The following is a 144,179-nucleotide window of genomic DNA, read 5'->3' on the forward strand; positions in this document are numbered from 1 at the left end:
TGGAAATGCGGCTGCCTCTTTTCAGATGGAATCTCTGTGTTTCCCTTCCTTGGCGGCCACCTGTGCTTGGATTCCCTTCACATACAATTATACCTTTTTTGCTGCCCAGGAACACGATAAAGGCTCTTGGATTGCTCAGCCTTTAATTTTGTCTCCAGGCCTTTATCGGCTGGTATAGCCCCTAAATCCAGCTGCACAGCTATAATATGGAAGAGCATTTCAGTTTCTGTGAGAAGCTGGAGGAAGAGCTATTTAAGCCCTACAGTCCACAGGAAGGGCTATTAATCCATTAACCAGGGGCGTTGCTAGGGGGGGCTAAGGGGGCTATAGCCCCTGATCTTTTGGTTGTAGCCCCAGATAGAATCTCAGGAGCTACAGCCAAAAGACTAGCTAGCCTCCAGTCCCAACAGTTCCGACATCAGCTTAGCCCTGGGTCTTTTCCAGACCTAGCAACTCCCCTGCCATTAACCCACCCACAAAGTAAGGTTGAGGTGAAACCAGGTCCGTAATTTGGTGAAAGTGCATTGTTTGTACAATGTCCTTTTGGTGTTATGCTTTTAATTTTCACTAAGGCTTAGCTTCCACTTTCCTGCGACATGGTCTCCGGATGGTCCTTCGAAATCCAAAAGTATGGTAAAGGAAATGGTGTCAGGAAAGCCACTTTCCATTAGTAACTACATCTCTGTGAGGACAATCAAGACAATTGTTTTCTGCTACTTTTCAGGCTTGGGTGACCTGAGAATGCATAGTATGAGGACAATAATGAAAGTTATGTTTTTTTATTTGATGTTTTAGTAAAGTGCTAGACGCCTTCTTGTGATGGCTTCATATTGCTATGTAAGAGAAAGGGGTTATGCAGGAAGCGGAATGAAGGGAAGTCACCTACAAATCATGTGTTACTGGAGACGAACCACGAACTACAACTTAACATAGGCAGATAGGTTCCCAACCTGAGTACAATGGCGAGGGGAAAGACATTGGGCACTATATGCTGACTGGTGAAAGTGAGTCTGAGGCTCTGACAGTCAGGTTGGAGGCACAGATTAAAGGATACTGAGTATCAAAGGGGTAAGCCTGGGAATGAAGGAGTTCTACCTCCATCGTGTGAAACTCTTGCAGTTATTGCTGACAATAACTTTGTTTTTGCAGCATCAGCATTGAAATAATATTTTGAGCACGACTTTTATGAAGTTTACTGTATAGTAAGAGGTCCTCATTTCCGACCCTTTTGCGGCATCGTGTAGGGATAATTGATATGTAAATGGATATCAAACTTTCAATGTAGAAGTCAATTTAAATGTAGCACCTCGTACGATCTATTTTGCCTACCTATAAAGGCAGGTCCAATGTTACTGTTTTACTGCTGCTCAATATATGGCTGAATTACAGGGTCAGAAAATATGGCAGGAGCTGCAAGGACGTGCCCAGTCACATCTTGTTCAATAGATAAGGCTGGCATTGGTCTTAGATGGCCCGGGCGTGTGCTGTTAAGTGTTTAAAAACAGAATGCTGGCCCACCTATAACCTTTACCATGATTGTGTGCGTTGCTACTTGACCTGGAAGCTCCTTCTGCCTCTGTGTGTTTTAGTTTACCCTTCCTCCATAGAACCCCGCTTCAGCAGTTTAAGATTGTGATGCACCTCATTGACTCAAGCCCACTATCTCCATTAGAGTGGATTTCATTGGTCTCTACTAGGTGAGGCAGACCAACCTACTTTTAATTGCAATGGCTGGTACAAGTGACTTGGCAGGCCTTTCCCTGAAAACCACTGGTCTAAGACACCTAGCATAAGGTTTGGATTATGTCAACCACACAGGGCAGAAATCATTATGGCTACAGGAAAAACACTTCTCAAAGCAAGAACCCTAATGAACCAATGGGTATATATCTTGTATTCCCCTACCATAATGTCACCTGTCAAAAGATTTGTCCTGAAATGATCCCCTACTTAAATCTCGACCTCAAATTCTCACATCTAATTTCACTGAAAACTGACACCCAAATCTCAACATGTGTATTTAAACACAAAAAGGCCTCAGTCATGTAATACATGTTAAAGAGGGATTGGAAAGCATGCCACCTCCTACCCCTCCCACTAAATTCATGACAAGGAAGAAGGCCAGAAAACATTGCAATCACCCATTCTATTTTGGATGAATTCCCAACGGACCCATGATTAACAAGTATCTTTAGATGTATCCCCTCTGCCACCCATACCAATCAAGGGACATACAAATCTGTCCATGCATGGATGAAGAGCCACAGGCTGTGATCAAAGACACCTGTTTGGACAGCTTAGACCAAACCCCAAGAAGCCATGTTGCTGACGTCGTTAGAGACACCATGACATAGCAGTGTTAGACATGAAGCACATGTGCCATCTGCACTTCGGGACACAAACACGCACACAAATACATGAAGAACAAGAGCATACATTCTATAGTTAGAGGAGAGAGATACATATTCATACTGTCATTGCTTTATTATTTTTGCCATTAGCCAAACACAGCAATGCAGAAACCACAAGAGACCAGGGATCCTGGGCAGAACGTGCAAATGCTTACACGTGAATAGCCCTATGGAACTGCAGGAGCACCTATGGGACTTGACAGACCCAAGTGTGACTAATCTTTGTACATATAGTACAGCATGCATGGACACTGTAGAAATGAATTATAGGGTATATGAAAATTACAGCAAGCCTCAGGCCTCTGAGCAGGAGATGAGCTAAGATGATTCAGACCGGACAGTGAGCAAGACGTTTGAGACAGTACCCACAGCCAAGGTCAAGAGATACGGATGACATTCCAATCCCCATGCAACAAAAGGAACAGCTGCATAAAATACAAATAAATCTTCATAATTCAGAGGTGAACAGTTGAAATGTGTGGTGTCTGAACATGTGACGAGGCCGAAGCAGACAATGCACAGCGATCAGAGGTGGCAAAGGAGAGCCGGTGCCATGCAGCCAGACATGAACTGCAACACTGCGACAATATATAACACGTGTTGCGTGGGTCAGGAGAGCACTCTCATAAGCAAAGGTGGTACACACAAGTTACAATAAAGACACATCATAGTTCTCATAACCTTGCAGAGGTATACAGTGAGCTGAGAAGATTTTGCTGATCCCAGGCCTGGGGACGTCAGCTCCAGCCAATAATAGTTTAGTGCCCTAGGGGTAGGTAGCAACGGGCAAGAACCAATGGTAAGTCCACAACACGGCAACAATGTTATAGTTAGTGACTTGGGGATGGAACAGGCCAGTCACCTGACATGCAAGGGCCAGTAGAATAACATCTATAATATCTTGTATAGGTTATGACATACTCAATACCCAATTACTTGTTTTCTGGAGAAGGACCCAAGTTGTGACGTAGTGATGACGTCATATGGAAGTAAAACTGGCCTACATGCATGAATATTTCCTGTTCCTGTGCTGATCCCTGTTGGTTTTGTCTTTAATAAACTGCAGATTGAACTTGCCGTTGACTGAGTCCTCTGTGTATCCTGGGGGAGGGTGTTGAGCTATCCAAATCTGCAGACTTCCTGTGTCCCTCTGGCACACCTGGGCGTCTCTCCCCAACATGTTGGTAGCAAAGGTGATGAGTCACTGCGCCAGCCCGGCACCAGGCCGCCAAACCTGACAGGTTGCAGGACCCTCACATATATCGAGTGACGAGAAAACACTGTGAAAAGGCCATCAGAAGGCTTTGGGAAATCATCCTGCCTGAAGTCAGCGAGTAGTCCAAGCAGACCAGGATGGGGATGTAAGCACCATGAGGATTAGTCGGCAGCCAAGCAGCACCAGCAGACTACGAGTGTAAGCATTGACCCAGGCTAATAGCAACTGCGGTGTGAGGGAGGATATTGAGTATTGCAAAGTATTGTTTAGTATCATTGAGTATTGTCTAGTATTGTCAAAGTTAGTAGGGACAGGAGCAGAATAAGAAATTCTTCTTCTATGTTTAGGGCACATTCGGTTTTAGAGATAAACGGTTCTGGTGAATAAAGTTGACTCGAGGGCACAGATGACAGAAGTATATAAATTGTGGGTTTCCTGTGGGTTGGGCGTTTTAGCTTGGGTCATAGATGACGGTATCCCCATAACGGTTAGCAAGGAAGGTGGCATAGATTGCGGAAGGTGAGTTGACTGGTTAAGTGTCCTGGAGTGAGACCTTTTGCACGCTAGGTGCCGCAGTTGGTGCAGCTCGACCACAATAGAATATTGGTATACTCTGCATGGAGGCAAGACAGCAGTGGGGTTTTGTGTGGGTTGGGAGTAACTGGCTATTACAATGTGTGTGCAGTATTAGATTGTTCTGCACTACCTAGGTCAATACATTGGTGACGTCACCCGTAGGTTTTCACATAGGACTCAGAGCGCATGAGACGGCGAGGAGCTAGTATTGGAAACGGCAGACAAAGTTAACCAGTGGCGGTGCACGGAAGGCTCATGCACAAGGCTGTGGGTGTGCCTGAGGAGGCAGTGATTGTGAAGGAGGGTAGTGCGCGGAGCACACCTGATAAGTTATGGGGCCAGAGAGGCTCGTAGAAACTGAAAGGTATTGGCATTATACTGTACCTTTTTTCCCTAAACTGCGTATCGTTGAAACCCTCGACTTGAGGTCAGGTAAAGGTAAAGGTACTGAATATGTATAAAGGGAAAAGTTGGGGGGGGGGCACTCCCCTTCAGAACTTGTGTAAGACACTCCCACCTTACAGGGAGAAGATTTGCAAGTATAGCATAGAGTGGGCCAAAAGTACACAGGGAAAGTTTACTATACCATGCCCACCGTGTGGAAGTTTCTTCAAAGACGTGCAGCAATCACTACTGACACACATACAGGGTACCTTTAAGGGGAAGAAGTTGACGAAACGCATGGCCATGTTCGAGATGTGGTGCAGGTTTCTAGGGGGCCAGGTGGATGCAGCGAGGTGTCAGTGGATGCTGAGCCAGCAGGAGGTGAAGGAGCCAGGGGCTCAAACCTCCACACCTCCCCATGTTCCTCCAAGTGTAGCCTGACACAGATGATGAGCAAGGGATGTACCCAATGCAAGAGTTAAGGCCAGCAGAGGGGTACTCAACTCCGATATATAAGTCACTTGCATATACTAGGGAGGAGATCCTGAAAGGTGCAGGGCAGCCAGCTACTGATCAAGAGGCAAACAGCAAGGTGCAGAAGCGTGTGAGGGAGGGGCTCGGGAGCATAGCAACAAACAAGTGGATATGAGGACAGATATTCCTTAAGCTGGTAGGGAAAACAGATGCAGAGGCAGAAGGGACGATAAAGGCAATGGAGGGCCTGAAGAGAAGCAGCAAAGCATCAGACTGGGGGGAGATAATGGATGAGGAGGATAGGAGGGAGAAGAACCAGTAGGAGAGATTAGAGCGCAAGGACAGAGAGAGGAGGAGAGGAGGAGAGAAGAGAAGCTGGATAGGGAGGATAGGGAGTGACGGAAGGGGAGGAGAAGGTGCGCATAGAAAGGGAGAGGGAGGAGAGGAAAAGAGACCTCAAGAAAAGGAAGAGAGCAGAGCAAGAGCAGCGGGATAGAAAGACAAGGAAAGTGGAAGAGATTGAACGGCGAAGAGGAGTAGCAGAGCGGGAAAAATGCAAGTTAACTAAGTGGGAAAGAGGAAGTTACAGTTGGATAGATGGATGCAGGCAGGGGGACGAGCGAGCAATAAGAGCGGTAAAGACCCAAGGAGCTCTAGAAAGGGGAAGTGACAGACTCAAGGAGGACAGACAAACAGAACCAGACAGCACAAGCCCATGAGGCAGGAGCCCAGTAGAGAGGGAAGAGGCAGGCCTAGGCACCTGGGGGGTAGGAAGCAGGTACGACTTGAGGGATATTGACCTCAGCAAAATGCTTAACACAAACTTGCCATCGAGGAGACTGAGTTGAGCAAACAACTTTTGTAGTAACATGGACACAGGATCTGACAACGAGGACAGGTACAGTGGGGACAAGAGGGGCGAGCAGTTCCGATCCCAGTCAACAGGGTTGGGGAGAGAGAAGTGAGTGTCTATGGGTGTTTAGGACGCACAAACAGGGAGAAGGAGAGGGCAGCTTGAATGAGCAGGCACGACTGACAACTGACTCACACACCCTACAGGACACAACTACACATATTGACAGGCTTAGAGCCCTCCCAGGACGTAGGAAAGGCGATACAGCAATGGCTAGTTCTCGGCAACGTTTGACAAGGAGATATGACGATAGCACAAGAGTACCCATACTAGAGCCAAAAGATGTATGCACAGTTATTGAGAGTGAGCAAGGGGAACAACAAGTCAGGCTGACCAGAAAGATGCACGAGGAGGAGGCAGCATTCACGCAGATGCCCTTATTAGAGAGAAGAGGGGCACAATCTCAGTATGTACAGGGGCTGGAAAGTGGATCTTTGAAATGGAGGAAATGACAGCGGGACATAGGTTAGCTGTGGGAGACGTAAAGGGGACTCTTAGTGTAGATCTTAGGAGATGCAGTGGATGATGTATTCAAAAGGGCGTGGTTCCTGGGCATGATGACACAACACACAGCACACGACGGGTTACTGTTTGCAAACTGCAGGGCAGCAGAAGTGCAAGCACTAAGGACACAATGCCCAGACACATCAGACATTGGGGCGATTACGTCTTGGAAAGCGAACACCCTGTGCAGTATATTTAGGAGATTCAAGAGCTTTGGCGCCTTGAAACTTGAGAGCCTTGGGATAAAACATTAGCAATATTCTATCAAATACTGGTATTGGGGATACCAGAGCCTGTGCAGAAAAGTTTGACAAAATTGGTAGGGATGGAGGCAAAGGGGTGGCCAGAGGTACAGCTCATAATAGATCACCATTGTAGGCTATGGCAGGAAAAGATTAAGGAAAAGACAGAGGGCAGGAAGATAGATGAAGCAAAACTAGTCCAGAGAAAGGTATCAAAGTTCTCGATGGAAGCGGAACAGGAAAGCAAAGGGGGGATCATGGCATTTCATACAGGATGTAAGACCTCTTAACCACATTGTAGAAGCAGAATATCCTTTAGTTGCAAACCCAGTGACAATTTTGTGCAGCATTCAGTTGGAAACATACTCTTCCACAAGGGTGCTGCGACTCACCATTTATCTTAACAGAGTGATACTGGTGGACTTAAGAAAAATACAGATGGAGAGCACAGTTTTCAGCACGTATATGACATTTTGATTTGCAGCACGACAAAAGATCAGTGTAGGAAGGAGTTAGTACATAGGTTGTGTTAGCTGACAAAGGATGCAAAGTGGACAAGGACAAGTTACAGTAGTGTCAGAAGGAGGTGCTATACATTGGACAGATATATCCCAAAATGGCCAACAGATCACCCCAGAGAGAGCAGAAACTATACGCAAGACACCTAAGCCCATAACAGTGAGGGAAATACAACAGTTCTTAGGGTTATGTAACTACTGCGGAGCATGGTACTTTGTCTACAGCACATACACAAGGCCACTACTGGGCACTTTCAAGTACAGAGAGGGAACAAGACACTGACATGGATCACTGAGATGACAGAGGCATTCGAGGGACTGAAAGAAGCAATATGCGCAGCACTAGTGCTAGGGATCCCAGACTATAAAAAGGAATTTTTCCTATTTTCTCACACTGACAGTGTAGTGATGAAGGCAGTACTAACACAAAAGACGAGCATGGGACACAAACTCAACTCAGTAAAGAGAGGAAACTATCAATGCAAACAAGGTTTGGCAGCTGCTGCATTTGCAGTGGAGAGGTCAGCAGCAATAACCATGGAGTTCACCGCCAATCTTTATTTTGCAGAAGCCAAAGAGCACTCTGACTACACAAAGATCATTAGGGTATGAGGTGATACTATCGAATGTAGGGCTGAAGATAGTGAGATGCATAATGCAACATTCCTAGAAGATGTCCTACACGTAGGAGACTATGCACACGACTGTACAACATACATAGAGATGTTCATTGAAACTCACAAGGTAGAGGAGGATGCACTTGAGGGGGGAGACACTCTCTACATTGACGGGTGATCAACAATTGATCAGACGGATGGGGTCAGGCATACAGGGACTGCAGTAGTAAGACTAAAGGAAGACTGGACAATGAAGTAGTAGCCAGTGTGTGACTACCATCCGATTACTCAGCACGAGCAGCAGAACTCGTGACCCTAATACTAGCACTGGAACACAGCATAGAGAAGGAGGTGACAATCCACTCTGACTCCACCTGTGTGACATCAACAGTACACTCTGGACTATCATGTTGGCTCAGGAGAGGATTCAGAAGGGCAGATGGGACTCCAGTAGAACATGCACTTCTATTGGGCAGATTGATTGAAGCAATTGCTTATCCAAGACATATAGGAATAGTGAAGTGCCAAGCACACACAAAAGAGGAATACCTAATTTCAAGGGGAAACGAAGCAGCAGACTTTGAGACAAAATGTGCAGCATAGTCTGGGGAGCGATGGGAACTAGGAGGAGCTCCAAATGCAAGAGAGTATACCAAAAATATGGTCTTGATGGAGGGTACAACGTACTGCCAGAAGCACAGATCACGTAGTTGCAGGGAGCTGCACACAGGGAAGAGAAGGCACTGTGGACAAGAAGGGGATGCACAATGTCTCCTACAGATGCCCTATGGTCGTAAGATAACACAGGGAATGTGGTGATGTCACTAGCATTGTTAAACACTGAATGACACAATTTTGTTATCCAACACACACAGGAAGGAGGTCATTGCTACACGCATTGGAGAAACATGGTTCTGTCCTAATTTGGCAGAACACGTGACTGAATTTGTGAGCAATTGTTTCATTTGTTAGCACTTTACAGCAAGGCATACTCTGAGAGAAGTGAGAGGAGCCATACAAAGGCCAGTAGGCCCATTCCAGCATTTACATGTGGATTGTGTAAACATGATTTAGGTTTGCCAAGGATACTGCTACATGAAATTGGTTGTATGCCCATTCTCCAGGTGGATTTAGGCAGGCCCCTGTTCACATGCAGACGCCCCTAAAGCAGTTAAAGTCCTGGTCAGAGAAGTGTTACCAAGATGAGGTGTGTGTGAGGTCCTGCAGTTTGACTACCTCCCTCACTTCGCCAATTAAATGTTTCAGCACATCACAGCGTTGTTGGGCATCCTACACAAGTTTGCCTATGTGTTCCACCCAAATAGGGTGTGTGAACTCCTGAATGGACTCTTGAAGGAGTTCATAGCAAAGATGCAGCAGAGCACAAAAGAAAAATGGCTCTGCAGCTTACCTCTCACCTTGTTTGCATTGCACAATAAGCATGGGTCTGACCACCACATTTAATGCCTCACGAGGTGGTGACAGGCTGGTGCATGCATCTCCCCCTCGCTCCTGTCACAAGAGCATTGCAGGGTTGTGATAATAGTGAAGATGTGTTAGGACAGGAAATGCATGACTATGTTACTTCTTTGTGGCTAGCACTTCTTTTATCACTCACCAGATACAACACCACTGGAGGGGGGGCCCAGAAGAAAGCAAAGAGAGCAACTATGACAGTGCAACACAAGTCTCTGAATTTAAAAACCCTGTGAATGTGGGGGACAGTGTCCTCCTATGAAATTTAGTTTGACGCTGGAATTTTCCAAGGTCGATGGGTCAGCATGCTTTAGAGAAAGTGGCCGACCATGTGTCAAACTCGAGGGAAAATTGGTCTGGAACCACTTGGCAGATGTCATGCCCTACAAAGCCGCGGCCTCACCTGGCAACAAAGTCACCTTGACCAAAAGGCCAAGGTTCAGCACCCAGGGGAGGTACAAGTGCATTCTGAACTTACCTGACCAGGAGGAGGGCATCCAATGAACACGTGCTCGCGAGCAGCAGAAGTGAAGACCAAAGACCTTGTGGACATAGATTAGGGCACACTGTCTGTTTGTTATTTTTCTTTTCCGCACATAACCAACGTGAAAGCTGATGTAATTGTTGATGATTGTCTATGTTGCCCTCAAACCAATTTGTCCATACCGTGAGTAGAACCAGCAGATTCTGAGCATGATCCTCCGGAGTGTATTATCTTGCCTTTATAGAGTATTTAGCCAAAACATACCCACAGCTTGAGCATGGAAATCCTCCCATGCTCTCCATACTGAAAGACCCATCAGTCAGAACATTCTGGGAAGAAGTATTTGCCTTTTCAATAAGCGATTATTTGGTCCGCATGGATTAAGAGGATTTACAATACTAACAAAATAATGGATTTCTTCACACATTTTGGCGGACATCTATATCTTTAAGCTGAAAGGATAAAGCATTGTAAGTGAAAATGAATGATATATTAAAAATGTGATGGTTCTGTTGGTCTTGATTATTGCTAGTGGTGTGATTATAATCAATATTTTGGAAAATGACTTGTGTTGCTAATGCCACCGCTGTAACCTCTACTAACATTTCCCCAACCCGAGCAGGTTGAACGACGATGCCAGGTGGCCAAGATTACACTGCTGATAAGGTAAGGAGAGGTAAGTGCAGTGTTGACACAGACATTAAGGGGGTAGAAATGTATATCCCCGACACTGCTTGAATGTCTTATAACACATGGTAAAAACCAATGACCAAAGTAGGTAAGGAAACCACCGGGGAGAGCTGTTATGTCTGCTCCTTAATCACCTATGCAATAAGTGCCGTCAGAACGTTCACAGCAACTGAAATACCAGCAGCAAGAGCACAATGCCTAATGTGTCCATCGATGGTGACAACTCGAGGTAGGTTTCAAGGGAAGACAGCACTGTTGAGATGGATGTCTCAAGCAACATTGTTGTATGAAGATAATTACATAACAAAATTAAACATGATGAACAACTATTAGCAGCTAGATCAAGCTGAACAGTACATAACTGATGGATCTGACAAAGGAGAAACAAAGACTATTACAGTGAAGAAACTACTATGTCCATGAACAAGAGTGAAGGAGACAGGAGGAGAGCCAGGTTGCTGGGAAAGACCACAGATACTAATCTATGGCCAAGTCTACACAGAAAATGGATGGAAGGATGGATTGGTGGGAAGTGCTGACACTTGCATAGTTGTCAGTGAACATGCTGCAGGAAAAAAAAGTGCCTGAAAGAATGGGAGGCAAGTGCAAAGTTACTGATATGGGTGGAGATTGAAGCTGGTCTGAGGCCAATGACACCTCTGAAGACGCCAGCACTGTGCTATCAGGATAATGGTGAAGTTGAAGTTGGTGAAAACATTGGATGCCGGGAGCATTGAACAACACACAGCAATGAAAGCAGGAACAGAAGTACTGAGGGATCTTTACTGGGCTTGCGGATTGAAAGTATACCAGAAGCTGCCACCTGACTGGGGAGGAGTTTGCTTACTGGTATACATCAACATGCCATCCCTAATAGTACCAAAGAAGGACATAAAGCTCAATGAGGTCCCAAAAATGGACAATAACAAAAGAAAGAAGAGGTCAATTGAAGTGGTACCAACAGCCAAGGCAAAGAAACCAGCCGCATTGATCAGCGTAGAGAGGAGGAAATTACTACTCAATAGCTTCAGAGACAGCACTGTATGAAATTCCTGCTGAACACAGGCTGTTCTGCAGGACACAAAAGTTCTTTGCATCAATAATACCATCTGTATAGATGGACATGAACGCAAAGTGGTTAGAACTCACACGCTGGGAGCTCATGGTGATCAACCCCACCGTGAATAGGTTCAATGCAATAAAAGAAGAGCTCAGAGCAATAAGGTTGGTGGCACTCCAGAATATATATGCTTTGGACCTTCTCACAGCCATGCAAGGAGGAGTTTGCGCAATGATAGGGCGTTCCTGTTGCGCAGTCATACCTGCCAACGAGGAAGATAACAGAACACTATCACAGGCAGTGGCACAGCTGGCACGGATGCATGCCAAAATGGAAGAAGACACAAGGGGAACAGGAAAGGACCAGAACTGGATAGTGTACATATGGTCCTGGATGCCATCATTGTCGTGAGATCAAAAAAGTGATAATCGGAACACAAGTGCTGGCAGCAACATCAATGTGTGGGATCAAAATATGCATGACAAGGTGCAAGAAACCTGTGGAGGAAGCTATCGGGATGCAGGTCCTGATGGATATAATATATGAATATAGGAAGAGCAAAGGGCAGGATTTTGGCAGACAGGAACAAGATAACTTTGAGCAATGAAGCTGGACAACCCATTTGATGCAAAGTACTATTAAGGAATGTGGGTTAGGTGCAATACTGAAGGAGGGTGCTGTCGTTTGATGATCACACAGACTACTATGGGCATCTTGGATGAATAACGAAAATATGTCAGCCAAGAGCCAAAGGACTGTCCTATAAGGATGTGGTCGACAGGTCAACCAGAAGGAGGTCTTAAGAGGGTTGGGAAAGACTGCCACCCCGCCATCTAAATTCATGAAAGGGAAGAAGGCCAGACAATACTGCAATCACCCATTCTATTTTGGACGTATTCCCAACGGGCCGATGATTAACAAATACGTTGAAAGGTATCCCCTCAGCCAACCATACCGATTCAGGAACATACAGATCTATCCATGCATGGATGAAGAGCCACAGGCTATGATCAAAGACACCGGTATGGATAGCTTAGATTAAACCCCAAGAAGCCATGTTGCTGAATTTTTTAGAGGCACCATGACATATCAGCGTTAGACATGAAGCACACATGCCATCCGCACTTTGGGACACTGTAAGAGGATTCAATTCAACACTACAGCTAAGTCAACACCTAGTCTAGAATACTGAATTAAAACCCTTATTGATATATCTTTATGTCCAGTTCATGCGTTCTGGATGACTACCCCTATATAACACCCCTCTCTTGGAATCCCCCTGACCCCACTGAGCCAAGAAGTAGTTCTGTTTTGCAAGTTTAAAAGGTTTATTTGATAATTTAAACAATAGATATATATATCACACTTTATAATAATTAATAATTGAATATCACACTTAATCTGAGCAGTAATCAATAATGGATAGTCTGGCACTAGCACACTTGTGAATAGGAACAGAAGAATAAGGTGGTAGAGAATACTTTATATAAGTTCAGATGGATGTAATGTTGAATGAAAAATGCAATACAGAAAATACTCAATATGATTTCAACAAAACAATGTAATCACTTTTCTCTGGCAATTCACCCCCCCCCCCCTTTTATGCAATGCAAGGAAATGGAAGGAAAGCACACAGTTCTCAGAAATGCAATCAAATGTAATTCAGTTCACCCCAGCAAGCTTAGACTACAGAAGTTTGAAACACAGGCCCAAAATGCTTTTATATGTGCTGGCAATGAAGTGAAAAATATGCTAAAATGCTTTTAATTCCCTCTAGAGGTTCAGAGTGAGTGGTGTCAAGTTAATATTAGTCCAGGCTCACTCTAGCAATGATTCAGGGATGGTTCTTAAGAGGCAAACGAATTTTTAGCAAGGAAAGCAAGGAAGCTGCTGTTTTCACACGTGGAGAAATTTGCAAATCGCGGTAAAATTTGCGAGTGCGTTGTTCGCGATTGCGGCAAAAGTATAGGGAATAGGAATGCGGTCACGGAGATATGAGCGATATGGTAAAGGTCGTTTTTCAGATTTGAAATTTTAAAAGTTCAAAGTGACAAGTGACAGCTAGCAACTAGAAAATGACAGGTGAGAGCTTTGCAAAATGACAGGTGACAGTTAGGAGGCAGTTCTGGTTAGATTAAAATAGATTGAATTATATTATTTTAACTAAGAGATTGGTTCTGCACAGTTCTGCTAGGTACTCACAATATATTTTTTAAATAAATGGGCCTCGCCACGGATCTGGTCAACAGGTTTTCTTCACTCGCCACGGACGGTCTCTGCGCACAGCGACTGGGTCAGCTCTCTAGTTCTGCGAACAACGGTCTGGGTCAGCTCTGCTCTGCCTCTGGGTACAGCACTGCTTCTGGATCTTTCTGCACAGCTTTCTCTGGACCCAGCGCTGATCTGCACGGCTCCTGGATGCTGCTCTCTCTGTTAGGTTTGCTGGATGCTGAGGCCCACTGAGAAGAGTTCTCAGTTTGTGGGTTTAGGCCCTTGCTTTGAGTTCTGAATCAAGTTCTTTGGAGTTTTAAAGTCTAAGTGTGGAATCTAGTATCTTCTGGATGTTGTGTGGTCCGGCAGAGCGCGTTGCAGCAAATGGAATTGACTGTCTCTATCTGTCCTGACTGTCTGCTTTTATGTGTTTTGAAAATGGGTGGAGAGGCTAGCTTCCTAGGCCCTACCCCTCTCCACTTGTCATTGGCCACTTCATCCTCTTCCCCTTGATTGGGGGAATGAAATGAAGTGCCATCATAATGAGGTCTGTTTATGGTACAGAGAACCCACCCCTGTCAAATTACACACAATCTATATTTTGACCCAAAAGATATATTTGCACAGGTACACATTTGTTTAAAATTACATGCACCCATCACATATCACAGGAGGTATACCCTGTCCAAATCTGCTCTTCCTGGGAGCTTGCATTCAGAAATGGCAACATTTGCACTTTTTAACTGGTTTCGTAATATCGGACATTACCCCAAATTTATACACATGTGCGTAAGGAGTATGGACATTACTTGATGAAGTGTCAGATTTTTAACATGCATACATTTTAAGTAATACCCTCTTAACTGCTAGCTTGCCCCCAGATCATACCACCGGTTCTAAAAACCTCTTAATATGTGGACAGAAAAATCACAAGAATTATGGTATCATTTAAATAATTAGGACAAGTCCGTACTATGAGTTATTCATCTTTTTCTAAAACCATATTCTGGCTACAGGGGTGTGGTTTCCCAAGTCACATGGTGTAGAAACCAGTTTGTCCAGTTTCTGCCAGGCTCAGAGGCCCTGCCCCTCCCAGCTTCTGCCAAGAGGAAGCTGTTTTACGGTCCCCCAATAAACCATCTGCCAGGGCCCTGGAAGGCCCATTGTTCAAGAGGAAGCCATTTATGGCCACTTCAATAAACCCTCTGCCTGGGTCCTATGTTTAGTCTCTAGCAGTCCCTTGGTAATTCAATCAGAGAAGTGTCATATCCCTTTTGGTGGGAACAGCAAAAGACAGCTAGGCCTGGGAACACAGCAGTTGTGCAAGTCTCAACTCCTGTCGGGGGTAGCTGGTGGGCAGAATTCAGTTCCTTAAGCCAGGCCCCAGCTAATGTCACTTTTAGTTACCCAGTTTTCTGCATTCAAATAAAACTAACCATTTTTACATATGCACCTAGAATGCTGATTCTAAGTTTCAAACTATGACATTTAAACAATTGCAACCTATGTGACACTCAAAAGTAGGTCACTCCTTTCTTTTAAACATTTAGATTTTTAGTGTCTTTCAGTCCAAATTTACTTAAACTGCTGAAATCCACAGCTCAGCCAGTCTTGTTATAAACCTTCAAGTCACTTCAGAATATAACTTTACATTGTATCCACCTCTCAGTAAGTCTTTCTTTGGCCTGCTTTGGGTTCATTTATTCAGTTTTACACCAAAAAGTCTGGTGTTGTTTTAAAACGCCGGCTTTCTGATAGTGGTGAGTACTGGTAATGCAACCATTTTGGGGATTTTTCTTGGATTAATGCATTCCAAACAGGAAGGGTTCTTACATGGTAGTAAATCCTTGCTTAACATTGTTTTGATGGGGCTCATTACAGTAAAATGGTTATGTGGAACTCCACAAAAGGGTTGAATCTTTAAAGTGGTCTGGTGAGCCACGATTTCAGCAACTTTTTGACATCAGTAACAGTGGATTTTGTTAACAAAGATCTTTCTTTACACTTGTGGGTGTTAAGTGAGGTAACCATTTTGGTGTGCGCACAAACTGCGTGGTTCTCCTGGATTCTGGCGCACTTGTGGGCTTTTTGGCCATCTTGGATTTTCTAAGACCACAGCACCAAATGTTGCAGCATGATAGCTCAAACGTGGGTCAGGACACCCAACAGATCCCCCCACGTGACTGCCCTTTGAATTTGAGTCGATGGGGAGTCGGGTGCACAAGGGTTTTGACCCACTCACTGGTCTGTCCGCATAATCTTCTTCCAATTCTGCAAATGGCACAGTTCAGCATCTTTTCCTCCATCCAGTACTGATCGATCGGTTCTCCTCGCCGGTCCTGATGGGAATATTGGGCGGTACCCCGGGCCCCTCGCGTCTCTGCTCCCGGTCTCCGGACCGTCCTCCTTGGCCAGTCTCGAGGTTTTCTTTCTCCTAGGACGACAAAGGAAGAGCGGCAATACCTATTCATAGACATTTTTCCCCCACCATTGATATAGTGGGGTGGCATATAAATTTATAGTCAAAACATATGGACATGCACATTTCTTTTTGCATTCAAAAACGAAAACACTCACATTGAGAAACTCAGAATTTGATAGGCGATATGTAGGAGATTTTAAGTTAGAACTGAATTAATCTGAGACAGTACCCTCTAGGATTCCAGAGGATTCCTCCAGTTGTTGCAGAGTGTGCCTGGGATGGCAACACTTCAACTGGTTAATGTGGACCCACTTGTCTTCCCCCTCTGCCAAACCGCCTTTGGAGATGCGGATCTTGTAGGCCACAGGGGAGATTTTGTCTATAATCTCAAAGGGTCCCTTCCATGTAGGCAAAAATTTTCGCTGTTTGGCCTGGTTCCTTTGGAAATTGTATAGATAGACCCGGTCCCCCACCTGATATTCCTTCCTGGAAGTCTTCAGGTCATAGTGGGTCTTCATGCTATCAGCTGATCTTTCTAGATTCCGCTGAGCATAAGCAAAAGCATGTTGAAGGTGTTTCCTTAAATTCTCCACATACTCATGAGTTGTGGAGGCATTTATCACTGTCTGCTCTTGGGTCCTGTAGAGCAAATGCTGAGGAAGCACCATCTTGCGCCCAGTCATCAACCCAAATGGTGACATTTTGGTTGCAGATGAAGGGGTAGATCTGATGGCCATTAGGACCAGAGGTAATCGGATATCCCAACTTGGCCCAGAATCTGCCACAAACTTCTTTAATATGCTCACAATGGTTCGGTTATATCTCTCTACTGCCCCAGAAGAAGCTGGCCTGTAAGCAAAGTGTAACTTCCTTTTGACCCCCAGTATCTCCCACATCTTTGTCATTACTTCACTGGTGAAGTGGCTACCCCTGTCTGACTCAATCCTTTGAGGTAGACCAAAAACGGGAAAAGATGTGGTTAATCATCAGGCAGCTGCTGTTTCTGCCTTGCAATTTGGGGCTGGGAGACATTCCACCCACTTGGTAAACAAGCATGTCACAGTCAACATGTACTTATTCCCCCTAGCAGAGCGAATCACGGGGCCTACAAAGTCGATTTGTAAATCTGACCATGGCAGTGTCATCCCCCTATTTTGGAGGGGTGCACGGTGTGTGAGGGATGTTGGCTGAAATTGTGCACACACAAGACAACCCTTCAAGTATTGGTTGAGGTCCTGGCCCATGTGTGGCCAGTATGCAACCTCTCTTAAGATTTCCAGTGTTGTGTGAAACCCCCTATGACCGGCGGTGGCCGCATCATGGGCGTGACTTAACATCAGGCTTCGGAATGAGGTAGGAACCACCCACTGATCGTGGCCCGCTTTGGATTTCCTTACCAGCAAACCGTCTTGGATTCGGAACATTTTTGGACATTTCATCAACACTCTTAGGTCCTCTTTCCCAATGTAATCGGTATCCGTCAGGGGAAAGTTCTCAGGGTCCTCAATGTGCTGGTAAAATTTACCAATTATTGGATCCCCCTTCTGAGCGGTAATCAAATCAGCATCAGGGGTCTCCTTACTCCATTGTGCAATTGGAAGGTCGTTGTGAGCATTTGTCTGGGACCTAGTGATAGCAGTGACCTGGATTTCCCCCAACAGGGACTCAATCTCAATTAGATCCCCTTGGATGGCCCCGGTTTTGGCCAGCTGATCAGGGAAGTCGTTTCCAGTTTTGTCTGGTCCCTCTACTTTGGAATGACCCTTGATCTTTTTCCAATAGATGGTCATCTCATTCGAGGTGACCAGATCATCAATGTTTTGGATCAACTTCCCATGTTTCAAGGGTTTGTTGTTAGCACATAACATGCCTCTGGTTTTCCAATTAACCAGGTGCTCCACGAACCCGTTCCGTACATAATCCGAATCTGTGATTATGACCAGTTCATGAAGTTGATGCTGGATAGCGGTGAGGATGGCTTGATGCACAGCCATCAACTCTGCCACCTGACTACTTCGGGGACCAATTTTGTATCCAGCGGAGGGTTCTGGGGACTCATTCACCCATGCATTCCCTACGCCGGCCACCAGTTCTTTCTTCCCGTTGTTGTCAACATGGTAAGAGCATCCATCCACATAGACAGTGGGCATTCCCTCACACTTGTCTTCTTCAAAGACTTTGTGTGGGGAATTAAGGTATGCCTCCGTGTTGTCCTTGATTTTTAGACTTTCGTCCTCGAGACAGTTTTCTCTGGCACAATCATGCAAGTCAGCCAGACCTTGCGCGAGGGGACTCTTCTTGTTTTGGCCATATCTGACCTCCACAGGAAAGCCTTGCATTGACAGAATCCAGGAAGTAATTCGGGAATTACTCACATTTCCGGCCCGGATTCTGTCACTTTGGAGATATTGCAGAGGCTGGTGTGGAGTCTCCACTATGATGTGTTCCCCCTGGATGAACGGGCGGTAATTCTTCAATGCCCACACCGTTGCCAGGAGTGCCTTCTCATAATCATTGAATTTTTCCTCCACAGAGGATAAAGTTTTATTGACCTTGTCACGCTTTTGGTATAATACTGCCGTCAAGCACGTATTAGAGAACCCCGTCTCCAGGAAGAACTCCTTGTTTCTGACAAGGTAAGCTAGGCAGGGCGCTTGTGAGAGGCTTCTTTTGAGTTGTCTTACTGCCTCGGCTTGTTCTGGACCCCATTCCCACTTGACCCCCCCCCTTCAGGAGATGAATCAGGGGTCTGGTGATCTCTGCATAGCCCTCAATGAACTTTCTGCTGTAATTAGTCAGTCCAAGGAGGCTCCTTAGTTCCCGCAGAGTTGTGGGGTCTTTCGGTTTTTGAAGTGCTTCCACTTTCTTTTCCTGGGGACAGAGACCCTGAGGAGTAATCTCATGCCCCAAGAAATTAACACGGGTTCTACACCACTGTGCTTTCTGAAAGGAAAGTTTTGCTCCGGCGGCCCTCAACTGTGTCAGAACATAACGGATCTCCACTATGTGTTCCTCAACAGTTGAGCTTTTGATGAGGACATCGTCTACATAAGCCAGGTTACCCCTCGCACCCAGGTCGGGCATGGCCTTATGTAGGAAAATGTTGAATTCATTTCCGGAGTTGAGGTATCCGAAGGGAGTCCGGGTCCATGTATACTGCTGGCCCCCAAAGGAAAAAGCCAGCTTGTATTGGTCCTCCCTACTGACCGGCACGGTCCAGTATCCATTGGTCAGGTCTATTGCAGTGAATACCTGTGACCCCTGGATCTGGGCCAGCCTTTGGTCAATGTAGGGAAGAGGCCATCGGGAAGTATGGACCCATTTGTTGAGCTCCCTAAGGTCGGCGCAGAGTCTCCACTGGCCGTTTGGCTTCAATATTCCCAGCACCGGATTATTGAAGGTGCTGTGGACTGGACGGATTATTCCCCGGGACTCAAGGTTCTTAATTATTTCAGTAAGGGACTCCATTGATGCGAGAGGCAAGCGATATTGCTTCACAAACACCGGAGTCATGCCAGGGTCCGTGGGGATTGTTGTTGTGTGGATGTCGGTGCGACCACAGTCATATGAGTCTACCGCAAAGAGATCTTGGAAATCCAAGAACACTTTTGCTTTTGTTCCAGAGTCACACAGGCATCAGCTAGGTTGACTTTCTCTTCCACCATCTGCCTGAAGCCTGGAAAGACTTCTGGTTTGGCTATTTCAGCGGCCTCCTCCAGCTGGGTGGAGAAGTCCCTGGTCAGAGTGCTGATTTGGACTGGAGGCTTCAGGTGGGAAAGGCAGCCCTCATGGACCTGGAAAATCACCTCATCCCTCCTGAAGTCACAAGTCACATCTTCCTTACCATAAGGGCAAGAAGTGTACACCAGGAAGTTCCCCCCATGCCGGGTAAAAATCCTGTCTGGTGTTGTATTGTCATCACTGTCACTGTCAAAGCAGTCCTTGGGGATTGGCCCTAACAGTTCATTACCTAAATAGATGGAAAAATGTCGGTCATCAACCGCCATTCCAATAATGGTGCCTGCGGCTAGAGTAATACTCTTTAAGTCGCTGTTATCCACCTCTATTGGAATGGTGTCATGTTCTATGTTGACTAATGGAGTTGGGTTTACCCCCAACCCTTGCTGTTGGAGAGAAGTGTTTAGATGTATGTAAGCATCAGGGTTTTGCAGATATTGACCTCTTTTAACTTTCACTTCCAGGGAGAATTGTCGGGTCCTTTCTGGGATGGTGACTTCCTCTTTGATCTGAATTTCAACTGCATAAGGTAGCAATTGAGCTGACCTAAATGCTTTTTCTGGATCATCAAAGCCCATGGGATTATCCGCTAATCGGGACCAAGCTTTGAAGTTTATTAGGTCGAAACTAATGGCAAAGCGATTGAGAATGTCACTGCCTAAGTAAAAGGCGGCAGTGACGTCTCGCACGACCCAACCATTATGGACTATGCTCTTTTTGCCAATGGAGATTTTGAGCATACAACTGCTTGGCAGGAGATGTTTGGAATTAGGCGCTTCCAGGTCCATTTCCCATTTGTCTATCAGTTTGAATGTGGGAATGGCTGGATCTTTTGGGAGTTGGCGGAACATGGCTTCGCTGATGAAGCTCTTACCGTTGCTCACACACACTCGGGCGAGAACAGAGTCCTTCCCGTCATTTAACTGAACAGGGATGAACAACTGCACTCCAATTTGCTGAATATCAGCCAGGCTCTGAGCTGGTTTCACATCTTTCTGGACTATAGGAGTGGGAGTTTTTGATGGTGGATTAGTATAGAATTTCAGAGTGTTTCCTTCCAGCGTGGAATACCACTTTAAACTGGAAGGAAGGTTGATTTTCAGAAATAGAGAGGACCCTCCATCACCAGTCTGTTGTCCTACTGCTATTACAGTCACGTCTGGAATTTGGCTATTCTGGAAGGGAAATTCTACTTGGTCAGATTTCTGTTCAACCATGTGGCATGTGCCGTTTAAACTAACATGGTTGACACTCTGTTTTAATTTTATGGGTTGGCTAGTCTGGGTCCAGAAGACCTTGTTTACACAATCTATTAGGGGTGACAACCTTCTCAGGAGCTCATTCCCTAGTAAACAAGGGGTGCCCTCTGGAGTCACTACTATGACCGGGTGTTTCACCTTGTGTCGCCCAATTTTAATGTCCAAGTCTGCAGTCCCCTCAACGGGAATTTCCTTCCCGTCAAAGTTCTGCAGTTGTCCAGGAAGAGAGGTGAGAGGAATTCGGTAATTCTCCCCCCTTCCTGCATTTAGTTCCTCAAAGACCATTTTGGACAGAAGGGTAGCTTGGGATCCAGTGTCCACCAGTGCCAAAATTGTACCCTGCCCCTGTACTTGTACCGGGGCATAGTATCTTCCCTCCTTCTCCTCAAGGGGGCACAGATAATGCACATTTTTGGACAACTGGTGGGCTAATTTTCTGGTTTTGGACATTGCTAGCGAAGAGATTTGGGCAGAATTCTGTGGAAAGCCTTGGGAATCTGAAAGAAAAAATTGGCAACTGGAGATCAGAGCCATTGTGGGTTCCCCTGGTTCCCGTTCTGGGCCGCCCCGCCCTTTTTGGAGGCAGCCATCAGGATGGGTTTGAACCAGGGGATTATGGTATTGTGGGTTCTGGGATGAGATGATGGGCGGCGGTAGCTCAGTCTCCATATCTCCCCAGTCTGAATTGACATCCCTTGGGACCCATTTTTCCTTGGGAGGAGTTCCCCCATCTCTGAACGAGAAGATCCTTTTCCCAGGATCTTCTGAGGATCCCTCTCCCTCAAATTGGAAGATCTGTACCTCCTCCTCAAACTGAGTCTGTTTGGGTCTTTTGTTTCTCCTACCCCCCCTCTGCTCCTTAGGAGGCAGACTTTCAGGGGCAAGAGATTTTGTTTCCGGTTCCTGGGTTTCCAGGGGCTGTTTACAAGTGAGGAAGGAAGCTTCCTCCAAGGCTTTACACCCCCCTTCCCTTTGTGCCTCCTCCCTGGGAACCGGTGAGTTATCGGGGTGCTGCCCCCGTCATTGTTCTGGGGCACCAGGTCCAGAGTTGGGTGCGTTCTGCACCGGCATGCCGATCTGAGGGTTCTGCTGAGCCCTCAGTATGTGACCCAGATCCTGCGCCATGTTTTGAACCTGCGCTCTAACTGGGAAACCCGCTCAGGCTGATACGGGGCCCTGTTTTCTCCCCTGGGCTGATCCCGGGAAGGGTAGCTATCCCTTCTTTGGTAGTACCCCTGGTTGGGAAGATTTGGATACCCCTCCGCCCTTGGCCTCCCCTCTCCCGGATTCGGTTGTCTGGGCTCAGGGAATTGGGGAAAGAAGGGTGGAGGATTTTGGGGCTGGAAGTTGGGTGGATACCTGGGGAAGAAGTTCTGCCCAGGGTTTGGTGAGTTTCTGCCCTCCTGTGAGAAGTTGGGAGGGAAGTTCTCTGGGTTAGGTGCTTGGCTGGATCCCCCCCCTTGGGCTGGAGGAGTCCACACATAACCCAGGATGGGTCTGTTTCCCTTGTAACGGGGGCTTACATAATCAGGAGAGCGAAGGACCCCATTTGTGGGGCTGCCTCCCTGGCTCCCTGTCTGTGACTGGCCCGAGGACCTTCTGGGCCTAGCATTATTAGGTGCAGGTAGGTTTTTAGGCCCCCCCATCTCCAACTCTAAAACGGGGGTGACCTTTACCTCTGCCACCTTGGCAGCAGCAGGGGTGTTGTTGGCTTTGGGGTTTTTGGGCGCATTATTTTTATTTTCTATTGGCTTCTGCACCTCATAGATCCGGGTCGCCTGTTCAATGACCCAGTCTAAAGATCTTTTCTCGTGAAAATCCCTCACGAGCTGGGTCATTATGTATTTGGGCAAGGCATGGAAAAACGTATGAATAAATTCTCTGCTATCTGTGCGCACCCTTCTTGTGGTCTGTGCAAAAGCACTCTTTAACTCCTGCACAAACTCTTGTGGGGCCTGATCCTCCCCACATTGTAAATTGTAGGCTGCCTTGCGAGCCTCTTGAGGATTTCTATGAGTAGAAAAATGTTTCAAGATGGCCGCCTTATAGGTGGACCATCTTAAATGATTTTGGTCCTCCAGCCCCGCAAAGAAACTAGAGTATTCTGGTGAGAAGGTCCACTTTACATATTGAATACAGCTTTGGCTGTCCTTCAAATGAAAAGTCTCCATAATTTGCTCATAGAGCTCCAAGTGTTCCCAAACAGAATACTTGGCGTTCTTGTGATAAGGCGTGATGACACTCCTTATTGCCTTAATCTGCTTTAAGGGGTCCTTAAGCAAGGCACTTTTTGTCTTATTGGCCCTTTTGGTCTGGGTAACCCTGGTCCATTCATCTTCTGACTCAGAGGCACTGCTCCCAGAGGTTCCCGTCTGTTCTTCCAGGTTTTCCTGGATTCTGCGAGCCTGGGAATGGCTGGCAGAATGTGGGGACCTGGTCTCCTGTGTCCTGTACCGCTCAGAGGAGTCTTCAGATCCCTCCTTGCTGCCAGGATTTGATGGGTACCCCCCCCCCCCCACTGACCTAACTGGGCAGAGGTTTTCAGGATGCCCTTAATGGGCCTACTCTCCTAGGGTTCCCCATCAAATTGTACTGTGCTTGGGTGCCCATACCCGGATGCCCGCCCCTCCATTCCTGGGTGGTACTGGCCTATGAGCCCCATGCTTCTGGCTGGATAGTAATCTGCCATCCCTGTGGCTCTGTGCTCATGTGCGCCAGGGGACATGGGGGTGGCAGAGTCCAGGGACTGAGAGAGATAAAGGCCTCTGGTACTAGAGCTCCTGGGGTTATGCTCAGGAGTTTCTATTTCCCAGCGAACCTCATCTCTATCCGCCCCTGCTCCCTGTTGCAATGCAAGAGCCTGCGCCTTCAGTTCCTCAGTTAAGGCCTTACTAGACTCTATCAGTCTCTCCTGCATCGCTACCTGTTGTTGAAGTCTATCATTGTGCTGGCAGAGAGCCTCATTCTCTCTCTGTGCCTCCTGATTGGTCCTGGAGCACTGGGCCAGTCTTTGCTGCAGGAGGGTTACCTCCTGAGCTGTGTCCCTATTGGCCTGCTCCTTTCTTGCCAGAGCATTCTCCACCCTCCTGGTGTGTTCTAACAAGTTCTGGCGTTCTTTTTGGAGGTCACCCAGCCCCTGGAGGGCCAAGTGATTTTCTTCTGTTTTTCTTTTTAAATGGCAGACTTCCTGGCCTAAGGCGTCTCTTTCCTGGCTAAGAGCCTGCATTTGTGACGCCAGGTCGTCCCTTTGCCTTTGGAAGGCACCAGCTTTCTGGCGCTCCTGATCAAACTCTGCCTGGGTATCCAGGTCTTTCAAAATCAGCTTGTTGCTCTCTGCCTTCACTCTATCTAGATGACTTTGCAGGGTGGCTACCTGCTCCGTGCATGCCCTGTTAAAGTCTAACTGTTGCTCCAGCTTTTTCTGGCTCTGCAGTAAGGAGTCCAAACTGTCTTGGTGCTCCTTCTGCAGGGCCAGAAATCTAGTATCCTGGTCAGCCTTTTCCTGTTGCAGTATATCCATGTCCTCTTTTATTTTAATGATATACTGCCTACTATCATTTTCTGACTCCTGGCTCCTCTGCAGCCTCTGCTCAGAAGAGTCCAGATCAGATTGGGCCTTCTGTAATGCCAGCAGTTGCCTACTCGCCAGATCTTGGCCTTCAGCACATTTGTCCTGCATGGCTCCCATATGTAAATATAAATATGCCGCTACCCTGGCAATCTTGTTGTGCTCATCCTTGGCCTTAGAGGACATATATAGTTCACTCAGGGCCACATGTAAGGGACCCTGGTCTCTCCATCTATCTGACCCTGATTCCGTGATCTGGGGTGCGATTGCTTGCAACCAGACCGTCTGGTCTTGATGAGTCCACTCACCTCTCACAAATAACTTATGTAAGAAGTGCTCTCTGGCTATTTTCATGTCTACTAAGGTCGTCATTCTAGAGATTTGAGTTCCTTCCTGACTTACAGAAGTTTGTATTTTATTTTTGCAAAACAGACCTTTTCCTTAGAGCGTTCCTTTGAGGAGTGCTTTACAGCGTAACACAGCGTGGTGATCCGACCGGATATGTGTATCTGGTCAGCTGGCATGCTGTATTAATCTGCACAAATGGTAGATCTAACCCAAACGTCCCGCTCGAGCCCCCAATTTGTAAGAGGATTCAATTCAACACTACAGCTAAGTCAACACCTAGTCTAGAATACTGAATGAAAACCCTTATTGATATATCTTTATGTCCAGTTCATGCGTTCTGGATGACTACCCCTATATAACACCCCTCTCTTGGAATCCCCCTGACCCCACTGAGCCAAGAAGTAGTTCTGTTTTGCCAGTTTAAAAGGTTTATTTGATAATTTAAACAATAGATATATATATCACACTTTATAATAATTAATAATTGAATATCACACTTAATCTGAGCAGTAATCAATAATGGATAGTCTGGCACTAGCACACTTGTGAATAGGAACAGAAGAATAAGGCGGTAGAGAATACTTTATATAAGTTCAGATGGATGTAATGTTGAATGAAAAATGCAATACAGAAAATACTCAATATGATTTCAACAAAACAATGTAATCACTTTTCTCTGGCAATTCACCCCCCCTTTTATGCAATGCAAGGAAATGGAAGGAAAGCACACAGTTCTCAGAAATGCAATCAAATGTAATTCAGTTCACCCCAGCAAGCTTAGACTACAGAAGTTTGAAACACAGGCCCAAAATGTTTTTATATGTGCTGGCAATGAGGTGAAAATTATGCTAAAATGCTTTTAATTCCCTATAGAGGTTCAGGGTGAGTGGTGTCAAGTTAATATTAGTCCAGGCTCACTCTAGCAATGATTCAGGGATGGTTCTTAAGAGGCAAACAAATTTTTAGCAAGGAAAGCAAGGAAGCTGCTGTTTTCACACGTGGAGAAATTTGCAAATCGCGGTAAAATTCGCGAGTACGTTGTTCGCGATTGCGGCAAAGAAATAGGGAATAGGAATGCGGTTATAGGTTCGTTGAAAAGCCACGATTCTCAGCTTTCAGAGGAAAGTTACTGCAAGTCTCTAAGACAAACGGTCACGGAGATATGAGCGATATGGTAAAGGTCGTTTTTCAGATTTGAAATTTTAAAAGTTCAAAGTGACAAGTGACAGCTAGCAACTAGAAAATGACAGGTGAGAGCTTTGCAAAATGACAGGTGACAGTTAGGAGGCAGTTCTGGTTAGATTAAAATAGACTGAATTATATTATTTTAACTAAGAGATTGGTTCTGCACAGTTCTGCTAGGTACTCACAATATATTTTTTAAATAAATGGGCCTCGCCACGGATCTGGTCAACAGGTTTTCTTCACTCGCCACGGACGGTCTCTGCGCACAGCGTCTGGGTCAGCTCTCTAGTTCTGTGAACAACGGTTTGGGTCAGCTCTGCTCTGCCTCTGGGTACAGCACTGCTTCTGGATCTTTCTGCACAGCTTTCTCTGGACCCAGCGCTGATCTGCACGGCTCCTGGATGCTGCTCTCACTGTTAGGTTTGCTGGATGCTGAGGCCCACTGAGAAGAGTTCTCAGTTTGTGGGTTTAGGCCCTTGCTTTGAGTTCTGAATCAAGTTCTTTGGAGTTTTAAAGTCTAAGTGTGGAATCTAGTATCTTCTGGATGTTGTGTGGTCCGGCAGAGCGCGTTGCAGCAAATGGAATTGACTGTCTCTATCTGTCCTGACTGTCTGCTTTTATGTGTTTTGAAAATGGGTGGAGAGGCTAGCTTCCTAGGCCCTACCCCTCTCCACTTGTCATTGGCCACTTCATCCTCTTCCCCTTGATTGGAGGAATGAAATGAAGTGTCATCATGATGAGGTCTGTTTATGGTACAGAGAACCCACCCCTGTCAAATTACACACAATCTATATTTTGACCCAAAAGACATATTTGCACAGGTACACATTTGTTTAAAATTACATGCACCCATCACATATCACAGGAGGTATACCCTGTCCAAATCTGCTCTTCCTGGGAGCTTGCATTCAGAAATGGCAACATTTGCACTTTTTAACTGGTTTCGTAATATCGGACATTACCCCAAATTTATACACATGTGCACAAGGAGTATGGACATTACTTGATGAAGTGTCAGATTTTTAACATGCATACATTTTAAGTTATACCCTCTTAACTGCTAGCTTGCCCCCAGATCATACCACTGGTTCTAAAAACCTCTTAAAATGTGGGCAGAAAAATCACAAGAATTATGGTATCATTTAAATAATTAGGACAAGTCCGTACTATGAGTTATTCATCTTTTTCTAAAACCATATTCTGGCTACAGGGGTGTGGTTTCCCAAGTCACATGGTGTAGAAACCAGTTTGTCCAGTTTCTGCCAGGCTCAGAGGCCCTGCCCCTCCCAGCTTCTGCCAAGAGGAAGCTGTTTTACGGTCCCCCAATAAACCATCTGCCTGGGCCCTGGAAGGCCCATTGTTCAAGAGGAAGCCATTTATGGCCACTTCAATAAACCCTCTGCCTGGGTCCTATGTTTAGTCTCTAGCAGTCCCTTGGTAATTCAATCAGAGAAGTGTCATATCCCTTTTGGTGGGAACAGCAAAAGACAGCTAGGCCTGGGAACACAGCAGTTGTGCAAGTCTCAACTCCTGTCGGGGGTAGCTGGTGGGCAGAATTCAGTTCCTTAATCCAGGCCCCAGCTAATGTCACTTTTACCCAGTTTTCTGCATTCAAATAAAACTAACCATTTTTACATATGCACCTAGAATGCTGATACTAAGTTTCAAACTATGACATTTAAACAATTGCAACCTATGTGACACTCAAAAGTAGGTCACTCCTTTCTTTTAAACATTTAGATTTTTAGTGTCTTTCAGTCCAAATTTACTTAAACTGCTGAAATCCACAGCTCAGCTAGTCTTGTTATAAACCTTCAAGTCACTTCAGAATATAACTTTACATTGTATCCACCTCTCAGTAAGTCTTTCTTTGGCCTGCTTTGGGTTCATTTATTCAGTTTTACACCAAAAAGTCTGGTGTTGTTTTAAAACGCCGGCTTTCTGATAGTGGTGAGTACTGGTAATGCAACCATTTTAGAACTGACAAAAGGAATCCTACTCTTGATAGAAAACTGTGCTAGGTTGTTAGGATTAAGAAACAAGAACACAAGACGCTTCGCCTTGTGAATTACACAGTGAAATTATAAATAAGAGAAAAGGGGGCTCTGCAGCTCACCCTTAGCATTGGCATCTGGTATTTGTGGAACACTATTCTGCATCACTTTATTACCAGAGAGACTGGGAACATTTATGTTGGTTGAATACATAAAGAACACATTTTACTTTGATAAGAGATCATCCTCGCATAGTTACCTTAGAGTGTTAATGTTAGGGACAGAGGTAGGTTTGAGACACTACAGCGAAAGACTTATTAGTTTTTGACTTGTGACAATTTCACTAGTCTTCTTTGAAGTACGCAAACCCCTCTTAGCTTTAGGAAAACAGAAGCTTTTTCCCAACCTTTTATTATTAAATAAAATTGCATACCCAAAGCCATGCCACCCTTGTGTCCGAGCCTTTCTTCTGCCCCCTTACATATGGTGTCAGGGTGGGATCTGAAGGACCCTTATTATAACCAAACTTAGTGAGCATGCTAGTACTCCCACAATAGCCACTAAGGAATTAATCGTATTTGGGGGGGGGGGGTAATTCGTGGATTATTTGAGCCGAAAAAAATGGGATTTGTGCGCCATTCTGCCCGCAAATCCCTGTTTAACAAATAGGGATTTGCGGGCATAATGTTGCACAAATCCCGTTTTTTCGGTGCAAATAATCCATGAATTACCCCCTTGATCTCTCCAACAGATTTATTACCAATTCCCCCACCCTGAGACTTACATCAGGTTTACTTAGACATCAGGTCTGGCAAGGAAGTTTGGCCTTGATGTAATGGTGGGTATAATTGACCCAGTTTTCAGAGGAGATGTCAAAATACTATTACTGAGCTTCTGGCCCTTTAGGAACGTGCATGCAATGGATGGGTTTACAGAATAACGGGATCGGGATAGGATTAAGGGGAACATCTAAGTTCACATTGTATAGAAACTAGGATTGTGGTTGGCTGCCCACTCTCAGGTGGGCAATATAGGCCTTCCTCTAAAACATGCAATTTAAAAAACATTAAGTACATGTTTTCTGATTGGTCTTAAAACTATAAGGGCCTTTGTTAGGTGGACCACTACAATTGGTTAGCACGCATGTGGCACGTCTAGAACATTTGGTTCATTTAGCAGCATGTAAGCTCAGACTCAGGTACAAGTAGATGGATCTGACTCTACCTCCCGACCCAATTAGCCCAGCATCTCTCATCGCCCATGCCTTCTGCCATGAAAATTGTCTTTGAACTTGCAAAGTATCTTTGTCTCTGGGAATACATGGGTGTGCAGGCACTCACTATCGTTGTCCTAGGACTCCAAGTTTGACTCTATTTTCATCTTTGGCTCACGTGACAGGAAATCTCGATTTGGTCCATTTTGGAGCTTTTAAATGTCTTAAATTTAATAAAACTTGGCACACTTGTCATTCCACCGTATGCAGCGTGAAAAAGGGATGATTCATCCTTTGTACATTTGATCCTTTCTAGAATCGATCGCTGACCTTGGCTACTTCAGTCTTGACTCCAGGCCAGACAACCTTGACATGCACCGCCACATTTTCAGCTTATTCTTGCTGCAACACAATAATCCCTTTCTTCTTGAGTCCTGGTTTACTAAATTCATGACCCCGATGTCCAGCTTCTATACATTGGAAGCTTTGGCTGCATTCTATTCACTACGTATAGCCAGCTTCTATGATGACTTAGACTACCTTGCGTTTCAGCATCTGTACAATTATTGAACGGTTGATTCTCTGCAACACATGTAATCTTCTTTATATTTAAGAGTTTACTCTATTCTTTACTTTGTCATTAGTTTCTAAAGGATCCAAACATCCACTTCAGACAGTATTCTGAGACGTTGTTCATACTCTCTTATGATGTCACAAATTTATTTCCTTGCTCCTTTACTATTCCTTCAGGGAGTTCTTCTCTCAGATTGTCGTCTCTTCAGGGATACATTTCAGGGTTGTTCAAAGGGTATCTTCTTTCAACTATATACTGTGGTATTGGCACAACTGCTGAATTCAAGCACTGCACAATCTCGTGCTTCCAACATATAGGAGGTAGGGGGCGGGATTTCCTACAGAGGCATGCAGCTGCTCCTCTACATTCCCCCCTCTGGTTGAGTGCTCGACCACTTGCTTAATTGTTTCCACATTCTGACATTTTCTTTTGAAGAAGTGTTTCTTTGGATTCCATGCCTCCATCACCCCTTGCTGATTGATTTGACATGTTCATCTACACTCCGAGTCATGTAATTGCATTGTCCATTCGGAGTACAAGAGACCCATCATCCCACATACTTCTTATGATTGTTCGTATACAGGAACTTCATTCCTTCATGTGCTACAATATTGGCCTCTATGTATTTTCTGACAGCCTCAACAGTCAGCTCCTTGGTGTTAGATTCAGGTTCAATATTGATCACGATCTTCATTCCTACCACCTTCTTTGCTGTTTTCTTGCATTGGGCAATTGCTATCCTGATTACACAGACTTCGAACATCGCCATCACTAATATTACTCCAAGAATCTTGAATATATTTGCCAATCACTGCAGAATCCACAAGAACAATGCCATCTGTCTCATCTTCCATGGTATTCAGGTCTGTCAACAATGTTATGGCCTCTGTCAAGGCTCCATTTTTCTCACCATGAGAAAGTATGAATGTGCAATATGATGGGCCGATTTTGGCACAAACTCCTCCTTCCATCTCTGTGATCATATCAAGCACATATCTATTCTGCAGGGTCATCAGTTATATGGGCTTCAGCTCTTCCTTGATAGCATTAAATATTTTTATGGTAGCATTGATTGTCTGCAGAAGCTCCCATCTGGTTATCGGAAGCCACAAAGCATTTGCTACTGTTTGTATCGCCGTAGTAAAACAAAAGAGGTGATGGTTGTAAGGTTTAGAATAAATCTTAACCTCTGGCTTTGCTCTGGGCAACCCTCCAGACCATCGTTCTTCGCCTGCCAAGCCATTACAAAAGGGGAAAGACCATATGCAAATCAGGCTTGGTCACACCCCTAAAGGGGTAGTCCAGCCCCAACTGCTAGGTCACATCCCTTCTGCATGAGACCACAAACATCCCCAGACATGTTTCAACCTTGTTGGGCGTCATCAGTGAGGAGTAGTTTGGGTCTCTAGGCCCGCCGGGCACGGGACCCACGTCTGGGCATACCCGTCCTACTTGGGGTGACAATAGTAAAACAAAAGAGGTGATGGCTGGAAGGTTTAAAATAAATCTTAACCTCTGGCATTGCTCTGGGCAACCCTCCAGACCATCGTTCTTTGCCTGCCAAGCCATTACAAAAGGAGAAAGACCATATGCTAATCAGGCTTGGTCCCACCCCTAAAGGGGTAGTCTAGCCGAACTGCTAAGTCACATCCCTTCTGCATGAGACCACAAGAATCCCCAGAAATGTTTCAACCTTGTCGGGCATCATCAGTGAGGAGTAGCTTGGGTCTCTAGGCCCACCAGGTACGGGACCCATGTCTGCGCATACCCGTCCCACTCGGGGTGACAATAGTAAAACAAAAGAGGTGATGGCTGGAAGGTTTAGAATAAATCTTAACCTCTGGCATTGCTCTGGGCAACCCTCCAGACCATCGCTCTTCGCCTGCCAAGCCATTACAAAAGGGGAAAGACCATATGCAAATCAGGCTTGGTCCCACCCCTACGGGGAAGTCCAGCCCGAACTGCTAGGTCACATCCCTTCTGCATGAGACCACAAGCATCCCCAGACATGTTTCAACCTTATTGGGCGTCATCAGTGAGGAGTAGCTTGGGTCTCTAGACCCAGCAGGCATGGGACCCACGGCTGGGCATACCCGTCCCACTTGAGGTGACAATAGTAAAACAAAAGAGGTGATGGCTGGAAGAATAAATCTTAACCTCTGGCATTTCTTTGGGCAACCCTCCAGACCAACGTTCGTCACTTGCCAAGCCATTACAAAAGGGGAAAGACCATATGCAAATCAGGCTTGGTCCCACCCCTAAAGTGGTAGTCCAGCTTGAACTGCTAGGTCACATCCCTTCTGCATGAGACCACAAGCATCCCCAGACATGTTTCAACCTTGTTGGGCTTGTCAGATTAATTCAAAACCTTCCACCCATCACTTTTTTGGTTTCAGTTTGTCTCCCTATGTGAGAGAGGGTATGCCCAGACGTGGGTCCCTTGCTCGCTGCACCATAGGGAACCAAGCTGCACCTCACAGAGGAGGCCCAACAAGGCTGAAACATGTCTGGGGTTGCTTGTGTTTCCGTACAGAGGGGACCTGACCCAGCAGTTCGGGCAGGGCTGCTCCCATTGGCGCAGACGGGCTAAAAAACGGTGGTGTGGAAGGTTGCCAGAGCAACGCCAGTGGTTCAGATTAATTCAAAACCTTCCACCCATCACTATTTTGGTTTCAGTTTGTCTCCCTATGTTTGATTGATTGATTTATTGATGTTTTATTTCTATCGCGTTCGTACACAAGTGTTTCAGAGCACGACAAGGCAAGGGAGGGGAACAGGGGAGAACAAAACAGCGATCTTACTAGGCCCAGTGACATTGAGAACGCGCGCGTGCATGGGAGAGGGGGAGGGGAAAAGTGCATGTAAGAGGGAGAGGTGGAAAGTGCGAAGCAGAGGAGAAACAGATAAATAACAATAAATAAATAATAAAGGCAACAAACAGTGGTAATGCAGCCAGCAATTTGCAAGTGCTAGGTTTAAGGCAGCAGACAGGGTAGGTCTGATAAGTTCAGGAAGAAAAAAAGGGTGGGCTGTATGGGTACAGATACAGACCCCAGTGCAAGGAGTGGCCTGGAGGCAGTGCGGGAGGGTGGAAAGATGAGCAGGTACCTGGGCCCAAAAGACAGAGGGTGGCCAGGTGCACGGTGCCAAGAGAGAACAGATCAGCAGGGGAGAGGGGGAGCGAAGGCAGAAGAAGGTCTTGAGGTGCTTCCGGAACCGGAGATGGTTCTCCTCAAGTTTTAGAGTGGCAGGGAGGCTGTTCCAGAGGGAGGCCCCAGCCGAAGACAGAAATCTACCCCCAGCTCGTTTCTTAGAAAAACGACTGACCCTGAGTGAGTTCGAGGTAGAGGAGCAAAGAGCTCGAGAGGGGAGTTATTTGCGGAGGGATAGCTGAAGGTATTTTGGACCTAGGCCCAAGAAAGCCTTGTGGACAATGAAAAGTGTTTTGAATTTAATCCTTGCATCCACTGGGAGCAATTGGAGAGATTTCAGAGCTGGAGAGATACGATCCCAGTGCTTGAGGCCAAGGACAAGTCTCGCAGTCCTGTTCTGGATTAGTTGCAGAGGGCGGAGAGTAGAGGCAGGTAGATTTAGAAAGAGGCTGTTACAATAGTCAAAGCTAGAGAGAACCAGAGATTGAGATACCATGAGCTTCTGGGGGAAGGAGAGGAAAGGCAGAGTACCTCTGAGGAGGTGCAGTCGCAAATTTGACTTTTTAGAGACCTCAGAGATGTAGGCGGAGAAGAAAAGGGTGGAGTCAAAGATGACCCGGAGGTTCTTAGCCTCGCAGGTGGGGGTAGGAGGAGGGCCAAGGGAGGCTGGCCAGAGAGTGAGGGGAAAGAATGGTGAAGGTGTGCCGATAAAGAGGATCTCCGTCTTGCTGGCATTCAGACAAAGATCATTGGCGGCACACCAATCTTGAATGGCAGTTAGGCAATCAGAGATGAGAGAGGGAGAGGAGGTGGCAGAGGGCAGCTTGAAAATGAGTTGAGTGTCATCAGCCTAGCACTGGAAATTTGAGCAGAAAATGGCAATGCAGTGGGCGAGAGTTGCCAGGTATTGGTTGAAAAGCCAGGGCCAGAGGTTAGACCCCTGGGGAACACCACAGGTAGAGAGGAAGATAGATGAAAGGAAGGACCCAAGTTGGACCTGGGAGGGTCGATCGGAGAGGAAAGAGTTCAGCCAGGCCAGAGCATGATCAGTGATACCCAGGTTTTCACAGAGACGGTTGAGCAGGATGGTATGGTTGACCGTGTCGAAGGCAGAAGAGAGATCGAGGAGGATGAGGACAGATGGAATGTTAGAGTCAAGGTTGGTGAGCAGATCTTCACGGATGTTTAGGAGAGGGGTTTCTGTGCTTCTGGCAGCTCTGAAGCCAGACTGGTGGTCATGGAGACAGCCAACAGAATTGGAATGATGGTTAAGCTGAGAGATGGCCAACTTTTCCAGGAGTTTGCCAAGAAAGTGAGTAATGGAAATTGGGCGATAGTTAGCTATGTGAGAGAGGGGATGCCCAGACATGGGTCCCTTGCTCGCTGCACCATAGGGAACCAAGCTGCACCTCACTGAGGAGGCCCAACAAGGCCGAAACATGTCTGGGGTTGCTTCTTTTTCCGTGCAGAGGGGACCTGGCCTACCATATCGGGCAGGGCCGCTCCCATTGGTGGCAGTACCTGACTGATTTGCATATGGCTGGACCCCTTTTGCAATGGCGCAGACGGGCTAAAAAACAATGGTGTGGAAGGTTGCCCAGAGTAACACCAGTGGTTCAGATTAATTCAAAACCTTCCACCCATCACTTTTTGGTTTCAGTTTGTCTCCCTATGTGAGATAGGGTATGCCCAGACGTGAGTCCCTTACTCGCTGCGCATTAGGGAACCAAACTGCACCTCACTGAGGAGGCCCAACAAGGCCGAAACATGTCTAAGGTTGCTTGTGTTTCCGGCAGAGGGGACCTGGCCTAGCAGTTCGGGCAGGGCTGCTCCCATTTCGTGCAGTACTAGACTGATTTGCATATGGTTGGACCCCTTTTGCAATGGCGCAGACGGGCTAAAAAACAATGGTGTGGAAGGTTGACCAGAGTAACACCAGTGGTTCAGATTAATTCAAAACCTTCCACCCATCACTTTTTGGTTTCAGTTTGTCTCCCTATGTGAGGTAGGGTATGCCCAGACGTGAGTCCCTTACTCGCTGCGCATTAGTGAACCAAACTGCACCTCACTGAGGAGGCCCAACAAGGCCGAAACATGTCTAAGGTTGCTTGTGTTTCCGGCAGAGGGGACCTGGCGTAGCAGTTCGGGCAGGGCTGCTCCCATTTCGTGCAGTACTAGACTGATTTGCATATGGTTGGACCCCTTTTGCAATGGCGCAGACGGGCTAAAAAAGCAGTGGTGTGGAAGGTTGCCCAGAGAAACGCCAGTGGTTCAGATTAATTCAAAACCTTCCACCCATCATTTTTTTAGTTACTGTTTGTATCCCAGGCATGAATATAGTCGTAAATATTGTGGCAGTCTTGCTGAACAACCTGTGTTCCTCAGGAATGGAATCATCTGCTGTTATTGATTTGGCTGAAAAGTAATTATATCTTCTTGCCCGACGGAGAAGTTCACACAATCTTCTTTTTCTCAAATGGGCACCCACTTTTGGAAATTCACCAATGTTCTTGTCGCTTTGAGGAATAACTAATGCTGGAACATGGAAGAGCACCAAAGAACATACTCCGCCCCAATCCTTGGGTAACTTTATGTAAACTGTAGATCCACAAGCCCAATATTGATCCATAAGGACAGCTGTCCCTGCTTCCATCCTAGGAACATCAATTATGGTTTTGCATCCTTTATTATATCCTACTTGATTCTTTCCCTGTCTTCGGAATCACAGTGGTGCATTAAGCAATGGGATTACAAGTACTGGGCCTGATTTGTCTTCTACACATATCAGTAATATGGAGTGTTTGGCCCACGACTTTAAACACCCATCATTCACTTTTTGCTCCTCTTGTACATAATCCGTTTCCAGCAGGTGAGCTGCACAGGACATCATTCCTTATTCCCATCCCTTCTTGGAATTCACTCATCCACAGATCAATAGTTGAGTTTGTCCCCAACATCCAGGTGATCGGGCTATTTCTGTCATATCAGGGAAATTCATTCTCTTCATCTCTTCAATGATCACCTCACCCTGTCCTGCAGCAATATACATGAGCATCTTGCTCTTCCATCAAGGCTCCTTTCCATTGTAGCATTTTGACATAGTCATACTGCTATGGAACCAACCATTTCAATCTCCATCGTAAGGTTACCGAACTTCCTTGAAATTGTCCTCGAATTATATTATAAAAAATGACAGAGGCACTTTGCATCATTCTCTGGAACCTCTCCGAAATGAAAGTCTGTACTGTATTCATGGTATAGAGGATGAGAGAGCAGATGTAGAAACCCTCCTTAGATGCTTTCCCCCCGCATTTCTCATGTGATGGTACCACATGTTATTCGCCAGGTTAGCTGTGTTATCTAGATAAGTATGTATCCCTTCACTATCTTCCTCTGCATCTCTTTTGTTTCTCCGAAAATCTGTATAGTAATCAGAGAGTAAATCAAAAGTCATTTTCACAGTAGGGATAACCATAGGGACTTCTTCAGCAGAAGTACTAACATGATAGAGACTGTGAAAGATTAGGAACGGAAAGACAAAGAGAACAATCATGCAAGTGTATATTATGCATAAGAACATAGGCATCCATCTCCCACTGTTCGTTGCACTTGTTCATTTTATAGAACCGTGCTACTCTCTTCATTAATCATTTCTAATACAATAATCAAGTTTCTTTATGCTTTCAACTGTAAAATCTGTTCAGTTATAGCAATAACGAGTCATTTTATCATAGGGCTGTTTTTAGGATCCTGTAAAAAGTATGAATATTAATGTCTCTTCTAACAGTAGGGTAAGACTGAAGTATAAAAACACAAAGACAGCAAGCATAAGCTGATGAACATCACTATCGGCAGGTACCATATGTTTGATCACTTAAAACAAATATTCACCATGAAATGAATCTGGATACTGATCTCATTTCCAATTTCTGATAAAGATCTGATATTTAGGAATATCTTTGATGTATTATTTTCTGCTTCAATATGTACTTCTAAAAGTTTATTTCAAACTTCCTAGAATTCTCCGCAAGTCTTTTCATGCTCTGCTAAAATATATATACAAGCAGTGTCCGTTGTTTTATCGTCCTTCTTCTTAATCATCGATTGGCTCTGCATGCGCTGAAATTCTTCTTCTTGTCTTGCTTCTTTATCAGCAAAGGTGAGAGGGAGGGTCTCGCCTTTATACATCTTCACATCGCCCAGGTGCAGCCAAGATCTTCTTCTTTGTATCTTGTCAGCAGAAGGGGACACTTCTTCAATGATAAAAGGGCCATAAAAACGTGGCTCATGCTACTTCCTGGTAAATAATTTAATTAGCACTATGTCCCCAACACCTATAACTTAGGTGTTGGTAACAGTTTGCTTGGATTGGCTGTCGAATTATCTTATTCTGTGTTCTTAAACAGACACCCCTGGCACTTGACTTGATCTGAAAGAAATACTAGAGGCCATATGTGTCAAATAATCATGCATATCCTCACCTAACGTTTTAGCTACACTCTGGGCATCACTTCTACTCCTAGACGGAAGTGTAAGGGGCGTTCTCATTTGACGCCCTGTCACTAGCTTATGCAGGGTGAGGTGGTGGTCTGATCCTGGCTGATTCGAATGGCATAAAAGGCTAGGGGTAGGCAATACAGCCATCCCATTTTCAAAGTAAATTTGATCTTGGCAATCCTTTCCTTGAGGAGGCTGTTGTGTCGCTCACATAATGTCAGGAATCAGGGTTGGCACAGGCGTGGAGTGCTAAAATATGCCTATTGGAACATTAGGTGCTGGAAGGACAAGGAAACTACAGTTCCCAGCATCCTTTGTGTTATTTTGTAGTTTGGCCAATGCGCGCCTTGCCAGATGTACTGCATCAAGAATCAAGGCAGCTTAAAGGCAGGCAACGGCGGTGGCCAGGTGTGGCTGATTGTTGATTTGGAGCAGGAGGCAGGCGGCCGAGTTGGGCAACAGGAGGAAGGCGTCCGCGTGCGACGAAACAAGATGCAGACGAGAAACGCTTGATCGCACGCGTTCACGGTGCGGTAGAAGCAGGAGGGGAGCTGAGTAGCTGGCAGAGACAACGCTTGCTATTCTTCGTCTGGGAAGTCCCACGGGGCTCCCCAGACTCAAGATAAGTACTCGTGGGGGCAATATATTTCTGAACTGCTTGGAATGATTTACCGCTGTTTCAATATTTGTCTGGGAAGTCCCGCGGGCTCCCCAGACCTGAGATAAGTAACGCCTTAATCTCTTTGAATTCAATCAGTGTGAAGAACCAAAGTGTGTTTGTTACTCGTATGTTACAAGAACTTTGCCAATCTTGTGTTGGGTTAATGCAGGAAGTACTGCATGTGGACAACGACATTTCACTAGTGCCAGGAACTAAAGGAAATGCATTTATGTTGTATGTTGCTAACGCTGCCCGAAGGGCCATGTGTATTGTCTAATCATTTTGGGAAGCTTTCCCTTATGTGTGGTCATATTGCTTGCTTATGTGTTGTAAGAGAATGATATGTCAGAGCAAGTTTCAGTACACGTACTAAGGTGTGCTATTTAGGAATCAGGTACATGTTAATAGTGCAGGTGATATTTCTGTTCATTCTATGTGATATAGAGTAGGGTTTTTCCTGGTGTTTTCCCCAGTCCAATCCACATTAGGAGTTTCCTCACCCTCTTTTCGGTGTTCCTAACTTCCCCTCCCTATCCACAACCTCTCCCTAACTCCTCTTCCCCCCATTGGATGCCACGTGGCGACCTGTTTCCTAAATCAGGCGCCTGTGCCAACCACGGTGGGAGGGTCGAGTTCATTCGGCTTCCGTGGTTCGGGGGAGAGTGTCGATCTCTCTTCCTTCCAGTTAGTGTGATTGTGACACATACCCTGTGTACTTGCGGGTGATAAGCAGATGAAAATGTGTGCTTTATATTCAATAGAAGCCAAATCTGTTCAAATAGTTCATTGACAAAATGTGGCCCATTATCGGATCTTAGCACTTCATAAACACCCCACCTTGGGAACACCTTGTGCATTAAAACCTTTGCTGTGCAATTGGCATCAGGGTGTGTGCATGGACCTGCCTCGATCCACCTAGAAAAGGAACACAATACCACTAATAGATACATATATTCATTACATACCTGCAGCATATCGACATAGTCGATATGTAAATGCTTATACTCATCATTCAGTTGAGGTATTACCCCTCTAATCATTCTCAGTGTATGCCCAGGAGTGAACTTTTGATACACGATGCAGTTCACCATAAATGAGCCTATCCAATAAGGATGCATGCTTTACTGGAGAGCCATCTGCGCAGAGCTAGCTCCTCCTTTTCCAACATGCTAATCCTGCATGTATGGTTGACGTCATGTAGGCTGAGCCACTATACACCGTCCCTTCCTGCCCTTCATGTTTCTCAATTGTGACAATAAGCTCTACTAATTCTACTGCTTGTGCTGAAAAATAAGATGGTAGCCTTGCACTCACCACTACTTCAAATTCTTCATTTAACCCGTGTCTTATCACTGTGGCGCCTGAATGCCACTAGTTCTGACCAATTTTTGAAGAACCATCAATAACACTAATTTCCCCACCCGCTAAGGCATTCTCTTTCACATGGGGTATATCATCATACATTTCAACATAATTAGCACAGTCATGTCCATGATCGCCTTCTTCTACTGGCTCAGCTATGAACGTGGCAGGATTCACTATTTTACATCTTACGATTTTAATCGCTGGGTTAGAAATTACTTTATAATCTGAAGCTCTTTGGGAGGTCATTGTGCCCTTGGGGTTCTCTAAAATGGCAAATAGAGCATGCACCATGAAGAGGGTCATATAGCAACCCATGACAATAAGTGTAGACTTCTTAATCGTGAACGCGGAAGCAGCCAAATATTCTTTGCCAAGGAAGTGTCCTCTCATTACTGGGTCTAAAATCCCACTATAATATGCCAAAGGTTTATATCCCAATGTGGTCCTCTATCTAAGCACTGCTGTCATGACTGCCCCTTTTTTTGTGCGAAAACAAATAAAATTCCTCAGACTAATTGGGAATTGCTAAAACAGGGGCTGTGCAAATTGCCCTTTTCAACTCTTCAAATCCGTCTTTCCTTTCTTTAGTCCATTTTAATTTTGTTTTACCAACGTGCACTTTCTGTAATGCTTGCAGAAGTGGCCTTGTATATATGCTATAATCAAATACCCAGACACTAACATAGTTGCATAAACCCAAAAACGGTTGCATCTGTCTAATTGCTTCAGCTCTCTCAGGTGTCACTTTCTTTCCTTCATGTGATATCAACTGACCTATATATAAGACCTCTTCTTGGCAATATTGTAGCTTCTCCTTGTCTACTTTATATCCCTTGGCTGCTAGAATAGTCATCAACTGAACAGAATCATGTCTGCACTCATCTTCTGTGGTGCTGCAAATAAAAATGACATCTACATACTGTATCACCGCAATTTTTGAGCTAAATATTACTTAGATCCATCTGTAGGACTCTGTTAAGGATTGATGGGGACTCACAGTATCCTTGAGGCAGCCTAGTATGTTTCAGTCTTTTTTGTGAAAGGTAAATGAAGTCAAGTCTTGTGAGTCCTTGTGCAATGGTAAATTGAGAAAAATGCATATAATATAAAATATTGGGCTTCCACGGGGATACTGGACAATATTGTCACCGGATTAGGAACTAAAGGAAACTCTGCATCTGCAATCTAGTTAATCAGTCTCATAACCTGGATAAATCTCGACAACCTCCCTTTAGATTTCATGATAGGATACACCGCGGTATTACACAATGATTCTTGATTCTGATAGCACCAGAATCCCCTGATTCATCAGCGCCGAAATAGTCTGAAATATACCCTCATCAGCTTCTCGAGACCTGGGGTACTGTTTTTCTTGAAGTAAAATAACTCCTGGCTTAAGCTTTATTTTTTTATTTTAACCTCTCCTATCCCCTTTAATAAACCTATGTCATAAGGGCTTGTGGTCCAAAGGACACTTGGCACATTTTCAAGATCCTCCTGAAAAAAAGTCTGGTCTTTTCTGTATTTTTGCCATTCGCTGCAGGACTTCCCTTTTCTCTATCCTTATCGAGTATTTAATGCTCAGGATGTAATGCTCATGAAGACCACAACTTCATCATCACTTTGGTTTTCCCCGAACATAGCATCATTAGATCTATACCCTTTGTTAAGAGCCATCACTGTTCTCCATGGTCTACCCTCATCATCTACCCCTTCGAGCATTGCCATTTCCCTTCATACTATGGCTGCTTCCAATTATATTGGAATAGTCTGCCCACCTTCCTCATCCATGGGTATTCGTGGTCTAAACAAAAACTCACCAGGTATTCTTACAATCTTTTCCACCAGGCCATGTAGCCATATCATTAAATTGCTCACTCGTCGTTAACTTGTCATGTTAAGTTTCGTCATTAAATCTCTTCCCAAAATATTAACCGTTGTCTGTTGTGAATATAACTAGAGACCAGACATGTCATATTCTCCTATGGAGACTGGCAATTAATCAGTAAAAGGAAATCGACTCGTAGCTCCAGAGAATCCTTGAGCATTCATGTTAATACCTGACATTGGATATTTTCCCTCTCGTATATGAGTAGCTCCAGTGTCTATGATAAAAAAAAAGGATATGCCTCCCATCGTCACATCGACGCTTGGTTCCTCTTGGGGGTGTGGTGTCAAAGATAGTACCGAACACATCAAGACACCCTGTGAGCTGTCCTATTTTGGATAGAGGCACATTCCTGTCCCTGTGAAATGATTTTCTCCTACCACAATGACACCTACTATTCTGGGCGTCAATTCGTGTCCTGTGTTCGCATATTGCTGTGTCTGCATAGGGGCTTGTTGAAACTGCCCTTGTGGCAGATTCATTTGTGCTTGTCCCTGCTGTTGTACCTGTTGTACTTGCAGCACTTGTGTCTGATAAGATGTGGGATCTTGGGCAAAGCCTTCTCTGGTCTGTGTGCTATATGGTGGAGGTTAAGCTGTCCCCCCTCTAGAGAACTGTCCATTCTTACATTCCCTTGGCTCCCTCATACGAGCGCTATTTGTCCTTTCATTCCACAATTCCAACATACTGGAAGATCTCTCCTATTAGTTTCTCCTTGGTTATATCCTCCCTGAACATTCTGGTTCTCATTCTGTGCACCTTGAACCCCACCTTGATTATTTTGAAATCCACCTCCTCTTCCTCTATAACCCATACCTCTGCCTGGTGGGGTAAACCTATATCCACCTTGATCCACCAGCACAGATTATTCACCTGTGATACACTCATTGCTTCCTGCATTCCCAATCCTTCTCCGCTTGTCAAAACTTCCCTTTCTATGGCAAAATTTGAAAAAAATTCGGAACAAATTAGGCGTCTTCTATTTTTTATTCTCATCTTTCTATTTGTTTTTCTATTTTAATAACCAACAATGGTCTACTATTGGCAGCTGTATCTCAGCCCATGGTTTCACTTCCATCCCTACTTGTTTCTTCATCTGCCTCTGTACTGGCTCAGGCAACCCCTGAGTTAAAATGTGGTAAAATAATACCACTGTCTTTTCCCATGGCTCACGAGCTTCAAGTTGCCATTTCTCTTGAATATCCTGAATGTAAGCTATAGTGTCTTCATCTTCTTTCATCTTATTTATCATAATTGAACACATATCTGTGTCAGGATACTGTAGCCTGAGTGCCCTCCAAACATCTGCTCTACAATTATTAAACCATGCCCCATCATGCACTGTGTTTTGTGCAGTCACACTTGAATAGTCCGCTCTCCTCCATATGCCATCAGCCCTCTCTCCAAGAATGGCTGCCAGGAGATCATGTATGTCCCCTATGGCCAACGCCTTTCCTGCTGTCATTTCCTTTAATTCGTATATCCATTTCCCAGCACCCAAAGTCAAACTAGGGAGCTTACATTTAAAGTTATCCTTGTCCTCCTGTGGCCATGGAATATACTGTGGTCTTGCTCCCCTTTTTCTAACAAGGGAAACTGCATAAACCCAGTCCCATAGTTGGATCCCACGCTTAGTCTGTCCATGGTAGGGATGATCAACCCTGTCTGTTTCCTTGTGGCTAATGACCTTAACCTGCTTACACATGGTGGTGACTCTTCCTCCTCACCATGTGATCGTCCTCAGGGATGCTCAGGATATGCTATGGGATATGGTGTTCTATCTTTAGGTTGTTTCAAGTCTTACCATATCACTTCCTTATTCATGTGCAGACTTCCTTTAGGGATGCACTCGCTCCCTCTTTCTGCCCTGAGACCACACTCTCTTTCCTCATATGACATTTCTAGGCCCCAACTAGTGTGACTATCATTCCCTTCACCCTTATCCAAGTTCAGTCTGCTCAAAGACAATGATCAATATTAATCACTGAACAGGGTGCCCTGCTCACTTCGTTATCAAGGTACTGGGGATCAATCACCATTCCCTTGAGTTCCATACTCGCTACTACACCTCAATTATTGATAGACTTTATCGATCCTTTCTCCAATACTTTCTGCATCAAATCTTTCTTCTTCTAACGCTACTCTAGATACTGGTGGTGTTACTTCCTTTATTGGAAGAATCTCTTCCACTCTATCCCGCCATATTTCTGGTCTCCGCCTAATTTGTTCTTTCCAAATTAGACTGGCATCAAGACCTCGCTGTCACTTTTTCCATTCTATTTCTTCATCTACTTACCTTCACTTTCTCGCATGCCTTCTAATTCTTTCTTCCTTTTGCCTTCGTTCCTCTCCTTACTCCTTCCCTTCTTTCCTCTTCTACCCTTTGTCTCTGTAATCTTTTGTCCCTTAATCTTTGTGCTTCTTCTTCTATCTTTCTTTCCTTTCTATCCATTTCTTCTATCGTTCTCTGTCTATTGTCATACTTTCTTTGTTCTTCTATTTTCTCTTGCTCCTCCTGATATATCTGCTCTCGTCGTTCCCTGCTTTTCCTTTTCTGCTCATCTTCTTTCAATCTCTTCTCTCCTTCCTTATCTTGACTTTCTTGTTTGTCCTTATCTTCTTTTCGCCTAACTTCCTCAATACTTCCCCATCTATTTTGAGCAATATTTGTCCTACCATCCATGCATTTTATACAAGCGCTATCTTGTCAGCCTTATCCTTCTCTCCTTTCATCTCTTAATCTCCCTTTCTATTTCTTTCAACAGATTTGACTGCTTACTCTTTTCTTCATTGACTTGTATGATCTTATAAATCTCTTCCTTTCTCTTATTCTCCTCAGGCTATTGTCACTACTATAAGCAGGGGATTCATATATCAGATTACTACACCCTGTCGCTGCTCTCAGTTCCTTTAAAGGATACACCCCTATTTGTTCTGTATTAACACTCTTTGCTTCAGGCGAGGTAAGGGGAGCTTAGGGCTAGATGCCTTGCTCCTTATGCAGATTAAGCATCCACTCCCCAGGTGGTGGGTCTTCTCTTTCCGCTTGATACATTTTACAGAGCTGTAAAATCTCTAATCTTTTCTCAAATTTTTTCCATGTGTACGCAGCATGCAAGTATGAGGTCATGTGTTGTAATACCGCTTTTGACAATGATCCCCCTTGTGGCACGGCATGAATATTTTATCTGTCGTGCCTTTTACCCATTCCGCACTATACTTTTTTAATATGATTTGGCAGTGTCTTGCATAGGTGCATGAGAGGAGTATCCCCCATAATGACAAGTCTCGCTTGACTGTTGATACTTACCTATTTGTTAAACAAACCTCATACTTTCGGTTAAATCACCACTTTTCAATGTTTTTTAAAACAATAAATATGAGCAAGCACCATCCATTGCTGCTCAAGCCTCTTCTTTCAATGGTCTCTCTATTCTCTCGATTAGCGTACCTATTCTCTTGATTGGCGCCAAATGCTTTGCTATGCTCAATCACTGTTGCTCCTCAATGTTTTACATTTATTACAATCTCTATCACACTTTGATAGTTCTACTCAACAAAAAACATTCAGGGGGTAATTCATAGAATTCAGTACACAAGTGGTGCACGCCGCTGGCACACAGTGTGAGCGTGCAAATTACTGCGCCCGCCGCGTGCGCTAAAATCCATTTCCGCGCACAGCGTATTCATGGATTTTAGCTTCCAAAACCAGCCGTGTCGCAGAGTGGCGCAGCGACCCTGCAGCAGCGTCAGTTATGCCCCAACCCCTCCCCGTGCGCCATGCATAGCGCACAAATCCCATACATGGCGCACAGGCCCCCAACCACAAAAATGCCTGTAAAAATCCCTTTGCACCCCTCCGAATACACGTACCCCGCTGCACAGGGAGTGTCACATGCGATTGGAGCGGGGTACGTGTATAACAGGGGTTCGCAGAAAGTTTGACACGCGAAATGCCCTGTGCAAGTGGGGTACGTGTATTCCTGGAGTGGGTGGGAAGTTTCACACGTGATAGGCAATGTGCAAGTGGGGTACGTGTATTCATGGGGTGCGCGGGAAGTTTCACACGCGATTGGAGGGGGGAACGCTTATTTTGGGGGTGTGCGGGAAGTTTCACATGCAAAATGCCCTGTGCGAGTGGGGTACATGTATTCCTGGGGTGCGCGGGAAGTTTCACACGCGAAATGCCCTGTGCGAGTGGGGTACGTGTATTCTTGGGGTGCGCAGGAAGTTTCACACGTGATAGGCCCTGTGCGAGTGGGGTACGTGTATTCCTGGGGTGCGCGGGAAGTTTCACACGCGATAGGCCCTGTGCGAGTGGGGTACGTGTATTCGTGGGGTGCGCGGGAAGTATCACATGCGATAGGCCCTGTGCGAGTGGGGTATGTGTATTCCTGGGGTGCGCAAGAAGTTTCACACGCGATTGGAGAGGGGAACATGTATTTCAGGGGTGCGCGGGAAGTTTCATACGCAAAATTCCCTGTGCGAGTGGGGTACGTGTATAACTGGGGTTTGCGGGAAGTTTCACACACGATAGGCCCTGTGCGAGTGGGGTACATGAATAACTGGGCTTCGCGGGAAGTTTCACACGCGATACGTGAATTTCGGGGGTGCGCGGGGAGTCCTACACATGAATTGGCAGTGTGGGTCCTCCCAGGTGTTCCCTCTACACCCCCACGGACTCTGCAGGCAGCCCACACCACAGGGGACTACCCTGTACCCCTGGACATGTCCCACAGGCAGCCCATCCACCATGGGCATGCCCCCCAGCCAAGCCACATGTCACCTTGCACTAGTGATCACCAACTCATGTCCCCCAGCACCCCCACCCCCCGGCAGTGAGGGGCACCTGCCAGCAGGCCCCTACTCATGTCCCCCAGCACCCCCACCCCCCAGTAGTCAGGGGCACCTACCAGCAGGCCCCCACTCATGTCCCCTAGCACCCCCACCCCCCAGCAGTCAGGGGCACCTGCCAGCAGGCCCCACTCATGTCCCACACATGTCCCCCAGAACCCCCACCCCCCAGCAGTCAGGGGCACCTGCCAGCAGGCCCCCACTCATGTCCCTCAGCACCCCCACCCCCCAGCAGCCAGGGGCACCTGCCACCAGGCCCCCACTCATGTCCCCCAGCACCCCCAGCAGTCAGGGGCACCTGCCAGCAGGCCCCCACTCATGTCCCACACATGTCCCCCAGCACCCCTACCCCCAGCAGTCAGGGGCACCTGCCAGCAGGCCCCCACTCATGTCCCCCAGCACCCCCACCCCCCAGTAGTCAGGGGCACCTGCCAGCAGGCCCCCACTCATGTCCCGCTGCACCTACACCCCCCAGCAGTCAGGGGCACCTGCCAGCAGGCCCCTCTCATGTCCCACACATGTCCCCCAGCACCCCCACCCCCCAGCAGTCAGGAGCACCTGCCAGCAGGCCCCCACTCATGTCCCCCAAGCACCCCCACCCCCAGCAGTCAGGGGCACCTGCCAGCAGGCCCCCACTCATGTCCCCCAGCACCCCCACCCCCCAGCCGTCTGGGGCACCTGCCAGCAGGCCCCCATTCATGTCCCACACATGTCCCCTAGGACTCCCACCCCTCAACAGTCAGGGGCACCTGTCAGCAGGCCCCCACTCATGTCCCCCAGCACCCTCACCCCCCAGCAGTCAGGGGCACCTGCCAGCAGGCCCCCACTCATGTCCCCCAGCACCCCCACCCCCCAGCAGTCAGGGGCACCTGCCAGCAGGCCCCCACTCATGTCCCACACATGTCCCCCAGCACCTCCACCCCCCAGCAGTCAGGGGCATCTGCCAGCAGGCCCCCACTCATGTCCCCCAGCACCCCCACCCCCAGCAGTCAGGGGCACCTGCCAGCAGGCCCCCACTCATGTCCCACACATGTCCCCCAGCACCCCCACCCCCAGCAGTCAGGGGCACCTGCCAGCAGGCCCCCACTCATGTCCCCCAGCACCCCACCCCCCAGAAGTCAGGGCACCTGCCAGCAGGCCCCCACTCATGTCCCACACATGTCCCCCAGCACCCCCACCCCCCAGCAGTCAGGGGTACCTGCCAGCAGGCCCCCACTCATGTCCCCCAGCACCCCCACCCCCCAGCAGTCAGGGGCCCCTGCCATCAGGCCCCCACTCATGTCACACACATGTCCTCCAGCACCCCCACCCCCCAGCAGTCAGGGGCACCTGCCAGCAGGCCCCCACTCATGTCCCCCAGCACCTCCACCCCCCAGCAGGGCCACACTCATGTCCCACACATGGCCCCCAGCACCCCCAGCCCCCAGCAGTCAGAAGCACCTGCCAGCAGGCCCCCACTCATGTCCCCCAGCACCCCCACCCCCCAGCAGTCCGGGGCACCAGCCAGCAGGCCCCCACTCATGTCCCACACATGTCCCCTAGCACCCCCACCCTCCAGCAGTCAGGGGCACCTGCCAGCAGGCCCCCACTCATGTCCCCCAGCACCCTCACCCCCCAGCAGTCAGGGGCACCTGCCAGCAGGCCCCCACTCATGTCCCCCAGAACCCCCACCCCCCAGCAGTCAGGGGCACCTGCCAGCAGGCCCCCACTCAGGCCCCACACATGTCCCCCAGCACGTCCACCCCCCAGCAGTCAGGGGCACCTGCCAGCAGGCCCCCACTCATGTCCCCCAGCACCCCCATTTCACAGCAATCAGGGGCACCTGCCAGCAGGCCCCCACTCATGTCCCCCAGCACCCCCGCCCCCCAGCTGTCAGGGGCATCTGCCAGCAGGCCCCCACTCATGTCCCACACATGTCCCCCAGCACCCCCATCCCCCAGCAGTCAGGGGCACCTGCCAGCAGGCCCCCACTCATGTCCCCCAGAACCCCCACCCCCTAGCAGTCAGGGGCACCTGCCAGCAGGCCCCCACTCATGCCCCACACATGTCCCCCAGCACGTCCACCCCCCAGCAGTCAGGGGCACCTGACAGCAGGCCCCCACTCATGTCCCCCAGCACCCCCATTTCACAGCAATCAGGGGCACCTGCCAGCAGGCCCCCACTCATGTCCCCCAGCACCCCCGCCCCCCAGCTGTCAGGGGCATCTGCCAGCAGGCCCCCACTCATGTCCCACACATGTCCCCCAGCACCCCCATCCCCCAGCAGTCAGGGGCACCTGCCAGCAGGCCCCCACTCATGTCCCCCAGCACCCCACCCCCCAGAAGTCAGGGGCACCTGCCAGCAGGCCCCCACTCATGTCCCACACATGTCCCCCAGCACCCCCACCCCCCAGTAGTCAGGGGCACCTGCCAGCAGGCCCCCACTCATGTCCCACTCATGTGCCCCAGCACCCACGTCATGACAATCCTCAATCATGGGCCTCATGGCCACCCATATCACACCCCACGCCACCCCAGCCCAAAGACCCAAACAAGTATTGCATCCACCCACAGAGAAATGGCCATTACATGATACAACCCAAATGGCAAGTGTGTACATGAACATATGTCCGTCACACACACAATGGGTGCAAGTGAATGTGAAAACTCATATCATGACATGCATGAAACCAATGAGAGAATACCACACATCGAAGTATGAAACAAAAATGTATTGAACACAACATGAATGTAATGAAAAAAAACACTCAATAATGGGAATAAGAAATAAAATGCAGCATGTCCGGAAAAAAATAAAAAACATGAAATCAGAATCCAAAGAAATCCAAATGAAAATGTGTCCAAAGTCTCAGTTCAACAAAGCAAATCCAAGGAAAAAAAAATATATGAAATCCATTGCGCCATTGTGAAATTAAAATAAAAACGAGAAACATCCACTGTGCAACTATATACAAATCACCAATCCAGGGCCGATGAGCCCAACAAATGAAATGAACCCTACAAAAAACCCTACCTAATGATGAACTATATACAAAAATGTGGAGCATTGTCCAAGCGGCCCAAAATAAACAAAAACAGAAAGGAAACCTAACACTATCTAACTATTTACAATGGCAGCGGGCTAGTCCGACGGCTCACTTTTTGATGTCCCAGGCCAGGGCATCATCGAACTCCCGCTCAATGTCCTGGAGGCGATCCTCTTCCATGGCCCGAGGGTTCAATGGGACGACGACATGTTCACCTCCAACTCTGTGCGAATTGCCTCGAGGCACTCAGCCCGCCTCGGGGCCCTCCGCATGGAGTACTCTGCCCTGACCATTGCGAGCCGTGCCTCTTCCGCCCGCTACCGCTCCGCATCTATGGCGTGGCCCAACCGCTGCCACACAGAAGACACTTGAAATCCAGGGTCCTCCTGCCCTATGGATGATGCCTGCCCCTCTGATGTTGAAGGCCCCAAGCCATCATTGCTCCCACCATGTTGCTGCTGCTGTGCTTGTGCCTGCGCCCTGGCTCTTTCTGCCTGCATGTCCTCCTCCGGCTGGGGTGCAGTTGTCGTGGTGGCCACCCGTGCTGACGTCCGACTCCCGACTGTGGCAGGGATGTGTCCTCCACCAGCCTGGCTGCTGGGTCAGGGGCAGCTCCACAGGGTACCCAGGTGATACATGGGTGGGAAGATGGCATGGAGGATGACTGGAACATAGGGGGTTTAGGTGAGGAGGGGGTCGCAAGAAGGTCCAGCACACGGAGGAATCCAGCACCGGTGACCCGTCCCAGTAGGTCAACGTGGTCAAAGAGGCATGTGAGATGACGTGAAGTCTCTCCACGAAAAGACTGCAGGTCACCTCGCATGCCCCGTTGACGCAACGCTATCCCAATCAGGACAGGCTCAACACGGTCCCGGATAGCCACGTCCGCAGGGAGAGGAAGGCCAGTTGTTGTGCGCTCATCCCCTCCCTGAAAACGGGTCTGTACGTAGGCATCCGTGCTGGTGCCAGATGATGCAGTGACAGGATCAGGGACAGGATTACACACAGGCACCTCCACGGCTGCCTGTGCTGCCTCCTGCCCCTGCACTGCACCACTTTCACCAGTGGAATCCCCACCTCCAGACCCCGTGTGTGTCCCTTCCGCAGCCTCCTCCTCCACCAAACCCTCCACCAACCTGGATGACTCCGTGCCATCTTCCTCCGTTGGACCCTGTGGGGTCTCAGCTGCCCCTTCTGCTGCCGAGGAGTCCACCTCCGACCTCTGCCTCTTGGACCTACCCTCGGCAGCTGCGGCCTGGGACGTGGCACCAGACTCCTCACTCCCCGACGAGATGACAATCTGGGAGGGGAGCCGGGCCTTGCGTCTCCGGCTGGTGGTGTGATCCCTGCCACTGTGCTCCACAGCACCCTCTCCGCCCTCTTCATCAGTTGACGCTACAGACAGGGAGAGATAAAACACAGACATCAGGGCACTGTACAATGGACTGATACACACATGACAGTTGCACATAATGGCAGTGTCAAACTTCAGACATGGCATCACACTCCACAACACACATGTAATTTCAATTCACACACAATATTTCCACAGGAATATTGCACCAGGCAGCAACATCCATACACATACAACAGCATGAACAGCCGAAGGTGAACCTGACATCACATGAAACACAGGGAGTGCACAAGACATGCACACATGCCACCACACTTACATGCATGTCTACATCTCCTCCAACTGTCGCAGTGGTGCGATCGCCATACATATCACATCTGGCATTCAGCCTTCTACATATCAGTGTCACATGCATCCATGTTGCATCACAGTTGCACACTTGTCAAATACACACACATGCACATGTACACAGTGCAGATACATGCAGCAGGAACCACCATCCATGTGTGACACCACAACCATGCCAACGTACATACACAGAAATTCAAACAGGTGTGCTACCACACCTGCATTTGCACAGCATGCTTACCAATACATACACCATCGATGTGTATCACACCTAAGAGGACTCACATTTGGCAGCCTCACGCCCCTGTTCATACACATCCTTACATGGCCCTACGAAAACACATGTGCAACCTGCACACTACTGGCACACCAGCACACGCACAGCGTCCAATCAGTATGCATGTACACTTACCGCTCGACTCCAGACGGGTCTGCCTCTCAAGGACCAGGACGTGGAGTGCTGGGCATATGTGTTCCAGGACCCTCGTTTGGTGGTCGGACAGGTGTCCCCGGCACCCCTTGGCATCCGCTGCCTTCAAGAGGCGCCGGGCCTTGTTGAGGGTCCTGGACCTGAAGTCTTCCCAGCGCTTCTTGACATGCTGTAAGCCGCGGACTGCCACCCCCTATGCATTGATGGCAGTCACAATGTCCATCCAGATCCTGGTCTGTCCTTCACTGTCGGCACGTGAACTTCCAAAGAGGGCATCATACTGCCGCAGGACTTGCTCCACCAGGACACCAACTTCCCTGGCACTGAAGCTGGTGGCCCTCTGCCTCTCTGGCTGGGAGTTGCCAGTGGTGCCAGATGGTGTTGTGCCCAACATGGCAACCCCAGAGGCAGGAGTGGGTGGGCAACTGGGTCCTGGGGCTGGGCTGTGGAGCGATGGTATCCCAGTCGGGAGTCTTCGGTTCCAGCAGGGGTGGTCACAGCAACTGCACCCCTAGCTGATGTACAGGCAGCAAATAGCAGGGCACTTGGGCAGCAGGCAGTCAGGCAGCAGCAGATGGCAGCTGGGAGCGTGCTCGGGGCTCTGGGGGCAGTAATTCAGCCTTCTGGGCAGGAGCGTGGTCTTCCGTGTGTTGTTGCGTGGCCAGCTTGATACGGAGTGATTTGGCACGTGAAAATCTTGCACGTCAGCGTGTAATTTGAGGAAAGGCCCTTCACGCGTAAGCGCCTCAGCACACGTACGCGCTTTCATTGGACCAAAGGCCCTTAGCATGTAAGTGCTTCTGTGACGTGACTCGTGCAGGCATTTCCCTCGTGATGTGGGCATAGTGGTTCAGCACGCTTGAAAAAACTGCACGTCCGCGTGTGAATGGGTGTAATCCGAGTAAAGGGCCTACACGCGTAAGTGACGTGACACGCGTGGGCATTTCCCTAAGCACGGGTTAAAGGTGAGCGGGGCCAGCAGTTCGCTGTACGTGCCTTTCGTGGAGACCGACGTGTGTTGCTGCTTCGTGTTGTTTCGCGCGCCATCACAACTTCACAGTTACCAAGGACGTATCTCTTCTTTTGGCGGGGGTGTTGGCTACGCATGTTTTTCTGCATCGCGCTAGTCAGACGGTCAGTCGCGCACGCTATTTTTCCCACTGCGGGTGCCCCTGTGTATCGAACCCGTTTTTCGAGGTCATAGTAGCCTGCGTGTCCCACGCGTACACGTTTTTTGTGTTACTGGGTGCCACCGTGTACTGCGGGAGGTTGATTCCACGCACGTAGGCTGTAGGGTTGCGTGCACGGTTTTACTGCAGTTTTGGGGTGCCTGAGTGTTGCGTGGTCCGTCACTACATCACCGGGGTCACATACAGCCTTGCAGGTGCAGGGGGGCTGTTAACATCTTGCATCCCACCCCCTTCGCCCCAATTGCCCAGTTCAATTGTGGTGTACACCTCCCATTGGTACTACTCCATCTGTGTCGGTACTGCTACATCGGTGCCATGGTTGGTAGGCCATCAGAGGCGAGGGGCGCCTCAGCTGGGCGTCCTCCTCGTGGTGGGCGTGGTCGGGGTCATGGCCGGGGTGACCAGGGAGTAGGGGGACTCTAGGGTGTCCAGGGTGGCCGCAGAGGGAGAAAAGGCAGTGGTGCGCCACTTGAGCACGATGTTGTGCCATGTGATGGTGCAGTCATGCCACCACCCCCTGTGGTTCCGGGAGATGCAGCTTCTGCATCTGGCACTGGCGCCCGTGTGACCCGGCAGTCCGTTTCATCGACTGCCACGGGCCCAGGGGTAGTGGTAGCTGCAGGTGCAACTGTGGACACCACCACCCAGGCTCAGGGTCTGCCAGTGCAGGCTGCGTTGGCACTTGAAGAGCCCTTGGAAGATTTCCAACAGGCCAGGAGGGAAACCGTAGGGGCACGCAGGGCTGTCCTGACCAAGACACATGTCCTTGGGGCAGTTATGTCATCTGCTGCCCCAAACAGCCGGGTGTTGGCAAGTGCAGGGGCAGATGCACCCAACAACATCCCGGTTGTGAGTCTGCCAACCAGGACAGTTGCGGTCAATGACCCTGCCACAGCGGATTTTGCTGCGCAGGGTCCATTAGAGGGCATCCAGCTGCCACTGACACAAGTCAGGCCTTTGGTCGTCCCTTCACCTGCCACTCCCTTGGCTCAATCCACCGAACCCACTGGCCATACTGTTCAGGGCGCATTAGCCAGCCAGGGTCTGTGCCACAATCCAAGAGGAGGAAAGTTGCACCTGCAGCACAGGCTGGGACCCCACACACAGCCACAACCTCCGGCACGTCGAGGAAGAAGCCTTTCTGCAAACAGGAACTGGACTTCCTCGTGGACTACGTGTGGGAACACAGCTGTGACATGCTAGTGGGTGCTAATTGTCAGACTACGGCTGCCCACCGTGATACCCACTGGAAGCAAGTTGCGGAACATGTGAGTACATTCGGCCATGAGGTGCGCACAGCGCAAGAGTGCAAAAAGCGTTGGAATGACCTTAAACGCAGCGCTAAGGCTAAGCGTGCCTCAAATTACAACTTGACTCTGGTGACTGGCAGTGGGCCTGCACCAGAGGAGGAAGACCTCACTTCGCCTGAGTCACTCGTTGCGGAGTTCATACCATTTGAATCAGTCGAAGGAGTGGGAGAGATGCCGGACTTTGATGCCCAGTCCAGTGAGTGTTGATGCGTTTTTGTTGAGGATGTGTGTGTTTTACTTGTGTGATGTGTTGTGCATGACTGCCACTACATGCCACTACATGCCACTACATGTCACGTGTACATGGTTCTGATGTGCAAGTAATGCAATGTTTCTCTGATGCATGTCTACTCTGCTGGATGGTGGACATGTGGAGCAGACGGGACTGTTCGCATCACCACTATTGCACCACAAATGCCCCTCCGGTCCATGTTCCAGCTCACTGGCAATTCTGCATGTAGCATGGGGTGACCTTCCTCTCAGCCCAGGGACTATGCATAGCATGACTGACGTGCATGTGTCCTCTGCCTGCAAGTGGGTACTCAATGTAGACATGCTCCCTTGCCCCTCAACCCCCCGCTCTGCACCCCAATTCCACCTTAGCACTGGTCTGCTACAATATTGGCGTTGGGTACTTCCCTGTTCAAGCCTCCTGTGTACATCCAGCGGCCAATCTGCTAGACATATGCTGAGTGGTACATCCTTAGTACTTGATGCAGGGTGTCTCACTTGGACTGTGCAGAGGTCAGATGCCCCGCAGGGACATGAGTGCCCATTCATGCTCCATGTGCATTCCACGCATGCCCCTATGTGTCCATGACTGGATGATCACTGTAATACAAGTCCTGGATGACCTACATTGCATGGCATTTCATCTGCCTTCCCATGTCAACTGTGGCTCAGTATTGCGTTGCACACATGTTTAGGGTCTGACAATCTGTGTGGGTCACAGGCCTCGGCCTGTTTAATGGCCAATGACTCTGTCCAACCGGTGTAGTGTCTTCTTCACACGTGGGTGTACTCCAGAGGTTTCATCATGTGTCCTGCTTACTGTCCCATCATCATTTGCTGTGTTGTCACTTGACTCACATGATGCTGCTGATGCTAGTCAAAACTGAGTGTCAATAAACAGGTCTATGGTCAGCCTTTTGATACCATGCTAGGCATCCCTGCTTTTGCACTTGGGGGGAGGGGTGGTTTGCTTGTAGACATGCTACCCATTGAATGCACATTGCACGTGATGCCTGAAGTTGACCTTGCACTACCTTCACATTTTCTGACACACACCATGAAGTCCTTTTACATGTAGATAGTGAGTAACATACATATTTGCTGCACTGCATAGACCCACTTCAGTGCAAACTGCCACCTTTCCACAGGTCTAATCACAGAAGCAATTTCAAGTTGACCCAGCATGTATGCCAGGTTCTATTTTGTGTGTCACATGTCTGCCTGATGTGTTTGGTTTCGGGGTGTGTGTGTGTTGTGTGCTTCTAAAATGTGTAGTGACCTTTTTTCTCTCTATTTTTCAGGTGATGATGCAATGGGGCCAGAGGATGGTGTTGTCATGCCAGGCACAGGGTTGTTATCACTACATCAACCCGCACAAGTGGGGGTCGTGGAGTAGTAGGCCACGAAAACCCCCAAGTGCTACAGTCCATCTTGTCTCTCGCTGCCTATGAGTCCAGCCCTGATGAACACTCTGACGACCATGTTGAGTTGGATGAGCATCAGGTCCATACGTCAGGGGTGAGTGATTCTGATGTGGACACTCCTCTGTCCGCGACACCTGCACTGAGGAGTCAGACAGTCTTGGAACCTCCGCCCCTGGTGGATTGGGACACAGGGTCACCCTCCACACCAGTCACTGATGTGCCTGGGACATCACGTCGACGGGGGCATGTAGTCGTGCAGCCGCGGGCGGTGCCAACACAACGAGGACACCCGCTCCTTGGGTCCTGCAGTGGTCAAGCCCAGCAACGTGGTTGCCACCCGCAACCGCTGTATACCGAGTGGGAGCAAGATATGACTGCCAATTCTGAACGCCAGGGGGCAGCAATGGAAAACATCGCTGAGAGCATGGAGCGTGTGGCCCAATCCGTGCTCCTCCCTGCTAGGCAGGTACTTCTCCAGCAGCAGGCGGCACGGTCTACAGCCCGCTCGCCCAGGCTGGGCATGGCGGCCTCAGACAGGGCACGCCAGGCTGAAATGTCGTCTCTGCGTCAAGAAATTGCTGCTCACGCAGAGGCACACATGGAGGCCCTGAGGGAGGAGTATGCTTCCCTCAGATCCACTCTGGGTGTCCTTTTGATGTCCCAGAGGGAGCGGGCAGAGGAGAGGTTTGCACAGCTTGAGCATACCATCTCGGCTGAGCTACATGCTTGCCGGGAGGTGCAGCGGTTGTCCAGCCAGGCCTTGCAGGAGGAACTCTGTGTTACACGTGCTACCTTGGAAGAGGAAGCACGTGTATCACGGGAGGTTCTGCATGCAGACCTACGTGTCATCACCACACAGAACCAGGCTCATCCGTCCGGCAGACTTGCTGCCGACGAGGGGCAAGCTGCGGCTAGGCATGGTCATGCTCCTGTGCCACGTCCTCCTTTCCAGGAAGAGCTAGACTCGGACGACCATCTATCTCCCACATAGGTCGGGCTGTGCAGGCGTTGATCCCATGGAGATTTTCTTTTTCCTCAGCATCATCGCATGTGGGTGTTGAGCGGCACCTCCCCCCTCCTGGGTGCCTCCCCCCTCGATGGTCATATGTGGCCTTTTTTGATTTTTCTTTTACTTTAGTTAGTTAAGTTTCTGTTTGATAGTTAGTTTAAATAGGTAATGTAGGTTTTTCATAGTTAGTGTAATTAGTTAATATAGTTTAAAATTGCTTGTCTATTGTGTTTTCATGTGACGGTGTGGTGCTTTGTGGCTTTTGAAAGCATCCACTGTCTGTTTCAGCTGGGCCCTTCAAGCTTGTCTTGTGTATGTGTTTGCTGCTTGGGGTCCTTGACTCACATATGCCACTCATGCTTCCCTTATCCATGGGCTCTCAAGGATGGTTCGGTTTAACAGCCTATTACACAAGGGCTTTGGGCTGTCATATATGTGGCATGTCTGCTGTTGTGGAACTTGTGTTGACACCCCTAGTGGGGATGATTGGGGTGTAATTGACCACTGTTCTTCTTTTGCTAGATGGGGTGTTTCATGATTCATGTATACATTCATTGCTATGCATTGTGTAGTATGTTTCTTATCTTTACTGTACATGTGCTTGTTGCAATTCATGCCGTAGATAGTGTGTTCCACACTTTGGCTGTGAAAGACGGACTGATGGTGTGATTTCTGATGTACGTCTCTGACATGGTCCAGTCATGAAATGGCTGAAGAGACACACACAGATGGTTCTAAAGCATTAATCATGTTTCATGGCCTCTCTGCAGGGGGATGAGCCTCCAGACCACCTTTGCCAGGAGACATGGGCCATTGGACGTCTGGAATCTGGACACGTTTGGTGTTGCCGACATGCGCGTGTGTGCGCAAGCAGAGGCACAGAGATTGCGATCATACATCCGAAAACTGCTGACGTGTTTCAAGGGGCTCCAGGCAAGGTGAGCAGCACAGGGGGGTCACAACACAGCAAACCTTCTACCAGGCCAGTTGCACATGCATGCTTAGTAGCAGCACTGACGGTGAGTTTGGACAAATATTGGTGTTGAAGCGCACAATACAGCTCAGATGTGTTAGTGGACTGATGGCTAGTTGATAGCAAAAGTTGTCCTGGGCACCTGCAGGGGCAGTGGCACATACCCTCCGGTCCATCATGGGCCATTGAGGCACTTGTATTAGCCATGTAACGTTCCAAGACATGGAAAGAAGCAGCTCACAGGGACAGACAGCAAGGGACATAGTCGGGTGCAGTGCATTTCATTTCCAAGTAGAATTTGAAACATGCACTGCCTACTTTATTTTGGTCATGGTGGTACACGACTTGTTCTGAAGTCATACCTTGCTATATGCGTCTGTCTGCTTACCCAGGGAACATTGCATGTTGTGTGAATCGTGACACATTGGTGTTCCATTTGCCATGCACCCAGCGGCGCCTGACTTACTGCATTGACTGTGTATCAACCATCACAGGGGTAATGTTACTTATGGGTACGAAGCATCCACACAAGATTGTCTGTTTGTAGAGTAGTTTGTTACTTTGGGGCATATTTGGTGGTGTGTTTGTGTGTTTTGGGCACGCACAGATTATTAACTGTGGCTCTCTTTGCAGCATTGAACTGCTCCTGTTACCGGCCTTGAGAGTATGCAGGCAGGAGGCCAGCACTCACCCCAGAGATAAGTTTCTCTTTGACTTCCATTTGAGTAATTTGCTGCTATGTGCATGATGAACAAGTTTGGTCTAATTGTGTATGTGTTAATGTGAGTACTACATTTTTGTGCATTTCCTACTTTCCCGTGTCAATCCTACTCCCCTCTCCTGCCCCTCATTCCGGTTATCCAGTATGCCAATGCCTGTCCTGACTGCATATCCCTGAACCTCCTTCCCCACCAGGGTCTCAGAGGCCTGTGTGAGTTTGACCTTGCAGGCACCCAGACCACGGTGAGGGTGGTTGGTTCGTGCCACTCCTGCGCCTGTACACGGGAGCTGTGACAGTACACATCGGTCCGTGGTGCATCATTCTATGTTATGTACCACACATGGTACACATCCTGTTGTGACATTGTTTTACTGTGCTACCTTGGTTGTTAACATCATTGTGGTAGTACTTGGCCTTTATGGCGTACTGCTATTTCAAGTCATCTACTGGAGGCTGTTCTGGTTTGTTTTCCTGCCAGCAGGCTATTTGCTTGGCTTTTGTGTTGGCCTGCTTTGAGTTCTCTTGGATTTGGTGCTTTTGCAAATCAAGGTGGACTCTGAGGGTGCTGGCAACTTTTTACACACAAGGTGGGAATGGTGACAAAGGGGAAGAGTGATCATGTGGCCAGGTGAAATTAAAGGATGAGGCTGAATAACCCAGATGCAGTTGTTCAGAGGGTCGTGGTGATTTGTGAGGGGGGGTGTTTTGTTGTTGATAGTTGCCTTGCCCTGCAGTGTGATGGGCACCCTGACATTGTAATTGTGGTATCCTATGTACATGATGTATTCAGCTGATCAATGCCTGTTGATGTGTTGTGTTTACCTTTCAGGTGTGAGGGGATAGTTGTGGTTTGACATGCTGGGGTATACACATGGTGAATGTTCACATGTGATGTGTAGAGAACACTGATGGTCACTTGATTGCACATGCATATGTTGAGTGCATGTCCCTACTGACCCACACACTTGCACTATTATCCACTACATGTACAACCACCCTTCCATGTTTGCCTTCTGGTGCCCACTGTGTCCCTGCAGCACATGTTCTATGAACAATTGTGGATCCTGTACAAGCCTAATTAGCTTTTTGATGTAGTTTGTCGCTTAGATGTGATGCTCAGGGTGTGCATCACACACAATGGCTGTTCACTGTGCTGTGCACTGAGCAGTGTGTTGCAGGAGGTGGACACGGCACACAGAAGCTGCAGTGTTGATTTTGCAATGCACATTGTGCATGTAGACAGGCATTAATTGTTATGTTTCAACTACAACTTTTGGAAAGCATTTGGGTATGACTTATTTTGGGTGGGAGGTTGTTGGTCAGTCATTTCATCTGATTCCATGTCAGACATCATTGTCTGATGCCAATTTACATTTTTCACATGGCAATGTGTACCTTACTAGTACTGTGTTGATGTATGGCTATTGCTTGCCATGTCATGTTGTGGTTTGGGAGGGTTTGAGTGACATACCAGTGATAGCCATGGCCTGTTTTGCAGGTCTGTGTGATTCACACTTAGCATGTGTGCCTTTTGGTCACATAGGATTGCTTGTGTTTAAGTAGCTAGGGATGCACACAATGTGGCAATTCCATGGCAACAATCTCAGGGTGGTAAGGTTGTGACAGTTGACTGTCTCTTTGTCATCATCGATTGTCACCTGGTATGTGCCAGGCCTGTGTGCACTCCGCAGGGTTGGGAGTTTAGGTGAAAAATGTGGCCACAAGCTGGGTCCGGGCTGCCTTGCCACGTGCCACATCCCCTCCCATGGGCATCGCCTGTGGTTGGGGATGTGGGGGCACCACCATGTCCACCGGTACGCCCTGCCGTGTTGCAACATTGTGCAGGACACATGCTGCCACAATGATCCTGCATACTACTGGGGGTGCATAGAGTAGCTGCCCGCCAGAGCGGTCAAGGGAGCGGAAGCTCCACTATGGCCCTGGTTGCAATATGGGCGGCGTTGTATCTTACCTGGGTTGGTGTGGTTGGGTTCCGGATTGGCGTCATCATGTGGTTGCTCAGAGGGTAGGCACTGTCCCCTGGAGAGGTGACAATGGTTGTGATTATTGGGGTTTCTGTATTTGTGTGTGTGTGTGACATGCATGCATGTGCATGGGCATTTGTACTCACCTAGGAGCCATGTGTCGCCATGCTGCCCAGCTTCCAGGGCCCGGCTCAGGGCGGACATTCTGTATATGAAACTGTCATGGGTGGAGCCAGGGTAGTTTGCATAGACAGAGGTGATGATTCCCTTTGCATCGCGTACCACCTGTACGTTGATGGAATGCCAGTGCTTGCGGTATCGGTAGATGTGCTCAGTGGCCCTAGGTGGACGTAGGGCCACATGGGTGCAATCTATGGCACCGAGCACTTTGGAGAAGTGTGTCACCCTGTAAAGGTCCTGGACAACGGCCTGCCTTTCTGCGGGTGTTCTGGGCATGTATATGTGCCTGCGGACTGAGGGGCGCGCTGTCATGATTGCCAGGACCTGGTGTAGGCAGTCTGACTGCATGGCCTGTGAGACCCCCCCACTATGGCAGTAGTCTGCTGAAAAGACCCAGTGGCCAAAAAATGCAGGACATTGAGCACCTTCTCCATGAGGCTCAATGTTTGGGAGCAGAGGGTGGGGGATGTAAGGTCATCTTCCCACTACCTGACCAGATATAGGATGATACGGGGTGGAAACCTTTACCTGCCATAGACCTGGTCATCAGGCATCCCAAAAAGGCTTGTCCGTCGTGAAAAAATGCGTGCCCTGGCTATTCTCGTCCTCCTGCGGTGTCCCACGATCAGTGCTGCGACAAATGGGGCATTCATCGTAGCTGTATATACGTGTTTGTTTTTTGCACGCACTTTTATACTGTGCCTGGGGACGCTTCCGCCTGCCTTCGTGTGGCGGATGCATTGACGCCTGTGCGCGTCTTTTGCCGTGCGCGTGTTTCCCGTATTCGAATTCATGAATACGGGTTGTTCGCGTGCGTGTGGGCGTTCCGTGTAGTTCCCTGCAGTACTTCCCCAGTTACACCTTCTTTTTCACGCGTTATTCCCCATTCCGCGTGTTACACCCACTGTTCCGACCACTTTTGTTGTGTGCGCCGCACTATGTGCGCTTTTGCTGTGCACGTAGCGCACGCCGTTTGATGACGTGTGTGCCTGCATGCGCCAGGCACTGATTTGGCGCACAACCAGTGGGAAACAAGCACAGCGCCTTCCTTGAATCGCACGCGTGCACGTGCGCTTGCTTTCTCACGCTTGCGCCTCCTTGCGTCTGCTTGCGCTGGGATTTTTGGCGCACATTTGTTCCATGAATCGGCCCCTCAGAGTAGTCAAAAAATGACACATTATAAACACTGTGATCATCTTCTCGCCTTTACTTTATACCCTATACAGGGTTTGAGAAATCACCTTACACAATCCTGATTACGCATTTTATATTTCACTCTACCCCCACTGGGATTTGAGATGTCTCCTTCTAACTCTGTTGAGTCAGGGCTTTTAGGCGCTACCTCTTCTCTTTACAATATTTCCTGTTACTCAAAAATGATCACAATCTCTTCCCTTTTATTTGTCATTCCCCTTAGTCTACTAACCATTTGTTAATCGACTTGAGGCCTTCAGTATCGACTCCTCCTCCAATCCGACCACTTCGTCTTCTGTCCGCAGAGTGCCCGTGGAAATTGGGCCGGGATTTCATCAAAGAGGGACCTGCCCTCTGTCTTGTTTCTTCTTGCAAGTTTATTTTCATCGGCTGCTCTCCACCGGAAACCATGTGATCTTCCATCTAATGGCGGAGGATGCCAATCGTCTGAAATACTGGAGACAAACTAGTTTACATTTTTTTAACCATCCGCACTGCTACCATGTGATCTTATGGCCCTTCAGGACTTTGCATTCAATGGATGGGTTTGCAGAATAACTCTGAGTCGAAATAACCGAACCAACTCAGGAAGATGGCAAAGTACTGTTTTGTTACCAATTTCTCTAAAGCAGGGAGTTACAACGAACATCAACGGACGTACGCTCGATTTCTCTGAAATACTTTTTCACACAACAGACTTTATACTAAAGATACTTCAGAAGTGATGTCATGCTATGTGGGAAATGATTAAAAACCCTACCGAGGATTGGGATTGGCTTAAGAGGAACATCTAACTACACATTGTATAGGAACTAGGATTGTGATTGGCTGCCCACTGTTAGGTGGGCAATATATACCTACCTCTAAAAAATGTAATTTTGAAAACATTAAGTACATGGTTTCTGATTGGTCTTAAAACTATAAGGTCCTTCGTTATGTGGACCACTACATTTGGTTGGCACGCGTGTGCTATGTCTGGAACATTTTGTTTATTTAGCAGCACATAAGCACAGACCCAGGTTCAAGGAGATGGGCCTAAATCTACCTTCCTACCCAATTAGTTCAGCATCTCTCATCGCCCATGCCTTCTGCCATAAAGATTGTCTTTGAACTTGGACTTGCAAAGTGTCCTTGTCTCTGGGAATACATGGGAGTGCAGGCACTCACTATTGTTGTTCTAGGACTCCAAGTTCGGCTCTATTTATATCTGTGACAGGAGACCATGATTTGGTCCATTTAGCAGATTTTAAATGTCTTAAATGAATTAAGCTTGGCAATCTTGGTGTTCCTCCTTTGCACCTTAACAAGGGATGATTCATTCTTTGTATGTTTGCTCCTTTCTAGAATGGTTAGCTGACCTTGGCTACTTCAGTCTTGACTCCAGGCCAGACAACCTCGCCATGCAGCTCCACGATTTCAGTGTATTCTTGCTGCAACACAAGTCTCCCTTTCTTCATCAAGGGGTCTGGTTTACTAAATTCATGAGCCTGATATAAAGCTTCTATACAATGGCTGCTTCACCTGCATTATATTCACTATGTATAGCCAGCTTTTATGATGACTTACACTAAATTACATTTCAGCATCTGTTAAATTAATGAACGGTTGATTCTCTGCAACACTTTGTGCACGTGTAATCTTCTTCATATTTAAGAGTTCACTCGGTTCTTTACTTTGTCATTAGTTTCTATAGGATGCATACATCCTCTTTAGCCAGTATGCTGAGACTTTCCCCCTTCGGATTGTCGTCTCTTTGGGGATACATTTGATAGGGTTATCTCAATGGGTATCTTCTTTCGAATATATGCTGCAGTATTGGGGACAACTGCTGGTGTCAAGCACGGCACAATCTCAAGCTTCCAACATAATGGAGGTAGGGGGGCAGGATTTCCTGCATAGGCATGCAGCTGCTCCTCTAAACTGCAAAGCAATGTCAAACAAACGTATTGTTCTAAGCCAAGGGAAAAAGTAGCTCAAGCTATGTTAGGGACCTCTTCCCTCGAATAGTAGAGGCAACTGAACTAGAAGATACTGAGAGAGAAACAAAAGGTTTGGGAAGGCAGACATAGAACCAATAATTTACCTTGAAGAGAATAGAATTCTCCCTTCTGAGGATGACACTGAAATAATTTCTGGCTTAGCCTTCGCACAGCGCAATGTTCCAGTATTAGCAGGGACCCGCTTCAAAGACATTTCTGAGGAAGAGCATCAAAAGACCAACTATGATTAGGAATACCATCACCTATTCCTTTTCCATTAGTCCAAAAGTACTAATTCTTCCCACTTCAGAATAAGCTCTCTCGGTGGCATGGTACCTATGAAATTCTGGAACAAACTGCACCCTGTATTAATCGGGTGTCACAACCAGATAGACAAGCCAAAAACAATATGTATCACATCAATCTGTTAACGGAGTGGCGAGTGGACAGAGTTGAAACAACTGCAGTAAAGGCCAGTCTCCTGGCCAATGAAGTATGATATGATATGATATTATATGGCATTTGTAACGCGCCTATACACAAGTGTTTCAAGGCGCGACGAGGCAGGGAGGGGGGAACAAGGGGAAGACAGACAACGATCATACTAGGCCAGGTGTTATTCAGATCGCGCAAGTGCAGGGGTAGGGGGAAGGGAGAAAGTGCATGGGGAAGGGGAGGGGGGAAGTGCAGTACAAGGTAAGTAGAATAAAATAAATAAAGGGCCATCTGGTGGCAAGTGCAAGGTAAGTGCAGACAAGTGCTGGGAAGGGGGGGCTGTAGGGATACAGAGACAGTCCCGCAGTGCAGGGGTTGCCAGGGAGGCAGTGCAAGTGGAGAGTGGCTGGGCCCAGGACCAAGGTCGGTGAGAGTGGCCCAGTTGCAGATTCGGTGCAGTTTCAGCGAAGAATTAGCAGGGGAGAGGGAGAGAGAACGCAGAAGCAAAGAGGAAGGTTTTGAGGTGCTTCCGGAACCGAAGATGGTTCTCCTCAAGTTTCAGGGAGGCAGGAAGGCTGTTCCAGAGGGAGGCCCCTGCCGTGGAGAGAGATCTACCCCCAGCTCGTTGCTTCGAGAAGCTGCTGACCCTGAGGGAGTTGGAGACGGATGAGCGAAGGGCTCGGGAAGGAAGATATTTAGGAAGAGAGAGTTGAAGGTATTTAGGCCCCAGGCCCCAGAAGGCCTTGTGGACAATGCAGAGGGTTTTGAACTTTATCCTCGCAGCCACTGGGAGCCAGTGTAGAGACTTCAGTCCTGGAGAGATACGGTCCCTGGGCTTGAGGCCAAGGACAAGTCTCGCAGTTCTGTTCTGGATGAGTTGCAGAGGGCGGAGAGTGGAGGCAGGCAGATTAAGATAGAGGCTGTTATAGTATTACAGCTTTGAGAGAACCAGGGCTCGTGAGACAGTGAGCTTCTGGGGGAAGGAGAGGAAGGGAAGAATACCTCTGAGGAGGTGCAGCTGGTAGTGTGACTTCTTAGAGACGTCAGATATATGAGGAGAGAAGGAGAGTGTGGAGTCGAAGATAACCCCGAGGTTTTTTGCCTTGCAGGTAGGAGCAGGAAGAGGGCCAAGAGAGGCCGGCCAGAGAGCTGCAGGGAAGGAGGGAGTGGGTGTGCCGATGAGTAGAATCTCAGTCTTACTGGCATTAAGGCAGAGGTCATTGGTGGCACACCATTCCTGGATAGCAGACAGACAGTCAGAGATGAGGGAAGGAGAGGAGGAGGCCGAGGGTGAAAATGAGCTGGGTATCGTCCGCATAGCACTGAAAGTTGGGGCAGAGAGCAGCGATGCTGTGGGCAAGGAGTGCCAGATACTGGTTGAACAGCCAGGGGGAGAGATTTGATCCGTGGGGTCACCACAGGTGGAGAAAAAGATGTCAGAGAGGAAGGACCCCAGTTGGACCTGGGAGGGTCGATTGGAGAGGAAAGAGGTCAGCCACGCCAGAGCCTGACCAGTGATACCCAGGTTATCACGGAGACGGTTGAGCAGGATGGCATGGTTGACAGTGTCAAAGGCAGAAGAGAGATCGAGCAGAATGAGAACACACGGGGTGTTGGAGTCGAGGTTCAAGAGCAGATCCTCACGCATGTTCAGGCGAGCAGTTTCCGTGCTTCTGGCAGCTCTGAAGCCAGATTGATGGTCATGAAGACTGCCAACAGATTCAGCATGGAGGTTAAGCTGGGAGATGGCCAGTTTCTCCAGGAGCTTTCCCAGGAAGGGAGTGATGGAGATTGGGCGATAGTTAGCCGGGCAGGAGGGGTCAGAAGAGGGTTTCTTAAGGAGAGGGTGCACAAGGGAGTGCTTAAGGGGGGATGGGAAGACTCCAGAGGCGAAGGAGTGGTTGCAAAAGTCAGCCAGGGCAGGAGCCAGGGAGTCGATGTGGTCCTTGATAGTTTTGGAGGAACAGGGATGAACCTGTTTAGACGAGACTTTCATAGATCGGACCTGTCTGGAAACCTCGTCAGCAGAAAAAAGGGGAAAGGCAGAGAAGGAGAGAGGAGGGGTGGCTGCAGAAGGGCCAGAGGAAGAGCCAGGAAGAGAGGGAGGGAGGTGATAGGAGGAGAGTGAGGACAGGGTGTCCCGAGTTTAGAGATGAAGTGAGAGGCCAGTGCAGTGCAGAGGGCCTGGGAGGGGACAGGAGAGGTAGAGACTGCAGCAGGGTTGGCAAGCTCCTTGCAGATTTTAAAGTGTTCGGCCGAGTTGTTAGATGCCGCAGAGATGCGGGCTTGGATAAGGGCTCTCTTCTTGGTGAGAACGGAGAGACGGTATTGCCTTTGGAGCAGGCGGCAGGCCAGTTTGTCAGAGGGTGAACATGAAGCACGCCATTTCCTCTCTGCCACCCTGCACTTGCGTTTAAGGGTGACGAGCTCCGAGTCATACAGGAGTCACAATTGGCTTTGGGCTTCAGGCGGATTCTCATGACAGGGGCAAGGATATCAAGAGTATCAGATATAGCAGAGTGGAGCATGGAGAGGGCTGTGTCAGGGTGGGAGTCAGCCGAATGGGGATGGGGGGGTGAGAAGGTGGCAGCGAAAGCCTCAACTGACACGCGCTTCATGGGTCGGATGACCGAGAAGGTGGGTGGCAGTGATGAGGGTGGCTTTTGCCTGTGGTGAGGTGGGAGGATAGGAGAAAGTGATCACTCCAGGAGAGAGGAGTGGAGAGAGGGACGGAGAGGGGAAGGTCAGGAGAGATCAGAGCATCAAGAGTGTGCCCTGCAGAATGAGTAGGCCCAGATGGGAGAATAGAGAGTGAGAGAGAGTCGCAGAGGTCACGAAAGAGACCCGTGGGGGGACAGGAGACATCCAAGTGGATGTTGAAGTCATCAAGAAAGAGGAGTTGAGTGGTTGAGGACAGGAGTGAGGAGGAGAGGTCAGCCCACTCAGAGAGGAAGGAGGAGATTTGACAAGGTGGCCGATAGATAGGAGCCACGGTAAGGGAATGTCTAGGAGAGAGAGAGAGACGGCAGACAAGGCATTCAAAAGAGGAGTAGGTCTGCGTAGGAGTGACAGTGGCAGGAATCCACTCAGGGAAGATAAGGGCTACACCCCCCCTGCACGGTTGGGCCTGGGAACGGAGAGGATCTTGTAACCGTCAGGTAGGAGTGTCTCAAAGCTGGTGACAGAGCTGGCTGTGAACCATGTCTCAGTGAGACCAAGGACGTCAAGGTCCAGTTCCTCAAGAAGGTGACAGATATCAGAAGAATGCTTGATTGCAAAGCGAAAGTTAAGAGTGGCAATGTGGAGAAGGTTGCCATCCTTGAAGGACTTCCGGGGAGGGGTACAGATCAGAGGTACGCCCTGTGGAGGTGTAGAAGAGGGATGTGAAGAAGGAGCAAGCGAGGGGGCAGGGAGGGCCGGGTAGAGGCAAGGTAGCCGAGGACAGAGGAGGGGGGACAGCAGGAGAGGAAAGGAAGTTGATGAGGCGTGGGAAGCGTCTATCAAAGAGGTGAAGGTTGGCCTGAGGGCCTTGGACCAAGACGGTCCCATTAGCGTAGACATGAATGATGGCCTTAGAGGAGTGGAAGGAGGCCAAGAGGACATCCCAACGGGTGCCACCATTAATGGGAGAAGAGGAGAAAGGAGAGAGCACAGAGACCATATGAAGGGTCCATAGGTCAGGCGAAGGCACGAAAAAGAGGATGTCAGTGAGAGTTTCCTTGGAGCAGGCACTAGTTTAGGTGTCAGCGATAGGGAGGCCTGGGTTGGAGACCAGGATGTCCTTTTTAAACTTTTTCCTACCAGATTTAGTGAGGAGAGCAGGATAGTCAATAGAGAAGCAGTTAGAGAAGATAGGCGAGATAGAGAGCACCATGGAGTAGGAGGGAGTGGGGGGGAAGACAGACGATACGAGAGCACGCAGTCAGGAAGTGAGCGGCAAGCCCTAGTTTACCACATTCAGAACAGTGAGTGCTTATTAGGTACAGAGGCCACCTAAGTTTGAGAATCCTGCAAGGGGATTAATTAAATAAATCCATACAGATCTACCACCCAGTAAGATACATGACGTTCAAATCTGGTTAGATCAGTTTCCAGATGTCTTTGAGAGTGAACCGGGTAGACTAGGAGGCTCGTTCCATTACATCCATACTCATCCTCATAAAGTTGTCAATCTAAATCCTTCCCAGATTCCGGAAGCCCATAGAGAAATAGTCTGACAGGAAGTGGAAAAATGCTGGATTCTGATATGATAGAACCATCACAAAGCTCCTGGTGCTCGCAAATAGTCTTAGTGGCAAAGCCTGCTTAGTCATGGAGCTTTTGTATTGACTTTAGAAAGTTAAATGTATTATCCCATGTTGACAATTATTCTATGCCTAGGATAGTCAAACTTATTGACCGACTAGTATCTGCAAATGTCCCCTCCACGATTGATCTAACAAAGGGTTATTGGCAAGTACCAGTGAATCCATCAAATAGGGAAAAGAAAGCCTCCACCACTCCTCTAGGACTATTTCAGTTTGAGATTTCCTATTTCGTCTCCACGGGGCACCTGTGACCTTTCACAGATTAGAGGATCAGGTCCTATGGCCATTTTCTGGGTTTTGCAGGGGCCTACTTTGATGACATAGTTAGCCACACTAATACTTGGGAACAACACTTGAGACATTTCTATAAGGTTACAAGAGCTCAGAGGAAGGTTCATCTTACTGCCAACCCAAAAAGGTGCCATTTGGGCCAGTGTACTGTTAAGTATGTGGGGTTTATTGTCGGCAAGAGGATACTGCAATCCCAAACTGAGAAGGTTAGAGCAGCAGAGGAGGCAACAGTGCTGAGAACAAAATGAGACATATGAGCATTTCTCCCTTTGTCAGCTATTACAGACGGTTTATTCTGAACTGCTCTTCCATCACTGCCTGTCTTACCAACAAGTTAGGAAATGCTGAACCCCAAAAACTTAAATCAGATTAAAAAAACTGATCATACATGTTTCAATACTTTAAATCTATTGTTTGTAGTGCTGCAGTGTTGAAAGCACCCAACTTTGCCAACGAAATGACAGGTATCTCCTTGGCAGGAGAGTGAACCAAGCTGTTTAATGTATTGCAAATCTGGGACTCACACCCACATGAGAGATTGAAAGCAAGAGGGTAGAGAACCCTGGAACTAACAAAAGGAATCTAGGATAAAGAAACATGAATATAAGACGCCTTAGCTTGTGAATTAAATAGTGACATTTTACATAAGACAAAATGGGGCTCAGGAGCCCTTAAAGAATACGCACAAGATAAGAAGTTGTTTATGGGAAAGGAGCACAACCCTAGATTTTTTAAATAATATTTTACGTCACTTTATTACCAGAGAGACTGGGAACTGTTCTGTTAGCTGAAAATACAAATAACACATCTTACTTTGAGAAGACATCACCCTTGCACAGTTGCCTTAGAATGCTAGTGTTAGGGAGAGTGGTAGGTTTAAGACACAACTGTGATGGAACATTTCGCTAGTTTCATTTGAGAAACCTCTCTTAGCTTTAGGGACAGAGAGGCATTTTTCCAAACTTTTATTAATAAACCAAAGTGTATACCCATACACATGTCACCCTTGGGTACAAGCCTTTCTTCTGCACCCTTAGGCCTGCAGTAGCAGCCCTGTAGTTATGGTGTAGTTGCTCAACCCATAGGAAGAACACTTTTTGGGTGGCTTATAAATACGCTCCCTCTACCCCTGGATGAATCCTCAAGAAACTTTATAAAGAACGTATATGGCCCTGTCATATAGATCCTGCAAAGTTTGGTGAGGTTTCATCAAGGGGGGAAAAGTTACAGTTGGGGTCCCAAAATGTGTGGTTTTTCCAATAGACCCAATGAAAAAAAGATTTTGCTCACGCCGACAGAAACAACGCTGGATGGATTTTCACCAAATTTGTGCCAGGAGCAGCGGCTTGGTCCCGAAAATATGCTTTTGTAAATTTTAGGTAAATCTATCAGTAGTTTATTTTTTAAATGATCAAAAAGTAGGTAAAAAAAAATGTTGATATATGGGTTCGGTCCACGGACACACTTCCCTATTTGGTCCACAGACTGGCCTCCGATTGGCTCAGAGGGTGACGTGGGGTCCGCGAACCAATGCTCTGCCCACTGATTGGTCAATACAAAACATGCAGTGTGTCAGATTTTTCATGTGCCCGCCATGTTGGATCCTCGGACAGACCGTGGACAGCGCAGTGGGGAAAACCTCTGGAAAACACATTTTGGGTCATTTGGTGGCAGAAAGAGGCTGTGGGAAGGGTGGGAGAGTGGAAAAATGATATGGGACTTGATAAGATGAATTTCTGAACTCTGACCTGGAGGGGCAGAGGCTCAGAAGGCCAACCTAGTTTCTTGGAACAGGGTACCCTCTGGACAAGCCAGACCAATCAGGGTAGCGATGGCGGCAGTCAAGACTAAGTCTCAAGAGGGGTGAGGGTGACTGAAACACCTCAATGAGCACACAAAGCAAGCACACTTACAAATTACTCCAGGCAGGTGTTATATTAAAAATATAGACACATTTATTACAAGGCCTTTGTAACATCGACCATAGAAAAGAATCACAATAATACTAAAGTAAACCAACACATCACAATCAATACAACATATGTACAAGACCGAGGGGTCTAAGGAGTTATGAGCACGTAATATGTAGACCACCTAGATGGGGAGGAAAACAGGCAGTGCAAGTAATCATTAGACCCAGGTCGACATCAGAAATGCACCTAACTAGGAGGAAGTCCAAGCCCTACGAAGAGAGGAGCCTTATGCTCAAAAGTACCTGCGTGCGCTGGTGCCAATGGCTAAAGTAGGGTCTCTTCAAGGGTCTCATGTAGTTCAGGAAGGTGAATGAAGCGATGCAGAACAAGTCCCCACTACTCAAGCAAGGCCTCCACTGGTGGGCAGAGGCAGGGTGAGATTGCGGGATAGAGTCGTTATTTTGCAACAGCGGTAGAAAAGAAATGGGCTCCTGCGTGAGGGGCGACCGGTTGGGGTATGGACTACTCACCGGTCCCTGATGCAGGCTGACCCAGACTTCTCCAGTTCAGTTCACGTTGCTGGCAGGTTCAGATGCGATAATCAGGACGTCTCGACACCCTGTAGCAGGATGCAGGGTTGAGGGTCTCCCAAATGCAGCGAACGTGCACAGGTTGTTACCACAGCAGGGCAACACGGCAACCGCGTTTACTCTGGTCCGGGCGCACTCATCTCACTTCAGACCTGGTAATGCCAAGTGTACAAAATTCTGTGTGAGGGTGCATTGGACGCAGAGCAGCAGTAGACCAAGTTTCGAGGGCTTCCGCGAAACGGCGGCGGTGACAGAGCGTAAGCCTGGTCAGCCCACTGGTTGGCCCAGGGACACTTCCAAAGAGGTTTACTTGTAGGGTTTGATGAAGGTGCCGGGAATAGTTGATCCCACTATTCCAATGGGTCGAAGCGCCTTCGCAGACCTTCTAGGACGACCAGATGCAGAGGGGTCTCGCAGGACGACAGCGGCTCAGGGTGCCAAACCTTCAGCGGGTCACCAGTGGTTCCTTCTTGTTGCAGGATACTTGGCTCCTTATCCCTTGTTCGGTGTGAACTCAGGAGATCGACATGGTAGTGGTGTTTTCAGCCCACTCTTATCCAAAGTTCCCTTCCCTTCGTGCCAAAACGGAGAGGACCCAATGGGAGATCTGCTCACAAACACTCACACCATACGTGGACCTATCATGGACCACGGTGGTCCCAGGCATTCATGATACTCCAGACTCTCTGGCACCCAGGATGTGTATTGGGAACAGACATCCCAGCCCACATTCTGGAGGCACACACAAGGCATGCAGAAGCCTGCGAAAGCGCTGGGTTTTGTGGGAAAGTGCATGACCAAATAAGGACGGACCTGGGTCGGCTCGACCTGGGGAAGTTGAAGGGGAAAGACGGTAGGAGGACAGGACAAAGAACCTCGTGACATGGCCATTTTGGAGCCAGGCCACTCATTTGTGCCAAACGCGGTAAGCACGGATAACATGGCGAAAAAGGGTTCAAAACACAAGAGAAACAATAAGTGCCACCAGTCCTGTCCGTGACACACCTGCACAGTTCAACATAAGTCCAGCAAGAGTTTCTAGGGCCTTTGGAATGACTAGAGACCCAAGAGCGCGGTAAAGTAAGTTACAGTGCACTCTTGTTTCATGTTGCACAAAAGCTGCAACATGAGGAAAGGACTAAGGGAAACAAAGTGTCCCAGTACTGACTGTCTTAAGGGCATGTCAGTTTCCCCATAAGAATTGAGCGAAAGCCCACAGGAGTGCGGCGGAAGGCTGCGCTTCTCTGGAAAAGTCTAGATCAGGGTGTAAAACAGCAGCAAAACCTTTGGAGGTTCCCACATGGAGGGTAAATTACATACAATATGAAATCTTTCCTAACAGGACTGCTTTTGTAGGTTGAAAAAGGCTGGGCAGGTGCCGTAGCTGTCCGCAAAGATCATACTAGTTCGCTGACAGCATTGTGAATGGACAGCTTGTAAAAGACATTTGGGGTTATTTGATGGGTGAAAGAGGGAGTAGAAATGGTAGGGAAATGGAATGAAGGTAATGTAGAGCTGTTTTTATAGGTGAAAAAAGGGTTTGGAAATGCCGCCAGGTCCGCTGTCAGTTTCAGTGTCCACACACTTCATTTCGATTGCAGGGAGGTGAGGTTGAGTTCTATTAGTTGACCGTGTATCAAACGTACTTATTATAAGTTAATTGTGGTGTGGTCAGTGCCCCGATTTTGGGAGGCTTGGCTTTCGGACATGCCCCCCAGAATAGGTGCACTGGGCACAATTACCACAGTAGTAATATGTGTATTGTAATTATATGGAATGTAGCAGGAATATGGTCAGAACCACCATAGTAGGAATATGTGTAAAGTAATTTGTAATATGGAGGAATTATGTCATTGAATTGTATGCAGTACTTATGATTGTAGTACAATTGAGGATAGGGCTCACAGGATATGTAGTTGATTAAGATTGCTGTGGCTACTTAGTGGTGTAGCGTCATGAAGATGAAATCTCTGGTTTCTTTACTGTGGAAAAAAAACAGTACACTTGGTTGAGCATGATAGTTCAAAAGCTGTAGTGATATACAGTTTTCAACAGAATATTCAACAGTCCGCGGCCACAGTATATATTAGAGGGGAACATCAAGTAATGGCTACTAGGTGGCATTGTGGAATGTGTTACTTGGCTCAAATGTACTTTCCTACTTTAACATTTCAGGCAAAATCTTTTTTTTCAAACCTTTTAAGCCCACCATAACTTACTTGTTGTTGTACATCACTGGGCTGGGGGTACCAGGCCCTGCAGTTATGGTTAAATTGCTGAAGCCATAGGAAAAGCACATGTTGGGCGTCTTATAACTTCAAACCCCTGGACAAATCCTCTCAAAACTGTAAAAAAAAGTATATTGCCCTATCAGAATGATTCTGCGAAGGTTTGTGAGGTTGTGTGTAGAGGGGGCAAAATTATAGGGGGTCCAAATTGTGTTGTTTTTGCCATAGACACAATGGAAATACAGCCCAAACCGCTTGATGGAATTTCACCAAATTTGTTGTAGGAGCAGCGGCTTGGTCCAGAAAGCATGCATTTGTAAATTTGGTGTAAATCCATCCAGTAGTTTCTTTTAAAATGGCCAAAAAGTAGGTACATGGCCCTGACAATCTGACTACTGGCCATGACCATGAGGGATTAGCAATGGGGTTAAAGTGGGCATGACCACCAGGGACCGGTTATGTGGTAAAGTTTTGGGAAATTGGTTTGAATGAGTAAAAAAAAATCTGCTTGTGGGTACAGATTGAATGGCTGGATGTAATTGCATCAAATATGCACGAGGAATGTTAGCAAGAACCTGAAAGCACGGTTTTGCAAATATGTCCTGTGTTTTATTTTTTTGAAAATGTGAAAATGTATGTACACCATACAGTGATATAACATTGGTGTCTGGGCAATGGGCCTGGCGTCAGCGAAGACAAATATGTGCTGCAATTTGATTATTGGGACATGCAGCATGGCCGAAGCGTTATGTTTGAATGGGAATATTCTGCTTGCGGTTACAGACTTAAGTGGTAGACGAGGTTACAAGAAACTTGCCCGACAATCATTAATACAGACCTGAAAGCATGTTTTTGGAAATATGTCTGGTGTTTCATTTTTCCAAAGTGTAAAAATGTAAGAAGAAAAACTAGTGATATTGATTTGATGTCTGGGTGGTGGGCTTGGCCCTTGGCAAATGCAAATGTGTACTCTGATTTTCTTATTGGAGAATGCTGCATGGCCGAAGCCCATACCCCAGGGATTTGGAGACTGGACATGGTCGCAAGACATGAGCACTGGCCATTGATTACATTTTTAGGGTATAGTGAGCACTTAGCTAGGATGTAGAGTAGGTGCAGTGGATAATAAGGGCAGTTTGGTTGGGCTGATGTCATGGTTGAGCCATATACCAAATTGACAGAAGAAACGTTTTAATGGGGTGTTATGGTTAAGATGTATCATACCTTTGGGACTCCTCTGCTCCAGTAGTTAGCCAGTGGCTTCCCACCTTGGCATCCCTTTGCATTTCCCCCCTGTGTTCTCATGAGCAATTGCCCATCCAAACTGCCCCTTCTATTTATGCACGTCTCTGACTGCACAATGCACATGTGCATTTATAGGAGCACTGTGTACATTTTTTTGTATAAGTAAGGGACATGCAGATGCAAAGGATTTGTAGAAGATTGTTAAGTGGCAGTTGGTGTGTAGAAGCTTAATATGGTTATAGGGTTATATGTACAGTTTTTGGGAGTGATTGGTGGATTGATGTGCCATTGTTTGAAAGCAGGTATTGAGGGAGTGTTACAAATATAAAATTAAAAAGGGTAGAAGGGATGCCCTGTGCGATGTGTGCACATGAAATACAGATCTTTTAATGATCCATGGCCTGGAAATGGGACTGTGGAGACCGTGGATAATTTTAAAAGTCCATCGATTATGGCCTGTATTGTATGCTAGAGAAAAGTATTTCGGACAGAAACTTTTTTCTGTCCTTTAATATTTTTCTCTAGTATACAATTGTCCTTTATTCCAATAAGCATAACACAAAATGCTAATGGAAAGGTTTGAGAATCTTACTTTACTGAGAAATGTAAAGTAGATGGAGTCTATAAGATTACTTTTTTTAGTTCTATTTTTTAACCGTGAAAGGTGGTTCGTAAAGGAACATTTTTTTGATGTTTTTTAGTTTATTTTTGCATGAGAGTTCAGAAAGTAAGGTGGGAAGGGGAATAAGGAAAGAAGCACCAACCACAAATATGGAAGGGCAGGTGGACAGGGGAAAATGTTGTGCTTGTTTTACATATAAGGTAGGGGAGTTTCTAATGCTCCTTGATTACAGTTTCAAAAGCACTTCAAAATTGCTTGCTCCTGCAGAGTGGTGTGTTGCAGTGTATAGAGAATAATCTTGTCTTCAAAAGCTATGGAACAACCACCTTTTTTATTGCTTGCAAATTAGCTGGTGGGATTTTGTGTCCTACAGAAGTAGGCTGTGTGGTTACCGTATTGATTGAGGAAGATGAGGTGGAGAAATACAGCCTACTACTTGCTAAGAAATGAACAACCTTTTTGAGAGCATTGCGGTGGTTAGATTTATTGTGGTGGCGCATGGAGGTGGTCTCGTAGAATTACTGTCCAGGTAGTCCATGACTGAGTACTCAGTGCATTTCACTTTGGTAGCTTAATATTTGGTACATTCCCAACAGTGGTAACGAATTGCCACACCCTTGATTCTCTCTGGGTGCTAGAGGTAGGCACTTCCTCTACCTCATCTTCTTGGTCCTCTGTGTTGTCTTTTGAAATACTGCACTTTTTTTGATGTGTACGTCCTTCAGCTAGTAGTGGTGGTGGTGGCTACTGGGGAGGCGGGTTGGCAATATCTTTTTAATATGAATTGCAGTTTTGCTAATATTTTTCCAGGTATGTGCTGTGTGCTAGATTCGTAATGGATAATGGGTAAGAATAGGTGTATGAGCTGTGTGAGGGTAAATCTTGAGCTTCAAAGTTCCCAGATGAGCTGAAAAGTGCAGATCCAAACTTTTCATGAAGAACAGCATTGTTCGTTAAATGTGCGGCCACGTTCACAAAACATGTCATCATGTCACGCGCACGCCTGCTCATGTGACACTATCTGAAAAGTCTTTGATGACGTCAAACGTCAGACGTCCGCGAATGTTGATGAACACAACAACAGCAAAAATGTTGCACAAAGTGTATAGAAGTTTTAAAAATGATGCTAGAAGGTGGGGAATAGCTGACTTTTAAGGTTAAACTTTGTACATTCAAAAAGAAAAAAATGCTATATTAGGATAAGTATGATATTAGTAGGTTGTAGGAAATTAGAGTGAACTAGTAAAAACATATGAAATTTACTGAAAAAACGTTTTTAAAGGTGGGTTATGGTTAAATTGCACTAATAAAAACCTATGAAATTCAGTGAAAAAATGTTAAGGGGATGTTATGGTTACAAGTAAAACTGAAAAACCACAGAAATTTGCCACTTGTGGTAAGCTAAGCAAGCATAAGACATGCCACCACCGTGCACTGCTAAGACTCACACCCAGGTAAACCCGCCGCCACCGTTGTTTTCGGACCGCCTGATCCCGACTCCTGCAGGCGGGAGGTGATGTTCCCGCCAAGTTTGGCCTGCAGGCGGACGAGGAAACACCGGCAGCATTACGAGATGCTGCCGGTGTTTCCATGATCCCCAATCCCATTGAGTCCCATAGGACTCAATGGAAATGGGGATTAACACCATTCCGCCTCCGTGATTCCCGGAAAACCGGGGTTGTAATGCACCGGTAATTCTGGGAATCACGGAGTCGGAATGGTAATACGAGTCCGGCCGTAACCAGGTGCTTTTACCGCCTTGGTTACTGCGGGTCTCGTAATGAGGCCCAATTTCTTATCTGGTAACAAACAATACATATGAAGGCCCACAATGCAAACCAATCAGAGGCACATACAGGGAAACTAAAGTAGGGAAAAAAGAAACAACATCACCAGAAAATGTCAATCACATTAAAGTTTATAATCGTGTATACAAATGAAGTGTGTGTTTGAGGACTGCTTAATCCCCCATATATGTGCACCTTGAGTTGAGGCTAAACCTTAAGGAAAGTCATTTAAGAATATTCAAGAAGGTTCATGTCTAGATATACAGCACTGTTTCAATTTTCATATTTTGACTGTCAGTGAACAAAACTGCCTGGCTTAGATATACCAGTGAACAAAATCAAGTGGCGCAGATATGTGATGTCATCAGTGATGCCATCTTTGAGGTCCTGGGTCTTAGTCTTCGCAGTGCACGGTGATGGCCCAAGTTATGGTTGCTTATCTTACCATAACTGGTGAATTTCTGGGGGGGTTAGGATGTACTTTTAACTATAATGTCCCCTTAACAAAGTTTTTCATTGAATTTCATAGGTTTTTATTAGTGCAACTTAACCATAATGTCCCTTTAAAAAGTAAATTTCATAGGATATATATATATATATATATATATATATATATATATATATATATATATATATTCAAGCAAAATACTGTAGTTGCAGGGACATTAAGGTGAAAACAACAACAAAACCCCCGGAAATTCAGCTAAAGCCACCTTAACTTCATGCCCCCTGTTACACAGCCTATGACCACAATGATGACATCACAGATGACATCTCTGATGACTTCACTGATGAGATCACAAATGGCATCATCAATGACATACACACAAGTTAATGTATTGAAAAATGGAATACTATTTAAAGATTACTTTTACTTTGTACAGTATGGGTTTTATTCAATTTTTAACATATTAATAACTTACAAAAGACACAGAGAAAGAAATATGCATCTGTGCACATTGTTTCAAGCAAATGTTGAATTTGAAAACTTTCTTGTCTATAATATAGAAATCAACACTTTTTTCAACAAAACCCATGTATGTACATACTTAAAATATATCCTAATACTTAGTTGTTCCCTGTTTTAAAGTATTTCTCATGTCATTTAGAAAATGATATGTGTCTACATTGTTCTTACAATAAAAAAATTGAGTATTTAAATATGATTATTCTGAAAATCATAAATAATTAGGGTTCAACATGGCTCATTTTCTATTTATTTCTACACATATGTATAAACAGATTATATCATAGAGAACGTGTCTTTGATACATTTTTACATTTTGCACAAACAGGAACATTCTAAGCAGTGTACTATTTATAATTCAGATATCAACTTTTAGCAACGTACTACAATAAAAGCTTCACAATTAGTGATAGGATGCATGTGTAGCTGTTTACTCTTTTAAACAATGTACTTATTGTTATGAACTCTTCTAAAATGCTAATATCACATTTGTAGAAATGTAACAGTGGTCTAAATATAGGCAGATACGTAGAGTGATCTTATGTCTGATGCCATTAGTCTAATAATCATTGTTGTCATATATGATGGCATTAGCAATGTCACCAGTGAGGTCATTGTGATGCCATTCGTGATGCCGTCAGTGATGCCATATATGATGCCATTAATGATGTCCCAGTGATGACATCAGTGATGTCATCAGTTATGCCATCTGTAATGTCATCATTGTGGCCATAGGAAACACAACAGGGGGTGTGAAGTTAAGGTGGCTTTAGCTGAATTTCAGGGGTTTTGTTGCATTAAGTTCTCACCTTAGCGTCCCTGTTTTTCCTTGAATTTCAAGGGTTTTAATACAATGTATTGCTCACCTTAACGTCCCTGAAACTGCCATTTTTTCCTTGAATCTGATCTTTAGAACACTACCTATGGCCATGGACAGTGGGCACAGCCTTTGGCCATGCCTAGTGTCCATTTTAATACACTACCAGAACTCTAGCCATGACCTTTGGACATTGCCAGTGGGCATGGACACCCTATATTTTAAAAACCTTGCAACCCATCGCTCAAAGGGGTTCATCAATTACAAACTGATTTGGACATGTTTTGACAGTAGTATTGTTATGTATAAATGTTTGCAGGCTTTGAGAACTCTCAATGTTTCTAGGCAATGCGCAGTCAGATTAAATTATTTGCCATGGACAACACATCTTGGTTGAGCAGCATGCTACAAGCCCCTTTTTGATAGCCAGTCTCTTGGTGACTGTTGTAATACATTGCATGACCCCAACTAACCGCATTTAAGCAGCACAGAAAATGGAAAGAAATGACCGGCTGCAAGAATAACATTGAATATACACACAGTAAGTGAACATATATCTTAGATTGAAATATACAAATGTAGTTCATATGACTTTCCCCTTAGAAGAAATTGTGCAAGACAAAATAGCATTGGACTTTTAAAACAATTAATGAACACCAGAAAATTAACTTGAGACAGGAAATGTTAAAATGAATATGCTGGCAAAGTATAAAAGGTGCTCACCTGATAGACCCAGCAATTTGTTTTGAAACATTCCCAAACAAAATCCCAATACGAAACAAGTGCTTGTGGTCTTGTGGGTAAACGTCTGCATTGGGAACATGACAACCTGAGCAAAATCAGGAGCAAAATTGACAACTTCAAATAAAAAAAAACAAGGTGTTTTGACCACCCTTTGAAATAAAGTTATGCTGGCCACCCACATGTGTTCTTTACTCGTGCCTGAAAATCAGCCACAATCAGGTGAAAAAAGCTGCACCAGTGTCCAGGATTGCAAACACTTTTGCCTCATCATGGGCAATTACTCATGACATACTGGCCCTCTCATTTCCACTCCTCACCAATATGTCTGGCTTTCAACAATACTCTTCTTTAGACAGATAACTAGAAAGGTACACACACCATATTGTCACTCAATTATCTAAATCATTATCGAACTATGTTAGGCAACAATTGTGCAATTGTAGTTTTATTTCCCCCATCTTGACTGAGAAACTACAAATAACAGAATGCAATTGAGCAAAAGGCAAAAGAATGGCCTTGAAGTGCAATACTTTCAAGGACTGACATTACACATTTAAAAAAAATAATAATGTGGATTCCATGTGTTTTCTTAGTGTGTTATGAGATATTTTAAACTAAGAAAACACATAGTATCTGGACTGTGGACTGTCTCACACCCATGTAGTAACCAGGATCGAACATGCTTAGCCTCAAAGAGAGAAAGGTGCCTGGCCCCTCAGGATATACGTTGCTGTAAGTGGTCGTTCAACTTGCACTCGTTTATTAGGCAACATGGCCTGAGGGTGCCAGCTGCTACCTTGCCTTGAAGATAACCAGGGTCCATCCCGATTACTGCCTAGTGGAAGTCCCGGATGCCTATTGTGTCAGTGATCCCCTCCAGAGAGCCAATGTCACTAGATATCCGCAGTTATCTGTAGTTTTCTATAGCAGCAAATATTGGAATAACGTCTGGAAACAAATTATTTCCTGCCCCCCCCAAGCACTCACCAAGTGCCCCGTCATCTGTGCCAGCTCTCAAGATGTCCTCATTCCCTCTCCTGCCCTCACCCTTTACCCACACAACACATGTTGTTTCTGTGACACAGTTTGCTTTGAGATGTCGGCTATTCGCAGATACAGCCAAGAGTACAGAAAAGCTTTGTGTTTCAAACTCAGTCCCTAGACCCCCTCCAACTCCTACATTTCACTTGGTGCCCTCTAGCTAACCCTCACCCTCCAGACTGATGGTATGTGTATGTTCTTTGACCTGCAAATGTCTTTTTTCCTGCGTTACATTTTCCAATAACCTCGGCTATAATCTCAGCTATCTCTAGCACTGAGCAAAAACAAAAATGGGCACTGTTTCCCTTCTAAAAATCCCCAGGTTTTGGCAATTTACCTGAGATATAGCTATCTATTTTTGAGGTGTACCCCCTTCACCATCAAATATTTAAATAACTACTGCACAAAATAACCACAGACCACAAAAAGGCCTCTTTTAAACACTTTGGGCCTCATTACGACTCAGGCGGTAAGGGTTTTACGGCGGCGTTAACAGCGCCGACCCTTACCGCCTGAGTACGAGGTCCCTTAGCGCCATGGCGGACTTAACACCTGCTTTTAGTAGGTGTTAAAATCCATGGCGCTAAGGGACCATGGAGTTAATTACGCCACCGTAATTTACGGTGGCGTAATTAACGCCTTCCCCACTCCCATTATGCCCTATGGGGCAAAAATGGGAATGGGGAAGGGTAAATGGGGATTGGGGACTTACCGCCCCGCCAAGGTCGGAATGGGGCGGTAAGTCCGCCAACCACCATGGCGTAAACATAGTTTACGCCATGGTGGTAAAGTCACGGCCCAGACGGTAACTTACCGCCTGGGTCGTAATGAGGCCCTTTGTGCCCAAGTTGTTCTGGACTTGGTCCAAATCCATCCAAATGTTTGGGCTGTGCGGTCCGGCAAAAATGTACCTTGTTTGTGGGAAAATGAATGGGAGGTGGGCCGCTGAACTTCAAGATTTTCGGCCAACTCTGTGACTCAAATCACAAGTTATTAACAATAGAATTTTTGAAGGTTCCTATGGGATGCCGACAGAGGTCAAAATGGGCGGGAGCGGTCGGGAGCGGTGCTCCTATACGTTTTATTTTTAAGTTTCACTGTTCCTATACTTTTATTTTAAAAAGAAACCATTCTGGAATGGTTTTGTTTTACAATAAAAGTGTAGGAAAAAGATGAAGCTTGAACTTAAGTGCATTGCACTGAACATTACTTTAAATAGCAGGTGTGTTTGTTTGGGGGTTTGGATTGTGTGTGGGAGTGATGGAGTTTGTGGACAGCAGGGGCAGCACAGCAGGGAACATAGTTCCACTACTTCTTTTCGTACACTTCGACCACTGGATGCTGAATCACCGCTCCCCTATAATATATATACATGTATATACAGAGGAGGTGGGGTATGTAGTGGCAGGACCATGGGGGGGGTGTTGCCCGGCACGAGGGGTAGGGAGAATGGGGGCCGCCCATTTGAAGAAAGAAAACAAAAATATGAAAATGCATCTTTCTGCCACAGCCAGATGTACCACTTTAAAATGTACGTAGATTAAACTAGGTAGAACGATGCAGTGTCGCTCAGATTATAGCCATCGTCAAATTACACGGCACACTGTTCGGTTATATTGCCACGGGCGACTTGCAATACTAGAGCAGACTTCAGACATGTGACAAACACAGGGTATTATTCAAATACGAGTTTTCCTTCCTAGTGGTGGAGAAAGCAACACAATAACCAACAAGCCTGTCAAACACTTTAAAGGTTTCAAATATGCTTTAGTTATGGCGTCTTTTTGAATAAAAAGCTTCTAAAGCACACCCTCTGCTCTGAGAGCTTTCAAATAATAGTAATGCTGTTTTTAATGATGCTGCATTCCGCCCCGCAGTAGCATTAAACCTTGCACAAAGAACGCTACCCTTCTCGAGGGGCTGACAGCAAGGCGCACTGATGGCATGCCCTTTCCTTGCTCGATGCCGTTCCCATAATGTCCTATTTTCTTAAAATACAAACTCCATTTTCTTAGACCCCCTCGGGTTGACATTTTCTTAGTTTGTACTTTTTGTACGTTGCTCCTGGCCTGAGTGATGATTATGTCTGCTGGCCGCAATCCACTCAGACTTAATGCCCTTCCATTAATATAGTTTAACAACATGTCTACAGGTTACACTAAAGAGCGGCATTCTCTCCTGTTTTCACCTCCACTCCATCATGTCTTGAGCCATACAGCGAGCCTATTTTCTCAGCGGAAAAGCCATGGTTGAACTAATCTCGGTAGCACGCATGGCGATGCATTATTGATAACAAAGCTCACCGCGGGGCAGCGCAGACTATTTTCTGGTGGCTGGGAGCAGTATGAAATGAAATGAGTTGTTTATATACTGCTATGAATTTCGGGAAATTAGTACAGTTGGACTTCAGGACTTTTGTTGTAGAAGTACATTTGAACATGCAGAATTCTAGCAATTATCAGTTTACAGAAGCCATCACATTTTGAAATGGCCTTTAATGAGTTACACAGACCCTGGCACCACTTCACACTGTGTACCATTTAGACCTTGAAGTCTGCAATGAGCAGGCAAGTGCAGCATCTAGTACCTGCCTCTCTGAGCAAACCTACAAATCAGGTACACCGACAAACACAGATAACGGGGTATTTCCAAGAGGTCCATGTAAGCTGTAATGTGGCAATGTTTTTAAAGGCTTATTTCCGTCTCTGCCTGAGGAAATGGAGGAGTTCCATGACAGCTGGCAAATATGCAAAATAAATGACTTTGTTAGACTAATTTAGGTGTCAACTCGTTTTCTTTTGGATCAACATTCTATTCAACCCTTGGCTAACATGATACAAGCAAAGTGAACATTTGCTGCAGGAGCAGCGGCTTAGTCCCGAAAGTGTGCTTAAATCCGTCCAGTAGTTTTTTTTTAAATGACCAAAATGTATGTCAAAATAATTAGTGATATCTATGTCTGCTCCGTGGACACACTTCCCTGTTCGCTCCGCAGACAGGACACTGATTGGCCAATTGGCTAACGTCATGTCTGCCGACAGATGACGTGCTCGCTGATTGGTTGAAGTGAAGCGTGAGGTGCGTCACATTTTCTCGATGCGCCCGCCATCTTGGATTCGCAGGCGGCGGCTGCTGTCTGCGGACATCGCAGTAAAAACATATAAAAAAACACAACTTTTCACTTGTAATCTCTGGGGAGGTGAGGGGTGATGAGGATGGGATGGCTGCAAGAAGCAGCCGCGAAAGTCTGCGAACAGTTCGGATGTTCGCGAACAGTCCTGTGAAGTTCGGGGACGCTTCAGATGTTTGGGGGCAGTTTTTTGGTTGGCTTATAACTTTGGCGCTACTTAATGAAAATGCATGAAATTCCGCAATTCCGTTCCTGACCTGATCCCGAATGAGTTTGCAAAGATTGGTGGGATTCTTTCAAGAGGGGGTAAAACTAGAGGGGGTCCCAAAATAATGTAAATGCTTATAAATATGGTGCCATTTGTCAAATCAACACTTAATTTGGCAAACAGATAATAGATCCAGATATAAATGTTTTTGCGACATTTGGTAGGATTTTGTCAAGAGGGAGCAGAATTAGAGGTGGGGTCCCAAAATATTGTAAAGACTTATACATGTAGTGCCATTTGACCAATCTACACAAAGGTTTGCAAAAAGATTATAGATCTAGATATAAATGTTTTCGTAAAGTCTGAATGGATTTTGTCAAGTAGGGGCTAGGTTATATGACGATTGAATGTGCATACATTTGACACTTTTGAAAAAATAAAACATGATGGATTTCGAGCAAATTTTTGTAAGGAGCATTGGCAAGGACCTGTGGCCATGGGCAATGGCCAGATTGTCCAGGTCGTGGAATAAGGTCATGATCCGGACAATCTGGCTACTGGTCATGACCACGAGGGACAACACATGGGGTTAAACTGGCCATGTCCACCTGGCTTTGTGGTGAAGTTATTCGAAATTGGGATAGATTTGAAAAGGAAGAAAAATGTGCTTGTGGTAATAAGGTCATAGGGTTCTCTTTTCTACAGGCTTCCATGGAAAGTGAAGAGGGGTCTTGTATGGAACCCTGCCTTCCCTTTCCATGGTGACCATCTTCGAAAAGGATTTTCCTTCGTACACCAGGATGCCACAGGAAGAAAAATCCTTTTTTTCAGCACCCCGGGTTCCCACTTTGGGAACCTATGGTGCTAATGGCCTTCATCCCCCATTACAGGGACTGGAATGGGGTATAATGGTCCAGAGACCTCGTTATCCACCCTCGCTTCGCTAGGGCTGATAACTTGGGCTGCCGGGCCGGTATCCACCGTTCCAGTCCGGTCTTTTACTGATAGAGGGCATCCAGTCTTCTACTATGTGATGCCCCCAGACTGGTATATCCAGTACTCAGACACCGTACATAGACAGAGGTCTCGAGAGAGGCCCCCTCTGCTGTGTCTCCAAGTGACACCCCCGTAACTATGGATAAAGGTGGTTTTACTTTGAAGAGCCTTCTGCTGACTGGGAAAATGGTTAATTCTGGAGTTCAGTCTCCCTCAGCTTTGTCTTCTTCGCTGATAGCACTCCGTCTATCCCAGGACATAGCCCTCATTCAGGCATCTTTAAACAAAAATACAAATTGGGAAAGGAGCAATCAATCAGCCTAGGTGAACAAACTACTAAAAGAATGATATCTCTCATTTGTCTAGGCCTGCCATCAGCCGGAACCCATCTTGTAAGGCCCCGGAAAGCATCATCTATGCTTGAAACCACTACATTAAGTGGTGAGGTGATTGGGGCGATGGCAGCAAATCAGACTGTTACAACCCTGAGGTGTGAATTTACTGTAGGCCCATACTTTCTGCAATTTTGCCAGAGTCTACACAAGCCTCGGAAGAATCAGCCCTGAGTGATTCTGTCTTTCTCCAAATATGCATAATGAAATGCCATTTGCTGGTGGCCAATCTCTTCAACAAATTCAATCAGTAATAATGTCAACATTATCAATTTCGCTGGCCCCCTTTATGAAGCTTTTCGAAATTATCAGCAAGGACTTCAAGGACTAAGCCACTTTGTTGGCTATGGTCCATTCAAAATGAATCTATTTAGAAGCAATCTCTGGTAAATTGCAGGCGAGACTGGACCAGGAAGCAGAATCAGAAGCCTCAATCCGATGGCATAACAGTCTGTGCGATATGGCAAGAGCGGAGCAGGCTGGTAAAAGATCTGTGATAGAGGCAAGCTTGGATTCACATATGTGGATACGCAAGTCTACAGAGCAGAGTGACAGGGCTGCCCAGGGTGGGCCAGCTCAGCTAACATCTGTCCTGTCCTCAACAAAGACTGTAACTAGAACAGATAATGGGAACTTGCTGAGTGTTTTGGAACTTCGGAACCTGGAGGGTGGAAACCAAGTGAGGGGAGAATATCTGTCCAGAAGTTTGGCAAGCACTCAGAGGGTGGAGGCCCCCTGTTGTGGGGCAGTCAATCAGGCTCAGCCTGCGATTGTATGCAACAGGGAACCTGCTCCCACTGATCGAGTGATCGAATTGGTGGCTATCCCCCTAATGATGTCTAATTCGAGCTCCCATAGGGCCCAATGGGAATGGGGAGGATGGTAGCAGCGGCACTGTTTATAACAGTACCATTGCTACCATCATGTTCTGCTCGCGGGTGCCGGTACGGCCACCTGCTCTGACCAGGTGGCCGTACCGGCACCCGCGAGTCAGATAAGGTCTGACCAAGTGGCCGTATCGGCACCCGTGAGCAGAATATGATGGTAACAACGCTACTGATATAAACGGTACCGCTGCTGCCATCTTCCCCATTCCCATTCAGCCCTATGAGGGCTCAAATGGGAATGGGGATGTACCAGCTCCGGCACCCGCGCAAGTTGAATTACCGGGTCTGCCGAGATTGAATGTCCCGGTGATTCCCCTTTCGCGGGTGCCGGAGCCGGATGCGAGTTTGGGGGTAACCTTGCTGGTAAAACCGGCTGGGCTACCTCCAACCTCGTAATGAGGCCCAGAGACTTTGAAACACCCGCTAACCTCCTGTACTGGCCTGACGGCTCGGCACACTCAGTTTTTGGGTGATAAAATAGTACTGGTTCCTACACTGTCTAGGAAAGAATTGTGGCAGAGATTCCTGCAGGGTAATCATTTACCCTTGGTATTCGCTGTGGGCAAATATCTTGAGGACTTGATGGAAGATAAGGATGACCAGAGTCAGGATGAAGGATAATGCATTTTGTTATCTTATGCTACTCAAATTGGAGGTCCTCGGCTTTCTTGCACTGTGTTTTTTTTAGGTGAGATGAATGTGAGAGTATTTGGGGAAATGTAGGTCTGAAATGTAGAAAGAAAGGACTTGTGCTGACATTTCCTGAATACCAGAGTGTGTAACCCCCTGGAAGGTGTGACTTGATGCCAGCCGGAGATGGTGTCCTCCTGTGTTTCCCCTTGGTATTTAGTTTGTATTCATTTTTAAATGATTTTATTTCTGTATTGAATATCTTCCTTTCTCTGACCTGTTTTAAAGGATGTGTTTAATTGTGCTAATTGCTTGTTAAAGGTTTGTAATAAACCATTACAAAATAAAATCAAGAAATGAAACAGGAACCACCTTTTTTTTTCTCTTTGCGAGAGATAGTCACAGCTATAGCCGCGGGTATCTGAAAATTAAATGCAGAAACAAAGCCATTTGCAGGTCAAGAAGCAAGCAAATGACATCAGGATACAGATGGGGGGTAAGAGGATACCAAGTGAAATTTGGGATTAGGAGGGGGTCTATGGACTGAGTTTTCAACGCAAAGCTATTCTGTAGTCTCGGCTATTGGAAAGAATAGCCACACATAGCCACCATTTCTGAACAAACTGTGTCATAGAACCAGCAAGTGTTGTGGGGGAATGGGAGAGGGCACGGGAGGTCAGGAGGCCATCATGGGTGTGGGTGGGGGGGAGATGGCACACATGAAGGGGGCACTTGGTGAGGGCCGGGGAGGCATGGAAGCATTTTGGGTTTCACCATTTTTCCCAAGGGATAACCAAAGGTATCTGTAGTCGTGTACCTGCGGCTATAGATAAAATAAAGACATTTTTACAGCTACATTGACGTTGGGGGTAAAAAATCAATTGCCCTGGTCAGTGACACAATAGGCATCTGGGATTCCCATCCATACAGTAACCGGGACTGACGATGTTTAGCTTCAAAGCTAGGAAAGGGCCCCCTGAGGCCGTTTTGCCTAATAAATGAGCACAACTTTAAAGACCGGTTAGAGCAACCAACGGCCATGGCTAGTGATTTTTCACCCCTGACTTCACTGTAGCTGTCCAGGGAATATTTCACTACAGATTGCTGTGTTTAAAAGGTGAGCAACTTTGGGACTTTACCAGCATATTGATTGGAACATTTCCGCTCTCTGGTTATTTGTGTGGTGTTCATTACTTTTTTTTTAAAAGTCGAATGCTATTCTGTCTTGGCCACTTTATTCTAAAGGAAAGGTCAATTGAACTACATGTGTATATTTACACTGGCCATTGCTGAATGCCATTTCAAGCCATTCCACATTAAGTATCCGCCCCATCTTTGCACAGCATATGATGACAATTTTGACATCCCAGATGGCATCACTGGTGACATCAATAACTATATCATGTATGACATCACCAATGAGATCAATAATTACATCAAATGTGACATTACTGATTAAATAAGTTAGAATGTTTTTGTTGACCTCGTTTGATACATATTTATTACACATAAACTAATAACAACATGTGAATCAACAGTGATACAGAAGTATGAGATGATTACATGTGGAACATTAATTTGTAGAACTTAACTTATAAAGTTTAAAACAAAAATATGTAACGTTGTACAAATGGTTTGAATTTCATGTATTAGTAAACAATTGCAATATATTATTGCAGGAAAAGTACCTGATCATGGTAAATCTATTTCAGTTATTTCCAACATAATATAATAAAAACATGTAGTAGAAAAAACATGTTTAATTGTAAGTATTCTGAAAATAGTCAATGTACACATTTAAATGTACATCTCCTTACTATAATCTCATTACATGCACACAATCTTTTCTAAATGACGAGTTGTATAAGCAATAATCACATCCAAAAGAAAGTATGTGCCTGTGTGCATTATGATAATATAAAATCCAAGAATTGGTTATTATGCACACATAAATCAGTTAGAAAACAAATGAAGGAACACCTGCAAATGGCTCTTGGCTCCCAAAAAGCCTGGTGGCCCGTGATGAAGACTAGGGAAATAGTAGAGGCGCACCTGGCAGGCAGGTCGGCGCAAGTCTTAATCCAAACCAAACAAACTCACTATTTGAGAGGAGACAAAGCTAATCTCTTCCTCGCAGCAAAGTTAAAAAAGCAAAGAGCCAAAAATTGCATCACCCAATTGAGAAATCACGCAGGGATTCTGGTAAGGGGAGAGGAGGAGAAACTAGAAACTATGCACACATTTTATACACAAGACTGACAAAATGAGGTCCTTTGAGGCAAAGACCAACCAGTCTTTCTAGAGAAAATAGAATTACCCCAAATAACAACGGAAGATAGACAGCTCTTACAGGCTCCATTTACGGAGGAGGAGATGGCATGGCTGTTGGGTATCTCCGGGGATAAGGCAGTGGGACCAGATGGGCATTGGAATGCCTACTACAAAACCTTATGGAACATAATGACGCCCCCCTGACTAAACTATTTAATTGGACTGGGCACACGGGTTTAGTGTCTGAGTGTCATGCTGAGAACCTGGTGTCTGCAGAAGCTGCTGAACCCCCAACAATCCACCCAAAATGTGGCACTCTGAGCTGACATAAATATAACTGCTCAGTTTACCTCACTTTCAGGGGAAAGGGGGAATGGACAAAGAAACAAACATCAGGCTGGAAGCTATCAACTCGCTGGTTCTTCACCTGTAGTTAAAACATAAACATGCAATATACCTCATTACTCATGGGTTACTATACTAACCTTAAACTCTAAATCCTTAACCAAAATAGTTTAAAAACCATACCTGGTTCTTCTCTTCAGAATGCCCAGAGAAGTGAAAAGCAGACAAGACTTCCTTACTTGTGGACCAGAATCTTATAGATAATTCAGCCTTCTCAGTAGGTCCATGAATGTAATTTAACTTTGTAGTTAGTCTGCTCAAATCTAAGATTCTCGAACAAGGTCTTCAAGTAAGATTTATGAAGTTCTTTTAAGTTCTTGTATTTGTTTTTAATATTTTCTTTGTAGAGAGTCTTTTTCTCAGGAACGAATTTAACTTGCGATGGAATCTTCACGTGGAAAGCCAGAAACCGTGGGAAGAAAAAATCACGTGCTTTTTCTCCAAATCGCGGGAAATACGCACACGCGTTAACAATCAAGTTCGCGGGAAAAAATGCACTCGCGCTAAAGTCCAAGACGCGATAAAAATGACACGCGCTTTCCTCCAAGTCGCGGGAAATACGCACACGCGCAGACGATTCAATTCGCGGGTAAAACGCACTTGCGCTAAAGTTCAAGACGCGATAAAAATTACACGTGCTTTCCTCCAAGTCGCGGATAATACGCTCACGCGCTGACAATTCAATTGCGGGTAAAACGCACTTGCGCTAATGTCCAACTCACGAATAAATACGTACACGCGCAAATTACACACGCGCTTATTTTATCACGCAGAAAAAACCCTTGCGTAAATGAACAGTAAACGCCAGTCCAAAGTACACGCTCGCGCTTCACTCTCATGCGCAGAGACACGCGCGGGCGAAAAGTAACGGACAAAAACTCACGCGCTAGTTTGATTTGACACGTAGCGATAAAAACAAACGTACGCGCTTCAATCTTTTTAGATACAGATTTGATTTCAATCCCTTAGATAAATATAACCTTTTTACAAAGTTCAACAAAACTGGAAAGTCACTTATCTTGTGAATAAGACTTGAAAACTTCTTTTCTCAGAAAAAATGGAAGTTTCTGACTCCTGTCCTGTGTCTCCACCAAACTCCAAACACGACTCTTGTTATATTTTCAGATCTTCCGCTCAAACGCTAGAAACTTGTCACCCTTGACAAAGTTAAGCAGGAGCAACAAGGCACACAACCTCTCAGCTGGACAAGGACGATGAAAGGCAGTTTAGAATGTTCATTGTCCTCCCTATAAACAATCTCCAGCCAATCAGAATTTAGACTGAGAACCTCCATCTTGGCTTGGGGCAATCTCGATAGACTGCAATGAAGGTTAAGGGCAAAATTGGCTGTTTAAAAATATAACCCATAACAACTTCCTAAAACCTTTCTATACTAAATATGTGTCTCCCCTGACCCAATGTAAATGAGTATATGATACTGTATGTAAAGAATATGTCACTCCAACCTGACAGTACCTGACACTGAGGATATGGGACCATCTACTACCACCTTAATGCTAAAACCTGGGAAGGACCCTACCGACTGCTCTAACTATTGCCCAATCTCCTTCGTGAACAGAGATGCTAAACTTTATGCAAAGGTACTGATCCAACGACTAGCTGGAATGTTACCAAAATCGGTGCATCCTGACCAGGCAGGGTTCATCATGGGAAGGCATACCCAGGACAATATTCGTAGGGCTGTCAATGTGGCGATATGGGGACATAGAACAGGTATGGTATGCTACAAATGTTTATTTGTAAAGTGCCTATACACAAGGCAATTGTTTCAAAGCGCTCAAGGAGGGAGGGAACAAGGAGAAAAAATAGCAGTCATTGGGGCCCTTGAATTTCTGAAAAATACAAGTCTGCACAGGAAGAGTTAGTGCATATAATACAATTAAAAGTGTAGATAACAGAAAATCTGCAGTTTTTCCAAGTGCATTGAGGCGCCACTATGCAAGGAGGGGAGACACGGAAGATAGATAGGAGATCTTCAAGGCATGGTGCGTTCAGATCATGCAAGTGCACAGATGGTACAGGAGAGGGAGGAACAGGTGCAGGGGGTCCACGTGCACCCAGTAAGTCAGAAAATGGTGTAAGTGCTGAGAGATGCCACTCTCAAGGGTCATTGACCAAGTGCAGTAAAGATGAGGCAAGTGCAGGCATGGAGGCAAGTGGGAGAGGACTGGCGAAGTTGCCAGGGACCTGTGAGACTCTGATGTACATCTGGCATCCAGTCAGCAAGCTCTGTTGAAGCGGGGGGAGAGAGGGATAGAATGAAAAGAGAGGTTAGCAGGGTAGAGGGAGAGAGAAGGAAGAGGAGAAGAGTAATGTCTTAAGGAGTTTCTGGAACTTAAGGAGATCAGGCTCAAGACATAGGGCGGCACGGAAGCTATTGTTTAGGGAGGCCCCTGCTGAGGATAAAGATCTCCCTCCAAATCTCTGCATAGAGAACCGGCTCACTCGCAGAAGGTTGGAGGTAGATGAGTGGAGGGCTCGGGAAGGACGGTATTTAAGTAGGCATCGTTCAGATAGGGAGGTCCCAGGCCCCAGAAAGCCTTATGGACAATGCAGAGGTTCTTGAACTTGATCCTTGCAGCCAGGGGGAGGCAGTGGAGGGATTTCAGCACCAGAGAGATGCGGTCCCCAGACTCGAGGCCAAGGATAAATCTTGTGGTTGTGTTCTGGATGAGTTGCAGAGGGCGCAAAGCTGAGGAAGGGTTGAGAAAGAGGCTGTTGCAGTATTCCAGCTTTGAGAGAACCAGGGCTCTGGAGACAATGAGCAACTGGGTTAAGGTGAGAAATGGAAGGGTACCTCTGAGAAGGTGCAGCTGGTAGTTGGACTTTTTAGAATTGTCCGAAATGTGAGTGGAGAAGGAGAGAGTGGAGTCGAAGATGACCCCAAGGTTTTTTTCCTTGCAGGTAGGTGCAGGCGCATGGCCAAGGGAGGCCGGCCAGAGTGTGAGTGGGAAAGCAGGAGCAGGAGTCCCAATGCGAACAATCTCATTCTTACTGGCGTTGAGACAGAGGTCGTTTGCAGCACACCATGACTGAATTGAGGACAGAAAGTTAGATATGAGCGAGGGAGAGGAGGGTGGCTGAGGATATCCTGATGGAGAGTTGCGTGTCATCCCTATAACACTGGAAGTTAGAGATGTAAGTGGCAATCACACGTGCCAGGGCAGCCATGTAGACATTGAAAACCCATTAGAACCCTGGGGAAAGCCACAGGTTGAAAGCATTATAGTAGAAAAAAAGGAGCTTAGTTCCACCTGGGATGGGCAGTCAGAATGGAAGGAGGTTAACCATGCCAGAGCCTAACCTGTGATTCCCAGGGTGTCACAGAGACGTGCAATCAGGATGTTGTGGTTTGACATGTCAAAGGCAGAGGAGAGGTCAATAAGAGTGAGGACAGAAGGAGTGTCAACATTTGAGAGCAGGTCTTCACTGGTGTTCAGTAGAGCAATTTCTGTGCCTCTGGATGCTCTTAACCCACAATGATGGTCGTGGAGGCAACCAGCAGATTTGGTGTGGAAGGTGAGCTGAGAGATTGCCAGCTTCTCAAGGAGTTTGACCAGGAAATGGGTGATAGAGATGTGGCGGTAGTTTGTCGGAATGGAACGGAATTGTCGCACACAATGATCATCCCTGAAACATAGGCCCTTAGCATATGACAGCGGGTTCTTAGCCCCAGAAATGGAAGGCAGTTTTCAATGTGAGCAGGCTCTGATAGCCACTACATTTGCAATTCAGAAATCTGGCACAATCTCAATGGGATGCCCAGTAACATTCTATGATGAGCATGCAGTTTTCACAATTTTGGAAAGAAACAAGTCAGCCCTCACCACGCAGAGAGCATCTGGATATGAGGTAAAATTGTCCAATCGAGCCATTAGCATAATTACATGTAACATTGTGAATCCAGCAGCATATTTAGCAAAACATGTTGAGTCACAATATAAGGTATACGACTGTGTAGTTTATGCAGTAACTCATGATGAGAGCAGCAGAGTGAGTGAAGATGTGCTTGACGCAGGAGGAGTGTTGTAAATGATGGGCCATCTACGATAAATCAGTAGAGTGATCAGAGGCACACAGGACCAGCAGTGGTGAGATATTTTAAGGGTCAGGAAGAGGAATATCAGACAGTAATGCATACGAGAGTACCCTCACACTACTCAGCACAAGCAGCAAAAATCATACCACTTAGAGAAGCACTTCAGGTGTCATTGGACGATGACGTTACCATATTTGATGACCCAGTATATGTAACATCAACAGTATCAATGAATGAATATATTTATTCTAAGCACAACACACCCAAATGCCTCAGTGCACACAGAGGAAATGATCATAGCCGAAACAAAGAAAAGGTTGATCAGACAGAGAAGGCAACAGCAAAACTATACCACCTTAGTCCTTAGAATTAAAAAAGACATGTTTTAATGGCTCACTTAAAATGACAAAGGTCAGGAATATTTCTAAGGTCCAGTGGAACCAAGTTCCAGACAAGCAGGGAACAGACATCATAACTAGTACCTCCAAATTCTGAAAAAATAGCTTTTTCAGGCCATTAGAGCGAAGGCCCAGAGTAACCGGAGCCTTCTGATTTTTCCTCATCAAGTACCCAAGTGCTTGATTAGACAAGAATTTAAATTCAGGGATAACATTTTGTGAGTGATACAGTGTTTAACCGGGAGCCAATGCAATGATCTTCGAGCCTTGGATATGTGTTATTTTCTCGCAATGGCACAGGCAGCTCTAACTGCATCATTCTGAGCAACCTGCATTGTCTTAATATTGCTTGTGGAAGTACCAACAAATAGGCGGTTGCAATAGTCAATCTTCGAATTGACAAGGGCTATAGCCAGTGTGGCAACATTGGTATTATACAAGGATGATCTAGTCTGTTTTATGAGTTTCAAAGTGTATGCAAAAGTATCCTCAACATGAGAAACATGCTTTTTCATGTTGAGGTTGGCATCAAGAATGACACCTACTTTTTTCACCCACGGGCTTGTTTTAAGAACACAATCCGAAATGATGAAATGGTCATATGTGACCTCAAGTTTTAGCTAAGCCGAAACTATAGCCCACTAACATGAGCTCTGTTTTTTTCCTGTTTCAAGCAACTGAGTTAGTATTCATCCACCACTGTATGGTATTGGAAGTCTGATCCACCAATCGATAGTCCCTTTCATAATCACCCATCAATTCTGAGTCCTATCAGGTGAGTCAAGATGGAGAAGGAGAGGGTACAGAAGGTCAGATGGCTCCCAGGTCAACATGTAGCACCTTTATCTAGACTAATAGATGCATTGAAATGGCCCCTCCACGTAGCAATTGTGAAGTGTGCAGCGCACACCAGAGGAACAGATACAATTTCATGTGAATATACAGCTGCGGACGGAGCCGCCAAACAGGAAGCCTATATGCCCATTCCAATGAAAAGTAAAAGGCCTACTATAGCAGTTCAACAGGAGCTATTATCAGAATTGTACAACTCAAAGTCCATGGCGCATATTGTAGAGTTGCAAGAAAGCATTATGGGTGAAGCACGGGTGCACATTATCAGACAGGGCATTACAGGTAAAGTAGTGATGCCTTTGGAATTTTTAAGCATTTCCATGGAACATCTTCACTAGCCCACACATGCACCCAAGAAACACATTGCTACTGATGTCAGCGAAGAATGGTCTGTTCCAAAACTAGCCGAGCATTTGAACACATTCATGGCTAATTGCACAACATGCCACATGTTCAATCCTGTCCACACATTGAAAACCCTGAAAGCGACATTGCCCCACCCTTCAGGGCCTTTCAATGTACTCCATGTTGACTTCATTGGAGGTCATTACAACCTTGGTGCTAAGTGCACCAACTTTACCACCATGGTGTAAACTCCGTTTACACCATGGTGGATGGCGGATTTACCGCCCCATTCCAAGGTGAGTGGGGCAGTAAATGCCCATTTCCCATTTTCCCTTCCCCATTCCCATTTTTTGCCCCATAGGGCATAATGGGAGTGGGGAAGGCGCTAATTACGCCGCCGTAAATTACGGCGGCGTAATTAGCACCATGGCGGGTTAGCGCCATGGATTTTAACGCCTGCTAAAAGCAGGCGTTAAAATCAGAATCAGGCGTTAAGGGTTAACGGTGGCGTTAACCCTTAACGCCTGAGTTGTAATGAGGGCCATTGACATGGTTAACAGGTGCAGTAACGTTTGTTACATGATTGTAATTGCATGCCCATTTTACCTATGGATTAAGGCTGGTCCATGTGTACACACACGTGAAAAATCAGCAGCCACAATTTTGATCAGGGAGGTATTTCTAAGGTAGGGAATATGTGATGTCCCAAGGTCTGACAAGGGACCTCATTTTGCAGACAAGCTCTTCAGCCAGTTCGCCAAATTATTTGCAATCAAACACAAGCTTTGCACAGCGTACCATCACAAGCCAATGGGACACTGAAAATGTGAAACTGTCTCCTGAAAAATAAGCAATCTAAAATATGAAACACGCTAAAGAGCAGTTGGCTATATTGACTGCCCTTAGCATTGATCAGTTTGCACAACCAGCCAAGCCAGGAGCACCGTTTGCCACTGGGTGAGGTAGTGACGAGTCAGAGGATGCATACGCTCATGGCCCCAATGCAAATAACGACAGATGCTCACAGGAGCGCAAAGATTCTAGGGTAAGGATTGAATGCATACCTTAGGGACCTGTCAGCATGTGCCAAGCATATATCTCACCAGGTAATCTCCAAAATGCACCTACAGGTCACATCAAACTCAACAAGACATCACAACCTGTACAGCTTCATCCTGAGTATAGTGTCTATATGAGAAAGCACAACAGAACATGGAAGTAGTCGAAATTCATAGGTCCTCATGAGATGATATATGCCACACCCACCGCAGTGAAACAGAAATACAGATGTGCCTGTGTTCACCTGACAGATATTCAAAGGAACACCAGCACAACAGCAGGGACTCAGAAAGTAACATACAGAGGAGAAAGCACCATTAACCAAAGTTGAGTAGAATAAAGGCTATGAAAACTTGTATGAAGTCAGTGAGCCGATTTGGGCAAACAAGAGAAGCATGGTTCATCACAAATCGTTGAGGCACAAGCTGAAAAAAGTAGAAGAATGAAGACATTGTACATATGGATATTTTGTTTATGCTTTTCTCTTCCTTGTGCATATGTTATGATGAAAATAATGCATTTAGGCATTAGAAGTAGCAGAAATAATAGAACTGAAGTAGTGAATGAAACACAATTAGACATAAACTTGTGACCAGATATGAAAGAGAAATCCAAAAAGAAGAAAGTATAACTGTTAATGTCATAGATGAACATCATTCAGAAGGAACAAATATCTGGTCGGACACAATGAAAGGCAGGACCCAGCATAATTAATCATGTCATGTATGTGGGTTAATACTGCATGCAGTTGGCACCCCTGATTGTTCATACTTCATACCTAAAGAAGTGTCTACGTTAGAGGCACAGTGCTTAGCACACTTAGTACTATGCAAGCTACAAGGGCAGTTTCAGGCATACAGGCAAGATTTGAAAAAAATACATGAAGCTGATTGTGTTGGAAAAGAAGGACAATATTATATATGATGTGCTATTGTACATTCAAATTTGCATTGAAAGAGCAACCGACTGGAATACAAAGTGAGTAAAGGGGCAATTTGTTTTTAATGCAAAGAGACTAGTGGGGTATACAGCAGATGCCATAAATAATGCTGATGAAAGTGCAGGAGTATTTGGGCTGCACGTGTTAGTAGATTGACAAGCTTCCAGCTACAGAACCAACCTGTTAAGGCAGAGAAACATACTAAATCTTAATTTTGTCTCAGGGGCAAAGGAAGCATACCTGTGTGTCAAAATGTAAACTGCAACATTATGTGATGGATACGCCAGGTTTATTTAACATTTATAAAGCGCTCACACAGCCCACAGGCATCGAGGCGCTGTTACAGGAATTGTTTGTTTTTCTTAGTTGTGTAATTGTGTTGTTTTTTTTGTCTTAGTTACGTATTTATAACGCGCTTAAACACCCAGAGGTTTCTAAGCACTGACCCGGGGATCGAACCTGTTGTTGCTTCGTGTCGTCTTGCTTCCAAGAACGCGCACGCTGCCGCTGAGCTATCCTCCCGGTTGATTGACATCTTCTGGCAACGTTGGAGCAAAGCTTATTTTCATTTACTGTCATCATGGAATGGCATATGCTGCCTTGTGACACTTCATACACCAGTGATCCTCATCCCGTAAATACAACTTCCAATCTCCTCAAGTGCCCCAAGCAATGCAAGAGAAGAAAAGCCCACTGACATTACCCCATAAAGAGAGATTGGACTAGGCAGACGATGCCCTGGAGAAGATGCTGACGCAATGCAGAATTTAAAAAAAAAACAGTAATATTTTTTACATCTTGCCTAGCCCTTGGAATGCAAACAGCCACAAATGCTTAGTGGCTCCAATTTGTCAGATGGAATGTGGCCTAATTGGTAAATGCCACAGAGCACAACTTCAATGAAGAGTTAAGAGCCCTGTGAATAATGACACTACAAAATTATGTGGTATTGGACTTCCTCACAGCCATGGAGGGAGGGGTCTGTAAGAAGGCCGAGGCAACATATTGCATGTACATTTCCACCAATAACAAAGACAATGACTCATTAATTATAGCCATAAAGGGGCCGATTCATGGAACAAACGTGCGCCAAAAATCCCAGCGCAAGCAGGCGCAAGGAGGCGCAAGCGGGAGAAAGCAAGCGCACATGCGAATCAAGGAAGGCGCTGCGCTACTTTCCCACTGGTTGTGCGACAAATCCGTGCATGGCGCACGCTGGCGCACACGTCTCCAATCAGCGTGCGCTAAGCGCACAGCAAAAGTGCACATAGTACAGCACACACAACAAAAGTGGGCGGAACAGAGGGCGTAATACGCGGAATGGGGAATAACGCGTGAAAAAGAAGGCGTAACTGGGGAAGTACTGCAGGGAACTACACGGAATGCCCACACGCACACGAACAACCCGTATTCATGGATTCGAATACGGGAAACCCGCGCACTTTAAAAGACACGCACAAGTGTCAATGCGTCCGCCACACGATGGCAGGTGGAAGCGTCCCCGCGCACAGCATAAAAGTGCACACAAACAACAAACACGTATATACAGCTACGATGAATGCCCCATTTGCCGCAGCACTGATCGTGGGACACAGCAGGAGGAGGAGAATAGCCAAGGCATGCATTTTTTCACCACGGACAAGCCTTTTTGGGATGCCTGACGACCAGGTCTATGGCAGGTATAGGTTTCCACCCCATATCATCCTAGACCTGGTCAGGGAGTGGGAAGATGACCTAACATCCCCCAGCCTCTGCTCCCAAGCATTGAGCCCCTTGGAGAAGGTGCTCAATGTCCTGAATTTTTTGGACATTGGGTCTTTTCAGCGGACTACTGCCATAGTGGGGGGGTCTCACAGGCCATGCAGTCAAGCTGCCTATACCGGGTATTGGCAATCATGACGGCGCGCCCCTCAGTTCGCAGGCACATATACATGCCCAGAACACCCGCAGAAAGGCAGGCCATTGTCCATGACTTTTACAGGGTGGCACACTTCCCCAAAGAGCTCGGTGCCATAGATTGCACCCATGTGGCCCTAAGTCCACCTAAGGCCACTGAGCACATCTACCGAAACTGCAAGCACTGGCATTCCATCAATGTACAGGTGGTATGCGATGCAAAGGGAATCATCACCTCTGTCTATGCAAACTACCCTGACTCCACCCATGACAGTTTCATATACAAAATGTCCGCCCTGAGCCGGGCTCTGGAAGCTGGGCAGCATGGCGACACATGGCTCCTAGGTGAGTACAAATGCCCGTGCACATGCATGCATGTCACACACACACACAAATACACAAACCCCAATAATCACAACCATTAACACCTCTCCAGGAGACAGTGCCTACCCTCTGAGCAACCACATGATGACGCCAATACGGAACCCCACCACACCACCCCAGGTAAGATACAACGCGGCCCATATTGCAACCAGGGCCATAGTGGAGTGCACATTCGGAGTGCTCATGTCACGCTTCCGCTCCCTTGACCGCTCTGGCGGGCAGCTACTCTATGCACCCCCAGTAGTGTGCAGGATCATTGTGGCAGCATGTGTCCTGCACAATGGTGATGACATGTAGGTCTGCATGCAGAACCTCCCGTGATACACATGCTTCCTCTTGCAAGGTAGCACGTGTAACACGGAGTTCCTACTGCAAGGCCTGGCTTGACAACTGCTGCACCTCCCGGCAAGCATGCAGCTCAGCCGAGATCGTACGCTCAAGCTGTGCAAACCTCTCCTCTGCCCGCTCCCTCTGGGACATCAGAAGGACACCCAGAGTGGATCTGAGGGAAGCATGCTCCTCCCTCAGGGCCTTCATGTGTGCCTCTGCGTGAGCAGCAATTGCTTGACGCAGAGAGGACATTTCAGCCTGGCGTGTCCTGTCTGAGGCCGCCATGCCCAGCCTGAGGGAGCGGGCCGTGGACCGTGCCGCCTGCTGCTGGAGAAGCACCTGCCTAGCAGGGGAAGCACAGATTGGGCCACACGTTCCATGCTCTCAGCAATGTTCTCCATTGCTGCCCCCTGCCGTTCAGAATTGGCAGTCATGTCTTGCTCCCACTCAGTATACTGTGGTTGCGTGCGGTGACCACCTTGCTGGGCTTGACCCCTGCGGGACCCAAGGACCGGGTGTCCTCGTTGTGTTGGCACTGCCCACGGCTGCACGACTACATGCCCCCGCCGACGTGATGTCCCAGGCACATCAGTGACTGGTGTGGAGGGTGACCCTGCGTAACGATCCACCACGGGTGGAGGTTCCAAGACTGTCTGACCCCTCAGTGCAGGTGTCGCAGACAGAGGAGTGTCCACATCAGAATCACTCACCCCTGACATATGGATCTGATGCTCATCCAACTCGACATGGTCGTCAGAGTGCTCTTCAGGGCTGGACTCATAGGCAGCCAGAGACAAGATGGACTGTGGCACTTGGGGGTTTTCGTGGCCTACCACCCCACTACCCCCATTTGTGCTGGGTTGATGTAGTGATAACCCTGTGCCTGGCATGACAACACCATCGTCCGGCTCCATTGCGTCATCATCTACACATGTTAGAAGCACACAACACACACACACACCAACACCAAACACATCAGGCAGACATGTGACACACAAAATAGAAGCTGGCATGCATGCAGGGTCAACTTGAAATTGCTTCTGTGATCAGAGCTGTTGAAAGGTGGCAGTTTGCATTGAAGTGGGTCTATGCAGTGCAGCAAATATGTATGTCACTCACTACCTACATGTACAAGGACTTCATGGTGTGTTAGAAAATGTGAAGGCAGTGCAAGGTCAACTTCAGGCATCACGTGCAATGTGCATTCAATGGGTAGCATATCTACAAGCAAAGCACCCCTCCACCCAAGTGCAAAAGCAGGGATCAAAAGGCTGACCATAGACCTGTGTATTGACAGACAGTGTTGACTAGCATCAACAGCTTCATGTGAGTCAAGTGACAACACTGCAAATGATGATGGGACAGTAAGCAGGACACATGATGAAACCACTGGAGTCCACCCACGTGTGAAGAAGACACTACACCGGTTGGACAGAGTCATTGTCCATTAAACAGGCTGAGGCCTGTGACCCACACAGATTGTCAGCCCCTAAACATGTGTGCAACGCAGTACTGAGCCACAGTTGACATGGGAAGGCAGATGACTAGGGTGCAAAAGTGGTGATGTGGACAGTCCTCGTCTTCTCCACATGTCCACCATCCAGCAGAGTAGACATGCATCAGGGAAGCATTGCATTACTCGCACATCATAACCATGTACACGTGACATGTAGTGGCAGTCATGCACAACACATCACACAAGTAAAACACACACGTCCTCGACAAACACGCATCAACACTCACTGGACTGAACATCAAAGTCCGGCATCTCTCCCACTCCTTCGACCGATTCAGATGGTGTGAGTGACTCATGCAGAGTGAGGTCTTCCTCCTCCAATGCAAGCCCACCGCCAGTCACCAGAGTGAAGTTGTAATTTGAGGCACGTTTAGCCTTAGCGCTGCGTTTGAAGTCATTCCAATGCTTTTTGCACTCTTGCGCCGTGTGCACCTCATGGCCGAATGCACTCACATGTTCCGCAACTTGCTTCCAGTGGGTATCATGGTGGGCAGCCGTAGTCTGACAATTAGCACCCACTAGCATGTCACAGCTGTGGTCCCGCACATAGCCCACGAGGAAGTTCAGTTCCTGGTTACAGAAAGGCTTCTTCCTCGACGTGCATGAAGTTGTGGCTGTGTGTGGGGTCCCAGCCTGTGCTGCAGGTGCAACCTTCCTCCTCTTGGATTGTGGTGCAGACCCTTGCTGGCTGATGCCCCCTGATCAGTATGGCCAGTGGGACCAGTGGATTGAGCCAGGGGAGTGGCAGGTGGAGGGACGACCAAATGGCTGACTTGTCATCTTGTCGGGGAGTGAGGAGCCTGGTGCCGCGTCCCAGGCTGCAGCTGCCGAGGGTAGGTCCAAGAGGCGGAGGTTGGAGGTGGACTCCTCGGCAGCAGAAGGGGCAGCTGAGACCCCACAGGGTCCAACGGAGGAAGATGGCATGGAGTCATCCAGGTTGGTGGGGGGTTTGGTGGAGGAGGAGGCCATGGAAGGGACACACATGGGGTTTGGAGGTGGGGATTCCACTGGCGCTAGTGGTGCAGTGCAGAACCAGGGACAGGAGGCAACACAGGCTGCCGCGGAGGTGCCTTTGTGCAATCCTGTCCCTGATCCTGTCACTGCATCATCTGGCACCAGCAGGGATGCCTACGTCTAGACCCGTTTTCAGGGAGGGGATGAGCGCACAACAACTGGCCTTCCTCTCCCTGCGGACGTTGCTATCCGGATCTGTGTTGAGCCTGTCCTGGCCGGGATAGCGTTGCGTCAACAGGGCATGCGAGTTGACGTGCGGTCTTTTCGTGAAGAGACTGCACGTCATCTTGGTTGTCTCTTTGACCGCGTTGACCTGCTGGGACGGGTCACCAGTGCTGGATTCCTCCGCGTGCTGGACCTTCTTGCGACCCCCTCCTCACCTGAACCTCTTACGCGCCAGTCGTCCTCCATGCCATCTTCCCACCCATGTATCACCTGGGTACCCTGTGGAGCTGCCTCTGACCCTGCGGTCAGGCTGGTGAAGGACACATCCGTGCCACAGTCGGGAGTCAGCAGGGGTGGCCACCTCAACAACTGCACCCCAGCCGGAGGAGGATGTGCAGGCAGCAAGAGCCAGGGCACAGGTAGAGGCACAGCAGCAGCAGCAACAAGGTGGGAGCCATGATGGCTCGGGGCCTTCAACATCGGAGGGGCAGGCATCGGCCAGAGGGTAGGAGGACTCAGGACTGGAAGTGTCTTCCGTGTTTCAGCGGTTAGGCCATGCTATAGATGCGGAGCGGCAGCGGGCAGAAGAGGCGAAGAGAACTCCATGCGTAGGGCTCTGAGGCGGGCCGAGTGCCTCGAGGCAATTCGCAGGGACCTGGAGGTCCACATGTCATCGTCCCTGCGAACGCTCAGGGCCATGGAAGAGGACCGCCTCCGGGACATCGAGCAGGAGTTCGATGATGCCCTGGCCCGGGAAATCAGGAAGTGAGCCGTCGGACTAGCCCGCTGCCATTGTAAATAGTTTTTAGAGTTAGGTTTCCTTTTCCTTTTCCTTTTATTTGTGGTCAATGGACAATGCCACACACATTTGTATATAGTTCTATTTTTAGGTAGTTTCTTAGGTAGGTTTCATTTGTTTGGTTGGGCTCATGGACCCTTTACATAGTTGGACAATGGATTGATTTGATATGTTTTTTTGATTTTGCACATGGAATCATGGAATTTTCTTTTGGACAATGGATTGTGAATAGTTTGATCATGGATTCATTTGATTTTTTTTTTTTTCCTTATGGGCATGAAGCAATGGATTTGATTTTCTTTTTTTACATTTCCTTTGGATTTGCGTTGGTGGAGGGAGAGTTTGGACTGTTGGGTCGCCGGGGGACATGAGTGGGGCCTGTTGGCAGGTGCCCCTGACTGCTGGGGGGTGGGGGCGCAGGGCGACATGATTGGGGGCCTGCTGGCAGGTGCCCCTGACTGCTGGGGGGTGGGGGCGCAGGGGGACATGAGTGGGACATGAGTGGGGGCCTGCTGGCAGGTGCCCCTGACTGCTGGGGGGGTGGGGGTGCAGGGGGGCATGAGTGGGACATGAGTGGGGGCCTGCTGGCAGGTGCCCCTGACTGTTGGGGTTGGGGGCACAGGGGACATGAGTGGGGGCCTGCTGGCAGGTGCCCCTGACTGCTGGGGGGTGGTGGTGCAGGGGGACATGAGTGGGGGCCTGCTGGCAGGTGCCCCTGACTGCTGGAGGTGGGGGCGCAGGGGGACATGAGTGGGGGCCTGCTGGCAGGTGCCCCTGACTGCTGGGGGGTAAGGGCACAGGAGGACATGAGTGGGACATGAGTGGGGGCCTGCTGGCAGGTGCCCCTGACTGCTGGGGGATGGGGGTGCACGGGGACATGAGTGGGGGCCTGCTGGCAGGTGCCCCTGACTGCTGGGGGGTGGGGGCGCAGGGGGACATGAGTGGGGGCCTGCTGGCAGATGCCCCTGGCTGCTGGGCGGTGGGGGCACAGGGGGACATGAGTGGGGGCCTGCTGGCAGGTGCCCCTGACTGCTGGGGGGTGGGGGTGCAGGGGGACATGAGTGGGACATGATTGGGGGCCTGCTGGCAGGTGCCCCTAACTGCTGAGGGGTGGGGGCGCAGGGGGACATGAGTGGGGGCCTGCTGGTAGGTGCCCCTGACTGCTGGGGGTGCAGGGAGACATGAGTGGGAGATGAGTGGGGGGCAGGTGCCCCTGACTGCTGGGGGGTGGGGGTGGAGGGGGGCATGAGTGGGACATGAGTGGGGGCCTGCTGGCAGGTGCCCCTAACTGCTGAGGGGTGGGGGCGCAGGGGGACATGAGTGGGGGCCTGCTGGTAGGTGCCCCTGACTGCTGGGGGTGCAGGGAGACATGAGTGGGAGATGAGTGGGGGGCAGGTGCCCCTGACTGCTGGGGGGTGGGGGTGGAGGGGGGCATGAGTGGGACATGAGTGGGGGCCTGCTGGCAGGTGCCCCTGACAGCTGGGGGGCAGGGGCGCAGGGGGACATGAGTGGCGGCCTGCTGGCAGGTGCCCCTGACTGCCGGGGGGTGGGGGTGCAGGAGGACATGACTGGGACATGATTGGGGGCCTGCTGGTTGGTTCCCTTGACTGCTGGGGTGGGGGCGCAGGGCGACATGATTGGGGGCCTGCTGGCAGGTGCCCCTGACTGCTGGGGGGTGGGGGCGCAGGGGGACATGAGTGGGACATGAGTGGGGGCCTGCTGGCAGGTGCCCCTGACTGCTGGGGGGGTGGGGGTGCAGGGGGGCATGAGTGGGACATGAGTGGGGGCCTGCTGGCAGGTGCCCCTGACTGTTGGGGTTGGGGGCACAGGGGACATGAGTGGGGGCCTGCTGGCAGGTGCCCCTGACTGCTGGGGGGTGGTGGTGCAGGGGGACATGAGTGGGGGTCTGCTGGCAGGTGCCCCTGACTGCTGGAGGTGGGGGCGCAGGGGGACATGAGTGGGGGCCTGCTGGCAGGTGCCCCTGACTGCTGGGGGGTAAGGGCGCAGGAGGACATGAGTGGGACATGAGTGGGGGCCTGCTGGCAGGTGCCCCTGACTGCTGGGGGATGGGGGTGCACGGGGACATGAGTGGGGGCCTGCTGGCAGGTGCCCCTGACTGCTGGGGGGTGGGGGTGCAGGGGGACATGAGTGGGGGCCTGCTGGCAGATGCCCCTGGCTGCTGGGCGGTGGGGGCACAGGGGGACATGAGTGGGGGCCTGCTGGCAGGTGCCCCTGACTGCTGGGGGGTGGGGGTGCAGGGGGACATGAGTGGGACATGATTGGGGGCCTGCTGGCAGGTGCCCCTAACTGCTGAGGGGTGGGGGCGCAGGGGGACATGAGTGGGGGCCTGCTGGTAGGTGCCCCTGACTGCTGGGGGTGCAGGGAGACATGAGTGGGAGATGAGTGGGGGGCAGGTGCCCCTGACTGCTGGGGGGTGGGGGTGGAGGGGGGCATGAGTGGGACATGAGTGGGGGCCTGCTGGCAGGTGCCCCTGACAGCTGGGGGGCAGGGGCGCAGGGGGACATGAGTGGCGGCCTGCTGGCAGGTGCCCCTGACTGCCGGGGGGTGGGGGTGCAGGAGGACATGACTGGGACATGATTGGGGGCCTGCTGGTTGGTTCCCTTGACTGCTGGGGTGGGGGCGCAGGGGGACATGAGTGGGGGCCTGCTGGCAGGTGCCCCTGACTGCTGGGGGGTGGGGGTGCAGGGGGACATGAGTGGGGCATGATTGGGGGCCTGCTGGCAGGTGCCCCTGACTGCTGGGGGGTGGGGGTGCAGGGGCCATGAGTGGGACATGAGTGGGGGCCTGCTGGCAGGTGCCCCTGACTGCTGTGGGTGGTGGCGCAGGGGGACATGAGTGGGACATGAGTGGGGGCCTGCTGGCAGGTGCCCCTGACTGCTGGGGGGTGGGGGTGCAGGGGGACATGAGTGGGGGCCTGCTGGCAGGTGCCCCTGACTGCTGGGGGGTGGGGGCACAGGGGGACATGAGTGGGGGCCTGCTGGCAGGTGCCCCTGACTGCTGGGGGGAGGGGGTGCAGGGGGACATGAGTGGGACATGAGTGGGGGCCTGCTGGCAGGTGCCCCTGACTGCTGGAGGTGGGGGCGCAGGGGGACATGAGTGGGGGCCTGCTGGCAGGTGCCCCTGACTGCTGGGGGATGGGGGTGCACGGGGAAATGAGTGGGACATGAGTGGGGGCCTGCTGGCAGGTGCCGCTGACTGCTGGGGGGTGGGGGCGGAGGGGGACATGAGTGGGGGCCTGCTGGCAGATGCCCCTGGCTGCTGGACGGTGGGGGCACAGGGGGACATGAGTGGGGGCCTGCTGGCAGGTGCCCCTGACTGCTGGGGGGTGAGGGTGCAGGGGGACATGAGTGGGACATGATTGGAGGCCTGCTGGCAGGTGCCCCTAACTGCTGGGGGGTGGGGGCGCAGGGGGACATGAGTGGGGGCCTGCTGGTAGGTGCCCCTGACTGCTGGGGGTGCAGGGACACATGAGTGGGACATGAGTGGGGGCCTGCTGGCAGGTGCCCCTGACAGCTGGGGGGCAGGGGCGCAGGGGGACATGAGTGGGGGCCTGCTGGCAGGTACCCCTGACTGCTGGGGGGTGTGGGTGCAGGAGGACATGACTGGGACATGTTTGGGGGCCTGCTGGTTGGTTCCCTTGACTGCTGGGGTGGGGGCGCAGGGGGACATGAGTGGGGGCCTGCTGGCAGGTGCCCCTGACTGCTGGGGGGTGGGGGTGCAGGGGGTCATGAGTGGGACATGATTGGGGGCCTGCTGGCAGTTGCCCCTGACTGCTGGGGTGGTGGGGGTGCAGGGGGACATGAGTGGGGGCCTGCTGGCAGGTGCCCCTGACTGCTGGGGGGTGGGGGTGCAGGGGGACATGAGTGGGACATGAGTGGGGGCCTGCTGGCAGGTGCCCTTGACTGCTGGGGGGTGGGGGTGCACGGGGACATGCGTGGGACATGAGTGGGGGCCTGCTGGCAGGTGCCCCTGACTGCTGGAGGGTGGGGGCGCAGGGGGACATGAGTGGGGGCCTGCTGGCAGGTGCCCCTGACTGATGGGGGGTGGGGGTGCAGGGGGACATGAGTTGGTGATCACTAGTGGAAGGTGACATGTGTGCTGGCTGGGGGGCATGGCCAGGTGTGCAGAGTAGTCCCTGTGTTGTGGGTTGCCTGCAGGGGCCGTGGATGGGGTGGAGGGTACACCTGGAAGGACCCACACTGCCAATTCACGTGTGGGACTCCCCGTGCACCCCACTAGATACACCTACCCACTCTGACAGAGGAATCGCGTGTGAAAGTTCACCGGAACCCCAGTAATAGAAGTACTCCACTCGCACAGGGCCCTTCGTGTGTGAAACTTCCTGTGAATCCCAGTAATACACGTACCCCACTCGCACAGGGCCAATCGCGTGTAAAACTTCCAGCGAACCCCAGTAATACATGTACCCCACTGCACGAAGCCAATCGCGTGTAAAACTTCCTGCGAACCCCAGTAATAGACGTACTCCACTCGCACAGGGCCCTTCGCGTGTGAAACTTCCCGCAAATCCCAGTAATACACGTACCCAACTCGCACAGGGCCTAAACCTTCCGGCAAACCCCAGTAATACACGTACCCCACTCGCACAGGGCCCTTTCGTATGTGAAAATTCCCGCAAACCCCAGGAATACACGTACCCCACTCGCACAGGGCCCTTTCGCGTGTGAAAATTTCCACAAACCCCAGTAATACACGTACCCCACTCGCACAGGGCCAATCGCGTGTGAAACTTCCCGCAAACCCCAGTAATACACGTACCCCAGTCGCACAGGGCCCTTCACGTGTCAAACTTCCTACGCTCCCCTGAAATACACGTACCCTGCTCTGATTGCGTGTGAAACTTCACGTGCACCCCCGAAATACTCGTACCCTGCTCTGATCGTGTGTGAAACTTCCCGCGAACCCCAGTAATACACGTACCCCACTCGCATAGGGCCCGTCGCGTGTGAAACTTCCCGCGCAACCCTGAAATACTCATACCCTGCTCTGATCGTGTGTGAAACTTCCCGCGAACCCCAGTAATACACGTACCCCACTCGCATAGGGCCCGTCGCGTGTGAAACTTCCCGCGCAACCCTGAAATACTCGTACCCTGCTCTGATCGCGTGTGAAACTTTCCACGCACCCCCGAAATACATGTACCCTGCTCCAATCACGTGTGAAACTTCACACGCACCCCCGAAATACACGTACCCTGCTCCGATCGCGTGTGAAACTTCCCACGAACCACAGTAATACACGTCCCCCACTCGCACAGGGCCTATCGCGTGTGAAACTTCCCGCGAACCCCCGTAATACATGTACCCCACTCGCACAGGGCCCTTCGTGTGTGAAACTTCCCGCGAACCCCAGTAATACACGTACACCACTCGCACAGGGCCCTATCGCGTGTGAAAATTCCTGCAAACTCCAGTAATAAACGTACCCCACTCGCACAGGGTCAATCGCGTGTAAAACTTCCCGCGAGCCCCAGTAATACACGTTCCCCGCTTGCCATGTGCTGTGTGGCGGCCCTGTATACTTGTCCAGGGTTAGCGCAGCCCTTTGCGCTGGATTGGGGATTTTGATGGCTTTTCCTTGCGCAAAGGGCGTTCTTGGGGGCGTAACTGGCGCTGCTGCAGGGTCGCTGCGCCACTCTGCGCCACGGCTGGTTTTGGTAGCTGAAGTCCATGAGTAGGCTGTGTGCGGAAATGGATTTTATCACACGCGGCTGGCGCAGACAATCGCACGCGCACACTGTGCGCCAGCCGCGTGCGCCACTTGTGCGCTAAATTCTATGTATTACCCCCAAAATCTCTCCATACTAGAGGAATGGACTGTTTGGCCGAAGTATTTTCCGGGATGCCAAACTGGCTAACAAATATATGTCAAATACTTGTTCCCATTCTTGTCCACCTAATTTTGATTTGGTGCTTGTATCAAATAATAATAGTTTGTTGTGTAACCCGAGGAAACCAAGTAAGATTACTTGTAGTAAGAACAAGAAATGCCACATCTCTTTGCAAAGATTAAGACATCCAGATAGATGAGGTAGAAACAAAGGAAATCCAAAGATGATATGAATTGACCTCCCAATAATCCCACTGGAAACCGTTTGGTTACCACTCCCATATCCAGAAAATTACCTTGAATGCTATGTAGATCCCACAGCCAATGGAGATTGTAGCTTCTGAGCATGTAGCCAGTGGGATTATGTAAAGGGGAGGAGGACATTTGAGAAATGTAAACAAACATTGGGTCCCCAAATATATACATATATGATTGGGAAAGAGAACAAGATTTGAGGGACAAGGCGATTATGAAAGAGTTTGTTCCAGAAGAAATGAATGACAGGGATGTTGGGATACAAGTCCAAGGCCCCAAACATGAGAGATAGAACTGCTAGGCAGAATCATATGCAGTACCCTTTGGGAACACCACACACAATTAAGTACAATTTCACCTTTGGTAAGAGCCTGTACTACACAGTAAAGTGGTAGCGATGGCTGAGCAGCCAGACTTATCTCAAGAGTAAAGTGAGCAGTACAAGAGATTACACAAAGGACAACAATTACTAAGGTTCAAACAAACACTGATTCAAGGTTTCTGAATAAAAGAGTATGCATTTATTTACACCATCAGTTATAAAACAGTTCACTGTCATAAAGCAGCAGAAAATCACAATCTTACTATACTACAACAACCCCCAATCAATTCTGGACAAGTTAGGCTCAAAAAGAATGTTGCGCAAAATGGCATTCCAGCTATTTAAAAGGGGGACAAGACAAGATTATTCAAAATCAACAACACCAACGAGTTATAGGCAGGGGAATCTGGAGAAGCCTACTACAACTAGGATTCAAGTCAATAGTCCTGGGCCAATGTTAATGGTTCTTTTCAGAGGATCACACAATTCAGAGTAGTTTGCGGTTAAGTCTTTGCCAAGAGTTCAAAATGAAGTTGGTCAGAGGAAAAGTTATTCAAAGGAGAAGAGAAGGACAAGCCTTTGTAGAGGCAAAAGATTTCAAGCACTTTCACCGTGGTCGGACGGAAAGAACCTTAAATGGAGAAGAATGCTGTAGCTAAGGCAGTTGTTCCTGGCAGTTCCTGCAGGCTCACAGTTCCTGAAGCTTCAGTCATGGTAAGGAGAAGGAGTACATCTGAAGGGTCCTGCACTGCCCAGGGAGGAAGCCAACAGCGGCGCAAAACGTCAAAATAAAAGGTGCACTCCTTAAAACCCAAACAGGTTCCGTTATGCCTGGCTATCATGTTCACTGCAGCGATGCACAGCAAATTTGACCAGGAGAGGGAGGACGGCATTTGGTGTTTGGAGTTTGGCGAGCTGGTTGGTCCCACCAAGCTCAAGGGAAGAAGATTCCTTGCAGATCTTCTCTGTCGTCGAAGTTTCGGCTGATTCAGACCTGCAGCAAGGCTTCACTGGGATGTCCAGTAGTTGCAGCAGTTGTCTTCCTTCAGCTTCTCTTTGGTTCTCTCGATCGAGTGGCGACTCTGCTTTCCCGTCCCAGAGACTGGCTTTTTATGCACCAAATCCCCAATTCACAAAGCCTGGCTGTCAATCACACAGCATGGTGGCTGTCATCTGAGGACAGCCACCTAGCCAATCAAACTAGAGTGTGACTTGGGTCTCCCTCCCTCACATCCTGTCCACTCAGATACTCAGGTGCCTAACTTTACATGTTCTGGGAGACATTAGTCAGTCCCAGAAAATGGAGCTTAAAGTGGGAAGTCTGAAGGTGCTGTGTGACACACAGTTAAAGGTTTTGGTGAGACCGAGGTAATATTCTGAGATCGGCATCGGACAAAATCGTTCAGGCAGAAGACACACACGGCCCCCTGGTGGAAAATATCCACCTAGGATTGGATTTACACGTACGAAGCAACATGGGTACTTCAACTAAGAATATAAAGAAATAAGTATTCATGAAAATAGAAGCAAGGAGGCGCTTGATCAATGCAGGAAATATAATAGGGGATCATCAAATGGTGGATAAATCAAATGTTTTGATACAGCGATTAACCAGATATATTCACAAGATCTAGGAGTACTCACACCCACCCACACTTACATGTGCGGTTCAGATTTGCACATGGTCATGGAGCAAGGCGTCAAAAAGTACACCCCATGAAGTCATGTTGTCCCATCATGGGAAAAAGAAGTGAATGTACCAAAAGGTGAAACATAGTTCCAACAAGAAGTTACAATATTAACTGTCAGTTGAACAGTCACAAGGCTGAGAATGGTCAGATGGTTAGAAACTTTTGGTTCCATGGGAATATGAGGAGGTATCTGTCACACTGTCTAAACCTCACAAAATAATTGATCAATTAATATAAAAGAAACCCACTGTGGAAAGCTCGAGGTGGAACAGCCAATGCGAAAGTGAGTTGTATGTTGCAAAATGTTAGAATTTCTATTGTCTAATTAGAAATGGAGGACCTGGATAGCCCCATTATTAAGTAATTGTTAAGAGGAAGTCATTTTCATGGTCACGAGGAATAGGTTACACCAATGTGCTAGGTATTGTATAGAGTCCTGTATGGGAGATTCAGCCACTGTCCAATCAGTGAATGTGAATTTACATGTATCTAGATAACAAGTTATGAAACATGATGTCACTCTGTCCTATGAAAGATGAAATTTAAAGATGATACATTGAATGATTGTTTAAATATTCCCAACCGAGGCTGTGTGTAATACATGTTTTGTCTTGCTTCTCATGCACTTTTATTGGCTCATTGGATTGTTTTTGTACAGCTCTGGATTATGCACCTATTTTACAACACCATAAAACATCCTGGCCCTCATTACGACCCTGGCGGGAATCGAAAAACGATGGCGGAAATGCAATACCGCCATCGAATAGCGCTCGGTGCGATTATGACCCGTCACCGTAAAGTACGATGCCATTAGCGACACCGTAGTGAACGCCAACGCTAACTGCACCAAGTATGCGCACGCGCGCCATGCAAAACCGTAATTACCACCATGGCGCAACGGTACGCGAATTCTGACCCTAGCGGACATTTACCTAACGCCATCAAGCATGGCGGAAAGTACCATTCCGCCATGGTGAGAAGTACGGCATCGCGAACCAACCGTAAATGGCCCTACTGAGTGCCTGTACACCACTCCCGGGCCACATTGCACAACTCCTCGTAGGTGCAATGAAGTCACACAATGCAACCAGTGAAATGTACAAGTCACCCATGCATGCCAACGAACAAATGAATGTAGGGGCTCCAAGTGCCTTGTGAGTGGCCATCCATATTTGCCATGTCACCATTGCCGTACTGATGCAGCACAGGCATGTGAAGGTTCAAGTACAGCAATATGAACTGAAATATGAGACAAAACAACAACAGGCCCCCATCGCGTGACACCAGTGCAAGGCAACATTCAAAGCAGTATCCTGAGGGAGACTGCACCAGCCCTGTACACTTGCCAGTAAACGAACCAACCATCAGCATAAGCATGTACCACACAAGTTGGCAGAGTGACTGAGCAGCCAGGCTCATCTCAAGAGGGGCCAATGGGAGCTGCAGGGCACAGATGGCACGAATACAGAAGCTATTCCAATGGACATGACCTCAGTCTCCCTCCAAGAAACGCACGCAAACACAGGCACCTGTGACCAGCCATATTCTGATAATCACATCATTCCACCAATCCACCTGGCTGACCGGCATCTGTTACACAAAAGCTAATCCCCCGCCCCTGAGCATGACATCATTAAAACAGTCATAATGGCAGCCCCTATCCCTGACCTCACTGGGCTCCGTAGGCAAACGCGCCCAGTACAGTACCACGCAAATATACTCAGAAGCCGGAACCCAATGCAGATCTTCTCACAATACATCGCTCCACAAATAGGAATATGCTACATTACTTGCAAAGAATAACGCTACACGGTTAATATCATAATAGAAATCTAATGCACAACAAAATCACCAAGCCCATACAGCTATTAGGTCATGAACTCCAAAATATATTTCATTACTGTGGGCTGCATCCGCAATAAATGACCAGCTTCTTCTTGTGTGACGCCCTGTTCCTTCATGGTACACAGGGGCTACATTCACGTTCAAAAAGGCAACATGGAAGCGCCGAGAACCGCAGGGCCGTCCCATTAGGTAGGCACTAGTCCAGCTGAAAGGTCGATATGTTGCTCCTAGCCACTAGTACTGCGTAAGGGCATGTGGCCCATTGGCGATCGTCCCATAAGATCGTAATGGTGCTCCACTGATTAACACGAAGCAGCAGGTGTCGGGAGTAAAAGCCATCTGCAGGAGTGGCATACAGATGGCAGCGGCAAAAGGGGAGGAGATACCTGTCACCCAAATGAAATGAAAAAGAATAGTATGGGCATCAGAACTTCATTTGAATTACTCACTTCAATGATCACACTAAATCTACAGCCATATGCATGCTAGCCCACTCAAAAGGATTATTCCCTTCCAAAAATCACTTGCGAATCATAACTATATAAATCGAGGTGAAAACACTATTACAAACGAGTCTTTGTGTGCATGCGTCTGTTAAAACAGAATCCATTAGATGGGATTAGTAACGTGCATAGACACAAGTGTTTGAAGGCCCGTCGAGACAGGGAGGGTTCAACAAGGGCAGATAGACGATGGTCCCACTATGGCAGCTCTGCATCACATAGCGCAGGGGAAGGGGATAGATTCCAAAAAGCCATGTACATGGCAAACTCTCAATTAAATCATCTGTCCATGCATCCATACATCATTCCCTCATCCCGGTATGAAAACGCCTGATTATTTACTCACATAACATGTGAAATTTCCATTGAGTCTGTGCGTAATGCTGTCTGCAAAATCCACTGTGCTCCAGCCCGGAATTCCAGTGTTGTGAAGTAACATGTATTTGGGAACGTCCGGCCTTATCGTCCACTACGCTATTGCGCATCCCATACTATTCATATCAATCATTGCATTCTCGCCATGGCCCCTGTCCGAAGGACATTAAACAATAGAACTTTACATCTGCAGTCAGACCTGTGGGCGTCTCCTCGCCGCTAGCTGAAAACCGAAAGCGCTGTCCTTCGAATTCCTCATTTGCAACATCACGTCGAAAAGGCATCTGTGACCGCTTGAAATTACAAATTCATCCATGTAGTGCGGCAGTGTGTGAAAATGGCAACTGGCTTCACTCACAAATGGGACGCCCCGCCCGTCGGTGAACCTCGGTACAGTGCTGCATGAGGGTCCAGCGTTAATCGAGTACTACATTCCACTGACCCTTCACAAGTTTGTTCGCGACTGTAAAGATAGTATGTGAAACAATGGGACCATAGCAGAATGAACATATGAACCAATATTTCACTGCCATCGGGATTAAATACATGATTGTAATAGCAAGATGCCATGCGTCAAATTGCAGCGTTGTGTGCGGGACGTGCTCGCCCAAAGGGGATTGCAGCTTGCACAGGTGGAATGAATCACCACAGGTGGAGGCTATACTGCCTGAAAACACATAAATTGCACACCCAACCCCCTCCCACAACCACACCCACTCCAAAATGCTACCGGCAGGACTAGCGATGTTGGCCCTTGGGGACCTGATAGCACTGCAAGTACTCCAACTTCAAGAAGAAGATGAACACCAACTACTACAACAACCGGCCGCACAGAGGAGACGCAGGAGGAGGAGGAGGGCAAGGCAGGACCAGCAAGGCCCACCAGCACAGCCACTACCACCACGCAGGCAGCCCGCAATCCCACGCCTCCGAGCTCATCCGTTCAACCTCACTGATGGGCAGATCCACACCCTCTACCGTTTGGACCGGGACACCATAACCGCCATTGTGGACATGACACACGCTGACCTTGTCAGCATGATAGATAGCCCAACCGCCATCCCACCCCTACTGAAGGTGGTGTCTGTACTACACTTCCTGGCCACAGGCACCTACCAGCACACAGTCGGACAGTTGCATGGCATTTCACAGCCACTGTTGTCACGGACACTATTGCAAGTGCTCGATGCCCTCCTGAAGCACGCAGACGACTACATCTCTCTGCCACGCTCGGAGCAGGAAATTACGAACACGAAAGTGGGATTCCATGCACTTGCCGGCATACCGGGTTGCATTGGTGCCATCGACTGCACCCATGTGGAATTGGTTGTCCCACATGCCATGGAGGTCCAGTACCGCAACCGAAAACAATATCATTCTCTTAATGTACAAATGGTGTGTGACTCCAACAGGATCATTACACATTGTTGTGCCCGATTTCCTGGATCAACCCATGATTCTATGGTCTTGAGGAACTCTACAATACCACGCTACATGGAGCAACACGCAGGGAACAGATCCTGGCTACTCGGTGAGTCTCATTTCATGCATGATAATGTGGGGTATGTGATGCGGCAATGACCTGGCAGGAAGGGGGGGGGGGTGCGTACGTAGCAATGCCATTCCACAAACATCCTTTATTGTCCATATACAGGTGATGCCGGGTATCCACTGAAGAGATGGCTCCTTACACCACTCCGGAACCCACAGAACCAGCATGAGGAGGACTACAACCATGCCCACTCACGTACCCGTGTAGTCATAGAACAGGCATTCGGCCTACTGAAGGCTCGTTTCCGCTGCCTCAGCAGGTCTGGCGGGGCACTCCTGTACCGCCATGAGAAGGTTGCAAAGATGGTCATGGCATGTGTCATGCTACACAACATGTGCGTACGTAGAAATGTGCCCATGCCCCCTGACGCAGAACTGCAAGCACCTGAAGATGGTCATGATGAGGGTGGGGATGTGGCAGCACCTCAAGGAGTCCGCGAGGCACAGGAGGGCCATGAAATTCGTCAGATTATCATAGATTCATGCTTCTAGCACTCACGCCTGGTGGCTGATACATGGACACGGGACTTGTGGCACTGTGTGTGTCTGGAACATGCACAATATGGACTGTACGCCTATAAAGGCCTCGTACACAAAGATCAATGTCCACACATCTCATTGGATGAATGTGAAATGTTTATAGCATATGTGAAATTATGTTACACACCCCATCGACCCGCCACCCAAGAAAGCCCAACACACCCCCTCCACCCTCCTACCTCCCCCCCAAACACCAGTGTCCAAAGATGCTCATTGTCAGTGGGCAGACGCTATTGCAAGCCCCCTCTCCGGGTATCAGGCGCACCCCTGCCTGTGGAGCGCAGGTTCCTCCCAGATCTACGTTGGGGGCTGCCCTGGACGGAACTTGCAACGGATGATGTCTCTGCCTGCTCACGTCCATGCATGTCCCTAAGGGTTTGTGAGAGCTCAGTGAGCACACGGCGCACAGCGGCAGGTTCAGCACATACGTCTTTGGACGTCGCATGCAGTTCCCCCCTCAGGCTCTCGGTGCTTCTCTCCATTTGTACCCTCAGGCTCTCGGTGCTTCTCTCCATTTGTGCCCTTAGTGTCTCTGTACTTCTCTCCATTTCTGCCCTAAGTGTCTCAGTAGATGTTTCTATGGCTGCCTTAGTACCCCCACATTCATCAGCATGCTCCTTGAGGAGCGTGGCCAGTTGCTGCTGTTGCACGATCACCTGGTCGAGGGACTGTTGCCTCTGCTGGGCCATGCCCATTTGCGGTGGTGTCACAGAGGGGCTGATCACCTCATGTTGCCTTGCCACAGGGCTTGTGGGGGGTGGCCAGTCGTCGTCTTGTGGGTGCCCCTGCGTGGTATCCTCATGGTGTACGGGATGAAACAAACAGGGGGATTGAGACAGGTCATGGATGGATCCTACATCGACAGCACCGTTTTCTGTGTCGGAGCATGCTGCCATTAATGCAGTGTCACCTATGGTGCTGCTGCCACCAGAAGCAGTGCCTTCTGTGGCATCCATTGGGGGGACCTGTGGTGCTGTTGTTGTGGGCATGCTGGCTGCTGGGGTGCCTGTTGAAGTCCCCTCCTGTGTGCTGCCACTTGATTTGTGCTGCTGCCGTGTCTTGATCCGTGCAGCTGAGGTGGAGGGTCTTTGGCCGTTGGTCTTGGCCCTCTTTGAAGGTGTGCTGGTAGGGGTGTCCTGAAGCTCGTCGTTTGAATCGGACCCTGTGTTGGAGTAAAGGAGGGCGAGCGTTATTTATGGGTCTGTGGAAATTGGAATGGCAATGTATCACATGCATTGGGGTGGTACCTGAGGGTGATTTGGGTCAGGGCCTTGGAGGTGGTTTCATTTTTGTGTGGATTGAGGATGCAGTTGTTTTGCAGCCTGCAGTTAGGGTGTGCATGCTGCACGTGTGGAGGGTGTTTTTAGGATTTTTAATTATTTATGTATTTAATGTGACTTTTAAAGTGCGCTATCAGGCCAATGTATGTGGACGTTCTCCTGGACATGTGTTTCTGTTGCACTATGTGGACACATGGTACTTCACATGATTGGACATTGTGGATTTAGCATTGTTTTATTTGGCCCACCTACCTGATTCTTCGGATGTCTGCACTCCTTTCTCCATCCCTCCGACTCCCTCTATACTCTCCATTCCAATGGTGGAGGCACAGATTTCTTCCCAGGGGGTCAACTTGATGGGTGATTCCGATCCTCCCCCGGTAGCTGTGGCAATGTTACGGTTGGCTGATAGTATGCTCCGTACGCGTATCCGCAAGTCGTCCCATCGCTTTCTGCATCGCTGTGGGTTGCGGGGTGCAGTCCCCACCGCACTTACCCGCTGTGCCACCAGGGCCCATATGGCCTTCTTGTTCGCAAGTGCCGTCCTGGTCATTTGCGTCGAGAAGACGACGGCAGCATTCTCCTGGAGGGTCTCTGTGAGCACGGTGAGTTCCTCATGGGAGAAGTGGATCTGCCGCTTGCGGTCGCACGCTTTTTTCGCAACTTTTCCCATTTTGATTGTTTTCACTAGGGTGGCTAACGGGTTGGGATGTGTCTCAGGGTAGGATTTTTAATGGTTGTGTTGGGATTCTGATTTTATAGGTGTACGGCGTGCTGTTTCCCGTTCCGGGCCCATGTTTTTACTTCCGTTTCCGTATATTTACGGTCACCGTATTTTGCGATTGCCGCTCATTACGGTGACCGCTATGATGGGTGGCGGAATTGCACCTAGGGCGCCGTACGACGGCGGTGAGGGGCGTTTTGGGGACATTTCCGCCATCGCGGACTTTGCACTTCCGCCATGGCGTAGTGCTCGTGCCCGATGGGTCAGAATTAGCCGCACTTTACTCCGTCGTGCAATGGCGGAAACACTATTTACGCTATGGCGGTCAGGTCAGTTACTTTCCGCCAGGGTCGTAATGAGGGCCCCTGTCATATTTTTTTTAAAAATGGGCATTGACTTCTTTGAATCAGACAGTGATGTGGCTGCTTCCCCAAAGGTGGGTGCCTTGCGCCAATTTTCCCGTTTCGTTCTCCCATGAAAACATATTTGACCACCATCCATTGACACAATTATGCTAAAAAAACATGGTTCACTGGCCATGCCCCCACAATGTACCTCTCTATTTAACCTCTGCATTGATCAATTTTCTTGAACGTGATGCACATTTTAAAACTGCATCGTTTGATTTTACTGCAGGAATTTTATGTAACTCCTGAAGGGTTGGCCAAGTAATATGCACATGATTTGGCTCAAAGTGAGCATGAATATCTGGTCCACGTTCCCCCTCTACACTCCAACCCAGATGTGAAAGCCTCCATTTCCCTCCTCCAAATATCATTTGGAAACTTTTCCTTTTTTGGCTATCCGCTGGATTACTAAGGGATGTCCTTGAATGGAAAAATATAATTTGGTGGCTTTCCATTTCGGAAAAATCACAGTGCTACACTTCACCATCACCATCCTTTCCCCTCACTCTCTGGCCGGCCTCCCTTGTCCCTCCTACTATCCCCACCTGTAAGGCTAAGAACCTCGGGGTCATCTTTGACTCCACCCTTTGCTCTTTGCAATGCCCTTGCCTCTCACTTCATTTAAAAAACCCAGAACATCCTGTCCACCCTCTCCACCCACACCCCTCCTCTCCCCTCTCCGTCTATGCTTGCTGACCCTCCTTTAGCCACCCCCCCACTATCCTTCTCGTCCTTTCCTCTTTTCTCCCCTGAAGAGGTCGCTAGACAAGTCCGATCTATGAAAGCCTCGTCAAAACAGGTTCATCCCTGTTCCTCTAAAACCATCAAGGACCACATTGACACCCTCGCTCCGGCCCTTGCTGTTTTTTGCAACTACTCCTTTGCTTCAGGATCCTTCCCCTCACCTCTGAAGCACTCCCTTGTGCATCCTCTTCTCAAGAAACCCACAGCTGATCCTTCTTTTCCAGCTAACTATCGTCCAATTTCCATTACTCTGTTCTGGGCAAACCCCTGAAAAAGTTGGCCATCTCTCACCTTAACCTTCATTCCAATTCTGTTGGCTGTCTCCATGACCACCAGTCTGGCTTCAGAGCTGCCAGAAGTACGGAAACTGCTCTCCTGAACATCCATGAAGATCTGCTCTCCAACCTTGACTCTAACATTCTCTCTGTCCTCGATCTCTCTTCTGCCTTCGACACGGTCAACCATACCATCCTGCCCAACCGTCTCCGGAAAAACCTGGGTATCACTGATCATGCTCTGGCCTGGCTGACCTCTTTCCTCTCAGATTGACCCTCCCAGGTACAATTTGGGTCCTTCCTTTCATCTATCTTCCTGTCTACCTGTGGTTTTCCCCGGGGGTCTAACCTCTCGCCCTGGCTTTTCAACAAATACCTGGCAACTCTCGCCCACTGCATTGCCACATTCTGCTCAAATTTCCAGTGCTACGCTGATGACACTCAACTCATTTTCAGGCTGCCCTCTGCCACTTCCTCTCTCTCTCTCTCTCTCATCTCTGATTGCCTAACTGCCATTCAAGACTGGTGTGCTGCCAATGATCCTAGTCTGAATGCCAGCAAGACGGAGATCCTCCTCATCAGCACACCTTCACCATCCTTCCCCCTCACTCTCTGGACAGCCTCCCTTGGCCCTCCTCCTACCCCCACCTGTGAGGCTAAGAACCTCGGGATCATCTTTGACTCCACCCTTTCCTTCTCCGCCCACATCTATGAGGTCTCTAAAAAGTCAGATTTCAAACTGCACCTCGTCAGAGGTACTCTGCCTTTCCTCTCCTTCCCCCAGAAGTTCATGTTATCCCAAGCTCTGGTTCTCTCTAGGTTGGGCTATACCGCTTGCCGGGGCTGATGCTTCCGGATTGCCCACCTGTCTATCGAGAGTAGGGTCCGCCCAAATATTAAAATCACCACCCAGAGTGATCTGCCCCGCTACTTCAAGCATTATATTTAGGATTACCCTTTGGAGAAAGTGGGGTTGTCCAGTGTTGGGGGCATAGAGTGTTGCGAGTGTAAGTGTTGTGTTGTGCATCCTACCCACCAATACAACAGCCCTTCCCTCTACGTCAGACCATGTCTTAGTGACTTCAAAGTTGAGTCCCTTTCTCAGTAGTATACCAACACCAGCTTTCTGCAGGGGGACAGAGCCCGAGTGTTCAGTTCCCACCCTTGAGCAGAGGACCTTACGCTCATCGCCTCGCGTGTACTTAGTTTCCTGTAGGGAGAGTACATCAAGATTCACCTGTTTAAATTCTCTTGCAACTAGTGACCATTTAGTGGGAGAGTTAAGTCCCTTCACATTAAGCGTGCCAGCCCTCTGAAATCCGGATCCATCCAGTATAGAGTCTGTCACCAAAGCCCTTTGTACCACCCAGTCGCTTATACAGTGAACTCTTATAACCTTTAATAAAACTGATGACATTAACTTTGTATGTAAATGTATATGAACTTGTCACCCCCCACTTCCCTCTTCACATCTGCCCCTTTTTAGGCAGAACTATATGCAGTACCCCTGGGAACATCACACACAATTAAGACTACAAGTGCAAGTACAAATTCACCTTTGGTACAAGCCTGTACTACACAGTGGTAGTAAAGTGGTAGTGATGGCTGAGCAGCCAGACTTATCTCAAGAGTAAAGTGAGCAGTATCAACAGTTACACACAGGACAGCAGTTACTATGATTCAAACAAACACTGACTCAAGGGTTCTGAGTAAAAGAATATACATTGATTTACACATCAGTTAAAAAACAGTTCACTAATTAAAGCAGCAGAAAAATCACACTCTTAATATACTACACAACACCCAATGAATTCTGGACAAGTTAAGCTCAAAATGAATTTAAATTGAAAAGGGAGGGAAAGACAAGGTTATACAAAATTAAGCAGCACCAACAAGTAAGTAGGCAGGGTAATCTAGAAAAGGCTTACTACAATGAGGATTCAAATCAATAGGCCTGGGCCAATGTTAATGGTTCAGAGTATTTGCAGAGGATCACACAGTTCAGAGTAGTTTGCGGTTAAGTCTTTGCCAAGAATTCGAAATGAAGTTGGTCGAAGGAAAAGTTATTTAAAAGAGTAGAGAAGGACACGCCCTCGGATTGGCGAAAGATTTCAAACACTTTCACTGCGGTCGGAGGGAATGAACAATCGGGTTAGAACAGTACCTTAAATGAAGAAGAAGGCTGTAGCTGAGGCAGAAGTTCCTGGCAGGTCCTGCAGGCTCATGGTTCCTGAAGCGACTGTCGGACTGACACGAAGTAGCAAGACTGGAGGGTCCTGCACTGCCCAGGGAAGAAACAAGCAGCAGAGCAAAGCAACGAATAAAAGGTGCGCTCCTTAAAACCCAAACAGAGTCCGAGCCTCCGGTTCACTGCAGCGATGCACAGCAAATTCGACCAGGGGAGGGAGGCCTTGCTTGGTGTTTGTCAAACTGGTTGGTCCCACCAGCTCAAGGGAAGAAGATTCCTTGCAGATCTTCTCTGTCTTCGAAGTTTGAATATTCGGACCTGCAGCAGGGCTTCACCGGGAGGTTCAGTCGCGGTAGTGGTCCTATTCTTTCAGCTTCTCTTCAGTTCTCGCGATCCAGTGGCGACTCTGTCTTCCAAGTCCCAGAGACATGCTTTTTATGCAGTTTTTCCCCATTCACACCACCTGGCTGTCAATCACACAGCAGGGTGGCTGTCCTGGCAGGACAGTCACCTAGCCAATCAAACCAGAGTGTGCCTTGGGTTTCCAAGGAAACCCTGTGCAGGGGGCCTAAATCCCATCCCTAACATACTGTCCACCCAGACTGTCAGGCACCTAAGGAGGGCTTCTGTGCAGAAGCCTGCCAAAGGACGGCGAATATAGGAACCAAACCTGGTTTGGCGCGCAGATTAAAACACGGGAAAGACCTTTACAAAAAGAAATGGCAAATAAACCCAGCTGGAACCAAATAAAAGTAAATTGGGTCCAGCGGATTTAAGTCTGAGGCTACCAAGATAGCCTAAAACAGTACCAAGGCTATTTACATCGACCACGGTAGGAAAAATATGGTAGATAACACTGCCACCACCCAAATCTTAAAGAAAGGGGAATGAAATAATGTTCCATGAGAGACAGACAAAAAGGGACAACTATTAACCCTTTCCAGTACTCTATGGAGGATAGTTTGTACTGGGTCTGTGCATTTAAAAAGACTAATAAAGTCAATGGCAACTTTACATGTTCTTGGAAACAGTAGTCAGTCCCAGAAAATGGAGTTTAGAGTGGCAAGTCTGAAAAAGACAACCCTGTGTCACTGCACTAAAGGTGCTGTGTGACACACAGTAAAAAGATGATGTCTATGGAGCAGGTGAAGCTCCACAGTCTATGAACACAAAAAGGTAAAAAAACACAGCAAAACACATGTAAGAGTGGGGAAAAAAGGCTCACGCTCTTACCAGGTGAAAAAAAAAATCCTAGAAATCCAGCAAAGCTGCTGAGGGACTCAGTAGGTAAGGGCAATTAGCCATTCGGGAGAATTCTCCCTAACACCCCTCCACCTCCCCCCAAACGGCACCAATATAACTGGGTCAATGTTGTTGTTATTGTTAAGTGTGATAAAATAAAATCTGTATCAAAAGTGTTGAACAAAGATAGTCTAACTTATATAATCAATGGTGTATTGTATGATGCCATTAGTTATGCCACCAATAATGTCATCAAGGATGTCATGTGTGATGTAATTAGTGATGTCAAAGGTGATGTCATTAGTGGTCTCATTTGTGATGTCATCATTGTGATCATATACTGCACAAGTGCCACATAGTTAAGGTGCACTTGCTTGCAATGCCAGTGCTGAATTTTTCTTAACTATTTTTTTTTCTCTGAATTTCAAGGGTTTTGTAATACTATGGCTTCCTCATGGCACACTAGTCATGGCCTTTCGGCTGTGGCCACTGTACATGTTGCACCAATAGTTTTCTTTTGGGCTGACTAGCAATGGCCTTCAGCAATAGCCTGCGGCCAAATTCGAACATGTTGCATAGTTTCTTGAGTTCTCGCTAGCTATGGCCTCTCTCTGTGGCCACTGTACATGTTGCACTAATAGTTTTCTTTCAGGCCCCCAAGCCATGGTCTCTAGCAGTGGCCAGTGACCATTGGCCACGGCCTACAGCCGTGGTCTCTGTACATGTTTGCATAGTTTCTTATGGTCATCGGCCATGGCCAGTCGTGGCTGGTGAATTTTCTAACTGGAGGGGTGTAAATATGTGTCCCAGATATGGCTGAGTGACTGAGCGTAGCGAGGGAGCCAACACCACTCAAGGGGTGTTCTTGGGCGTTCTGCCCCAGAGAATTTTCTTTTAAATAATGGGTGAAAATGGTACATTTTAGAGCACACCTTTTACAGAAATTGGGTAAAAAACTAAACAGTTTGCAATTGGGTTTTTGTAGGGTAACTCATGAAAAAAATCCAATATATGCAAATCACTAACATGCACAGGATTTTCATGATGCCTTTCATCACAATATGTGCAAGTACAACAAGATTTTCATGCTGGTTGTACCCATACAGTTCCATACTGGCTGCACCAATATATGCCAGTATTCACATATAAGAACACACTCGTGTTTGCTTTGCGCATAATGGCAATAATGATACTATAAAACAATGGGCCTCATTACAAGTTTGGCAGTAGCCTTTCTGGAAAAAGCCACAGGCTGCCGCCCAACTTGAGATTTTTTCCGGCGCATCCGACCTCCCCATTCCCATTGAGCCCGATAGAGCTCAAAAGGGAATGGGAGCATTTTTTTACGGCTCCCGTGAATGGGCAATTACCGGATAATTACAGCCTCCTCGGACCCGTTAATTGCCCGTTCATGGGAGCCGTAAAAAAATGCTCCCATTCCCTTTTGAGCTCTATCAGACTCAATGGGAATGGGGAGGTCGGATGCACCGGCACCATTCAGAATGGAGCTGGTGCATCCAGCATGCTCTGCTTGCGGTTGCCGGTCTGCCCACCAGGTCAGACCTGGCGGGCAGAGAGGCACTCATGAGTGCTTACCGTCACCATTACTACCAGGCCGGCAAACTTGTATTGATGCCCAATTTGTCCCTGCTGGTTCTGCCAAGTCATGCCAGTTGCCTCACAACATACTCCCGTTGGGTTTACCAAAATGTATGCTGCAGTGCATAAATATATCCAAACTGGCTGCACCAAAATGTCAGTCTATCGCTCAAGTCAAACTGTAGCACATAAATTTACTTTGGACACCTACCGGCAGTCTCTTTCATTTTAAGAAGTACAAAGGCATTGATCTGACTTGGTGAATACATTTTTCTATGCACTTCCACCCAAGCATCACCATGATAGGCATGAGCAATTATCAAGAGAGCATTCATTCTGTAAGGAAAGAATATATTAAGCCTCTAATCTTCACGTTGTTCACATTTACCAGACAGAACAGGACACAGATGATAAACGCGCGATTACTAACGTAAGCATTTCATTGTTGGCAACTACATTCAGGTGGCGTGGGTTAGTACTTTCATGTGAGGGGGTGTGTCAAGGGTAGGGAGGGTGCAGGAAACCACTCATTCTCACAGCAGTCCATATGTGTGTGCTTTCAGACTTAACAGAGAGAGTTAACTGCTTGTAACATTGAGGCTTCCCTAGAGTAGTCTTATTAGAATTTGTAAAGAAGTTAGTTGCCCCCACACAAATAGGTTTACCCCTCCCTCACCCCACCTTCTCTGAAGTTAGCAACTCTCCCCAGCATTTGAAGGTTTAGCACCCCCAAAATGTAGGTTTTGTTGCACCCCTGCTTAACCCACCCCAATGTCCCTTGTGCCTCCTGTGACACCACTCAGCATGCAGCACAACCTCCTGAGGACAACCCCCTCTGCTCCTGACCCCCACAGTCCCTGAACCCCCGCCACCACCCTACCCCACCAGAGGCCACTGCAGTTCTGAGCGTGCACCACCCCTCCCGGGAATACTTGCTAAGGCTCTTGCACCCGGATCCCTACAGTGCTTCATACCCCACCCCCTCAGCCCCTCGAGTATCCACCAACAGACCCCTGGAGCAGAGCAGCAGAGGCCTGTCTGGAAGTAGGAGAAACATTCACCTACTTAAATTTGGGCCCCTTCAGTGCTGAGAGTGGAGTACCCTTTTTTGGGGACTTTCCGAGGCAGATGTTCCTGCACCCATAGCCCTTCCTAATCTCTATGCCCCCTCCTGTGCTTCTACTGCAATTTTAACACCACACGCTCAAATGTTTTTGTGAGTATGAACACTGGATAGCAGTTTTTGGTTTTGGATAACAGTTTCCTCTATTTGGGTGGGGTGGGTCTTCCTTGTGCAGCAAACTAGATTCACGAGTTTAGGGAGGGTCAATGCTGGGACTGAAGGCCTGGCCCCTCCCTCAGCTCATGACATCAATGTGAGTCATGAAGTAACCCACCCCCTCTGTAATTGTAATTGGTTATTTATAAAGTGCTTACCCAGAGGTTTAAAAGCGCGGACACAGGGAATAAACCTGTGTTGCTCCGCATTGTCTTGCTTCCAAGGCGAGCACGTTGCCCCTGAGTTATCCTCCCGAGACAAGTCTCGCCAGTCTCTTGAACAGCCTGGGGTGTGGTCTACAAATTCTGACCCCACCAAAGCCTGTATGAGGGACAGGACAGTAGGCGGGGTGAAAGGTAAAGTAGTCGCTGTGAGTGTTACTTTATTAATGCCCACAGGGCTCCGTTTGCATGAGGCTTCTTGACTTTCTATGCCTCACCCGAACTCAAGCAGCACTAAGCATGTGCAATGGGAATGGCTCATTGGCGAGCCCCGCTGCACATTCAAAGTGCAACCAGTGAAGCCACCATGTCCATGAATTACATGATTTTAATGTCACTCATGGACATGAAGGGCTCCTGGAATGTTGGTGGGGCTCTGCCCCTAATGCCCCTATTGACCTGTGCCCACTGGCTGTGGCTTCTGTACATGTTGCATCAATGTTTTTCATTTGGGCCCACTAGCCATGGCCATTAGTTTGTTACCAAACACACACTGCCGCCTGCTCAGTAAATGTAGGTGATGAAGATGTTAAACTTTTCTTTTCTAAGTCCTTATTCAAACGATAATTTCATAGTTATTTCAAATAACAGAAATTCCAGCAGTAGCGTGGCGGTTTGCAGATTCCCACGATAACAAGAAAAAATGCTCAGAATTTAAAAATCTTCCATGTCCTCACAGACACTTAACATGTGTCCCCGTTCTTTTTTCCTGCTTCCTTCACTCCACTCAATTGCTTTTTCCCCTCTGTAACCCTGTACAATGACCACGTATCACTCATCGCTTTGTGTGTCAAATTTTTTTCTGAGTGTGTCTTGCAGCATTGCAGCTGTCATTTTGTGAGATTTGCACATTCTCCCCCAGAAAAAGATTACATTTGACAAAAACTGGCTCCCAAAAACCTCCTCTTTAGAGGAGGAGCCAAGTACCCCTGCTCCAACTGCCCCACCTCTATTACCTATAGAGTGGAAACCAGAGTATGTGACATACACGGAACAGTTGAACAGACAAAGAGCAGAGTGTGGACTCTGTGCAGTACCAGTCAGAGTACCTATACCTAAGAACATCTGGGAGGCGATGTACCCATTGAGAAAACGGTACCTATATACAAGACAATATGATGTCCATTTAAATGAGATTCCTGAAGAAGGAGAGCAGATGAAGGGCAAAGATGAATGGTGACGTCACAACTGAGCTGAACTGAGGCATGTAGAAGAGATGCAGAGACCAGAGAATGCAGATATTCTATAAGGCATCAAGAAAGTATCAAGGATAAGTGACATCTTGGGATCAAGGTGAAGAAGCTTATGCCACAGAAACAGATGAAGATATCAAGCTAGTTGAAATGAGTACAGATGCAACAGAAACGCAGGCAGCAAAGTAATCTTAAAAGCTAGCCTCAAGCTTTATAGTAAATAGATTGTGGTAAGCGCCGATATATATAGATGCATATAAACGAATAAAAGATGGATGTTTCCACTACGCACTATAAGCAGTGCTGAACTTTAACAGGAAGGCCTCATTTTAGGGTGTTGTGGTTAAAAAGCAAATTGAATTTACAAATGAATACGAGCAGAACGAGTTGGATCAGCCAAGAAGCCAAGGTCTTATCAGAGCTGGAATTGGCTGACATTGGATACAAACCGTGTGAAAGAACAGAGACTCCTGTTCGCAAGGCTTGAGCAAAACAAAAGACATCATAGGACTATTAGAAAATAATATTAAATACACGAAAAGGCTCAATTTCATGGTGTCCAGTCACGTGGAAGAAGAAAGTTGGCCGATTGAGGTGTTCACACCTACACACGAGGGCAGGATGTGCCTGCACTCCTTAAAATTCTCAGAGCACAGTACAACTCAAGGCCAAACTTCAAAGCACTAATTGACACTTGACCATTGAGGTGATGATGGATTGATACATTAATTGGTGGGAAGCTAGTGTTAAGACGAACCCACCAGCACCTGGAAGTTCAGTCTGAATGCTGCTAGACGTAGGTGGAAAAGTACTGACGGGGGTTAGAAGCCAACCAATTATAGAGGACTGTGTAATCAAGGGTCCTATAGTTTGTGTAGCCAATGGAACATTGTGTATTTAGTGACGTTTATAGTGGCCATTTTAAGGGGAGGGCTTAGTTGCCCCGCCAGATGTTAAGTACCCTATAATTCTCCTTCACTGTTCTATACAGATATGGAACTTATACTTAGATATTCACTTAGAGCCAATCACTCCCTCCGATAGGTTTTGTAGTTTGCCACGTAGGATGACGTTTGTAATGACGCAGGTCAGTACGTCACTGATGATGATTTTGCATGATAAAACCTCAGTTTTTACTAAAGATAAGTTGACTAAGAGGATCAAGCGAATGCTGATGTTCGTTGTACTCGCTGTTTTAGATACTTGATATTAAAACAGACTTCCTTTTGCCAAATTACCTGAGTCGTCTTGATTATTGATGTATGAATAAAATCTGCATCCCCATCCATCTCCACGGTATTGCTACTCATCTTAAAGGGCTGGGCAACCTAGTTCACCTCCAAATCCTCAACTTTACATGATGTCTTCTTTCCCACTCCCAACCTCTAGCCTCATGTGAATGCTATTTCTATTGCTATTGCTATTGATATTGGTATTGGTATTTATATAGTGCCTATGGGCAGGACAACTAAGCATTGTTATTTAAAACAATCAGTGTTTCCATTGGAGTGACTACATAAATAGTTAGTAGACTCTCTAATGTCATGAGGGAGTTCATTCCAAAGCTTATGACATCCTTTTTCCTCTTCCAAATAGTGTTTTGATTTCTTTCGCGTTCGCCTTCTCACAGTGTTATCACAGGAATCGCTTACATTGAGCAAACAAAAAATGGTGGCTTTCATTTCTGAAAATACCCTCAGCTAAAAAGCAGCAAGGCCAATATATATATAATGTTTTTAAGGAACACGGGGACCCTTATGTCTCTGTCAAATATTTAAAAAAATGACTGGAAGGGTTTACCCCATTCCAGTCAGGATGTGTGTTCAAATTGTTTCTTATTTGGTCCAAATCTTTCAGCAGTTTTCACAATATGGCTGATCAAATTCTGCAATTTTAATGCTATGGGAAAATGAATGGGAGAGGTTGAAAACTGAGGTGTTTATGTTTTCTTCATAATATTTTCATTTTTTCATTATTATTTTTTTATTACAGTTTTTTTACAAACTTTATAAAAAATCACAGCATTTTCTTTTCCTTTATTTACTAAAGCATATTCCTCGTATTCTTTCAATTTTGTATCCAAGTCCTCTAAAAAGAAGGTTAAAGCTACAGTTAGTTTCTCGTCTTCCCCTTGGGAATTTTTTTGGTTCCGTTCCCAGAATTTTTGTTCTTAGATCTCTCAGGTCCGGGCATACAGTCAACAGGTGTTTTAGTGTCTCTGATTCCCTCTTAAAGAAGCGGCATTTGGTGTCAAAATCTTCATTTTGTTTTTTCCTCATACTTTTTATCTCCATCGTGTGGGATAAATTTAACCTTAGTTTTAGAAATATTTGTCTTCTTCTTGGGCAAGAGAATTTTTTAAGATACCTTGGTAGGTCATTCAGAGCCTTGCTTCCGAATGTGTAATTTTTCATGCACACATGTTGCTCACGCTGTTCCACTGTTTCAATCCAGACCCTCAACCAGAGGTTTTTTTTACTGCTTTGGGATTTTTTTCCAAAGTCTCTTTTGTCATTGACAATTGTTTCAAGATTAGTTCACAATTTTTTTTCCAAGTCTCCAGCACTTCATTTGGATTACTCATTTGTGCTGGTTTCAATATTTCAAATTGAGGCGCTCCATCCATTTCTATGATCTTTCTAAAGATTGATAATGTATTCCATATCACTCTGGCATTGATTGACAACAGACCTAGCTCGTATTTTATGCATGCATTCGGTGTGCTTTGAGGCACCTTCAGGATCCGCTTCCAAAATATGTTTTCACAAACGGCCCACAGGTGGAATGGGCATCCTAGCATTGCCTCAGCTTAGTGTATCAAGGCCAGTATAACCTTCGCTTTATACAAAGTTACCACTGGTTGGTATGAGAATTTTCCGTATTTCTTATGAAGCATCGCCCCTTGTACTGCAAACGGTTTGCATTTCGTTCTTATTCTTTTCATCGTTGGATCATCTGAGATACTGGCACTCAGTTGTACACCTAAGTATGTAACTTGTAAAGATCTTCTAAGGGTCACGTTCCCCAGGCTCCAACTCAGTTGATTTTTCTTTGATTTATTTTACTTTTTAGGTCGGAGAACTGAACGATTTCAGTTTTTTTTGCATTTATTTCCAGCCTGTTGTTCTTAATGTAGCTTTCAAGCGCATTTAGTTTCCTTTGAAGACCCACTGGAGTTAAATCCAGCAAGACAATATCATCAGCGTATATTAGCCAGTTTATCTGGTTCCCATTTATTTTCGGAGGGAACACTGCAACTTTTTCTAGGGTTTCTCCCACGTCCGCAATCAATGGTTTAAATAAGGTGGAGACTAGCGGACAACCTTGTTTTACGCCTCTAGTGGTTTTGATTCTTTCCGCCAGGGTTCCTCGATGGTCCAGGCAGATTCTGACGTTTATCTCAGAATGTAATTCTTTTAATAGCCAACATCAAGCTCAAGGGGCATCTTAGCTTCATCATCTTTTCCCACAGCAGCTCCCTGTCCACTCCATCGAAAGTGTGGGCTAGGTCCACAAATGCTGCGTAAACTTTAGTTCCTCTTCTCAAGGCTTCCATCTTTAATGCATTTATTATTAATAAGTTCAAACCGCAGCCAACTCCTTGTGCAAAGCCCGTCTGTCGCCTATCAAAGGCCTCTGCTTGAGTGATCCATGATGTTAGCCGTGATAGTATTTGGGTTGCAAACACTTTTCCTATCACATCAAGCAGGGCAATAGGCCTGTAGTTTTTGGGGTATGATCTTTCCCCTGTCTTAAAAATTGGCAGTATTACTGCAGATTTCCATGATGTTGGGATGGAACCCTCCTTTATTATTTTGTCGAATAAGGTTTAACATAGCTCCGCCCACTCATTCGGGTGCTCCTTTAGCATTGCATTTGTTATGCCATCGGGTCTCGGAGCTCTCGATGAACTATTATTTTTTATTGTTTCCAAGATATCGTCTTTTGAAATTTCGATATCCCAACCAGTAGGTATGGGCTCCGTCTTTTCTCTTTGCTTTTCGAGGAGCTTCAAGTAATGTATAGTCCATTGTTGTTCTGAGACCATATTCATCATCAACACTCCTTGTGGTGTACATTCGTTGTTAATTAGTGCCCAAAACTCCCTCAAATTTTTACTATCTAGTGTTGCCAGCATCTTTTCTGCACCTTGTTGCGGCATATTATATTTGTGGCCCCTTATCCACTTCTTATATCGTGATTTTAGTTTCTTTTTTGCCTCTCTGGCTGCTGTTTGTTTCAGGTCTCCGAGGGCTCTTATTTGTTGTCTCAATTCCCTCCTCTTTCTCAGCAGTATCGCACGATCGTTCGCATGGCGTTTGAATTCGTTCTTCCCTCCTCCGAGAGACTTTTTAGAATACTTCTGTAATAGCGTGTCATATACTTTATAGTCAATTATTCTGTCATCAGTTTTCAATTGTTTTGTGACCTCCTCGATGTTTGTTTTCTTAAGCCTCACTCTTTTTTGCCCAGGTTCAATTTCAATTTCCTCCTTCCACTTTTTGGAATTTGTTCTTTTCTTTGCTTCCCATACAGCTTTAACTAAGTTGTGATCACTTTCCTTCATACCTATCACCTCTAGGCTTAACATTCTTTTCGATAATGTTTCACAAACAAAGAAGTAGTCTAAGATGGATTTTTGGGACTCTCTTTCCCAGGTCCCTTTTGGCAGTATATCTCCCTGAAAGCCACCATTCAACATACTCATTTATCTCAGTTCCATTTCTTCTAGCCATAATTTGGCCAGTTCTTGGGTCTTTTTCACTCGGGCATTCTTGAGTACGTTTTTTCCACTCTGTAGTATCAATTCAATGTTCAGATCGCCACATACGATTAGCTTGTCAATTGGATTCAGTATTCTTATTTCATCCAGAGTATCACAAATTTTATCCAAGAAAGTTGTTTCTCCAGCTTTCTGATGTTGCCACTATATGTTGAGTATATGAAGACTGGAGTTCTCCTTCCCACTTTCCTCTATATACGAGATAGATGTTGACTATATGCGTCGATGTTCCAGGCTTTTTTGATCCGCATGCCGCTATTTTTTCCTACTAGGGTCATTAAGCCAGTCATCGGACGGCCCTTTTTATTTGTGATTGCCGGGTTAAATGCCATCTCAAACTCTTCTACACATGGTGGGTCTGCCAACCATGTTTCCTGCAGACATATTATGTCCAAGCTCCAAAGTGTTTCCAGTTTATCCGAGAAGAGATGTGCGTGTCCTCTAGTGTTCCAAGACCCGCACTCATTTTTCTGTGTTTCCATATTTTGGCATTTGCTTTGTCTTGGGGCTATCAGGGCTCTTGATGTCCAAGACCAGTCTTCGTCCTCGCTTTCATCTTCTTCACTGGATTTTTTTCACCCTTTTCTGGTCTGTATCTTGGATACTCCTGGCAAATGTAATCCTTATTCGTTTTTTTTTGGGCACTCTTCTTCTGTTTCAACTCCGTCTTCTTCTATCATCTCATTTTTTCAACTGCTCTTTTCTCAGAGCTTTCCACGTTTTTCCTCTTCACCTCGTCCTTCCCCCTCTCACGTGTTGGTACATCGGTGTCTTTTCTGCCTTTCAGTCCGTTTTCTGCGTCTTTTTTACCATGCCCGGTATCCTCGGTTACATCAAACCCTAAGGTATTCATCTCTCATCTATATTCCATGAGGATTTCCTTAATTATCTTTGAGTGGAGATGGATTCGAACTCTATCGAAAGAGTCTGCCTCCACAAATTCGACGATTTTCAAATCGTCCGAAGATATTGCTTTTAGGTGAGGGATATGATGCAGCAGATTCATCACGTTGTTTCTATTCAAGATTAGGCAGTCATTTTTAGAGCTACATCTTTTGAACATTATACTTGTGTCATTTAACTTAGAGCCTCTCTCTTTGGCATTCACGGTCCTCTCTTTTTCCTGTGTTGTTTTGTTTTCTTGTTTTCCAATCAAAATTTCTCGATCCTTATTCGATCTTCTTTCGTTCTTGTGGAAATCAAAAATAGAGTTTTTTTGTTTTTGATAATCCTTGATCACTTCCTGCTCCACCCTCCCTTTTTCTCTTCTTTTTCCAATCGTCTCAAATTTTTCCTTGATTTCCTTTCCCCTTGAGATTTGAGCAGCCTTCTTCGGCTCCTTCCTTTGGGGTGATTCGAGTAAACAGACTCTTCTAGTTGGTTCCCTAAGATTATTTCTTGCCGTTTTATCATTCAAGGATTGATTATCTTCAGTCTCGGACTCTAGGAGTATTATCTTTCTAGACTCCTGCCCCTGTTCACTGGGGACACTTTGGTCCGATTCACTGTCCTCGTCGTTTTCGTAAGTTGAGAAGTCAAGTAGTTCCTCCATCATACTTTCTTCTTCATCTACTTCTTCGTTGCCATCATTGTCCTCTCTGGTCATCTTTAACTCCTTAGGGTTTTTGGTATTCTTTTCATCTTTTTTTTTCACATTCTGGTCATTGGATTTCCTTGTGCAGATTGTTACATTCAGCGCTTTTAGGTTTCTCTGAAATTTACAAGAACCCCTTGTCATTTTGTTTTTATTTTGTGTCATATTTTTTGTTTTTTTCTTACACTTTCCATTCTCTTGTCCTTCCTTTATTATCTTTATTATTGGGGTTTGTTCTCTCATCTTTACCTTCTCAAAAATTCCATATATTTCACTTGTCGTCTTCCTTTCCGGGTCATTCCCCTTCGTTTCTAGATTGGGGTCTAGATCCGAGCCATCAGCATTTTTTGAGGTTGTGGCAACTTTCGTCCTTGTCCATAGCACATTTTTTCTTTGCCCCATTGCTGATGGTCTCTTCCGCCCCCTCTATATTAATATCACAAAGTTTGTGTTCTTCTTCTTCCTCGGCTCCACCTTTTGATGTTACTAGGTTTGAGTCTTCCCCAACCTTTTTTGCTCCTCTAGGGGTGATCACTCTTTGCCCCTTTTGATTTATTTATTTCACAGGATCTTTTGTCAGATCCACCGCCCCATTAGTATTTACTTCTATCATTTGCTGGCTGTTTTGAGGGGGGGGGTTTCTCCTGACTCCTCTTTCCTTGCTCCTGTTGTTACACTCTTTGTTACTCCGTCCATTTGGACCATCGACACTTCAGCTTGCTTAACTTTTCTCTTCTTTTTCATTTCGGCTTTTTAATACTGAATCTTCATTTTTTGTAGCCTCTTCTCTGTTGTGGGCTTGTTTCAGTAAAGCCATTGCTTCTCTCGCAAGCTCTGAAAGTAGTTTCTTTTCCTCCGCATTATTTCTTAGCTGCTCCATTATTGTTTTATTTGACTCCTCATTTTTGTGCTTCTCATTTTTTCCTTCCTGCTCCCATAATCTCATGTCTATCTCCATCTTGGCCATTTTGGATATCATGAGAGCCAGCATTGTATTTTGGTCCTTATAAATCTCGTGAAATTGCTCATATAGCTTCACTAGTGGGGCCATAGAAATACCAATGATGGACATTATTTGTGGGGATAAGTCTTTTGCAATATTTTCGGCCATTTTCAGAGCTGTGTCCTCCTCAGTTTCCCTTTCACGAGCTCCTTTGGGCTTAAGAGATCTCTCTTTGTGTTTTTGTCTCAGTCTCCGGACTTTCAGAAATTCTCTTTGAACAAGGGAGGAGTCTGTTGAAGTGTCTTCCGGGGAGTCTGTGGAGGCAGAACTATCGGAAGAATTCCTCCTTATCCTGTTTCTACTTCCACATCTCAGAGGAACCCCCATTTCTTTGTGAGATGATATTTTCTGTGAGCACACCACTATATTTTGAGGGCTAGACTCCACTCTCCTTCTTTTTTGTGGTTTTTCCTTTTCAGAGAAGCTTTTTTGAGCCTCTCTTACCTCCTCTTCCTGTGTATTTTCAGTTGTTTTTAGATTTGTTTTTGTCTTTGTTCACCCCACTTTTGACTTTTATTTGACACCGCCATTATTTCTCCCCTTTTTTTTTTAGAGTTTAATTTCCCATTCATTACAGCAAGGTCTTTTATTAATTGGTCTGCCACTGCTAAGAAATCTCTTCTTTTCCCAGGCACTGCCTGGTCGTCCCTGTTAATTGGAATGGTAATTTGCCATTCCCTCTCTTTTTCACTGGTTGCTGAATGTTCCCTTTCCACCTCAGTGGGAGTGAAAACTTAATCTCCCAATTTATCCCTTGTAGTGTAGTTTACATTGTTTTTGCTCTTTCTGTCTTTTTGCCCATTGCTTCTTCCATCCATTCCCTCTGCAAACTGCAGTTCAATGCCTTGTCAACGGTGGTCTCCACCTACACACCCAGAGCAATTTGCTCTATGGCCGTGTCTCTTCTCTGAGCCCGCATTGGAAACCTCCCCCCCCTTCCAGCCTCTGCACTGCCCCAGGCGGGAAGCAGCCATGGCGGGGAGGAGACACGGCCGGGAGCTCCGGGCAGGCCGCCCACTCCCGCCTACGCACTGCCCCAGCTGGGAAGCCATTCAGACGGGGAGGAGAGACAGCCGGGAGCTCCGGGCAGGCCGCCTGCTCCCGCATACACACCGCCCCAGCCGGGAAGCCGCTCAGGCGGGGAGTAGACACAGCCGGGAGCCCCAGGCAGGCTCTCACTGCACGAGAAAAATCTTGGTGACAGGGGGGCCAGAGCATGAGGTAAGCGGGCCCTTTCTCACTGGGCCATCGGTCCGCTCGCTTCCGCTGGCAGAATATTGGTCCTCTACCTCCTGCTGCAGGGTAAATGGCAATGCTTCCATCTGCTGTATCTGCAACCGCGTATCGCTCGGGGACTCATCTCCATCACACCCCCTGCTCCTAATATCTTCTTTAGTGTCCTTCCTTTGATCCTCCGTGTTGCATAAGCAGTGAGGGGCCAGATCTCCCCCCTCCACTCTTCCCTTCCCCCTCATGGAATTATTATCCTCAGTCTCCTCAGTCTCTGCCACCTTGACTCTCGTGTCACTCGCACGAGCTGGAGAGACTGGCATTCTACTTTTTTGTTGGAGCCCTTCGCCATTTATTGCATTTACTGCATGGGGAATCGGTTGGGGGAGCGGCTCACTTACTTGATTTATTCTGCATGGGTCAGTCTGTGGGTCCATACTGCAGGATGTGTTACCTTCTTCCATCATGGAATTCCAATGCCAAACCTGAGATCGAGTCCCCGCTGCCATTTCATACTCTTTCAGGACTTCAGCCGAGTTTGCAACTCTCAGCTCCATAGAGTGAGCGGTGTTTCAGGTGACTGCTAAGCTGGCCGACAACCAGCCACAACCACCACGAACACCAGGAACACTCCCTCACACTCCGCAATGCTCCGCGTCTGAAATGGGATTTTGTAGTTGTGGTGAGGGTACTCGGCCCAGTTCAATAGACAGAGAAAAAACACTCCAGTAAGCTGCTTGGGGATCCACAGCAGGAACACTCCCTCACACTCCGCGACGCTCCGCCTCTGAAATGGGATTTTGTAGTTATGGTGAGGATATTCTGGCTAGTTCAATAGACAGGGAAAAACACTCCAGTAAGCTACTTGGGGCTCCACACCAGGAACACTCTCTCACACTCCGCATTAATGACTTGTTTGCAAAATGTCCAATTTGGCGGGGGAATGCCAAGATTTTTGTTTGGAAAAATTCATTCACATCCATCAAGCATGTCAAAAGCTATAGCCTCGCCCCCCTCAGATTTTCTGCTGCAAAGCACTAAGGCCGATGTTAAGATTTTAAGGAGTGGGGGCAACCCATTCTCTGTCCATTTTTTAAAAAACTACTGGATGGATTTACTCAAACCATTCAAGGAAAGTAAGTCAACACTTTGTGCCCAAGTTCTTTATTTTGAATTTTTTATTATAATTTTTTATTTGTATATATTAGTCAATAAAAAAACAATATATTTATATACGTATTTAATTAATAGCCAATAACTAGTTTCATTGATGGATTAAGACCAGCATTTATAAAATGTCTGTATTAATGAATCCAAAATAATATCAATTGTAATATTCATTAAGAATAATTAGCACATTATCATATAAAATTTGGTTAGATAGAAAATGTAATTATCATTATTTCCATGCATATGTTTTTCCCAAAGGCCGGTTGCTTTTAACATCTTATAGTCATTAGAGTACGCCTTAAGAATCGAAGCACGTATGGAGACAAGACTTGTGCATTCGACGAACAGATGTCTACTCGATTCAGTCTTGTCTTCTGAACAGAGTCTGTACACTCTGAGCCACCCTGGAATGTTACCCCAGGCACCTGCCACCTCTAACGATTTCCCTAAATGGAATTTTATTTTCAGATATTTTCACATGGTGAAGTAGGTAGTAGGTAGGAATAGTGTTTTGGCAAGAGGAAGGGCTCGAATGTCATTGTATGTCAGCAATGTACAGGCCACTATTAGTTTTAGTGGCTAAATCAACGGCAGGTCGTTCACACTTGTAAACTTCTATGGTCCATTTCACAATATTTTTGTATCGCGGATAATTGTGACACATTGCCTCCTGTGTTAGTTGACTTGACCATTTAGAGGCCATTTTAAATGCTTAATTCAGACAGCTATTACCTACGAATGAAATAAGAAGTTAATAACCTTTGACCAGTATTGGAGCATTTCCAAAATACTAGTAACTGGGTTATTAATAATGTAATATCTTGACTGTGCAGTCCAAATTCAAGAAAGATGTATTCAATTGGGGTTAGGGGCATTAAACCAAGTAAGGATTTTAAAGTCTTCCCCTCCAGTCATCCTAATTCATCCATCAGCTTAATTGCCCATATTTCCGCTCCATACATGATATTTGATAATATTTTAGCTTTATGGATCTTCAAACTATAATTTATAGCATGTCATCTGCATTCAAACAAAAGCTGCTTGTGTGCACCAAGCTGTGGCATGCTCTTTGTGTGGATTGCGTCAAATTGAGGTGTTCATGAGAGTTTATCATCTATCATGACACAAAGTTATTTATATTTTGTGACTCTCTCTACCTTAATGTTGTTCAAAAGCCCTATAAATGGTTTTAGTTTGGTAAGTCCAAGAACAAAGGCCATCATTTTGTTATGTCTATGTTTATCTTAAGGCCATTAGAATTAGCATAGGTGCTTGCGATGTTCAATTGGTTTTGTGGTCCCTTTGGTGTGTAGTCCATTAGGACTAGGCTGTCCGCATATCCAAACCGTGACATGGGTATAGTGTAGGTTTGGGTGAGTACAGTTGATCGGATACCAAGATATTTTGCAGGTCAGCCAAATATGAGCTAAAGAGGATGGGAGCTAAAATGCAGGCCGTTTTTACCCATGTGTAAGTGGAATCCACTCTGTAGCACATCCAGTGAAATCTAGTCGTACTTAGATTCTCGTGTTGGAGTGCAAGTGTGTCAGCATAGCTATTAGCACCCAGGGAAGGGGGAGGAAACAATCAGGCTGCTTGGATTTTGGGCTAAATCTCTCGAGGCCAGCCCGCATTCCCAGCAACCTGACTCTTACTACCCCTATCCCGTTATCTTCCCCCACCCTTTGTTTATCGTCCCTCGCACCACCACTTTTCTGATTCCTTCAGCGACAGCGGTGGTAGCGTCGCAGTCCCTGATGCCACTCTGTGTTCCTGCTGGTTGCCATGGAAATGCAAGAGGGGCTCCACTTGGAGTGCCGTCTTCCAGATCTGTGGTGGCCATTTTGAGTCCATTTTTTGTATGAATGAACAGAGCGACGTGAGGCTGTTAGGGAGAATTCTCAGAAATGTGCTTATTTCCTTTGACCTTAGAGACCTTTTTCCCACTCGCTCAGGTAATTTGATGTGTGTTTTACTCTTGTGTTCTTTGGTTATGGAGTTTTAGATAACCCCATAAGGCATCATCTTTTTATTGTTGTGTCACACAGCACCTTCAGTTTAAATACCTTCTCTGGGATGAACTACTGTTCCCCAGAGAATGTAAAGTTAAATTGACTTTACTAGTCTTTTTAAATTCATAGACCCAGCACAAACTATCTTCCTATAGAGTGCTGGAAGGATTACTTAGTATCCCGTATGTCCAAACACTCTTGTAGCTGTCAAAAGCTACCCTTTCGTATTGAAATATCTGCTAGCAGTGGTTTTATAACAAACTACCATGATTTCTCCCGACCGCGAACACCGGTAGCTAAAAATCGAGGCTGCCATGCAGGGGAGTTGCTAGGTCTGGAAAAGACCCGGGGCTAAGCTGATGTCGGAACTGTTGGGACTGGGGGATAGCTAGTCTTTTGGCTGTAGCTCCTGAGATTCTATCCGGGGCTACAACCAAAAGATCAGGGGCTATAGCCCCTTTAGCCCCCCCCCAAGCAACGCCACTGCTGCCATGTTTTTCAATATGGCGCCCAAGACCCCTCTGTAAAAACAGACCCTGGTCATCTTTTTTCATTGTTTCTTTGAGGAAAGGTACTTCTAGTGTTAAACTCTGCGTGCCAAACCAGGCTTGGTCCCTTTATTTGTGAGCATTTGGCGGGCTTCAGGACTGAAGTCCGCGTATGGCGTCTGAGTTTCTGGGGTGGGCAGGAAGTGAGGGTAGGATACCCAAGTGCACTCTGGCGTGATTGTCTGGCTGAATGTCTGGCAAGGACAGTCACCCTGCTGGGTGAGTGGCAGCTAGGCTGGGATGAATGGATGGAAACTGTTTAAAAGGTGAGTCTCCAGGACTGGAAGGCAGAGTCAACCACTGGAAGGAAAGAACCGAATACGAGCTGGAAGAGGACGGCTGCTGCAACCACTGGACGGTTGGTATGCCAGGTGAAGCCCTTCTGCAACCCTGAATTTCCAGATATCTACTCGATAGAGAATCTCCTTCAAGAATGACTTCTCCCTTTGAGTTGGTGGGACCAATTAACTCAGCAAATGCCTGGATACCATTCTCGGAGCTGGTTAAGGTTAACCAGGGGGAAGGACACCAGTTTGTGTTTGGAAGCCACAGTTACTTGAGCTGAAGTGACACCATTGTGTTTGCTGCGACGACGATCCTGTGCAGTGCAGGAGTCCCCCGACGTCCTCCCTCTTACCCCACAACTGAGGCTCAGGAACAGCGAGACCTGCAGGACCTGCCAAGAACCAACGTCTTCAGCTGCATCTTTTTGCTCCACTTTAAGGTACTGTGTCATGCGGTTGAGAGATCCCAACTCTCACGGTGGAAGTTTGTGAAACTTTCCCAACTCGGGAAAGTTGGGAAAACTTTCATCGCCTGAACTAATTCTAAAAACGTTTACAAAGACTTCTCCATTTGTACCAGAACTGTGCTGTCCTATCCAAGAACACTAGACAATTGACTTTGGCCTGGGCTATTGAATCGAACTGACCTTCCTGGTACATTGAACCATCGCATTATCTAAAAGAAGTGTTTTCTAACCCTTTGTACAAACCTATGCTTTGTATTCCTATTTAAAAGTACTGAAGTGCCATTTGGCTTCTTTTTCAGGGGAGCACAAACTGGGGGTCATTCCGAGTAGGGTGGTAAGGGTTAACGGTCACCGGTAACGAGACCGGTGCCGTTAAACCCTTACCGCCCTATTCCGAGTTCCCTTTGCGGGTTGGTAAAAACCAACCCGCAAAGGGACCTAGGAGCTAATTACGGCACCGTAATTTACGGTGCCGTAATTAGCACCTTCCCCATTCCCATTGATCCCTATGGGGAAAAAATGGGAATGGGGAAGGGCCCATGGTGAATGGGGAATTACCGCCCCCGCCAACCTTGGAATGGGGCAGTAATTCCGCCATTCACCATGGCGGAGTCGGAAAAATAACGGCGTCAACCAAGGCGCTAATAGCGCCTTGGTTAACGCCAGGGTCGGAATGAGGCCCACTGTCTTTATAACTTAGAGTTTGATACTGTAGTATATTGGGGTTGAATATTGAATTGATTTCTACTAGTGAACATTTTCTAAATGACTGTGTAAATAAATGTTTAAGTGTTTTTTACCAAGAAACCTTGAGTGTATGTGTCTACTTGAACCACTGTGATTGTGATACCTTTGTGTAACTTCTTCTACTGCTCACATTCCGTCTTGAGATAAGCCTGGCTGCTCAGCTTGCTACCAAATGTGTGTGGTACAGACTTATACCAAAGGTTGGTTTTTGCTTACACATGTAGTCCAAATTGTGTGTGGTGTTTCCAGAGGGAACTGCCTGCAATTTTGCCTAACATAAGCATCCCGTTAATTCATACAAAAAGTATTACTATCAGCACCCAGGCTTCTAGATTGTAAACCTGCGGTGCTAATAGCCATAAGCACTCGATCCTATGGGCTGGAACAGCTTGTAACGGCACCAGGACCACCCATTACAGCCTGTGGAATGGGTGCTTATGGCTTAAGTAATCCTTCCAGGATGTTCCAATATCTAAACTTACACCATAGGTTGTCGCTAAGGATAATTTCAAATGCAGCACTTAACGCTTTAAAAGCAACAAATAGTGTGTTTCATACTCCTTTATGAGTTTAACTAATGCTAAGATGTTATGCAGGGTGCTTGCATGTTTCCTAAATCTAGTTTGGTTGAACAGGTTGATATTGTTAGTGTTAATTCAGGTATTAACTTTGTTAAGTAGAATTCTCGCAAACATTTTAGATGGTCCGTATAGCATAGTGAGTATTCTATTATTACCTAGATTAGTCCAACTACCATTTCTATGGACTGGAATGAAGATACCTTCAGTCCATATTGACAGGATTTGATTAAGGTGACTGATATTGTTAAAGAGTATGTGTAATGCTTCTGCATAGATGTGTGAGTTCTTCATTAATAATGCATTACAAGATCCATCCGGTTCTGGGCACCCTTAATTTTGTAAAGAGAATAGGAACTCAAAACCCGAATGGTAAACATAATCGAAAGGGCCAAACATTCATTGCACATCTTTGCAAGGGAAAACAAGGTTTATATCATGCAAAAATGCCTCAGACGGTCCCATTGAACTGAACTGACACAGAGCTTTTCAAACGCCAAGAAGTTACAGGTTACATATCAGAGAATCATGAATATGCATACATAGGTAACAGTGTTATCCCACCACCCTCATTGGATACCACCTATATAACATGCTAATACCTCCCTATAGCCCTTGGACCAATTGTCCACTCCATATTTAAACTAATTTTGCTAGACAAGTGGCCCCCTACATCATCTCTAGCGAATTAAGGTATGGTATTGGTCACTTAAACATATTGACGAACTAATAAATCAAGACCATACAATGATGTGCACCACTCTGATTCAAACATGTTCAAAATAAACTGCCAAAGCCAACTCTGCTTTTGGAAGACAATAGGTCTTCTTGTTATACCATATGCTGTGGTGCACATAAGTTGCACCCCCTACCTTGTGCTAAATGTATTGGCAACACCTCTGCTCCTCCTATCCCAAATTGCTGAACGTTCCAGGAACAGCCCCCCCTCCCTTATCTTCTTCAAACCTCAGGTCCCCGGTAATGATGTGACCAGGGCACCGTTCTTCAGTATGAATTTCAAAGATTTATTGGGGTTTGGTTATATGTGTGAATGTAACTAAAACGGGATGACCATTCTTGGGTGAGGGTAGTAGTGCTCTAAATCTTTGACGTCTCGTCTGTCGGAAGCAGCTGCTCACACCATATTGTTCGATGCAGTGTGGCTTGACAGTCTCTGTGATAACAACGTCCAGAGGTCCTTTCCTCTATTGCAGCTGAGGAAGCGGACATGGACATCAACGAGAAGGCGACCATTGGCCATGTGCCTGAGGTGGCCTGACCGGAGGCAGAGTGAGACGGGGTCCTGACTACTGGCAACTGAAGTGGTTTGAAAGTACAAGAGCTGCGTAAGGTGACTGGCGGATGACTGCTGTGTTAAGGGGGTTGAGGGAAAGCTGATATGGGGTCCTAATCCCAACATTAGACTGCCAGCAATTTCAGTGAGTTCAGTGTGTGCAAACCGCACCCTGCAATGCACTGGCATATGCGGATTGGCCTCCATCTGTCCTCATCCAGGGGCAGTCAGCCCTGATATAAATCTTTCCCCACCAACTCCTCCACTTCCCGGCAGCATCCCTCGCTTAGCTCTGGCAGCCACCCCTAATATTACTCGTTCCCCACCATCCCATCATTACTCGCTTAGCTCTACTATACTGCTACATTGCTACAGCACAGCTTTCCTCCCTCTGCACCCTTCCCCACCCCTTCACCTTTCAATTACTGCAAAAGTCCTAGCTATATATGTACAGATACATGGGGCACTGTAATAAAGTAGTCTTAATCCATACATCGAAATAGGCTCCTGCTCCTAGGGCAAGGCTGGTCACTATGAAATCCTAGTTTGCTACACCTTGAGGCAGTTTAAGGTACACAGCAAAAGTACCAGGTGTATCTCTGCCATAATGGTGCTAACTAAGAAGCTCAAGAAAGTAGCAACAATGAGGGTGAGGATGAAACCACCCTCCCAACTTCAGAATGTACGCAGCACAAAGCAATACATGCAATTGACAATTAAACGAGTGCTGAGAAGCCAGCAAGAACACTCACTGATGCTGGATCTAACTTTGGGGGGAGAATCCTGGGCGATAGGCAGTGCCGGTCATGCATATTGTAGATTCTAGTACAGCATTTGGTACAGCTACTGCTTC

The sequence above is a fragment of the Ambystoma mexicanum genome, chromosome 4q, assembly GCF_040938575.1.
Source record: "Ambystoma mexicanum isolate Mex_15411 chromosome 4q, UKY_AmexF1_1, whole genome shotgun sequence".
NCBI lineage: Eukaryota > Metazoa > Chordata > Amphibia > Caudata > Ambystomatidae > Ambystoma > Ambystoma mexicanum.